General features: G+C 33.4%; 10 protein-coding genes and 3 pseudogenes across 14 annotated transcripts; 9 read left to right on the top strand and 4 right to left on the bottom strand.

Annotated features, from left to right (window-relative positions):
* Positions 1-42,137: 42,137 nt before the first annotated feature.
* Positions 42,138-48,979, top strand: LOC114755588 (kelch-like protein 20). The gene is made up of 10 exons (XM_028944472.1): positions 42,138-42,309; positions 42,419-42,600; positions 42,695-43,471; positions 43,609-43,686; positions 43,886-44,186; positions 44,290-44,489; positions 44,904-44,980; positions 47,105-47,206; positions 48,352-48,535; positions 48,890-48,979. The coding sequence occupies exons 1-10, from the start codon at positions 42,138-42,140 to the stop codon at positions 48,977-48,979; spliced, it is 2,163 nt and encodes a 720-aa protein (XP_028800305.1).
* LOC114755535 (uncharacterized) lies at positions 43,438-57,151 on the top strand. Of its 4 annotated transcripts, XM_028944430.1 has the most exons (3): positions 43,438-43,444; positions 43,938-43,940; positions 56,696-57,151. In XM_028944430.1, exon 3 carries the CDS (start codon positions 56,715-56,717, stop codon positions 56,961-56,963), a length of 249 nt encoding a protein of 82 aa, XP_028800263.1. In that variant the 5' UTR covers positions 43,438-43,444; positions 43,938-43,940; positions 56,696-56,714; the 3' UTR covers positions 56,964-57,151. The 4 variants fall into 4 exon arrangements, with proteins under 4 accessions (XP_028800263.1, XP_028800264.1, XP_028800261.1 ...); XM_028944431.1 differs by lacking the exons at positions 43,438-43,444; positions 43,938-43,940 and adding an exon at positions 54,703-54,806 and having other exon boundaries at positions 56,704-57,151; XM_028944428.1 differs by lacking the exons at positions 43,438-43,444; positions 43,938-43,940 and adding an exon at positions 54,704-54,806.
* Positions 51,461-52,801, top strand: LOC114755586 (polygalacturonase-like; annotated as a pseudogene).
* Positions 57,152-58,877: 1,726 nt separating the features above from the next.
* On the top strand, positions 58,878-61,057 carry LOC114755585 (polygalacturonase-like). Its single transcript, XM_028944471.1, has 4 exons — positions 58,878-59,006; positions 59,316-59,627; positions 59,983-60,501; positions 60,839-61,057. Exons 1-4 carry the CDS (start codon positions 58,878-58,880, stop codon positions 61,055-61,057), a joined length of 1,179 nt encoding a protein of 392 aa, XP_028800304.1.
* Positions 61,058-63,841: 2,784 nt separating this feature from the next.
* On the top strand, positions 63,842-65,872 carry LOC114755584 (inactive protein RESTRICTED TEV MOVEMENT 2-like). Its single transcript, XM_028944470.1, has 3 exons — positions 63,842-63,964; positions 64,879-65,651; positions 65,741-65,872. The coding sequence occupies exons 1-3, from the start codon at positions 63,874-63,876 to the stop codon at positions 65,870-65,872; spliced, it is 996 nt and encodes a 331-aa protein (XP_028800303.1). The 5' UTR covers positions 63,842-63,873.
* A 337-nt stretch (positions 65,873-66,209) lies between these two features.
* LOC114755534 (protein RBL-like) lies at positions 66,210-70,900 on the bottom strand. Its single transcript, XM_028944427.1, is given in 6 exon segments — positions 66,210-66,575; positions 66,578-66,691; positions 66,958-67,210; positions 67,296-68,383; positions 70,119-70,217; positions 70,357-70,900. Coding segments are annotated over 6 exon segments (1,638 nt in total). The 5' UTR covers positions 70,376-70,900; the 3' UTR covers positions 66,210-66,510.
* An 8,010-nt stretch (positions 70,901-78,910) lies between these two features.
* Positions 78,911-81,550, bottom strand: LOC114755583 (3-methyl-2-oxobutanoate hydroxymethyltransferase 2, mitochondrial-like; annotated as a pseudogene).
* Positions 81,551-81,553: 3 nt separating this feature from the next.
* LOC114755582 (proline iminopeptidase-like) lies at positions 81,554-90,199 on the top strand (annotated as a pseudogene).
* Positions 90,200-95,747: 5,548 nt separating this feature from the next.
* LOC114755538 (snRNA-activating protein complex subunit) lies at positions 95,748-106,963 on the top strand. Its single transcript, XM_028944434.1, has 10 exons — positions 95,748-96,061; positions 96,175-96,230; positions 96,325-96,444; positions 97,102-97,291; positions 97,913-98,001; positions 98,078-98,165; positions 99,396-99,494; positions 99,587-99,712; positions 99,796-100,056; positions 106,169-106,963. The coding sequence occupies exons 1-10, from the start codon at positions 95,918-95,920 to the stop codon at positions 106,451-106,453; spliced, it is 1,458 nt and encodes a 485-aa protein (XP_028800267.1). The 5' UTR covers positions 95,748-95,917; the 3' UTR covers positions 106,454-106,963.
* A 1,953-nt stretch (positions 106,964-108,916) lies between these two features.
* LOC114755536 (FAD synthetase 1, chloroplastic-like) lies at positions 108,917-114,784 on the top strand. Its single transcript, XM_028944433.1, has 5 exons — positions 108,917-109,266; positions 110,892-110,944; positions 111,951-112,086; positions 113,119-113,294; positions 114,155-114,784. The coding sequence occupies exons 1-5, from the start codon at positions 109,004-109,006 to the stop codon at positions 114,664-114,666; spliced, it is 1,140 nt and encodes a 379-aa protein (XP_028800266.1). The 5' UTR covers positions 108,917-109,003; the 3' UTR covers positions 114,667-114,784.
* An 11,818-nt stretch (positions 114,785-126,602) lies between these two features.
* On the top strand, positions 126,603-132,971 carry LOC114755540 (protein NRT1/ PTR FAMILY 6.4-like). The gene is given in 6 exon segments (XM_028944436.1): positions 126,603-126,706; positions 126,835-126,955; positions 127,209-127,426; positions 128,717-128,873; positions 128,876-129,263; positions 131,746-132,971. Coding segments are annotated over 6 exon segments (1,782 nt in total). The 5' UTR covers positions 126,603-126,703; the 3' UTR covers positions 132,641-132,971.
* Positions 132,972-133,354: 383 nt separating this feature from the next.
* Positions 133,355-136,148, bottom strand: LOC114755539 (plant UBX domain-containing protein 4-like). The gene is made up of 4 exons (XM_028944435.1): positions 135,578-136,148; positions 134,601-134,874; positions 134,178-134,276; positions 133,355-134,080 (listed from the first exon to the last, which is right to left on the bottom strand). Exons 1-4 carry the CDS (start codon positions 136,057-136,059, stop codon positions 133,682-133,684), a joined length of 1,254 nt encoding a protein of 417 aa, XP_028800268.1. The 5' UTR covers positions 136,060-136,148; the 3' UTR covers positions 133,355-133,681.
* Positions 136,149-139,775: 3,627 nt separating this feature from the next.
* On the bottom strand, positions 139,776-143,047 carry LOC114755614 (glycine-rich RNA-binding protein 4, mitochondrial). Of its 2 annotated transcripts, XM_028944499.1 has the most exons (5): positions 142,931-143,047; positions 141,714-141,985; positions 141,563-141,631; positions 140,519-140,625; positions 139,776-139,989 (listed from the first exon to the last, which is right to left on the bottom strand). In XM_028944499.1, exons 2-5 carry the CDS (start codon positions 141,841-141,843, stop codon positions 139,861-139,863), a joined length of 435 nt encoding a protein of 144 aa, XP_028800332.1. In that variant the 5' UTR covers positions 141,844-141,985; positions 142,931-143,047; the 3' UTR covers positions 139,776-139,860. The 2 variants fall into 2 exon arrangements, with proteins under 2 accessions (XP_028800332.1, XP_028800331.1); XM_028944498.1 differs by having other exon boundaries at positions 141,714-143,047.
* Between the last annotated feature and the right edge of the window lie 1,132 nt (positions 143,048-144,179).

The following is a 144,179-nucleotide window of genomic DNA, read 5'->3' as shown; positions in this document are numbered from 1 at the left end:
GTTTATGTTAATGACATAGTCCTCACAGGGGATGATGATGCAGAAATAGAAAAGATTAAAGGAGCCTTGGCTTGGGAATTCCAAATCAAAGACCTTGGAGAGATGAAATATTTTCTTGTATGGAAGTGGCTCGTTCAAAGAAAGAGGTTTATATCACACAAAGAAAATATATTCTGGATCTCTTAAAGGAGACAGGAATGTTGGAATATAGGCCAAGTGATACCCCTACACGAGTTGATAAAATTAGTGATGAGGAAAGATCTTGGTAAGAATGTGGATATTGGGAGATATCAACATATGGTGGGAAAACTCATATATCTCTCTCATACTTGAATTGACATTGCTTTTGCAATCAGTGTGGTAAGTCAACACTCTCATGATCCCAAGCAGAAACACCTCAATGAGGTTTACCGGATTCTTAGATATTTGAGGGGATATCCAGGTCATGGGCTATTATTTAAAAAATCTAAAAAGCAGAATATTGAAATTTTCACAAATGCAGACTGGGCCAGTAATCAAGATGACAAGAAATCTATATTAGGTTACTACACTTATGTGTGGGGCAACCTTGTTACTTGGAGAAGCAAGAAACAGAGTGTAGTTGCTAGGAGCAGTGCAGAAGCAGAATTTCAAGCTGTAGCTCTTGGAATCTGTGAGGGTATATGGCTAAAGAGGGTCCTTGAGGAATTGAAAATGGATCTAAATCTACCAATCAAGTTCTACTCAGATAACATGGCAGCCACTAATATCTCATATAACCCGGTAACATGACAGAACAAAGCATGTGGAAATAGACAGGCATTTCATAAGAGAAAAAATAAATGATGGCATCATTCACCTAAAGTACATTCTCTCAAAAGAGCAAACAGTAGATGTTCTTACAAGAGGATTACCGAAAGACAAGTTTGAATACATCATTGGCAAGTTAGACATGACAAACATCTATGGTCCAACTTTAGGGGGAGTGTGGGTATTATCCAAGATTATACGAGAGAGATTATAGGAGGATATTATGTTATGTAAATATTAGGATTTTAATTTTTAAATTTGATGTGATTGTATTTTATCATGATTGTATTCTCCTGGATATTCAGCCATCCATAATCGGCCAAGATTGCTATCCCGGTTGTATATATGTTGTATAGCAAATTGAATGAAACATATAGTTGAATCGGGAAGCTCTGTATCCTTCAATTAATAATCACTAATGATAAAATACAAGGAAATACAGCAATAGTTTAATTATAACAATAACAAATTACAACAGCACTAAGAATTTTGATCTTTGTAATTCCTCAATAACTAAAATTAATAATAATAGATATCAAAATTATTATTATAAGTCATTCAAATTTATAGTAACTAAGATACTAGGAACTGAATAAGAAAAAATAGAACAAATATCAGCATAACCATCTAAACTAGTTCATCATTGGTTCACCTCAGTTTGACCATATTGATACCAGTTTAATTTTTGGCCAATCCAGCATTCAAACTAGATTGGACCACTGACCGCTTATCAGTTTTTCTATTCAATAGATCGGTCTAGTCCAGTTCGGATTTTTCTTTTCTTTTGGTGGGATTAACTAAAACTAACGCCACATCACCCCTTGTGAAGTTAAACTAACGGCAACTCTATGCTTGATAAACGCAAGGACCAACTCTAGTGAGTAAGCAAACAAAAAGGATGGCATAGAAAGGAAGAAACCATAGAGTACTAATTTAAAATTTAGTACAATTTTAAGGACTATCGGATTAATTTTGATAATTTACTGTCATCATCTTTTGGAAAAAAAAAAAACATATATATCTCATGGTCCTGCCAATGTTAGATTCTCCAACCTGCTATATCAGCCTTTAAAACATCTAACGTATTTCTACAGTAAATAATTAAGATATTAAATGGGAACGAAATAATTATTTTGTTTTGTTTTGAAGGCTATTACAATCAAAGTATCAAGCGATTGTGAAAAGTTGTCCACTTCAAACTGTAAATTTATCATGTGATACAGGAAAGAGGTACATTGTAAAAATTATTGTAATAAATAACCTTCTATTGTGTGTGTGTGTGTGTGTGTGTGTGTGATTGGGCTGCAGTTTATAATAATATTTCTAGGACAGTTCGTGCAATTCTGTGCTTCAAAATCTCCTTGTTATATGATTCTGTGCTTTGGAAATCAGGTTTGGTAATTAGTGTTAATTAATATGGCTCAGATATAACATAATTAATTCGAAGAATAATTATGGCTAGCTACATCAGATTCCGGAGGAAAAGAGAAAAATTTTGAATCAAAGTACATGCCACAAATAAAATACTCAAAGATCACAACATTCTACATTTTTGAAGACAAGCTCCTCTAATGTTTGCATCATTCAACTTGGCATTCTACAACTTTTCACACTGAGACACGAGGAATCAATTTTATGTATGTATATCTAAATTATACTACATTCGTTGCTTAATATAAGTCCCAGTCAATATAAAAATTCAAAGATGTGAAGAAAATAAAGGGATGAATGCGAGTGAAAATAAATGATTTGTTCTTAAGTTTCCTGATTGGTCACATTGTTTTCTTCTTCTCCGAATACTTAAACTTTGCAGGATCACTTTCCATAAGCAAAAAGAGTGTTGGCAAGGAATTTCACTGTTACCACTAGTGCTGCATCTATTCATTGATGATCTGCGACATTCTTCAACATCTTCCTCACTTATCACACAACACCCGCGCTTGTTTATCACGAACTTACTCTGACTTTGCAAATCAACTTTCTCTAACCATTGTACTTTCTTCATGCACTTATATTTTTGCGTATAAAATATGAAATCGATCTGGCCACAGTCAACAGTGAAATTACTGCTAGGCAAATAAATCACCAGCATTTGATTGGGATTGTTCCCCATACCAATTAGCCACGAAAATTCCTCTTTGAAGAATTCATCTTGTGAAGCTTTGTAAGTGAGACGAAGTCTTCGATGGAACACATCTTCACTACATAATGGAAGGTCTTGATCTTGTAGAACAACGCAAAGGGAGATTCCCCACCTTCCACTTGAACCACAAAGATGAGAGGTGTCTACTATTATTGACACAATGGAATCAGAAGGTACAGAACCACCACCAATCACATTGCGATGATCACAATCAAAATCTTTGCATGAGACTTTTCTCTCAGAAATTTGAACAACTTGGTCATGTTGAAAACCATCAACTTTATGAAGGAATTGGAAATTTTGATTATGGAACCATGATGGGATGTCACACTCCAGCATCCACCAAGCTTTGAAAGCCATGTTATTCGATATATTTGGTGGAAAAGATTTTGTAAAATCATCAGTAGTTGTAATTAAAACTGATAGAAATTCTGAAAAAGATAATGGTTGCATTGAGTGACAAGCAATTGTAGCTATCTGTCGCAGGTTTGGCGGAAGATCTGGCAAATATTTGAGCTTCGGGCAATAACTCAGGTGGAGATCAGATAGAAGTGAAAGATTAACAACACAACCAGCAGGAAGATGGGTAAATTTGTTTTGGTTTAGATTGAGTGTCTCCAATGATGATAAGCAACTAAGATCCTCAGGAATTGATCCATCGTGGATATTGCAATTAGTTAATTTCAAAGACTTCAATGAGGAAAGATGGGAGAATGAAGCAGGAAGAACCCAGCTGCCATCAGGTAGGTTGCTAAAATCATTTCCACTAAGATCAAGGACCTCCAATGATGGTAAGCAGCCAAGATCATTTGGAATCGATCCAGTTTTGAGATTGCAATTTTTCATAACCAATTCCTTCAGTGATGCTAGGCGTGAGATGGGAGGAGGCAAAACCAACCCAGTGGGAGATTCATGAATACCAGACCCAAATTTCCTTCGAACTCGGGAAAGCAATGTCCTTATTAATGAAATGGATGCTGAACTTGGACCATTACATCCATTTGAATGCAGTTTCTTCAAATTCTGTAGGCTGACGATGGATGGAGGTATTTCCCTTATAGAAGTTCCACTCAGAATAAACTCCTCCAAACATTTATTTTCTCCAATATTTTGTGGTAATGAGGAAAATTTTGAGCATCCCAAAATATTGAGAATTTTTAAGGATTTCAAATTACAAGTGGAACTCGGAAGACAAATGAGGTTTTTGCAATTTTCGACATCAAGAACCAACAAGTTGGTCATATCTTTCCCAAATTCTGGAAGTTTTTTAACTTTTAAGCAGCTAGAGAGGATCAATTTCTCCAGTGAATCCATTTCCACTCTACATGGAAGAGCTTTGAGCTTCTTGCAATCTTTCAAATTCAGTCTAACAAGTTTCTTAAGCTGTCCAAGTGATGGGTGTACTTCAATAAGTTTTATGCAACCTTCAAGAATTAGATGCTCAAGGTTGGGCGGCAACGAGAAATCAGGAGTTCTTATAAAATCTTTAGAATAGCTTAAATCAATGTACTTCAACTCTTTTGACATCTGCTGCAAAAAAATAAAAGTGTAAATGGACTAGCTTCTCAAGAAAAAAATATCGAGCCATGTTTCGTAAGGCAAAAAAAGAATTCTTACTTGTGTTCTCTCCCATAGTTGTATGACCTTGCTATGAGGCATTATAAGGAGCACAAGGTCATCAAGATGAGCACCATAGGGCAAAGATTTCAAAGGGTAAGCTATCCAGAAGAGAACTTTTAATGAATTAGGAAGAAATTTGAGACCTCGAGTAAGCTTCACATAACAGAATATCTTGAGTGTTCTGAGGCTACGCATCCTAGAGAAAGCTTCAGGGTCCCAATTCGCTTCATATAGCATATCTGATTGAAGATGTATAACTTCTACCAAATCAGTCCCCTAGAAAACAAGAAAATCTTCAATATCATTACCAGGAACGATATTGACCAATACAAATTTTAAAGGATCCGGGTGTTAGATGTGCCCCCCTCGGCTGCCCCTAGCTACCCTTATTTTCTGGGCACTTCCCAAATGTTCTTTCATGTCTTTGTATTATTAGATTCTACATAAAATGAATGAAATGTTAATATCTTATGGGTAAAAAATGGTTTAGTTTTCAATTTTTTATGATTTTTTTAAATATTTAATGTTTCAAATGGTTCAAATTCTTTTCAATTTAGAGTGTTAAATCTTTGAAAAATCATTAAAAAAAATAAAAAATCAACTTATTTTGTTTATAAGATATCAAAATTTCATTAATTTTATATAAAATTTAATGATGCAGACATTAAAAAAAATTGAGAAGTACTCCAAGAATAAAAGGTAGCAGGGGTAGCTGAGAGGGCACAACCGACACCCCCAGCCCAATGTTGAAGCACAACAAACTTTAATGCATATTGATTCTTTCCAGTGTATTAAAAAAAAATTTAATGCATATTGAAATAGAAGCTACTCACTGTGTTTTTTGACATGACATGATCAATATCTTCCAGTGACCATAATCTGCTACGTCTGCCAGCATCATTAGGTGATTCCTCTACAACAATACTCTTGGCTAATCTTTGAAGGATATCATGCACACCCAAATGACATGCACCATGACTATTGTAATATTCTGTTAACAAGCATTTCTCAACAAGTTCTCGTATTCCAAGTGTTGGATAAGGATGACCGCTACTTTTTTCAAAGAATTGTATCCAAGTTTCTCTGCTCATTTCGTTATTAAAACAACAAGCAACATCTAAAAATATTTTCTTTTCCGTATCACTTAATGCGTCATAGCTGATTCTAAGTCTCTTTAGAACACTGCTTGGCGGAAACTTTTTAATTTTCTCTAAAGCATCTTTCCATTCAGGTTCACTTCTTCCACAAAAATAAGAACCCAACGCTTCAAGAGTTAATGGAAGGCCTTGAGCAAGGTGGATGATGTCTTTACACAACTCTGAATAACCTTCTACGGGTTCATCCCCTTTAAAAGCCTTCTTACAGAAGAGCTGGAGAGATTCATTTTTGTTTAACAATGCAGCCTTATAACTTTCAAACTCTCCATGCTCTGTCAATACATGCATATTTTGAGTTGTCACAATTACTCTACTCCCAGGACCCAGCCAAGCTTGCTTTATACAAAGGTTCTCTAATTGGTTTATTTCACTTACATCATCCAAGACTACTAGAACTTTCTTGTTACATAGGAGGTTTCTTATTATATTCTTTCCTTCATATATTTCATCAACTTCCATTCCTTTTATCTTGAGTTCGGAAAGAAGTTTTCTTTGCAAAGCTACCAAACCATTGGCCTCATAGCTTTCTTTCACATTAGCAAGAAAACAACTGATGTCAAACTGGCGAAATATTCTCTCATAGATAATTCTTGCAAGAGTTGTCTTTCCAATACCAATCATGCCCCATATTCCTATTAAGCGAACATCACCTAATCCAATCTCTAAAAGTGAGTTCACTGCTTCTACTCTTGATTCATGCCAACAAGCTCATTGTTGAAACAATATGGTAATCTAGACTGTACCTTTGCCCATACTTCTGATGTAATTTCTTCAATGAATTTTGCTTCATGCCTGCACATAGAAAGGAATAATCAAACGGTTATTTGGTATGTCCTAAAGACATTACTACTAGGGAAAATTCATGTGTTCATGATTTTCTGAATTTGGTGATCTACGTAGGAAAAATAAAGTGATGGCAGAGTTCTTTAGTGGCAGAACATATATCAAGAAGATCTATAGAAGAACAAGAACATGAAAAGAAGTGAGAGAGAGAGAGAGATGATTTGGCAAAACTTAATTTGGCAACGATTCCGTAATGAATGAAGAGGAAACAATTTCCGAGTGTAGCCATATAGGAGTGTGCAAAAACCGGTGGTCCAGTCTGGTTTAGTCCAATCCAAATATGCAATATAATGCAATCTAGCAAAACCAGACCACTTGGACTGATCCAGTTCAGTCCAGGTGAAATTTTTATTTTTTAATAATTTGTAATTTAGATGTTACATTTTATTTTTTTTAATGTTTTTACATTATGATTATGTTTAAATATTTTAGGATGAGTTTGTTGGACAAAAAAATTTTAGGATGCGCTTTATATGATTATAGGTATTTTTTTTATTATCTAATTGTATTTATCATGTTGAAATCTTACTTTTCATAAAGAAAAAAAAATTAAAAAAAGGATTAGGGCCTTGGACTGCCTGGACAGGTTGATGGGCCAGGTCTAATCTAACCTGATCTCGGGTTAGTACTAGATTGAACTAGACCACATACTGCCAAACTCAACCTGACCAAAAATTAGATCAGACTTCAAGTTAGGCTCTGTATTGGTTTGGTTTGTCCGCTGTGCAGCCCCAAAGTCATCGGGTGCAAAAAACTGGTGCATTTTGTACTAACATTTGTAATAGGTATTGCCTTTTTTTTAATGTTACTTATAGTTTAAGGACACACTTTGACGCCATGCATCACGTAATTATTTGGAAAACTGATCGCAATTTACTGAATGAGAGAGAATGAAGCTAATATTGACCATACTAGGATATAGTTAATATAAAGTTGTTGGATTTTTTCATTTCGTGCCGCCCATTGATGAGCTGACCTATTCTCGTTGGCTCGGCTAAGTTCATGTAATTAAAAAAATCAGATTATATCAATTGACTAATAATCAATTAAAATATTTGATGTATTCGATCTGAATTTAAACCTATGGTAATTATTTTACCTGGGGTATTAGGAAACATTAAAACCAGCTGACATAACGAGGCCGAAGACAAGTTTTAAACTATCAAGAAAAACTCTTATATGGTGTGATAGGGTCTTTCTAGAAAAGCCCGGGGGGGGGGGGACAAAGAAAGAAAACACGTATGCGTAAACACAGATAATTATTTTACCTCCGTACTCGGATTGGGGTAATTGCTGTGAAACTATAATTGAATTGGAGTTCAAAATATGAGTTCAATCAATAGCATAGAATAAAAGTTTTGAGAAATTAGATCTGTTGAATAAGAAACTAGTCCTAGTAGACATAATTACCAAAAGTTGTGAACTTTAACACTACTGTATAAAAATTTCTTCAACAATATTACTCCCTCTAATCCTAAATATAAGAATTAGTGGAGGGATTTGTTTTGAATATAAATATAATATCTCAATCCATCACGTCTCTCAAATTTATAATTTTCCTCCTAAACTCTTCCTATTGATTATACATATTAATAAATTTTCCATAGGAGTAATTTTCAGTGCAAATAATTAAAAAAATGTAATTTTAGGAAACCAGCACACGTTTTTAACAAATAACTAAATTAATCTTTTAATTTTTACAAATTAATTATCTAACTTTTATATTTAGATTTAGGACTGAAGAATTTTTTTTAAGAAGGACTGAAGAAAGTACTAAAGTGACTAGTAATAACTGAATAAAGTATTAAAGTAACTAGTAATTCCATATCATAAGTTCATAACAATACTATACAAAACTTACTGATCAGTAGAGTCATAGCCAGATATGTTTGCAACTTCTTACAAGGCATCTTTCCATCTTTGCAGCTTCTTTTTGTTTGGAGAAAATCTCTCACCAGGTTTTTGAAGGGCAAGAGCAAAGGTACCTCGTTGATGACGCACATCAGATGGATGAACCTTATAGAAGATTGGGATAACTTCTCTATCCAAAGATCTTTTAGATTGAAAAATCTTTTCAAGTTCATCCAAACACCAACTGGAAGAAGCATAACTTTGAGAGAGAACAACAAGAGAGATGAGAGATTCATCAATTGCTTGGAGGAGTTGATCAGAAATAACCTCCCCTCTGTTGAGATTATCATCTAAGAAAGTTATGCTACCCTTTTGTTTCAGAGCAGCGTGTAAGTGGTCTGTGAAGCCTTTTCGGGTGTCTTCTCCCCTGAAGCTCAAAAAAACATGGTACTTCCATGGTGGTATTGTCGAGTTCATGGAGGACGAAAGTCAGAAACCTTCAGCAATAGGATCTATTGAAAGGACTTTGGATCGATATCAGAAAAGGGAAGGAGAGAGTGAAGTAGAAAAGACAGAGTATTATTAAACTTGCATCTTCGATCTCACACTGGTCAACGATTCTGGAGGTAGCGTTAGATATATACACTTGCTTTTGCTTGAAACTTTCAACGTTTTTTATCATGGGATAATGGGTGTGATTGCGAAGTCACCTTTTAATATTGTATGCTAGTGAAGTAATCAGAAGTTGCCCCATTTTTTTTAATTTAACTGTCAGTGTCGATCAGAAATTAAAATAAGAAAGTCGAGGCCCTTCTTAGTCCGTTCCTTTTTTTTTTTGGATAAAACATCAATTATATAAAATGAAGAAAATTATACAACTATGATGGGTACACTACAAAAAAATTGACTTTCAACGGCGACATCGCCGTTGAAAGTTTTCAGCGACGACTTAAAAAGTCGTTGCCGTAGCAGCCGTGGCTGAAAACTTTTAGTGGCAACTAAAAAGGTTGCTGCTGAAAGATACTTTCAGTGACGACTTTTAGAAGTTTTAGCTGCAACATTTGTCGCCGCTGAAAACACTTTTGGTGGCGACATTTGCAGCTGCTGAAAGACATTTTTGGCGACGACATTCTTGTCGCCACTGAAAGTAATGCCTAAGAAGAATTGGCTTTACCAACGCCACGTCATCACTACCGGCGCCACGTCATCATCGCCGGCTGCCACATCATCACTAGCCACCTCCATGTCATTGCCACATCACTCCTCCTCGCCACGTCATTGTCCAAATATTTCCACCTTAAATGTGTCTTCTTCAAGGTTCGAACTCATGACCACCTCATTTCGTGTCCAATCTTCTTGCCGCTGAGCCAGATTGAATTTGTTTATTAATATTGTAAAATAAAATATATATTATTATATTACACTTTCAGCGACGACAAAAAAAGTCGCCGTTGAAAGTCCACTTTTAGCGGCGACACTTTTGTCACCACTGAAAGTCTTAGTTTCAGTAGCAAACTTTCAGCGGCGACAAAAAAGATCGCTGCTGAAGGTCCACTTTCAGCAGCAAACTTTTAGCGGCGCAAAAAAGTCGCCGATAAAAGTCCACTTTCAGCGGCGACAAAAAAAGTCGCCGATAAAAGTCCACTTTCAGCGGCGACAAAAAAAGTCGCCGATAAAAGTCCACTTTCAGCGGCGACAAAAAAAGTCACCGTTGAAGGTCCACTTTCAGTGGCAACACTTTTGTCGGTGACATTTTCATTGCCGCTGAAAGTCTTAGTTTCAGCGGTGACTTTTTTTGTCGCTGCCGAAAGTCGTCGCCTAAAGCCTGTTTTTTTGTAGTGTCGTAATAAAGAGTTTGGGGAGTGTAAAACTAATAAGACATCAATTTTGTAAAAACAGTGAGTGTGAAAATATCGAAGCAGCATGTTAATATCTTTTTACAAGATACCGCTAAAATCAAAACGACCGAGTACATAATTGTACAAATTCTTTTTGTAAGAGACTATATTAATATGATTCAAGAATGCAGAGAATGTCAGAGCTACGTGGATAACCCTACACAACAGCAGTCTCAAACAAGAGATATAGAAAAGACGAGGATCAGATTATTGCAGTTTTATCAGCCTGAAGCTTTGAATTTTATCATGACTAAGGAAACCAATAGCAACACAAGAGACATCCCATAAAAAGGTGGAGAAATTAAATATAATGGACAAAAAGATGGAAAAATATGGGTGCTTATCCTCGCTACAAAAAATAAAAAAATTTAGCCATGACTTTCAGTGGTGACAATAAATGTCACTACTAAAAGCGTACTTTCAGTGACGACCTTTTAGAATCACTACTGAAGATCAATTTTTAAAAGTGAGACTTTTAGCAGCGACTAATCATGTTGCTACTAAAAGGACCTTTCAGCGGCGACGCAAATGTCGCATCTGAAAGTGACTTTCAACAGTGACACTAAATGTCGCAATAGAAAGTCTATTTTAACTTTTTATTGTTATTTTAATTTTTTTTTAAAATCTTATTTAATTGCATTCTTTCTTATATAAACCAGGCGAGAGATCTGTACGGAACCACAGAAATATGATAAAAATCACTTTTGATCCATCATTCCTCAAGTTTCTAACCTACATTGGTCAAGAAGAACATGGCTCTTCCTCTGACGAATAATCACAGAAACGTGGAACAACAGAGTTTCTCCTCTATTTTGATAAAACGTCACAGACTTACTTTTTTTTTTTGTTAGCAATTATGGTTATTTGGGGACATCTCCAGCAATGCAATACTAATATTGTATTATATGTTTTGTTACTTTTATTTATCATGCTGCACGTTCCCCTTATCCAATTATGATTATCATATACCACCCTTGCTCATTAATATAAGAACTAGTTTAATATTCAATTTGGTCCTAAATATAATATCCTAGTCTATTTTGTCTCTCTTATTTATTCATTTTTTCCCAAATTAGTTCTTGTAGTAGTTACACATGTTAAAGCTTTATCAAATGGCAGTTCTAGCTAATATACATGATTAGCAAGGATATTTTAGGGCAAATAATTCATATTTGTTACAAATAACTAACTTAACTAATTTTTTTAATATACTTAAATTGGTCAACCAACTCTTCATGCATAGCACACCAGGATATCACTTAGTTTTATGCAACAAAAACCAGCTTTCTATGACCAAACACAAAGCAGAACTTGGGAGAGAAACTATGGAGCTTTAGTGCGCCCAAATGAAGAGATTTATTGTGGATTCACCCCGTCACGTACCTGCACCCAGCCTGAGTTTTCAGCTGTTCTTAAAGGACTATTTGATTAAATGACTTCGATAAATTTAAAAACAAAAAAAAGGTAAATTCTGATTCAACAAATAGCTTTGGACAAATATTGTAAATAGTTTTGAAACTGCTTTCAACAAATAAATTATAAAAACTTCATAAATATCATTATAAAATTGTTTAAGGTTCCAATCTTTGCCCTTTATTTGAGTTACACGATATATGAAATTTGAAAGGAAATATAAAGATTTGATGTGAAAGCTTTAATCATCGAACTAACTAACATAGCATATTCAACTAATTATGAAGAAGATAACAAATTCAATTTATACTTATTTCATATATTATTCGCATCTTTCACTTAATTAACAAGGCATTAATAACTTTATCCGATAAGAACAAATCAAATTTCCGGCCAACTCTGAGTCCTATATAAACCTCTGACCCCACATTGTTTCACACTCGCACAAAACAAAGATTAATTGTCATCGAATATTATATTGACCTTTACAGCTGCATCGTTGTTCTTAGTCATTATAGAAAATGGCCAGGATTTCAATCACACATCTCTTCTTCCTTCTCCTCATTTTCATCTCAGGTGAATTTGTCGATATAATTCTTCTTTGATGCTCAAATTCTAATATTTATGAAAAACTTATTAACTTTTTTAATCTCCCTAAATTAGTCAACTGAGTCTTATATTAAGTACCAAAAGTAGTATTAATTCTACACATAACAATCAACTGATAGGTTTATGATGCTTCACATATAGATCCAGGTTTTAATTATAATCCTTTTCCCCCCCCCCCCTCCCTGCTAGCCCTGTCAATGAGAAGTGAAGGCGCAGCAAGATGCGTGGAGGTTTTGCATCCGAAGGAAAAGTGCAATCTTGCAAAGTGCCAGGAGGAATGCTTTAGGCTTAAAAGAAACGAGGAAGGTCATGGAGAATGCGTAGGAAGTGGTGAACCAGGCACCACTTATCAATGTCAATGCGTCTATGATTGTTGAACTCTCTCTCTCTCTCTCTCTCTCACTATATTCTCTTATATATCATTACTACAAATTATCGTTGCTGAACACACACACACATATGTGATATATGTCTATGTTCGTGATTGAGTAAAACAAATAAAGGTTCTGTTACGTGCGTTCAACGTTTTATCCTCTTATATCATGTGTTCTTATGATTCTTAATATCAAAGTTAATTAATTAATCTGAGAAAAGTAAAAAAGCTAAATAAATAAATTAATTCTAATAAATATGGCATGATCTTCCTAAAATAGTATGCTTATGAACATTAGATTATGTATCAGTTTACAAGTTAAATAAATTAATTTGTGAGAAGACCATAAATAAATATATATATATATATATGACTATTAGTAATAAAGTAAATTGAGATGTTATTCAATTATAACCAAAACCAACTTTCTAGCTAGTTTTTTTTTTTTTTAGGACCTTACGATTTAATTATGGTGTATGTCGTCGTCTAAGAAACAAATCATAGTAACCCCTAATGATTCGAGTAAAAATTTCTTGGGTTGATTTAGTTAGGTGAGCAATTCAGCCAAAAATAAAAATAAGAGGATTACGGGGCGACTTACAAGAAGAGTGATATTGCACTGGTTAAATGTTGGTGTGGAAAGATAATCCAGATGGCCTCATCTTATTGATACTGGACCTAATGGACATGTGAAATTAGACCTAAGTTTTCTCCATAAATGAAAAACCTTCAAAATGTATTTTTCAGACTCCTCACAAACCAAAAGCAAAACTTGTATCACAGTATCACGCATTGTGCTCCAACCAAATTGGCACCGTCATATATTGCGCCTTGTAATTGCTGAGTAAAACATATTAAATGCATACACGATATATGTTAGTTTGCAACAGATCATATATATCAAAGACAACCAATAATGTCAATTATATCACCGGGAAGAAAAAAAGAATATTCTCAATGCAAAACTGCCGGATTAATACATTGAAATAGTTGTTATGATGAGATCATTCCTACCAAGGACAGATAATGGCAACAAGAAAAAGGGAATGTAAATTCACAATGTCAAAGGATAAATACTCCAATCCTTAATATAAAACTTAATTTACTAATTTAGAAAGATTAAAAAAATTACTAAAACATGTTATATGATCTCTTTAAAATACTTATGTGAAGTATTAGATTATATATCAATTTATAGGTAACACAAATTATTTTGAAGAAAAATGATAAATATAAATATTTTAAAGTAACTTAGTAACTTTCTTAATTTTTTTCAAGTTATTTAACTGGATTTTATATTAAAGACCAAAGGAAGTATTATACAAGTAAAATTTTGTATCAAGGTCGTGATCAGCTTTCGGTGAGGTGTGCAAAATTTTAAGAGCACGGATTACAGTATTAACTATAACCAACACATATCTTTTAGGGAGAATCCCAATTAAATCCAGCTGAAATACCTAAATTCAGATTTAAACCTACATTTTTAGCAAATTCCTAATTAGGCCATGAGACCTAATTAGGGATTTTTTAATGTTGTTAAATCACCAAAATGCCCTTCTTCAATTAAAAAGAAAACTTGATTAATATACCTCTGCCAAGTAATTCCTCATCTCTTACGATTTTTTTAAGACCAAAAAACATATAAGTAATTTTACAATGTTTGAAATTTGTATATATAACTTATACTATTAAAAATATTTTAATAAAACATGTTAAATTACAAATATAAGTAAAATGATAAATATTTTTTATTTTCAGTTCTTGTAATTTATGTTAGTTTTATTTATTTAAACAATGTCGGATCCAACTGAAAACGTAAATGATTACAATTTAATATTAATTTTTTATTACAATTAAAATATTTTAAAATTTTAAAAAAATATTTACAACCTGAAAAGAAAAAAATATTAAAAATATTTATTTAAATATTACATATATTATAATTTGAAATGTTTTATGAAAATATTTTGAAGATTTTAGTTATATTACAAAATTTCAAACACTAAAAAATTATTTATATTTTTTGTCTAAATATTAATAATAAGAGATGATGAACCACTTTAGAGGGATAAAATAATCATTTTTTTTTAAATTAAAGAGGGGCATTAGAGTTACTTAACAATATTTAGCAATTCCTAATTAGGTCTTATATCCTAATTAAGAATTTGTTAAAAGTGTAGGCCTCAATTTAATTTTAAGTATTTCAGCAGGATTTAATTAGGATTTTCCCTATCTTTTAACTACATATTTTTCTGATTATAGGATCTAGATAATTAATTTATAAGAATTAATTATATTATTTTTTCATAAAAAAATATGTTGTTTTCTTAAAATATCCTATTAACATACAAAACTACCGCCTTAATGAAAAACTTTCTTAATATATGTAATCGATAAGGAGAATTTAGGGGAAAAAATTATAAATTTGAAAAATCAAAGAAAATTATGTTAAAATCTTGCTTTTAAAACCAAAGTAAATCCCTTTACTAGTTCTTAGTTTAGCATCCAAAGGAAGTGCCAAATATTGTTTAGCCATCAAACAATATAAAAATATTGAAAACTTATTATCAATGAATCTAGTTACTGCATCTACAAGTCGAGCTCCACTAAGGTTCGCATCCTTCAGGTTGGCATTGTTCAACTTTGCGCCCTGAAACATAAAGCTAATTCTAATGAACATATATGACCCTAAAGCAAGAGTATATATACACACACATATATATAGTCGCTTGAAAGAAAATTTAACCCCAAAAAAAGAAAGAAATAATTGTCCATCGAAACCTAAATGGATCAATAAACATTAACAAAAGTTCACGTGCAAGCCTTCTCAAAACCGAGATGAGCAATAAATAACTTATTTTCCCAAGATATTACTCTCTTCTAATCCAGGATCACCTATATGTTTTATGATATAACATATTTTATTTAAAATATCAATTGCTTCACCTAACTAGTATCTTTAATTGGTTATAAAATTTTCTAATTAATAAACTAAACTCCTTTGGCTAATAATTTTTCTTCAGGATAATTTTAAGATTTATTAAAAAAATAGTTAATTTTCGGTAATTTTCTTAGCTTTTGTAAAATAGCCAAGTGGAACTTATAAATAGGGTGTAAGGTTGTAAATTTTATGGGATCATATTTAGAAGTAAATAAAAAGTATCCTTTTGATTAAAAAAAAAAAAGTGTCCTCAAAATAACCCTTAAGCATACTATGGTGAAGCAAACTCTCTTTTATATCTCCCATCCACTTCCTCTCCACTGCTCATCTCCATCGTTAGATTGAAATTTGAGCTGTTCAGATTTAATATTTTTTAAATTACTAATAAAATGTCAAACAGCTTAAAACTGTTATATAAAATATTTAAAAATAATTTTAAAAATATTCAATCTGGACAACTCAAATTTCAATTTAACAATTGAGATGAGAAGAAGTAGGTGAAAACAATATACCACAAATCAGCTCCAACCACTTACCTCTAAATCAGCTCCTTCCAAGTTAGCTCTCTCCAGATTGGCGTTGGTAAGATCTGCATTCTGAGGCAAAGAAGGTACTATACACTCAATGGATGACTAAAAATAATTTGCAACATATTATCTCTCAGTATAAGGGTTAGATAACTTTTATTTTAAAAAAAAAGAGTTAGATAACTAATTTAAGAATATTAAGAAAATTAGTTTAAGTTAGTTATTTCTAATAAATAAATACTGTTTTTCCTGAATATCCCTATTAATCAAGAGCATTGAAACTACCTCTTAAAATAAAAACTGCTTAACATAAGCAACAACCATAAGGATTACTTGAAAATAAAATAGATAAATATTGAAAACAAAGTGGGTTAGGGTCTTCTATTTAAGATGAAATTAAATATTCAACCAGCTATATATTATATTAAGGGCCGGAAGCAGTATTAATGACATGATCCTGGGTTGCTTTTGGTGCAGTCAAGGATTGGCGCTTGAGGATTCGACAAAAAGTTCCTATAAATGAAAAAGAAAAGGAGTCTTTCCTCCGATAAAGTAATTAATTGCCTCTAAAACGTTTAAGCTAATGCGCATTGATGGACGTCAAATATGCTGAATTACTGATGCTAACTTGTTTATAAATTATTAAGACCAGTTAAGAGTGTTCCATGCCGTTAAAACTAATGAACTTTTGTTGAGAGTATTCTAGAATCAGGAAAAAGATATGTTCAAAGTAAAATTCTAGACATGTATAAAATCTATTTAAAGATTCTTGTTTAGTGGTGAACCTGGAGATCCGCAGAACGCATGACTGCTTTGAACAAGACACAATCTACTAAGCAAGACTCTGCAGAATTTTACGAACTATTAACCCAAAAAAAAAACGTTAGAAAAAATTCCAATAAAATGGTACTTGAATTTGCAAAACCCCAAATGATCATTTAAACTTGCAAAATCCCAAATTAGTCATAACGACTAAATTGAAATTTTGAAATGTTCATGAATTTACAGTGTTTTCTTTTACTACATTTTTTAAAAATCCCTTGAGTCACCCTTACCGGCTAGCCAGTGCCAAAATTGAGTTAGCCACCAGTCATCACAGGTCCAGTGGACCGCTGACGATCAGTCGCCAGAGTCCAACGATTGTCAATTATTTTTGGAATTTTTTCAACTTTCAAAATATGATTAACAATTCTTATAATGATATTTACAACTTTATTAACACTATTAACTACATGCTTTTCAGGTTTTTAAACTAAAATTTGTTTAACATTCATAATATGATTATAACAACTCTTGTAACGATATTCACAACTTTATTAACGCTATTAATCACATGTTTTTTTAGGATTTTAAACTGAAATTTTTTCAACATTCATAACATAATTCCCGATTTTATTAATGCTATTAACCACATGTTTTTCAGGTTTTTAAACTGAAATTTTTTCAACTTTTATAACGTGAAAAACATATGGTTAAATATCATTACAAGAGTTTTGAATCATGTTAAAAACCTAAAAAAGACATGGTTAATGGCATTAATGAAGTTGTATATGTCGTTACGAAAGTTGTTAATCATGTTATGAATATTGAAAATTTTTTAGTTTAAAAACCTTAAAAACATATGGTTAATAGTGTTAATTAAGTTGTGAATATCATTATAAAAGTTGTTAATCATGTTATGAAAATTAAAAAAATTTCAAAAATAGTTATCGAGCACTAGAGCTTTGGCGACTGGTCATCGACTATCCACCAAAGCTCCAATGACCAGTGACCACCCAAACTCTGGTGCTAACTATTGGCATGGGAATTTCGGTGGCTAGTGAATCGACTAGGGTGGCTTGAGAGTTTTTAAAAAAAAAAAATAAATTAAAGGACAACATTATAAATTCACCAACGTTTCAAAATTCTAACTTAGTCATCATGATTAATTTGGGATTTTGCAAGTTTAAGTGAACATTTGGAGTTTTGCAAATTCAAGTGTCTTTTTTTTTTTTAATATAATTTTCCCGAAACTTTATGTCTAGATATAACGATACAACATGATGGTCATAAAACAGTGATGAACGTACCTTTCAGATTTGTAGCCTTGAAAACGGCATGTTTGAATGAAGCTCCACGAAGATTCGCATTAGCAAAGTCACATCTTCCCTAGGCCACACTCTTTTAGTGATATGCTTGAAAGAATTAATACAATAATATATGAAAATTATTGCTCTGAAAATGACTTACACATCAACAGTTGCATAGTCAAAGATGGTGGCCTAAGCATTAGCATGCTATGTAACACCCCGAATTTTATAATTTAAGATGAGCAGAAAAGAGAGAAATTCATTAAAATTATTTATTTGCAAAATAAAGTGGGGAAAATTATGGAATATTGATTTTTAAGATTTAGAGACATATTGGAAAAGGTATTTCCCCAAAAATAGCTTAAATATTTTTAATAGATAATTTTAAGAGAAAATGGTTTATTTTCTCTGAAAATTATGGAAAAATACTTAGAGATTTATGTTTAATCTGAAAATTTTAGGATGATCATTTGAGATAGTGAAGAAGATATTTGAGGCATAAAATCCTTAAAATGGGTTAAGGATTAATTTCTGGAATTAAGAGTTATTTTCTTGGAAAACTCAAGAAAAATAGTTATGAGTTAATTTTTGACCCAAAATTTTTCGAGAAATTATTTTCAGGGTCACAAAAGCTAATGGATAAGGAAAATCCATATAAAACGTGGTGGAGTAATTTCTGCGTTTATTCTCTAGGTTCAGAAAAATATAGAAAGGATCAAAGTGAAGACAAGGTTTATTGTGAAGGGCAAAATGGTCAAGACAATCAGCCACATGCACACCCACGTGTTGCTCCATCCTTATAACCATCAGAATTCATTTTCTTCCCCATTTCGTTACTGCCCGAGTCTTGAAACAGAGAGAGAAGGAGGGCGAGAGAAGCAGAGCATGGCGGAGCTGGAGGAGTGATCGGAGGTGTTTGAGTTAAATGCAAGCCGATTAATCAAGCAAGGTGAGTCTCCTAATCCCTCTTCCATGGTTGTTTTCTACATTTGGTGGTTGAATATGAAGTTGATGATGAAAGAAGTTTGGGTTGAGTCGCTGGTTTAGGATGATAATGAGTTATAGTTAAAGTCTATGTCATATGCGAACAGGATTTGCTGTTGCATGTAGGTTTTGTGGATGCATGTTGTTGAAAACCTCTGTTCTGGTTCGGCCGAAACAGAGACCAGTATTTCTTGGTCTGTGTTGTATTGATGTTGGGTTGGTTTTGGTTGAAAAGGGAAGCTTAAGATGTATAGGAGTAAGAATTGCCACTGCATGTGGTTTTGGTTTCGGCATGTTGAAGTTCGATGGATTTGAGTTCAAATCTGAGATTTTTACAAATAGGATTTGTGTCTTCTTATCTTGGTAAGTTGGCGTCGGGTTTCACAGCAAAGAAGTAGTGAACACAGCTATATAAATTTTCTAGATTGCATGTGCTGTTTGCTCTAATTTGTAGGTACCGAAACAGGGGCTGTTATCTTCTTGGAGCTGCTGTTTTAGTTTTGGGATAATTAAGGGAAGTGGAACGCTTAAATGCTAGAATAATTGAGCTATACAAAAAAAGATACATATGTTTATACCCGCTTGGATGCCATGGTTGTTCAGAATGAGGTTTTGGAAAGTATATATATAAAGCAATATATATGTACTCGATTGTTGTGGGTGTTGACTAGTGGACGTTGGGAGTAGCAAAACTTTAAGTCTGAAATTGTTGTTCATGAGGAGTTAAGCCGTGGGGTCTAATGGAAGGATGATTAAAATATAATTACTATGTCTCTCTCTCTCTCTATATATATATATATATCCATATATGTTTGTTATATGTACATTGTTGCTGTCAAGAGAGGCCGAATTGGTTCATGAAATATTAAAATAATGAGGTTGGTTGGATGTATTTGAGTTTCTGGTTTATGACTCTCAAAGCAAGAATTTATATTTATGAAAAAAAATGAGTTTAGCTTCTAAACATGGGAACTGAAATATTGGGATGTTAGGAAGAACTTAAATTGATTAAGTTTTGAATTAAGGATGTTCTAAGTTATATTTAGAAGCAATAAAATGAAGATTTAATTATTGTTGTAAAGTGGAAAATTTCCAGATTTGAATGAGGAGCTGAATAGAGAAAGTATATTTGAGTTTCATAGGGATTGTCGTTGAAACAAGGGTGATTAATCCTATTAAATATGTGAGAGTGAATCTGGAAAATTTCCAGATTTGTTGCTAAGTAATGTTTAAGGAATATAGTCAGTGAATAATAAAATAATGGATTGTTAAGTTGGAATTTGGTACTATGGGTTGCGAACTGAAGGCTTGAGCATGGGGTTTTGAATGGAGGACACGACGTTGTCCTTAAATTATAATAAATAAAAATAATATTTTTGACTAAGATGACTAGTTACTAAATAAAGTAACTATGTGGGTTGAGATAAGAAAGGAAGCCTTCCCAAGAGAATAGTTGAATAAGAAAAACAATCCAGGATGATCAACTGCTACGTAAGGGTAGAGATTAAAGAAGATTTGGGATTTAAAGAGTTATTTAATTTATGAGATACAGTTGGATCAAGTACTGATCTACCCTTACTAATATGATAGGTTTTTATATCTGCTCAAGCCCACCAAAAAGTAGAAAGAAAGGAGAACGGTAAGGTTTGATTTGGAGGGATGCGGACCAGGTAGTAGTTTTTTCCTACCTTACACTTGTGTATGATTGCTGCATGTCTGTTTGTGCCATATTGCTGTTTAAAGCATGAGAACATGTAATCCTTAATTCCTTGCATGGATTATTTAGCCGTGATCACGTGTAGCTGATAGACATGGGGCAGTGATTGCCAATTATTTGCGCATTATTTATTCAGCTTGTCTAATAGACATGGGGCAGTGATTGCCAATTATTTGCGCATTATTTAATCAGCTTGTCTATCTGTCATTGCGCATAAATGCTTAATTGCATTAGTTTGCAAGGTTATGTTCCACTTTGGCTTGTTTTGCATGCTTTATGTAATCTGCACATTTGTTTGATGGAAATTACTACTACGGGGATTCTTCGGAATCTCACCCCCCCAATTTATGATGAACAGTGAAGGCTATTAGCTAGAAGGACAAGGAGGTTATTTAAGAAGAAGGTGGGCTGGTTGAAGAGCAGAGATACCTGTTATAATTCTGTAAATTGTATAGCAAAATATATGGGCAAGTAACTTTACTTGCTCTATGGAAATATTATTTTGTATCCTCTAGAAGAAGGAAGTGAGCATTGCCAGGTGCACGTATATGCTGTCAACCAAGAGTGTTGCTTTATTTTTAATATAATATTATAAGATTGTATAGTATGAAATTATTTTAGGTGATAATAGATTAAGTTGAAAGCAGGGTTGATATTGGATCACTCATCAGTTATCTGAAGGTTTGAAATATTTGATCAACGGATTTCAATGTTAAAGGAAAAAAAAATTTCCCTGTCTTTTCCCAGGACGGAAACCTGGCGTTAGTGATTCACAGACGTTAAAATGATCCTATTAGTATATAAAAGTGAGGTGTTGCATGCTATATATCTAATAAATTATAGGCTCCAGGTTAAATTCTATGAAACTGGTCCAGAGTAAGAATCAGATTTCCAATGAATCTATTTTAATTGTATTAACTATTGATCCTTATTATAAGAGCTAGATAGCTAATTTGAAAATATTAAGAAAATTAGCTAAGTTGGTTATTTGCCATATATGTGTTGATCTTTTTAAATTATCCTTTTCAATCATGTACATTCTATCATTGGAATTAGCTTTTGACAGGAGCCCCTTACAATTAATAGGGATATTTTGGAAAAAGATAGAAGACAGAATGGGTTGGGGTCTTATATTTAGTACCAAATCCAACTCCTAGTTAGCTCGTATATTAAGGACCAGCACTAGTACCAATTAATAATGGACTCACCTGAAAAATTACAGATACAAGGGTTGCACGAGAAAATGAAACATTTCTAAGACATGCGGATCTCAAATTCAGAACTCGCACAACCTGAAAATTGAATGATAGAGTTTATGATTATAAGTTCACCTTCAAGCAGTGAAACATTTTTCTAAGTCAGTGTATTGAAAAAAAAACATTTTTCTAAGTTTATATATCCGACATAACTCCCCATATTATCTCAAACAGGTCCTTATAATATAGAATTTGTTTAGGTTCGTTCCATCAGTATTTTACAATGATGTTTACATAGGATAAGCTAATCGACTTACTGCATTCTCCATGTCGACATGTGACAGATGAGCTTCTTCAAGATCCGCAGCATTCACCTTAGTGTTGTTCAGCTTTGCACCCTGAGACGCAAGGAAGCACTTCTGATCAACCTCTAACAAAATGCCATCATAGGCAATTCAACTAGGTATTGATTCAGTGCTCATCATAGCAACAAGTACCGTAAGGTCAACCTAACCAAGTTAATGAAAATGCATAATTCACTTACCTCTAGATTTGCTTTTTTAAGTACAGCTCCGTGTAGAATGACGTTGGTAAGATCTGCATTCTGAGATGATGAAGGTACTAATTACCAGATCATGCAATTCAAGAAAATGACTCGCTAGGCATTGAACTACAATTACACTCATAGGAAATTAAGTTTGCAGAAAAAATAATAACACAGCATAATCAAATCTATATATAAATAACCTGTTGAATCTCAATTATACACTGAGTCATAATACCAGAGTCATTCCATGATACTCTTTTTCTGCTTAAGCTAGCACATGCATCCTTTTATTATCTCAAATCCTGTCAAGCACTAAATATAAGTATTTCTCCTAATAAATATTTAAATTTTGTTTCACCACGTTATAAGGGACTAGTCTCTTTTTCTAGGCCAAAGCACCATTGATGTCATTTAATACTCTAATAATATGCACATTGATCCATAGCATTCACTCGCACGCTACATTTGTACTATAATTGACCAACAAACCGGCTCACTTTTAATTATGGATTCTTAACTAATCAACTAACAGCTAATTCTAACTAATCACATGTACAGTACAGATTTAGGCTGAACCTTTAGAACTGCGGAGGTCAGATCTGCTCCGTGTAAACTATAATCACGCAGGCAAACATCTGCAGGATCCCAAATTGTCAACATCTATTGTTTCAGTGAAATTCATACATGAGCAACTATTGACAACATGTTAGAGCAGTACAGTTAAAACTATTCGCTGGCTCTAAAACTCAACTTTTTAAGTTCAGGGGACAAAAAAAAAAGTTAGATATTAACATGCCTTCTAGATCTGCTCCACGGAGGGAAGCATTATTTAGTGAAACCCCACGAAAAATTGCCCTCCTAAGTTTACATCTGTCAAACAACAAAATATAAAATATAATATGTCTTGCTACATACCTAGACATATGGATAGAACAAAATGTGAAACTAACCCAGTCTTTATGTATTTGACTACACTAAGTATGAATATAACGAAGTATAAGGTGGACTCCAATGTATGAACTGCGTGTTATTCATGATTTATGAATAACATGACTAATTATAAATTTCATACGTATATAGATTATTATATTCTATCCAAGTTCATCAAATCTGAAAGCACAAGAAATTATCGAAAGCTCTATATATATGATGGAAGTCTTTTGAATTTTGGTGTTACCAATATGAAAATTTTGGTTTGAGTTACCTGCTGAGGCAAATTTGCGTTGTCAAAGATGCAATCTTCAGCGTCGACGTCCTATACCAATTAAGATAGCTAGGTTGGAGATATAAAAAGTGAAATATATTTGATTTGAAAAATAAATTAAGACGGTGTATAGTTGTTCTTAAACTATTGTTATCCATATGTGTTACTTATATATGTCAATAGATACTAAAAACTGAATTGATTATTAAATAGTTGGAGACAATGGTTCAAGGATCAGTAGTCTAACAGTAGTTGAAGTGTAGTTATAACTCATCATGATTAAAATGATGTAATTTAATAGAAATATGTGAAAGTATAAACCATGCATAATCCAATAAAGCATACTTGCTGAAGAAGAAGTCTATTAGACTTCTATTTTTCTTTTACTAAAAGTGATGTGATTATTTTTGCTCAAAAAAAAAAAGTGATGTGATTTTAGACTTAGTAAGAGGAGAAAAATATGTAAAATCTAACCCAAATGAGCCATTTAAAATTTTTGACGAGACTAACTAAAAGACAACATCACTAGTTCATTGGCTTTTAATACCATGATATGAGTTTACAATTATGCATACCAGAAATTTTGTGCGGTCAAGATTTGACTGCCCAAAGTTGACATTCTTAAGATGAGCACAGCTGAAATTCCTAAATGGTAAACTCTGAAAAGCCATAATCAAAATGTGTTGGAGGAAGTTGGTGTGAAGTAATAAATTAAACCAAACGAAGTTTGCACAACCATAAGTTGCTCAAAATTTAAAAAGAGGTAAGTTTCTAGAAATTACCTGTTTCGAGAGATCAAGGTCAGAAAGAAAATTTACCGCTTGAGCAATGAATTTTGGATTACCATTAATTATTTCAGTAGCTGTCATCTTTTGGAGCACCGAGGGTATTTCACTTACAATTTGTCCCTAAATTATTACTCCCTCCGTTCCTTATTATAAGAGACGAATAACTGAATCACGTTAATAAAAAAACAGTTAAAATTAGTTAAGAACAATTAATATGTAAAAAGTATAATTTTTTTCCAAAAATGCCCTCATTAATAAGGAGAGAGAATATGAGAGAGAACAATGGTAATTTATTAAAAGAAAGAGAAGTAGGAAGGAGAGAGAGTGTGAGTTGGAAACAATAAATATGGGTAAAATAGGAAATCAACACAAAAAAGTAGAAACAACTTTTAAGTGTCTCTTATATATAAGAACATGCCATAAGCACCAAATGTCTCTTATAATAAGGAACAGAGGGAGTATAATAATAAGTTAATTAGAGTCTGTAACATGGGCGGATTAAGGAAAACCAAGTAAAACAAATATTCTCTTTTGTTGGGTTTTATTAAATCTACTCTTGGTGAATTAGAATACTAAAAGCAATGTCGCATAATATAATCTTACCCATACTCCTGTAACGATTTTTCCAACGTTGTTCTCTTTATTCCTAAACGGATGAAAAATTTAAGAATTCTATATGGAATACCTGCATATATGATAGAGTTAAAATCCAAATTTGCCCAGAAAGACTTTGCATAGAAATTGTGAGTGTTTAAAAGCTGTTGCTGGATCAATATGAGCCCCAAAAATCTTAAAAAATAAGTAAAATTGCCCTAACCATTTAAAAACTGACATTGACCATTTTAAAAAATAATATTGATTATTAACATTTTTAACATCTAAGGGCAACATGACTCCTTTTTTAATACTTTGAGGGGAATATTATTGATCCAACAAAATTTTTTGGATTCTACGCAAAAACTTTCGGGAAAAAATTCAACTTTAACCTTATATGAAATATGGAGAAATAGTATGTCCAAACAAAATATAACAATAATGGTGACGCAACAAAAAAAATAAGACACATATAAGACAAATCAAATAGAGACTTACCCATCAGCCCAATGATAGCCACTTATATTTGCTACTTCTTTCAAGTCATTTCTCCATTTCTGCACTTGTACGTTCTTGAGTAAATCTTTCATTGCTTTTGAAACGCAGCTTCAAAAGTACCTCTTTGATGTGATATATCAGATGGATCTATATTATAAAACACTGGCAAAACCAGTCCGCTCCACGACTTTTTGCAGTCAACAATCTTTGAGGGCTCATCCAAACACCAAGAAGACGAAGCATAATCCTTAGAGAAAATGACAATGGCACAGAGAGATTCTTCCATGGCTTGAATGAGTTCTGGGCTGATACCTTGTCCTTTCCTTATATCATAATCTATGAAAGTTTTGATATTCCTTTCTTTTAGAGCTTCCTGTAACTCAGCCGTGAAGCCTTTTCTGGTGTCTTCTCTAAAACTCAAGAAAATATGGTACTTCCATGGTTGTTGGAATGAGGAGTTCAAATGTGAAGTTGCCATTTAAGTAACGTTATGGCTTTGGGTAAGAGTGCAAGAAAGGGGATTAAGCAATGCAATGAAAAGAGATGATATCTACAGATATTTATATATAAGTTTTCATTTCTCACATCCAACTTTGAGTCTATGAAGGAAACGTTCAAGTCAACGATTTGGTTGTTGGATGGAAAGACCCCGCCAATTGACTGGCTTTTAGTCAATACTTTCCCTGGTCCAAAATGTATAACGATAGTTTCTAATGTAAATGATTAAAGGATATTTAAAGAATTAGCATATATTATTTATTACAAATGAATAACTTAAATGATTTTTTTAATATAAATTAATCATTTAGCACATACATATAGGATTTAAGATTGAAGGGAGTAATGATTTTCGGAAATTCCAATAGCAGACTTACTCGTCGTTAAGAGACCAACTAGTTCATTATTGATAAGACCAACTAGTTCTACTTGCAGTTCTACTTGCATGATATGTGTCATACCTCTCTTTATAATCCATTATATGTCAATTAGAACCAATATAAATTGTTTCGTAATGTTTCCGGGTGAAAAAATTTGAATTTCAGGATTTCACTGTTTATATTGTCCGTACACTATTCATCCGAAAATGGGCCAACTTTGAAAATTCATAACTAAATCTAGAAAAATCAAAACAAAGTGGTTCTAATTTTCACACAAATCTTGCTAAGAGTTCTATGGAGGAAAAATAATCATTTGGTCCAATTCAATCCAAAATAATTCCAGGAAATTCGTCAAACTGTACTATTTATTTGATAAATTTTCGAATTTCAAGTATTTTTGCCCAATTTTGAAAGGGCATAACTCTTAGCACACAACTCTGAATTTGATGAATTACCACTTGTTCTAAAGCTAAAAATGAGATCTATTTAACTGTAAAATTTCATGCCCATATTCCTATAATTGCTCATTATTTTACATGTCACAAGTTTGACACTTTTTAGGGAATTTCTATCCCCTAATTGCCACTTTCTTTAATTTATTTCCCCTTTTTCTTTTTCCAAATCCATTCCATAATGTACCATGCATAATTCCAACATTAGGGCATGAGAATAAAGTACAACACACATCATGACATCATCAATAACGAGATACAACCATTACATAAAGTTCAATGATACCTTACACAACATAACATAACAACATTAATTACATATTGCTCCACTATCCCAATACCAATTCCTTGCCTTGATCCATGCTTGGTACACTTCCTAATTGGTGCATAAAATAACATAGGAGGAATGAGATTTCAAAAAAATCTCAGTAGCATATGAATTATAATTATCATGTAAATCATTGCAAGTTAAATTGTGGTATGTCATGCAATCCAATTCATTCCCAACACATAGGAATTCAGGCCAAATATCATGCAAGGAGAGAAACATTATATCATTCACATTGACATACCACAAAGCATTTGGCCAAAGCATAACCAATGTCAATCAACAATCGAAGTCACCACAAAATTCCTCCAAATCCAAGCAACAACAAATCACAACAAACAAGTAAGATAAACAATCAAATTATAATTCAAAGCTACCTTTGCAAAGCTTGTCCAACTAATTCCTCCAAGGAGCAATGCTTCTCCTTAATTCCTCCTCTTAATGCCTATTAAACAAAGCATAAACATAGGCCATATTAATCACAAGACAACTTAGTTCTAACACTTTAATGTTACTTAACAATTTCTCCCCTTTCGTCTTTGATTTTTAACAAATTGATTCCTCCTTTAGAATCAATCATCTCATGACTCAATCCTACATAATTTTTCATGAGGAATCCAATGGTGCAATCAGATTTTTAAAATTCAAATTCCTTCCACATGAACTTCTCTTGGCCTAATAGGGGGCTATATGCTTCCAAAAATTCTATTTTTGATTCCAATAATTTTAAACACTTTCCAACATTATATCCCTACACAAAAACATGTTTTAAAGCCATTGGAATTATCAAATCAAGCAAAATCAAATTGCTTCTGCATGAACAGTGCTGAACGAAATTCCTTCCCTTAAACCCTAACTTTGTTTTCATCCAAAAATCAATCCATACATCACTTAATCTTCCTTATTCCACTTAATTATTAAGGTTTCTATCCTTTCTTAAGCATCACACATCTCAACCAAATTTCTCAGAATTTTCCAGCATTTTTCCAAGCAAAAATCCTTGTTTAATCAATGTAAAACTTAGAGATATTGATGCTTGAAAATACCTTATTGTTTCCTTGAAGTAAGTTGGGTGATCTCTTGCCTAAAACACCTCAAAATTTTGTGCAAGGGTGGCTGGATGAACAGTGACATAGTTTCCCCTTATTTTTCCTGATTTTCTAACATTTTTCTTGTATTTTCAAGGGGTATTTATAGAGAAAATCCATCTGCACGCCCAAATAACAGATAAGGAGGTGTTTTGGAAGCCATCAAATGTCTCAAATCTTCAGATCTCACCATGTGGCATTTTTCTAGATTTTTCTACACAAATATCTCTTAATTTTACATTTTGTTTAATAAAAATGGTGGAATCTGGAAAGTGCACGAAACTAGGCCTTTAATGGGTCCATTATGGGCCCCACAAATGGTTTGAACTGGCCCAAAAATATAACCCACAAACCAAATCACTATCCCAAACCAATTTGAAACTTTATCGGTTACTATTCACTAGTAACATTCTATAACTTTTTTAGACCTCCAAAAATTTATTTCTCTCCATGATAATTCACCTTTTAATATAGCAGCATGATCTGAAAATTTTCAGAATTTTTCACCACTTCTAGATATTTATTTTGAATTTTCTCCAGTTAGGCCTTTATCGGTAAATCTGAAGGAAAATAAATTTTTTAAAATTAATTCCTGAGCCTCCAAGGCCTAAAACTAATTTTATAAATTCAAACACACATTTAGATGAATTTTTCATCAATATTCCAAATTTATTGAGACCTCTAACTCATTAAAATAATTATTTTCCTTTATTTCCCCAATAATTTCCCGAAAAACTTCTATTTATAGGAAATTTCGTGATAATTCATTTTTACCAAAATTCCACCTTTTGCGCTTCAACCAAGTTTTCAAACCTATACTCTATATTTTTTTCATTTGTTGGGGATTTTTTGGAATTTTTCTCAAATTTTTCCGTTTTGTCCTTCCTAGACCAATAATTACGAAAATGCTAACTCGGACTTTTTCGTGGTTTCATATCAAAAGTTGTTTCATCTCCCCGTCTAGTTCCTATATTGACCTTCATCCTAATTTTTAATCTTTTATTGCCAAATGAGTATTTTTGGGATGTGACAATGTGACATCGGATTTGTCATCTTTTCCCTCTTATTTTTATTGAGCAAGGAGAAACTGTTTATAGCTTTTGACGATTTTGGACTTTAGCATTATTTGTCTTATGCATGAAGCCAATTTTGACTATCCCACAACTATTTTGTACGTTTCTTTATTTTTTTTAAAAATAAACTGGGCTTACTTGTATGGGATCTAAAATAGATGGCACTTTTCACAGTTTGTGGATGGTGCAATTTTATATGATTTTTACATTTTATACTTTGTTGATTTGTTGATTGTTGATTGACCTCATGCCGCATGGAAGAAGTTAGTGAAGAATTTTCACCCAAAAAAAAATAGTGAAGAATTGAATATAAGAATATAAATGAAAAACTAGTAAATAATGCTGATGTTGAAATTTTTTTTTTTTAATTACACAGGGGTGGACTCAAACGCCGCATTACAACACAGATCCCACTAACACACACATAAGTACCACTCAGCCAAACGGCTCACTGTAATGTTGAAATTTTATAATGACAGATAATAAAGGGAAATTATATTAAACTTCAATCTTGGTAGTTAAAAAAATTAATATTTTATTCCCGTGCTTTATCATTATTTTTATTAAATTTTGTTCCTTTAATTTAATAAATTAGCTCATTCTTTATTTTCAAAAATACATTTTTGAGTTAATCCCTTTATTATTGGAGTTAAAATCTTAGTCATTACTACTACTCCGGTCCTAATTATAAAATCTTATTTATAATCTATAAACAAAGTCTTATAATTAGAATTCTGGGTGATATATTACAAGCAGCCTATTATTACACGCAAGCGCGCGCATGCGTCTAAAAAGTTTAGCCTTGATATGCCTTGATCATTTTTTAATTCAATCCATACACTTACTTTCTTTTTAAGAAAAAAATCAATCCTCATAATCATCAAATAATGTTAATAAGTTAATTCATAAAGTTAATTTTACGTTTGCAAATGAATCGGACTTACGTACAATTGCCATCAAAGACATTAAAAGTTTGATAATTTGGAAAGAATAAAACTAGTAATTTAATAACCAAAAAAGATTGATTCAAATTGAAAGGATGTGACTCATATCCCAAAAAAACATGATGAGTTCAAATTTAGTTGGTAAGAGCTTTGCAAGTGTATTTTGTAGCATTATTAAGTCTTGAGGCTGAGTTTTCAACATTTTTTTAGGAGGACTTTTTAATTTGATGCAATAATGTAACTTCGATACATTAACAATAAATAAATTCTGCGCAAAAAAAAAGAAGAGAAATAATGTGATAGATCCAATAACCCGCCAATGACGATTTCGAAATCCAATTTTTCGGCAAAATAAATGGAAAAAACAAAAAGGTTCATTTTCGGCAAGGTATATTTTGTTTCTCACTTTGTTGGTTAGTCGAAATTGCTGATTCAACGATAAGTTTGGAATCGAATCAGTCAAAATTGATTAAATTTATTTCTTCTTATCCTAAACGTTTTAGGGAGATTACAAAATTGGTTGAGTTAATTATTTGTAAAAAAAAATATGTGTTAGTTTATATAAAAAAAACTTCTTTAGAATACAACAGAAAAGGAAAATAAAAAGTGACAGAAGGAAATTCAAAGAAGGAAGTGAATCTGTAGAGGGAGAAAAGCTGAAATCATTCCACACACTTTCTATAATATTCTCTGTTATAGGTATATATATTCTTTTATTGGAAGCAATCTTATTCAAAATACTATCAAACACTAAATATGGCTACCTTTTTTAATGGGATTCGAGCATATATTAATTCCTCACGTTATTAGGAACTAGTTCCTTTCACTAAACCCAACACACTTTTTAGCCATGCCCACATACTCGGTCTTTGGTTCGGGCTCTCTTTTGGATCACCAAAGTAGGCCCAATTCCCCTGGGATGTTATAGGAAACCTTCTTAAATATGTGCAATTAATAAAGACACCTCGTGAAATTAGTCTCTTACCGTTTGGGTAGGAGGATACTCTGGACAACAAAAAACAAAGATAATTTAAAAATAAAAATTATAAATATGATAGACCAAATTGATTGACATGTTATATTTAGGATATCAAAATAAAACTCTCTCAATTAACTCTTATATTTTTTTTAAAGGGAGAGGGAGTAAATATAAAGCTTATCTTTTTCAGATTCATTGTATTGAATCAGTCAACTTCGCCCCAATTAAACTCTTTCATTCATTTTAATTTGAAAGCTTTAATAAACGAAATAACATTAGTGTGTGTGTGTGTATTCCTATCTTTTGCTTAAACAGGAATTATTTAATTCCGATAAGAACGAAATAAATGCCAGGTCAATTTTGAGTCTCATATAAACCTCTAATTCCCCATTACTTGACATCGAATATTATATTGAACTTTACAGCTGCACTGCTGTTCTCAGTCATTGCAGAAATGGCCAGGATTTTATTCACTCGTATCTTCTTTCTTCTCATCATTGTTATCTCGGGTGAGTTAATCAATAATTCTTCTTTGATGTTCAAATTCTAATATGCATGAGAAATTTGGTGGCTTCTACATATATGTGTGCCTACAATGACTTCTTGCAGTGGCTACTTTAAAATATCACCACTGAAAAATCGCTTTTCTATGACGATAATTAATTTCACTGAGGAAGTGGCGCCGCTAAAATTTTGAGTGATGATAATTTTTTTAATTTTTTGTGGCGACTATAATATGTCACAATTGAAAATTCACTTTTCTAATTAATATAGCCACTGAAAGTATGTGATGCCGCTAAAAATTGACTTTCAGCGATGATATTTTTTTTCACTTTTTACGGTGACCTTTTGTCATTGTTAATTATTTTTAGTGATGACAAAATCAATTTTTTTATAGTATGGATACATGTGTGCACACATTTGTTTCCCGTTTATGAAGCACTAAGAATTACAGGTGAGAATTAAAGTTACAATTGAGAAAATAAATTAAAAGAGTGTTTAATATGAGAAATTACTTGATAATTAGGATTAGGCAAGTCTATGTGGGTGAGATTTGAGAAGACCACTTCCCCTCATGGTATTTGTCAATCCTACCTATTCAGGTTTGCTCAATTCCAAAAAGTAAGCAATCACTCATATTAAATACTTTTTAATGGATTTTTTTAATCACAATTTCAATTGTCACCTTTTATTCTTAATGTTTCATACCAAATGAGACTTGTGTGTTTACACACACATGACAATCAGTGGGGAAGTGGGGGAGGCTTGGCGGCCATGACCCCTTTCAAAGATTTTAATTTTTCTTTATCGTACAATGATATTATGCATTTCCCCGTTGCAAAAACAAATTATGAAAATTTCATCATCTGGAAAAGCATGCCCATTGGCCATTGCTGCTGAGATGGGAAGATTTAATGTAAAGTTGTAATTATTGGTCAATTAAAGAATAAAAACTAGACTTTTCAACCTCTAAAATTCACTTTTAAGTTCTGAAAAGTCGGATTTTTGAGCGTGTCCAACTCATGTTATTGTTGCAGCAGATCGGATTTGGATATTGCAAATAGCATATTATTGTTGGCTTTGTGATGTTATCTCTCAAATTTAAAGGTCTATGTTTTACAAGATGGAAGATGATTTTCTCGATGATTCAATGATTATTGTTTTACTTGAAAGTTTACCGCAAATATGAAAGTTGATATTTTTATGCCATGAAATATCGACATAACTAAAAAAAAATATGGATATATTTTTTTGATGATTTAATTAATTCTTGAGGTGATACTTGATTATTCTCAAGATACTACATCCGCTTCTTAATATGATATCTAGTTTGTAATCAAAATTAAATCTTATATTAAGGACAGAGGAAGTATAATTTATGATTCTCCATATATAGTTTGAGTTTTATAACAATCAATTGATTGATTAATTCTTGGTACGTTAATTAGCTATGGCAATGAGAGGTGAAGCTGCCAGATGCGTAAAGGTTTTGGATCCGAGCAAACAGTGCCTTCTTGCGAAGTGCCAAGAGGATTGCTTTAAGCTTAAAGGAGACCAAGCAGGTCGGGGAGTATGCGTAGAGAGTGTTAACCAGCCAGGCAGTTATGAATGCCAATGCATCTATAACTGTTGATCTCTCTCTCTCTCTCTCTCTCTCTCTCTATTCTCTCTTATTACTTACAAAATATTGCCGCTGGATATGCTATATATATGTGGGCGCGCGCTCGTCCTGTACACACTTTTGTGTGTATTTGAGTAGTAATACTATAATAAATAAAGGTTATGTGCGTGTTTAATAATGTTTCATCCCATCGTTAGTTATATCGTGTACTCCCTCCGGTGCATAATACAAGATGTTAGTTAATCTTATTCATGAGGGAGAATTGCTATGGAATCTCAAACAAGAAATGTAATTACTAAAAAATCTTAATGATAACAAAACAATATGCAATGACAAGTTTCAGAATAGTAAATGATAACTGTTCACTTGTTATTAAGATTCACGAATCAAGAAATGTTAGTTATGTTGTTAAATATATTTTAAATTGATAAAAGTTATTTATTTTACCCTTATGAAAAATGTGATTGAAAAATTCTTTCCTCTCTCTGTTGCATTTAAAATTCTCTTTCAGCCTTGTAACAAGGGGTAAAAATGAAAAACCGTCAATAATTACCTTGTCAATCTCTTATACTCTGGATTAAAAAAAATTTTCTAACAGACTTTTTATATTTTTGGACGGAAGGGATTATATACTTAATTACAGTGTACTATGTAGCTTAAGCAACACTCACAAGTAGAAATTAATTTTAATCATTTGTTTTCTTTTTGGGTGATATAGCTAGTTAGGTAGCAATTCAGCCAATAACAAAAATATAAAAGGATTACGTTCGGAATTTTGAATGCAAATCTTTTGTATTAAGTTTTGGTTCAGTTCCGCTGGCAAAAAATTTGTTTTTGGTTCAGTTCAGCAGAAATGAAAGTTATTGTTGATTTACATCCTCTTATTTTCTTTTAAATTTGTATTGCCATAAGTATCGATAATCAGTGTACCATAAGCAGCTCAATTCATTCCTCATATACTTACTCAAATCGTTGTACTTATGACTCTCATCACTAAATACTTTTCTTAAGACAAATAATCAAATTAGGTAGATAAATATGTTGATTAAAATTGGCTAAAGTTAATGCATATGTGAAAGATGCAACTTACTTTCCAAAACGACCTTATAAAAAAGGTGGGTGGGAGGGAAACGAGTGAAAAAAACTATGAGAGAGAGCAACTGGGGAAAAGAGATGATAGACAGTTAATGGTAAAACTCAGCCTTTGGGCATGAAGGAGACTAGCATAATGTTTCTATCAATTCATGATGACTAATTTAAGTAGATTAAAAAAATTTATTGAGTTAGTTATTTGTAATAATTAGGTGGTGTCTTCCCTAAAATATCCTTGTTAATTATGTATTAGTTAAAAATATTATTTGATTGAACTTTTAACATATACAACTACTATAAGAATTATTTGAAATAAATAAATAAATATGAGAGACAAAGTAGATTTGGACTTTATATTTAGAACCAAATTAAAAGTTAAACTAGCTCTAAGGACTGGAGTTAATATTATTTTTTATTTGCAAACAATGGCATCTAACATAACATTTTAGTTTGAGGCCCATTTGTTTGAGGTTTTATGAAAAGAATCACTTTTTTTTGTGGGAAAAAATGCTTTTAATGGAATTATATATGTTTATTTGAGACGTTGAAAATTTTCAGGATCTCAAAAAATACATTTCTAATTATTTGGAGAAGCTACTTTGAGCAGCCTATAAAAATAATCAAATGTGATGTATAAGATGTTTGAACCAAATAAAACAAAGTTTTATCGAGTATTAGTTTGGAAGCTTAAGAAAATAATTTACCTCTATAAAAATTATTATTATTTCTGGTTCTAAACATAAGATCTAGTTTGCAATACAAATTATACTACAAATTAGATTTTATATTTAAGAGCGGAGATAATATAACCCAACTGGCAATCGAATTCAATACCTGTGTCGGTTATAGATTTGTTCCTCTTAATATCAATCCAGGCACCTAATTTTCCTATATTCCTCTAAAATATTTACTCCCAAGGAATTAGCTATATGAGCTTAATTTGTCTTGTTGTGTAACATCAGTGCTAAAGATGATTGATTATTTGTTACTCCGTTCCTCCTTTTTTATAAACAATCTTGAACTAAATCACATAAATAAAGAAATTAGTCAAAATTGGTTAAAAATAAAGAATGTGTAAAACTTAAAAGCCCTTTCTCTAAAAATACTCTTATTAATAGAAGAGAGAGTACAAAAAAGAAAATAAGAGAATTATAATAATAAAGAGAATTATAAAAGACAGAGAATGTGTGGAAAGAGATTATATTAAAATATAATATTCAGGACATTGATTTAGAAAATGATGTTTTGGTAAAAAAAATATATATATATTAACTATTATAATAAGTCTTCAATAAGGGTAAAATAAAAGGTTTGCTATAATTAAAAATCTAAGATAATTTATAAATATTATTTATATTTAAAGATAAGAAAAAGACGATGATTATTAACACAAAGAGCATTATTAAAGACTTATCCAGAACATCATATCCCAGTACCTCTTTAATGTGACATATGAGACTGACTGTTGACTGCATTAAATAAAAAAAAACAAAAGAGGAATAAGTGGTCAGTGTAAAGAAGATTTGACTTGAAACTGGAGAAATAACTTCCGGCAAATCTTGATTCATTTTCGTAGAATCATTGCCTGATACTGATTTATGAAAGAATAAATAAGCACATTTGTTTCCATGAGATATATATGTAGATAAGAAAATAAAATATACTTCCATATAATTTTAAAATACTACTGTCATTTTTTTTTCACAATGTTTTGCCTAATAATTATCATAAATTAGTATTGTGAAAGCTTTTTTTTTTGGAGGGGGAAAAGACAAAAAAATACCTTCAAATATATAAAATTCTAAATCAGTGTTAGTGAAAAGCAAAATCTCATATCAGGACAGTGGTACTAATTTGGCATTTTCAAATATTGGCAAAAGACAAGTTTGCCTTTGATAAAATGACAAAAAGAAAGACAATGTAGAAAATAAGTTAGTGTGGTCTATTTATATAAACATATTGTCAATTAATTTGAAAGCGTAATCAACACACCTAATAATGAGATAATATTTGATTTGCCTAGGTTTTGCAATTGGTTTGGTTTGTAATGAATTTTATTGATTACTTATTGTCAATATATATAATTGTTGTTAATATATTTGCAAGAATTGTCAACAGTCCTAACCAGTTAACAACATGTTTGGTTTGCCTTGTGATAAATTTTCTTGATTTGTTGTTAGTACATATAAAAGTGTTGTTAATCTATTTTAAAAAGTTGCAACACGTCTAACAAAATTGTAATGAATTTTTCTAATTAGTTATTGTTAATACATATAAAAGTGTTATTGATCCATTTAGAAGAGTTGTTAATGCACCTAAAAAATTTGTAATGAATTCTCCTAATTACTTATTTTTAATACATATAAAAGTGTTGCAAATTTATTTGAAAAAATCGTCAACATGCCTAACATAGTTGTTAATATATTTATGTGATGGCAATTAATGTGTCCTATTATAAATTTTTCATATTACTTATAGCAAATACATATATTAGTGTTGTTAACCAATAAATATTATATAATTCAAATAGTGTCTTTCAAATACAAACAATCATCAGATGCTATATAGTTATTAAGAAGTTTAATGAAGTAGTAAACACCTAATTCATATGTTGTCATCACATAAATCTAACTAGCAACAACCGTGCTTACCATTTAGATAAGTGCTACCACTTTGTTTTCTTTTTTTATTGTTCAAAAAGTTTCAAAGCTTTAGCACTAATTTTTTTTTTGGTCACAAAAAATGAGTCAAAAGTCTCCATCAATCAAACTACACCATCTTCAACAAGGCATTCATATTTATGCACTCACTTTCTTTTATCTATATTATATATATGTATTTCTTCATCATCCTAATGATTCCTTAAGGCATAACTCAGGCCAACCTAGAAACAATAAAGACTGGTTAATCTTTGTAGAGATTATGCGCTCCTTCCCATTTCTTAATCATCAAGATAATTATTCACACTTCCGCAATTTGTATTTTGAGATAGATTCCAGTTCTAGGATGAACAACTAAAAAGATATTTTCAGTTCGTTGATTTTATTGTATGACAGAGATGACGAGAAGCAACCGGAGAAGAAGAAAGCCATGGATTTTGACCGAAACGAAGCCGTGTTTAAGAGTAACCATAAGTAGCAAGCTCAAAGCTATGATTGACTATTATATATAGCTTTAGGACCTTTATGCCGATATGAATGAGCTCCACCATTTGGGAACCAAAAGAGCTCATCGTCGTTCTACTTCTGCCTTCATTTCTGACAATGTGGGCTTTGAAGTTCTGATGCTAATGATGTCTAGATCGTTTTCTTCATATCTGTGCTATTGCTGGCTATGGATGAAGGAACAACAAAAAGAAGGTGAAAAAGGGAGAGAGAAAGAGTGAGGAGGGGGAGAGTTAATTCAACAGGTATAAAGCTGATAATAAGGTTGTCGTGGGAAAGGGAAGGAGAAAGAGCAAGGAGGAAAGGTAGAAATCTGAAAAAGAATAGGAAGGGAAAAGATTAATTAGAGGGCACGGTGGTAAATTAACAACATTCCAACATCCCAATTTGATACCCATGGCTTGATTTGGGATTGGTATAATTAAGGTAACTAATTTGGGCTTTACGAATTTTGAGGGCATTTTTATGGGATTTTGCCCCCTTTTTTTCGTACTAGTGAGGTGTACAAGTTGATTGCATTGAAATTAATGTGATAACTCCTTCCAATTATATTTATAAGCTTTGAATTTACGGAGGAATGTGATCTATTTTATAATTTTTATTATGGGTTTGTTTCAATATTTAATTCGTTTTTTTCTAATTTTCTTATTAATTATTTATTCTCTCTCATTGTATTTTTTTCATACATTTTTCATTTATTATAAGGACATATTTAAAAATAAAATTATATTTTTTACTTTTAACTAATTTTAAATAATTTTTTATTATACAAAAATTAGTTATTCAAGACTTATTGACAAGAGGAAGAAGTGATTCATTACAAAAGTGAGATTATCCATTTAGCAGGCAATTCACTCTTAGAGCTTGTTTGGGTGCCTCCAAAACTATGGTTTAGGAGGCAAAACCATGGTTTGGGTGGGATGTCACCCAAACAGCATCAATTTTGGGCTAATAATCTGAAACTATGGTTTGAGCCAAAACTATGGTTTTAGAACCCAAAACCATGCATAGTTTCAAGAGAAGTGAATCCATTCTGCTTCTGGTTCAAATTGGAGAATATGATTGTGTCTATCAAAGTAGATCTCAACAATAATATGACTTTAACATTTCTTAATTATTTTTTTATAAACATATTTAATCTTATATCTTATAAATATATATATACATATTAATTATTTATTAATTACATTATCTTATGTATTATTAATTATGTTGGTAAAAAATATATTATTAACAATTTTATTTCTTTAAATTAAAATATATCATAAAATCTATCTTTTATGTAATTATCATATTAACTTATGCTTTTTTTAATAATTTGTATATATAAAAAGTACTTCTGATAACAACTATCCAAACACTTTCACTTCTCAGAATTACTTTTTCACAAAATCTATTCTCCTCAGAATCTATTCTCCAAAAATTATTTTTCAAATCATAGTTTGGTTTCATCTAAACACTCCGTAAGGTACAAATTTTCACAAAATTTGTATATATAGCATGCATGTATGCTTCCTTGAATTGCCAAGATACAAGACCATTTATCAAACGCCGTTGAAATTATAGTCTTGGGAACTACTAGTTGAATTGATGGAAGTATAATATTATTTTAAATAAAAGAGATCTTCCTATTAAAACAAGAATAAAAATTTCAAGTTACAAGTTATTTTATATTTAGATAAAAAATATGTACGCATTTTTAAAAAAATGGATAATTGATATTTACTATCTTTAATATTTTTCAAGTGTATTTTAGTTTTGAAAGAATCCCATTTAATTTAATTGAAATATTAAAATTCAAAATCAGGGTCTTCACTTTTTAATAAATAAATGATTAATATAAATTTTGACCCTTCAAGTTTATCCTCATTTTGATTTTGGTCTTTCAAGTTTCAAACTATAGATTTTGGTCCCTCAAATTTTTTCCCTTTAAAACATCTTTATAATCCACTAAAAATTTGGATCATTTTTTCTCTTGAGAGATCACAAATTCACAAAAATAAGAGTAAATTTAAAAAACCAAATATTATATTCACCTAATAAATAAGAGTTAATTTCCCATCTACTTTTTCCTCCCAGAAGACGAATAGACGTGTGAGGGTAATAAGGTAAATACAGCGAGGGCTGTCCATTCATGGGTTTCACTTCTGAAATAGGAATGAAAGCAGAAATGGCATGGCACAACACAGTACCGTACTACTCAGTCCTTACCGTTTTCCTCCTTTTTTGTCTTCTTCTCATTTTCTTTTCTTCAGCCTAGACCATCTTCTTTCTTCTCCCGTTTCTTTGGTCGTTTTCATCTTCCTTTTATGAGCATGAAGAAATGAAACTTATGTGCTAAGTCTTCTATTGCTATATCTTCCCAAGTATGGCAATGCGCTTTAGAAGTTGGCTTCTTGGATTCCACGGATGAACTCTGAGAATTTGTAGTAGTCTCGCAAGTGAACTTGTATATATCGGTCTCCTTTTCAGATTCACCTTACTTAAGACACTCAAACCGAACTGCATTTTCGCTCTCAGGTCTTCAAAAGTTTCAAGTCGTCTTGGTGCGTGTTTGAAAGCTCGTTGAGAAGGTTAGACCACGTTCGTACTGGATTGCTTGTTATATTACACCTAAGGCGAGGTTCTTCAGTGCAGATCAAGTGAGTAGTGAAGCGAGTCTATTTTTCTTCAAACTTCTTCTGCCATCTTCTTCGCCTGGTCCTTTTATTTCTTCTATTTGCTGCTGGTTTTTCTGTGCGCGCCAGTGAGTTACTCAAGTCTGACCCTTGAAATGACTTGGTCAAGTGATCAGCGACCTGAGCATTTGAGTTAATCCAGCCTTAATCTCTAGAGGGATCTTCCTTTGCGATCCCGATGGCAGCTGCAATTTCAGAACAAACCTTTATAGATATTTGTGTATTGTTTTTTTTTTTTTTTTAATTCTGCATGAAGCTCAGGTATCCGCATCCTTTCATAGAATCCTAGGGCTAAAGCCTTTAACTCAGTTTTAGCGTTAATTCTTGTCACAACTGATTGTTTTTAGCTTCTTAAGATGACTAGATTGCCCCGGGCATAAACAGAGTATCCAGTAGGAGATCTTCTATCTAATATTGAACTTGCCTAATCTGCATCGTTGTATACTTCCACATTTCTTGTTTCAACTCTACAAAGTTTCAAAATTTCACAAGTCTTTAAGTATCTTAGGATTTTATATGCAGCCTCCATAGTTCTTTTTGTGGCTTGTTCATGAGCTGGCTCACAATGCTTATTCGGAGCCTAATGTCTGGCCAAGTATGGAATAAGCATATTAACTTCGATAAACCTTTCAAACCACACTCTATGCGTCTGCTTTAATCCATACAAAGACTACAAATCTTTGTAGGTTTGGACTTCTCCATCTGTTTGTTGGCGCGCTTTGCGCCTTTGCCTCTGTTTCTTCTGTAGAGTGTCTACACTTTGCTTCTGTCAGGCTGTGTCGTCCTTGTTTCCCTCACATTTTCATCTTCCAGATTTCTGGGTGAATTTTCATGGCCGTGTGAGGTTGTGTCTTGGTCATCAAGGAAAGCTCTTACCTTTCCAAGAGTTTTCTCAAAAAATTGAATCTTCTCCTTACTGAGCCTTTGATCATCAACTTCTTTTCTCTCATCTCATGAAGCGACATACCCTTTAACTTCAGCTTTCTGCTTCTGTTTCATATTTGGGGGATTTCCATGCAACTCCCAGCATATATTTCTAGTGTGCCCTCCCTTGTTATACTGGTCACACCAGCCTCTAGAGGCCCTTTTTCCTTTCTGATCAGTAACTGACACTTCTTTTGCGGCCAGTACAGATGCTTCTGGTTGCAAGCTATTTCCTTGGGTGAACTGCTTTCAGCTTTCCTCACACTTTACCATATTAAAAGCTTCAGATAGGCTGGCAGAGGTGTTAGGAGATAAATATTGTCGAGTCCAAGCAAAAATCCAGATGTGTATTCTCTCTCAACTACTTGCTTCTATTAGAAAGAATCAAGGCTGCATCTCCGCTTATGATGATCATACAAATCTACTTGTTGCCAAAGATGCATGAGTGAGAAGTAGTATTGGGTCACAGGTGCTCCGCCTTGCTTTAGGTTTCGGAGTGGTCTTCTAGCTTGAACTAGAGATGCTATGTTCTCTGTTGTTGAGAATGTCTGCCTCCTTCTATCCTAGATTTGTTTTTCGGTGTTGTTTTCCTTTGTTTCATCAATAATTTGTTTCAATAATTTAAAAATTCATGTTCTTTTCTACCTACAGAGAATGGGTGGTGGAAGGAAGACCAAGCAATATACATTGCCAGAGAAATCAAAAACATCATGGTCACTGAACTGTAGCACAAGTGCCAGAAATCTTGGGAAGGCTGAGTTGGCTGGAGTTATCTTCGGTTGCACAAACAATACAATGGAGGAATGCATTTCCAAACAGCTGTTTGGTTAGTTGATCTTTTTCCAAATTCCTAGTTTCTTAGCAAGCCACCATTGTAGTTGCTGTTCATAAAACAAACTGAATTTAATGTGAATTCACTTTAAATTGTGGAACAGGCCTACCAGCTTCTCATATCTCTTATGTAAAGCATATTCGACCTGGTTTGCCACTTTTCTTGTTCAACTACAGTGACAGGAAGCTACATGGTATATTTGAAGCTGCTAGTGAAGGGAAAATGAACATTAATCCTTGTGGGTGGAGTGAAAATGGTTCAGGTCGCACCCGATTTCCAGCACAGGTATTTCTTGATGTTACATAATAATTTCAAAATTGGTTTCATGCCAGTAATCATTTCCATTCTAACATACCTATTTTTTTGTCATATTTTTAAGGTAAGGGTCCGAATTCAGATGCAATGCCAACCCCTGATTGAAGATAAATTTGGTCATGTAATCATCGACAACTATTATGAATCAAATCACTTTTGGTTTGAATTAGACCAGAGTCAGACAAGTAAGTTGATTTCGATGTTTACAACTTCACCAGTTTTTGCAAGCAATGCCCTCAACGTTGAGAGAGTCAATTTAAATTTGAACCCTAACTCATCTATTGTGAGAAATGGGGATCATTCTACTGTGCATTCAAAGGCTCACATTAGACAAAGTTCTTTCAATACTCATGGTTTGGAGGAGGAAAATTGGTCACTGAACATATCAAACAATGAAGAAGCACATAGAGGGGGGCAAGCAGAAGAAATTTGTCTCCAATCTCATGATTTTGCTTGCAAAGACCAGAGTTTTTCCCTTCCTCAGAAAAAATGGAATGAACCATTTGCAAAATCAATCACTACTGACAGTATATCGGCTCCTTCATCTAGTAGTCTTGATTTTGATGGGAAAAGTAATTCTTTGCAAGATTTTGGAGGGGAATCTGGACAATTTTATGAAGAATTTGATGCCATGAAGCAGCACACGGAAACCCAGGGCTACTCTCTTGGAACAGACAATGATCCCTACTTTCCTCAAAAGGGTTCAATGGAGATCATGTCTCCTAAGACTAATACCTCAGAGGGGAATATTTCTTTGTTGGACAGAGCAGAGACAGGAAACTGTTCCTTGCCTGAAGAAGAGTTTGTTTCAGATGTCAATTCACAGTCTACTATGAACAAGGTAACTTGTCGTCTTCTGTCCTTAAACCCAGTTATGCAAATAAAATGCATTGATTTTTGTTCCCCCTTCCATTGGTTGATTTTAACGATCCCTACATAGTGTGATAGGACTTCTTCTTGTTGTTGTTGATTTTATAGATGCTAGAGGAAGTCCATCAGTTGAAGCTCAATCAAGTCAAACAGGATCAGAAAATTAGATTGTTGGAGGAGGAGTTGGTACGAATCCGACCATTATTTAAATTTGACTTTTTTGTTGGAAATAAGAGTTATTCTATTATTGGTGAGGAAATCAGAATGTATATTATTATTTTCTTCCATCGCCATTTGTACCTTCTGTACTTATAAATGATGATGCTCTTTGGCATGTCAAATGAAGCTGTTGTATTTTGTGCATTTTATTCATTGGCAAATTCAGGTTGAATCAAGAAGGGTGATAAAGAACTTGAACCAGCTATTGGAAATCTCAGAGCGTAGCTCACGTCAACAAACTGATCTTGTTAAGGAATCTGCGTCGAGTATTGGTAAATCAATACTAATAATAGGAGGTTTTGATGGGGTATCCCACTTATCATGTTTAGATTGTTATTGTCCTTCTCGTGATTCATTGGAGTACCTTTGTCCAATGAGTTCTATGCGCTCATATACTTCTGCTGTCAAGTTGAATGGTGAAGTTTATGTTATTGGGGGTGAATGCTATAATTCGTGGTATGATACAGGTATTGGATGCAACCTTCAATTATTCTTTCCCCTGTTTCATTTTCGTGCAAATTGTTTTTCTCTTTGCTAAATTGTTCTGAAATTTATTCTCTTGTTGTGAAGTTGAATCGTACAATTTGGAAAAGAACCAGTGGGTTACACGTCCTTCAATGAATCAAAAGAAAGGAAGTCTTGCTGGGATATATTTGAATGAGAAGATTTTTGCAATTGGTGGTAGCAATGGAGTACAATGTTTTTCTGAGGTTGAAGTATTTGATATCAATGTTGGAATGTGGATCCCCTCGAAATCAATGCAAGATAAGGTATTGCGAGCCTCCCTTAGTTTAATACATTAGACGTGCACGTTATAGACTGCATACATAAACATATGAGCATAAAAAATGCTTGATCTACACACTTGCTACTGAGAAGAAATTTATCAGGAAATGTCAACAGATTCTGCAAGAGTCAAATTCTGACATCCTATGTTGATTCTTGCCTTGAAATTTTTAATCTTAATACAGTTTCTGATCTTTTTGTTTTTTAAAAGAAAATTACAATGACTTTGTTTCTTGATAGTGCATAAAAAGCTTCATTGAATTGATAATTTTCTTGAATTAGTGTATGAATTACGAGCAATAAAAATTCAGTCACATTTTCTCCTCAATATCTATACTGTTAATTTGTTCTCGAATATGGTTTGCTTTGTTGACTAACATTTCACTTTATTCTGCCAGAGATTTTCCCTTGCTGCAGCAGAAATCAATGGTGCAATATATGCTGTAGGTGGATATGATGGAAAAGACTACTTGAAGTGAGATTTCCTTTTGGTTCTCCCCCTACAATTTTTTGCCATCTGACTGCTAGTGCCAGCATATTTTCAAATTTTACTTTTTTGCTTCATCTAAATCAGTTAGGCCATAGAGTGGTGGCGATGGAAACATATATCAAATAATAGCCATGAATATATATCCTCATTACTGATATACATGTTTGGGATATGTCTGGGAGAAATGATTGTTGAATTTCATTGATAGGGGCATAAGATTTTTTATCTCCCAAAAACCCAACTTTTCTGAATCATGAAAATTCTAAAGTAACCTTTTAAGTTTAATTTCTTTATATCTAATAATATTTGTTCTGGGTTGAATGCTTATTTGGGTGCATGACATTTATTGCTTGCTTTCTATACCCTTCCTTTTGATGGGTGGAGATAATTTCAGTGCTATTAGCTGAAACTTGTTTTTATCTCCCTTCATTTAAGTCCCGTTACAAATCCAATTATTTCTCAGACCAGAGGCACATTTAACTGTGGTTCTCAAGTATTACTTTCATTCATTATGGTAAACTTTATGTTTGGTTTTGACTTGCCTAGAAGTCTTAAGTAGATTTATTGCAGCTTGCTTACCAATTGATGTGTAATTGAGTATGAGTGTATAATATGGTTTGGAAATTAGCATAATAGACTTCACGGAACTTTAATGACGATATGGTTTTCTAAAAAATTTTCTTGTTCTATTTAAAATACGAGAAAGCATACCAGAAGCATAGATAATAAAGCTAATAGCCAGAGAACAGCAGTTCATCAAAGTATTATTTCCTTATCAAAACAGATGCAGGGCTTAAAAATGTTAAAAGAAAATTAGTCGTGTAGCTGAACAGAAACACAGGAAAGAATAAAATGGAGCCACACGACTGCACTTCTATAGGCCAGAAACTATACAAAATTCAGCATGCCTTTCTCAGCCTTGCTCTTTCCTTCTTATTCCTTCTTAACAAACTGTTATCAGCTTAAATTATAGAAATCAACTGATTTATTCATGTGTCCCTGTTGACTTCCCAGCCCAAAGCGTATTGTCTTTGTTTTCCTTCTCTAATGTTACTCCTATCATACAACTTGGTAATAACTAATAAGAGTCCATCAGCTTGGTTATCGAACTCTTTTTTTCTAAATGGTGTCACTAACTTTTGCAGACCATGACTAGATATAACTGTATGTAGGAGTTTGTAGAAAACTACAACAACAACAACAACAAGCCTTATCCTACTAGGTCAGGTCAGCTACATAAATTACACAACGCCATTGTACTCTATCAACAACCAAGTTCTTAAATATGTTGTTAACCAGAAGGTCTCATTCAATACCCTCATTGAGTATTCTTCTCGGTCTTCCTCTGCTCCTTTTTATGGAACTCTATATTGTCTGATCTACTCTCCTCACTAGGGGCCTTAAATGGCCTTTTCTGCATATGCCTAAACTACCTCAAGCGATATTTAACCATTTTCTTTTCGATAGGCGTCACACCGACTCTTGTTCTGATATTTTCGTGTCAGATGTTATCTTTTCTTGTATGACCACACATCTATCTCAACATCCTCATTTCTACTACCCCAACTTTATGCTCTTGTTTTCCCTTTATTGCCCCACATACACAACAATACAACATAGCTGGTCTTATAGCAGTTTGATAAAATTTTGCCTTAAGCTTTGCAGGTACCTTCTTATAGTAAATAACTCCGGTAGTCTTCCTCCACTTTAACTGACCAGCTTGTATGCTATGAAAAACATCTCCATCAATTTCACCATCCTCGTGTACAATGGATTCTAGATATTTAAACTTTGATACTTGGAGTTTGTAGAAAACTAATTTGTTTAATTTCTTTGGAGGAATTCTATTTTATGATCGTCTGTAATATACCCAAAACGAAGTACTTTGATTCTTTCATGTGACTATTAACATAAGCTGTGGGAGGTTTCTTTATATAACTGTAAGTATCACTTTTCAAAAGCAAATGGTGGGAAGATTAGAAACTGAAAAGGATTCAGCTTTTATTCTTCCTTATGCAACTATGTTCAAAACTTGTCATTTTATGACTCGTTTCTTTGTCCACGCTAATTTTGAGTAACAATTCCTTTATTTCTCCAATATAATAACAGATCACTGGAGAGATATGATCTTCGGGAACCTTCATGGAGAAGACTTGAGAGTATGTCCACAAAGAGAAGCTGTCATTCTTTGGCAGTCCTCAACGAAAAGCTGTAAGTTGACTTCCTATTTTACCTCTTATTGCTCGCCCATGTTTGTAATTAAGCCACTGAAAAATAGCGCAACTTCATGATGGGAAATAAACAATAGGAAGGATTTATTTAGTTGTTAGTGATTTATTAATGCGGCTATATTTCGTTTCCCACAAGGCTTTCTTTGATTGTTTCCTATTTTATGAGTTCTCTTGCTTGAAGTTTAAGTTAGGTTTAAGTTATTATTTTTAATGATTGTTCTTAGGGCACTATACGTAGACCTAGGATTATTTTCATTATAGACCTTTTGATGAATTAAAAGATTGAGTAGTTGCTGTCTATTTCTCCCTCCTTTCTCCTTCTCTTCTCTCTTGTCCTGCATCAAAGGGCCGCATGGAATGAACTCATAAAACAACCATGGAGTCATCGTCCCGGGTTGGTGGGGTAAGTTTCATATCAGTTGTAATCAAAATATAAAGGTCGTGAAGAGATCAGTAATTTAATCAGAAGATAAAAGTAGCAATCCCAAAGTCAATGGAAGCTACATTTACGCTGTAATTTAGCATCCCTTTCCCCTCCTTTCTTTTCTTGATTCCCTTTCCTTCTCTCAACTCCCATGTATGCAGAATGGGAGAGTAATACCTGGTGTGTGTTTAGCGGAAGATATAGAACATTTGTCTTAGAAATCTGCTAACAACAAGAAGCTCAGGAATGATACAGAGATATGCATGCGTAGTTTTATTTGAATCGGTTAGATAAAACGTTTGAAGTTTGTTGTAATTTTGGAGAAATTCAATTCTATGATAGTCTTCCATTGAACTTGCCATGTGTCCTCATTCCATAGAATTCAATCAATATATCTAAAATTATGAATGATAATATTCACACTTAAAAATGTGTTTTTATGTATCTTTAAATTAAATTAGCGCCATTCCTACATGCGAGGGGGCAAGCCACTCGAGTAGTGAGGAGTTTTCTTGCTTTATTGTCTACTTTTTCTCTTCAAAGTTCAGTTCCATTTATTTTCTTTCTTCATTTTCCCATTTCAATCCTACCAAAAAGTCTTCCATCATATCAAACGGGCATAACAACAATTTTGGAGGGAGACCTGGGTTCACATCACAAAAAGATGTTAGATACTGAACATCAAAGTAATTTCTCTGCAGATATGTCATTGGTGGTTATAATGGCGAACAGATGGTCTCAACAGTGGAGGTGTATGACCCTCGTGTGAATCACTGGACGATGGTTGAATCAATGAATAATTCTAGGGGATTTTCTTCAGCTGTTGTTATTGGAAACTCAATTTTTGCCATGGGAGGTTTGGTTGAAAATAATGTTTCTAACAAGGTATGTGACATCCCTCTGTTGAACTTCACCGGGAATGGGTTGAGATTATTTGATATTTTGTAAGTACTGATTGAAATTCTGGAAACTAATGTCATGGTAGCCTATCCCAAGCATCAATTTCAAAAGCACTTCAAATTGGGTGATTCTTGTTTTATTCGTAGCTGCCAGTGAAACAGATCATGGCTTTTCAAGGAGCCATATCCTTAAATCTGGATCAGCTCAAAAATTAGGATGTCTGAATTGAAACATACAACAGATATATCAGCCAGAAATAATTTCTGCTTCCCCAATTTCATAACCTCATGGTACTACGCTGAAGTGCTGGATTATTGCTTTGTTTTCCGATAACCTCAGGTGGAATATTACACGGAGACTCAAGGCTGGCGCTCTACTAATCTTAAAGCTCTTGGCAAGCGATGCTCCTTCTCTGCTGTAGTCCTGTGAGGGTATGGTTTTACTTTACTGTATATATGTTCCCCTTCTCAAAAAGATTAACTTGCCCTCATTTTTCCTTACGTGGCTGCACATAAAGTTTAACTCAAGATCTTATTATCTGAAACTACCACAGGTGTCTTAACTCTTATTCTGGAAACATTAACCTTGTTTGGTTTTTTTGGTAAAACAATGACTTGTCCTTCATTCTGGAACAACAAGCAAGTAGGGGACGAGACTCAATGAAATGAAATGTGTTAATGAGGTTTTGTTCTCTCCGAAAGTAGTTAGCGTTGACTTTAGGTTCGAGGTTTATTTGGGAAATTGTAAAGAGTATGCTGTGTTTCGGAAAAGGAAGGGGGGGAAATACTGTAGACAATATCTTGGCTTGCATGGATCCTAGTCAGCACATAAATTGTGTTGTTCTGTTCTTATTAGATCTTAATGTAAATTTGAAGAGGATGAATGTTAAAAATCTTCATCTTGATGTGCAATCCTAAGCTAAGCATTAATTAAATTTAAGTTTCTGAACGCTTTGAAAGCTGATCCAGAAACTTGAAGCTCTATTCTTATCATTTAAAAGAATTTTTTTAAGCTGTTTCCTTGTTTATAAAATTAGAAACTAAGAGGATGTAGAACTTATATTCATAAAATTGAGCCAAATCATGACTAATGTGAGTAAGCATCTGTATTTATAGGAGATTTCTTTTTTAGAGATAAACGCTCACAATAGACAAATGCAAGTTAGTAAATATTTGCAATTAAAATAAATGAATTATAAAGAATAGAGGTATAAGTTGTTGTCTCAGGGACAATTGTAAATTAATAAAAGCTAGTAAACACTAAAACACCTACTAATACAATATGTAGTAAAAATCTAACTATGTTGCTGTTTATTCATGTTAAGTTGGAAAAAAAACCCATTCTAAACCTTTTCTAAATCATTTGAAGCGTTTTGATTATTTGAAAAACTCGATCTTGCTCTTTTACAAGAGATCTAAAAAAAACCAGGTGTCTAAGAAACTAAAGATTAAACTTTCTTGATCTAATCTTGCTAGCCTTCATGTTATTTCGTTCATTGTGCTATATTTCTTCCAATTTTCTCTCATTTTTCTCCTTATCTTTATCCACTTCTTCAACTTTCTTCTCTTCTCCTTCATGTTATTAAATCAATTAACTTTGATAAAACTATATAAACAGGTTCAACCGCATATCCAATTTATTAAATCAAGTAAGCATGATATAAATATTGATAACATATAAGAATTAATATCATGCACATTTTTTGCTCTCGAATTAACATAATCAAAACTAAACATATACTAACAGAAATAAGCTATATATTTGGTTTGAAAAAAAGCCTAAAAACATCCGTATTTTTATTGTGCACATGATTAACTAAACATCTATAAGTACCAAAATAATAGCTCCAGTTCTTAATATAATAGTTAGTTAACTAATTTGAGTAGATTAAAAAAAAATTAGTTATGTTGGTTTTATTGGCCAGAACTATTATTGTTACAAGGATTACCTTGGAAAAAAATTAATAAATATGAGAGACAAAGTATATTGAAATTTTATATTTATGACCAAACTAAAAGTTAGACAAGTTCTTATATTAAGGACTGTAGTATTATATTCTTGAGGATAAAGATAATCAAAATGAATTTTGAAGTAACAGTTCAAATTTCTAAATTCAAAAGTGGATAATGACTATTTGGTTTTATGTCCTCGAACAAGGTTGTTCCCTTAGTTTGAAAGAAAATATTGAAATTTAGCAAAATTCTAGTTATACTTTCTTAAATAGCCAAATATGAATCATAATTGTTAAATAAACGGACTTTGGTTGTATGCTTGTTTAAAGAAAAACAACTACAGATTTATAATTTAATTATTTGGCTGTTTATATTGTTTCTTCAGTTTTACCACAACAGCATAAATAGATCTCTGTGTTATGGGGTTTCACCACCTCATACAACTCTAGTAGACATTGTTCGAATTTGAACGAGAGAGGGAAAAGGCTTATAAAGAATTCAAAGAAGAAGAACTAAATATGGATGCAAATTTGAGAATTATTTATATTTCTGCTTTATTCTTACTACCAGCTTCTTCAATTTAGCCCAGCCTGTGTTTTTTTATATAAAAAAATACGGTGGAGCACCTGATCGAGATCTAACCTCAGTATGTATTTATCTCTTCAATTCCTATTTTGAATGTTCACTACAACAACAAAAAATGGGACAAAAGAACTACTCTTCATTACAAATTGATTTTGCAACAGATTATCCCTCTGTAAATATTTCTTTGGTGGCTTATTCACAAAATTTCAATCTCAAAACTTGTAGGACAAAAAATAAATTTTGTCATAATTTTTTTTGTTAACACAAGTATATCTACCTACAATTTTTTTTATATTACAATTTATTAAAATACACTCGAGTTGTTGATTGATGTTGACAAGAGCTTGGAAAGAGCACCGAAAGCAGCTTGTTCATGAGTTCATCAACAAGTGCAAGCAAAATTTCTGTGGCCAAAGGTACATTCAATTTGAGACAAATAGATTTTAATAGTCCTTGCAAAGCTCCGATTGAACTTCACATTGAAGGTAACATTATAGCATCAAAAAACCCTAATCAATTCAGTGGAGATGTTCAATGGCTTAGATTCGGATACATTGATTCCTTTACTTTGTCTGGTAGTGCCACTTTTGACGGTCAAGGCTCAATAGCTTGGAACCAAAATAATTGTCATCAAACTTAGAATTGCAAAAAGCTTCCCATGCTAATTAATCAATTTTACTCATGAAACTTACAAACATGTGTGAATTTCTTGTAGGGAGAATTACAATGAGGTCCCAGGCAAGGAAAACAATTAAGAAACAAGTCCTAGAGGTTGTCATTCTCACTATAAGACTTATCATTATAGACTGATGAGGTTGTTATTAGGACTTTTTAGTAATTATTTCTCTTATGTGGGACTTGACTGTAATTCTCCCTTTCTTGTATCATCATTTTTTAATTTCTACTTAAAATATAACAAATGTATATTTTCTAAATAATAATATGAGTATATATTTTAACATCATGAGTGAATTCTCTCATTTGGTTAAAAAATAGGTTAACAGAAAGAAAGAAAATTATAATGATTTGTGTTTATTTTGTGTTGCCTATCATTTTATCTCTTTTGAATAAAACTTCTTCTTGTAATAAAAAAAAAATTCTAAATCTATAATGCACTAAATTTTTTAGAAGTCTACCTTTTTTTTTTAAAACTCTTCTAGAATTTTGGTTTCAACTTCATGAACAATTCAGTCATCCAGGACATAACATCAAAGCATAGCAAACACTTTCACATGAATGTTCTAGGATGCTAGAATATTACATTTAGCAAATTTTCCATTGCGGTCTCAATAGATAGTCTAAATACAGAGGGAATCCACAGTGGAAGATCAACAGAAGTAAAAATACTTGACTAAAACATTAGAACAGGAGATGATTGTATCTCATTTGGTGATGGAAATAGACAAGTGATTGTTGAGAATGTGACATGCGGACCTGGCCATGGCATAAGTGTTGGAAGCCTTGAAAAACATGAAAGTGAAGAACCTGTAGAAGGTTTGGTAGTAAAGAATTGTATTTTTAAAAACACCGACAATGGTGTAAGAATCAAAACTTAGCCTGATACTTCAATAAAAATTCTGGTATCTCAATTGTGTTTTGAGAATATTACCATGATTAATGTCACAAATCCTATAATATAGATCAAGAATATTACCTATGGAAGCAATCTCTCTCTCTCTCAAAATGGATACATATTTATACATGTAAAAAATAGTAAACAATACAAAATTAATTTAAATCTTAAACAAGCATCTTAAAATGCAAATATGCGTTTCAAAATATTCGAAATTTATCGAAAGGAAAAATTGTATTTGCGATGCGAATTTTGGAATTTTACGGGGATATCCATATGTTTGTACTGTTTATACTGTTTGCTTTTTGATGTCTCATTTTTTAGGTTCTCTATCTATTTTTTACTACGTAATTTATCTTTTCTTTCTTCTTTCTTGCATTGTGAGTTGCTATAATAGACCCCATCGAAAGTAAAAGACAGTGGAGTTTCCTTCAAGAATATCAGAGGTACATCCACAACAAAGGAAGGAATAATCCTAACTTGTAGTGGTAGTGTCCCATGTGAGAAGATAAAACTCACAAATATTAATCTCAAATTCAATGGGACTGCTGCAATTCCTACTTGTAAGAATATCAAGTCTTTGGTGGCAATATGCCAACTCGTACTCCTGAGAATATATTATATTGATTCATCTAATTAAAAATATCAATTGTAATTCAAACTATTATTGTCCGTTTTTACTTCAAAAATTATAATGTTTTGACACATGTCAAGCCCCAAATCTATGGAAAAGTACAAACCCAAAAGGGAATGCAAATAATGCAATGGGGGTAACACAAAACAAAGGGAGAAATTAAGATTAAAACCAAAAGTATTTAGCGGTGAATTTGGGTTTGAGGTTTATCATGGGAAACCGTAAAAAGTGTTTTACAAAAGGAAAAGGAAAAGGAAAAAAAAAAATACAGTAGACATGGATCCTAGTCAGCATATAAATTGTGTTGTTTTGGTCATATTAGATCTTTATGTAACTCTGCCATTTTGTTAAAGATCTTATTCTTGATGTGCGTATCTAGGTTAAACATTAGTTAAATTTAAGTTCAAACATTAAGATTGATTTTCTGAACATTTTTAAAGCTGATCCAGAAATTTGAAACCCCCTTATCATTCAATTTTTTTTTTTTTTAAAGCTGTTTCGTTGCTTATAAAACTGAAAACTAAGAGGATATAGAACTTATATTTATAAAATTGAGCCCAACTAACTACTTCGATCAGAGAAACCAATCATCATATTTGTGTAGTTTAATTGATATATGAAATGGGCAAGTTAAAAATTCGGTTAAAAATCAATGAAATGGATAATAAATTAATAAATAAGGGGAAATTGATCAGGCATTGGAAGAAGAGGAAAAATCAATTGCAAGAATGGAGAAAAAGCATAATAAGAAAATTTCTTGAGAAAAAAATAATGTTGGCAAAATTTTGAATGATATAACATGGATTGGTTCTTACATGCTTTCTCAATCATTTTCCATCCTTGTTTCTGTCCTAGGTTTGTTTGTCCTCCCTCCAGTACTTAATTTAGTAACCATATAACTAATTTAGAAAGATTAAAAAATTAATTAAATTAATTATTTGTAAATAAAAAATATATTAGTTTTCTCTAAAATATTTTCTTCAATCATTTTTATTGGAACTCCCTCCTTGATTTGATGGAATCTTATTAACATGTTTTTTGACCAGCAGAATCTTATTAACACGTGCAACAGAGATAATTTTAATATATATATATATATAAATATTTGGGAGGATATAGATTTAAGATTTTACATTTAGGATCAAAGAGAAATCTCCCAACTTCTATTGAAAAAATAGCTCTAGTAACTAACTCTTACATTTTTCTAAATCCTAATTGTTATTTATTGCATCTCATAATAACATAACAATGGTCTGGCAAAAAAAAAAAAAGTAATAACATGATAACGGCAAAATATATAATGTTAAAAAATCCTTATAGATATATTTTAGGAGTATAAAGCCCAATCTAGCAACAGATGGGCCTTAGGCTTGTTTCATTTTAACTTCTTTTTCCTGAACTGGGAGAAGGACGGGGAGGTGTCTAGTGGTTTCCGGGATAGGCTGAGGCGATAAAGCAAGCGGGAACAAACCAGGGAGTCGAAATCCGATAGGCTTGGAGTTGACTTCGAAGGTGACATACTTATTCTGATTCTCCTTTATATGTCATTTGTAGCCGAATTACGAGTTGGGGATTGGACTTGTAATCCTCCGAAGATTTTGGTTTTTGCGTTCATTACAATGTAGCTGTATCGTCCCCTTCTCCCCTTCTCGGTCGTTGGGTTTTGATTTGGTAATGAGAGGGAACGGTCTCATAATGATTTCCATGTCGTGTTATGATCGTTTTAAGTTTGTTTTATTAGTAATTTTGGGGGTACAGGATTTTGATCTTAGGATTACTTATGTGGGTTCCGAAACTTTACTTCTATGTTATTTTGCCTAAAATTCCAAGCCTGCCGTGCAATTGCTTTTACCATGTTTAAGAAAAGTCCGTGGTGCGATGTTATGCAAATTGAAAGTGATGATTAATGTTCTATGGTTCATACGACGTGAACTTGCCTTTTGATTAGGCTTTGTGCTTTCCCACAGGAATGCTTACTGATTACTTTTGGTATTGTTGCTATGGTAAAGTTTCTTTTATTTTATTTTTTCTAAAGAATTTTCGGGGGTCAAAACACTGTTGCCTCCTACTTATTGTTCTTGAATCCATGAGGGCACTGGCAGTGAGGATGATTATTATTGGAAGATCATTGGTGGACTTTAAGCACTGCAAAATAAATAAATAATTTTTTTCCCAAAAAAACTATGGCTTGATTCTCTAGTTGGTCTACATACATTGTATGAACTTAATCTTATGTTAAGGTTTATTTTCCCAAATTAAAGAATCCCTCCAAGTTCCAACAGCAGCCTGAGGGTCATGGACTCATGGGTTGATGCTTCCACCTATTTTAAGCTTGAGAGAAGGATCCTTTGGCTCTGGGTTTGCATGTGAAAATTGTCCTTCCTGCTGTGAATGCATTAGTTCAGTTAGTTCTATTTTGGCTTGATGAAATGATCACTTTGCATGAGAAAAGCTTGTTGTAGTGGCCGTAAATGTGTAGGTACTGTTCAAGTTCCTAAATGCTCCATATTCACATACTTTTCTGCCTCAGTGGTCGAATTTAGCTGCTGCACGGGTAGACTCTGTTTTGAGATTTTAAGATTTACCAAATACCTTCATATTTATGAATTTAGGTGATGGAGTGACCGTATTAATTACAATCTTCGTTGGCGGATGGATGGGGGATGAGTTCCTTACACTCCTTCATTTAAATTTTTGAAGTGCGATGTGCCTAAGAAAATTGAAGTTTCTGTGTCAGTTTGGGGAACTTAGTCCTTCGTTAATCTGCAAAAGGAAATCATGATAAAGACCATGCAGATTAATATAAGGCAAAATGTTTAGCTAGACTGATTCAAGGAGATTTCCATGCACGATATGTGTCCATATACATCCTTAGCTCCATCCTTCCCTTACCATATGCACCCCTTTGCTTGTTGTGTATACAAAGTATACAACAATGTCATATAATTATGTGGGAGTTAGTTATACATTTTAGAGGACAGTCAAAAGCTTAAAATAAGGTGATCCAGAATTCATGATGCCATTGTAAGGTGTTTTTGTGAAAATACATTCCTTTTCCTTTCTCATGTTTGTGCTTTGACATGTCTATTTATTATTGGCATTTCACTATAAAGATCATTGTTAATGATCTAAGGCATTTTAAGTTTTGCACTTATGTTGCAGTGTTTACCTCGTTGAATTAAACAATTGGAAGCCGTGGATGAGTTTAGAATGCGTAAGTTGACTAAATGTGGAGGGGGTATAATTTTGGGTTACTACAGCTAGATAACCAAATAACCAATATATAAGGCTTGTTTGCCTCTTGTAATGATTGCGTATGTTGACCATTTTACTTAGTTCTGCATGAAGCATCACTTTTCCTTCTTTTTCTACTCTGACCCTTTTGTTGTCCATCGATTAAGCTCATCAGGGTGCTTTGGCATGGGAAACAAACCAGCAAAACAAGAAACAGATGATGTGATATTATTGAAGATTGCCCCTCCTTTGGACCGGGCGTATGTAAAATGGCTTGCCAGAGATGTTGCTAGAATTCACGGCTTTACTCCTAAACGTGTTCCTGCTGTGAAGCCTCCAGATCATTACGTTGAATACATGCAGATGAATGGATGGTTGGATGTGAGTTTAGATGATCCTGATCTTGCCCATTTATTCAAGAAGAGCGACTCCTAATCGGCTAACTGATAAAACTGATAAAAACACCGAAAAGGGAACAAAGACAGCAAAGTTGTGTCATGCAGACGGATTTGGATCCTCTCCTCATCCTTTTTCTCCTTTTTCCCATGTAGGCTACTCGCTGGGAATTAATGCTCCATTAAGATTTCCAACACTGTATAGCAAGTCAGGCGGCACAAGTGCAACTGTTTTTTTTTTTTTTTGACCAGACAAGTGCAACTGTTTTATGTATGAATGTTTTTAACTTCTCTGTGCCCTCTGTTAACAAACTTATGTTCAGTGCAATGATATGGTTGAACTAGTTCCCTCTAAAGAAGGCCTTGAAAATGGAAATATACCAGAGTTTCAATCTAGTGAAGAGGTCACGTCAAATTCTTTCAAGTTCTCATACTAGTGCTCAGAGTTGGTTTATCTTCTCATAGGTTTCCAATTTTTTCCATTTGGATGCTTCTGTAGTTTTGTCAGGTTGGATCAAAGTTGAGTCATTATTGAACCAAAACTTGCAATTAAATTGGGAATTCTTAGAAAATTGAACAAGTTTTGGGCTTGATAGAAAAATGGAGAAAAAACCTATCATTTAAAAAGAAAAAGAGAAACTGACCCTCCCTAAAGGAAAATGTCGGTTTTCAGGCCACGGCCATCATTATTCATTTCTATAGGGATCTGAGTCCAGAGCTGCAACGTTCACTTCACAGTATTTGGATCAGCCATTTAAAAGTGATTTTAGGATATATAATATAATAGAAAAGTTTATCTCAACGTGTATAAAAACACTTGTTTTAAGTGATCGTACGGAATTGTTAAACTTCCTTGTATTCTTTTCTTGATGATATATTGATTCTCTCAGTGTTGATTTATTATTCATGACAACTCATTAATAATAAATTTATGATATCAATACTCCTCTAGTCCTTAATATAAAATCTAATTAACTAATTTGAGTATATTAAAAATGTTAGTTGAATTAGGTAATATGATATACTGCTCCGGTTCTAGTATAAGGGTCTTATATTTAAGACCGAAGGAGTACTTTTTCTAAAACACTCTAAGCATTTTTTTAAATTTCCTTTCTCCCTCTTTTACTTTATTATTATTAAAGGAATGAGAAAAAAGTTGATAATTATATAAAATAGGTCTTACACTTAGAATCAATATTAACTCTCTATTTAGTTTCTATGTTAAGGACCAGGAGAGTATAAAAATTATTTTTAATTGTACCAAAAAAAAAAGATAAAAATTATTTTTAAATAGGTTTTATGAGAATATTCTCATTTGTTACATGACATCCGATATTTGATGCTGTCAGGTTAAATTTATCTTCATCAAAACTTATATTAAATATAATGTCATACGCCATTACTTCCAACAATAGATTATGAAAATTAAAAACCAAAAACGTTGAAGAATGTGCAAATGTGATTAACTAAACACCTATAAACACCAAAATACTATATCGTTGAGGATAAAACTTCTCAAAACCGATTTTGCAGTAACAACATTTGAATACTCAAATCAATTATCTTGCAAAAGTGGATGAAGATTGTTTGTTTTCAAGTCCTTGATCAAAGTTGCTCACTGTTTGAAACAAAATCTTGAAATTTGGAAAAATTTTAATTATTTACTATGCCAAAATGGCCAAATTTGAAGTATTTGTTAAATAAACGGGCTTTGGTTATAACCATGTTTAAAGAAAAAACAACTACAGTTTTATAATTTCATTATTTTTCTATTTATATGGCTTGTCACAATTTTACCACAACAATATGAATAGATCTCTGTGTAATGGGGTTTCACCACCATAAACAACTCCAGTAGACATTGTTCTATTACAAAAAGAGAGTTTATCACCCAAAAAAAAAAAAACCCAGAGAGCAGAAAAGGGCCAATATAGAATTCAAAGAAGAACTACATATGGATGCCATTTTGAGTATTGTTTATATTTCTGCTTTATTCTTACTGCTAGCATCTTCCACTATAGCTCAGCCTGTGGTTTTTGATATAACAAACTATGGTGGAGCACCTAATGGAGATCTGACCTTAGTAAGTATTTATCTCGTCAATTCCAAGTTTGAATGTTTACTACATGGAAAAATAAAAGGAAATTTGGGACAAAAGAATTGGTTGGTTACAGATTGATTTTGCAGCAGGCTGTCTGTTTTCAAATATTACTTTTGTGGTGGATTCATAAAATTCAAATGCAAAAATTTGTACATTTTTTTATGAAAAATAAACTTTGATATAAATTTGTTGTTTTATTATTATCACATGTTAAGTATATCTTCTTACAAGAAGTTTTTCATAAATATATTTAATTGAAATACACTTGACCAATTAATTGATGTTGATTAGAGCTTGGAAAGAGCATGGAAAGCAGCATGTACATCAGCAAGTGCAAGCAAAGTCTTGGTGCCAAGAAATACATACAATTTGAGACAAATAGAGTTAAACGGTCCTTGCAAGGCTCCAATTGAGCTTCAAATTGAAGGCAATATTGCAGCGCCAGAAAATCCTAATCAATTTGATGGAGACTCTCAATGGATCAGTTTTGGATACATCGATTCTTTTACCTTATCTGGTGGTGCCACCTTTGACGGTCAAGGTTCTACAGCTTGGAAGCAAAATAACTGTCATCAAACATGGAATTGCAAAAAACTTTCTATGGTAATTACTAAATTATACACATTTCTAAAATTTGTAAAATGTGTTGAATTCGTTATATATATATTTTTAATTTTTAATTAAAATATAACAAATGTATAGTTTCTAGCAAAATAATATACAAGTATATGTTTTAACCTAAAAAAAAAAATCATATATTGAGTGAATCTTCTCATATGGTAAAAACTATGTTAAGAGGGGGGAAAAAGAAAATTAGAAAAATTTGTGTTCATTCTTTATTGCCTAACATTTTATCTCTTTTTTTTTTTATTCAGTCTACTCTTATCATGAAAAAAAAATTAAATTAATAGTGCATAGATTTTTTCTACAATCTAACTTTCTTTGAAAACTCTTCCAGAATTTTGGTTTTAGCTTCATGAACAATTCGATCATTCGAGACACAACATCAAAGCATAGCAAACACTTTCATGTGAATGTTCTAGGGTGCCGAAATATTACATTTAGCAAATTCTCCATTGAGGCCCCAGCAGAAAGTCCGAATACAGATGGAATTCACATTGGAAGATCAACATTGGTGAAAATACTTGACTCAAACATTAGAACAGGAGATGACTGCATCTCATTAGGTGATGGAAGTAAACAAGTGAGTGTTGAGAACGTGACATGTGGACCTGGCCATGGCATTAGTGTTGGAAGCCTTGGAAAATATGAAAATGAAGAACCTGTGGAAGGTCTAATAGTAAAGAATTGCACTTTTAAAAATACTGACAATGGTGTGAGAATCAAGACTTGGCCGGGTACTTTAATAAAAATTTCAGTCTCTCAATTGCGTTTTGAGAATCTCGTTATGATTAATGTCACCAATCCTATAATCATAGACCAAGAATACTGTCCATGGAACCAATGCTCAAAACAGGTATTTAGTTCTCTCTCTCCCAAAATGCATTGATTTTTATACATGTATAAAATAATAAACAATATGAAATAAAATTAAAAATATTAAACAAACAATTGAAAATGCATGAGTGCATTTCAAAGCATTTGAAATTTACCAAAAGGCACGTTCAAAAAAAATTTTATCAAAAGGGAAAAATATGTGATGCAAATGTTGGAATAACATGGGCATATTTATCTAATTTATGTATTTTCTACTTTTTGGTGTATCATTTTTTGTTTGAGTTTTCCCTACATATTTCTAACTACTTTTTTTTGTATTTTCTTTTTCTTTCTTGCATTCTGAGCTGCAATGACAGACTCCATCGAAAGTACAAATTAGTAGAGTTTCCTTCAAAAACATTAGAGGCACATCAACAACAAAGGAAGGAATAATTTTAATTTGTAGCAGTAGTGTACCATGTGAGAAGGTAAAACTCACAAACATTGATCTCAAATTCAATGGGACTCCTACAATAGCTACTTGTAAAAACATCAAGCCCCAAGTCTTTGGGAATGTACCAACCTGTACTCCTTAACATGTGTTTAATCATTCATTAAATAAAAAATCTCAAATATATGATTTAAAGTTTAATATTTTCCCTTCCCACTTTGCTATTTTCTGCCTCAAAAATTGTCGCCCCATTTTATTTCTTCAAATTAAAGTTACATGTACAAGCAAAGTTATGAAACCAAAAAGTACTTACAATTTGAAACAAATTGAGGTGAAGGATCCCTGCAAAACTCCAATTGAGTATCATATATTTAAGGCAAGATTACAACGTCAAAAAAATCCTTCATCGATTCAATAAAAATACACAACGGCTTAGATTTGGATACATTGATTTCTTTATCTTATTCAGTGTTGTCACTTTTGATTATTAAGATCTAACCGTTTGGAAATCGTTACCACAAAAAATCTTTCCATGATAATTAATAAATTGTACGTATTTCTAAAATTTACAAACATGTGTTGAATTCATTATATGATCATTTTTTATTTTCTAATTAAAATATCGCAAATATATAATTTCTAAAAAGTAATATTTTTATCAAACTTGGAATTTCTCTTGAAACTGCTATGTCAACAATTTCCATAAATCTCATTGTTATGCAACATCTTAATAGAATCAAGTTACTTTCAATGGCGGGCAATATTTAATGAGATTGTTATTGTTTGCACCATAAGTGCAAGGATCAGGACAAGTAATAAAGTGATGACTAAATTATCATTTTCATGAGAATTTGATTTCAAAACGCAGTTAAGTATTGATTATCATATTTTCAATTAATTTGAGTAATACAAATATAAAAAATGAAAGCAACTATTTATAAAACTAAAAATTAATAAAAAGAAAAAGTGATTCTTCAATTCTAATGATTCAAAGGAACTTAAGATTACTTATACCCCTTATATTTCAAAGGTACTTAATTAAATCCCCATTGTATTTGCTTCTTAATTATAGATTATGCTAGCCAAGGATACTAAATTACCTATAAATGCTCTCTCATGTCTCTAAATCGGTGTTTAGCTCAATTAATTCCTTAATCTCTTAATTAATTAATTAAGCCCTAATTTTAATTGCAAACCTTCTGTGACTATGTGAGATTAATGAGTATATTTCTATCTCATTAACAAAACCATCCAGCCAACTTGCAAATTTTAAGTTCTCACACGATTAAACTCAAGTTCTACGCTCAACCTAACCATTTCAAGCATCAATCAAGTGAACCCAACAATCTTATTAGTGGCCAATAAACAAGAAGCATTAAACATAGAGTAAAATCAACACAATTATATCATTAATCACAAATATATAGGGGAAATGAGTACTTAATCTATACGAGAGTTCAAAATAATTCTAGAATCAATGTATTTAACCACACAAACTAAGAAAATCCATGAGAATATATATACACATCAGCACAAAATGGAATAAGAGTAGAAAAAGCAAAATGGAGAGGAAAAACCAAGGAAAGAAGCCCAAATCTCTTCAAAACTCCAACTTCTAGCTCAATCTCCTCCAAGAAGCAAGCCCTAACACAGCACAATACTCCTAAAAACCATCCAAAACTGAAGAATGGCGGCCAAGGTCAGGTTTGGGGTCTTAAAACTTGGAATTTTTTGACCTGCTGTTGCTGTTCCTATTGCTGTCAACGACAACATTGCGGCCCAAAAATTTTGCGTCGTGGTCAAGTCTGCCTTTGTTTGAGTTGGGCCATAACCAAGACGGAGTGCGTCACAGCTCATTTTGCCTCTGGAAAATTCTATTCTTCTAACTCAATAAGGAGTTTCACCCATAATTTGGAGTCTATTTATTCTTCTTTGATCACCATAATGTGATTCTAAAGCAACCTTGATCCTCAAATACTTCCAAAAGTTTTCCAAGTGACTTGATATAATTACTCTTAATGCCAAAATATACCTTGCAAAAGTAACAAACTTTATAAGCTCAAAAATAACAAGGATAAAAGCTAAAAGATGAAAAAAAAAAATATCTAAGAGTGTATAAAACCCAAGAAAAAAGTGTTAAAATGACATGAAATTCTAATGATTAACCTTTATGTGATTTGCACATTATATATATTTTTTTTTTAATTCGGGGTTGCAAACCAATTACAGCCCCGAACACAGGGTAGCTTTCCTACAGGCCAAACCTTTTAAATGGAATAAACTTAAAGAATCAAAATGAAGGATTCCAAACAATGCAAATTTTAGGGACTAACCATATTGTTTTAACCCAAAAATTAATCGAAAACTTGCCACCCAGTTTATTCATTTTTTTTTAACTCAATCAAATATCAACCCTCCTCCCTTCCCTTTCATTGCTCACAAACCACGGACGGTTGGCAAATCCATAAGGAGATATAATGAAACTTTAACTAGAAAAAAATGAACTATAAAATGAACAAAGAATAATGAGATAATGAATATTAATTATCAACTAGTATAATCAAAATTAATTAGAATCGGATTATTTGTAAATTTGAAAATAATTCAAACTAAAAAATTAAGGCAAATTTGATTTGTTAAGTTTGAAATAATAATGAATAGTAAATAAAAAAAATAGATTAGATTTTGTGGAATGACTTTTACTTAATATATTACCTTATTTCTGGAACAAGTTATGCCTCACATATCGCCTAGGAAAACAAACTCCTTCATAAACTTCAATAATCACGTTACATTATTCCTGAAGCAACCAGAAAAGAAATAGCTTCATTGATAGGAAATCAAACCCAGAAGCCGAGGAAGGCAAGGCACCATCCCCTCTATAAATATTGGAAGTTGAAGCCTTTGCATGCAATTCAGAAAAATTGCCATAATTTTCTGATAGCAGACAAGCTACCCGATATGGCTTCAACGCAAACATATGAAGATTTCAAGCCGCTTGTGGAAGAGAAGGACAGTCCAGATGCTCTTCTTCTTCTTGTTCATATTCCTGGTCTGTATGCATCTTTACCTAATTAAAGCCTATATTTTCATATTTGTGTGTGTAGCTCTCTCTCTCTATTATACACAAGTAATCTTTCATGAAAAACTTGTTCGAGAAACTGTCCAACACTTCTTATCAAGAATTCAAACACTAATTCACTATATTGTGAAAAACTAATCTCTTCGGACCCGGTCTCTGTTGGGTTTCTCTCACACAAACATTATAATCATTGCATTTTCAATATACATGTACAATTTTTAATGATCAATCACTTTGGTAAAGCCCATTAAGTTTTACTGTTATTTGAACATTAATTTTTTATTAAAAAAAACTCTTTCAGAAAAATGATTTAATTTTCTTAAAAACTAGATAATTAATTGATAAAGATTAAAGAAATTAGTGACATTAATTATATGTAAAAATATATATATGTTAATTGTTCTAAAATATCCTATCCTCACTGTTTTTTTTTTTTAATAAAACCATTATTGATGAAAGTCATATTTAATGAGCAACCAATTAAAAATGACATAGGAAAAATTATAAATTCATAAGATCAAAATTAGTCTCTCAACCAACTTCTGTGGAAGTTTTTCTTAATGAATAGTCGTTTCAATTTGTGTAATCATATCTTTTCTTCCTTTCGGATAAACCATATCCATGATCAACACGCTTTTTTTTTTAATATATATTTTTTCATAAATTCAAGATTTTGTTTAAGCATTTAATATTACCACTTAACCCAGGTTTTATGGTAGAACATTTATGTACAAATCAATACAAAAGGAGAACTTTTGGATTCCAATACTTCAATATAACTCAGCTTTTTGTTGTTGTTGTTATCATTATTTTGTTTTATTTTTTTAAAAAAAAGAACAGATTCATGGAACCATCAAAAAAGTGATAAATGAGTTTTTCTCCAGGTTTTACTAAAGAACAAATTGGTGCAAGCTTTGAGCCAGACACGAGGAAAATTAGGGTTTTCGGTGAAAAACCACTTCCTGATAATAAGCGGAAACGATTCACAGAAGAGCGTGTAATTCCAGAGACATGTGATTTTGATAAGCTCAAGGGAAAGTTTGATGGAACAATTGTCACCATTACCATCCCAAAGAAGCCAATTTCAAGTGTTACTCCCAAAGAACCAAAACCAGCCCAAGAAGCAACTAAACAGGTCACTCCTCCAACAGCTGCTTCTGCTGTTGAATCAGAAGGATCCACTAAAGAGGGTGAGAAAGGTGTCTCTCAAGAACAACCCAAATCTGACATCAAGAGTCAGAGAGAATCTGATAAGAAAAAAGATGAAACACCAACCCCACCAGAAAAAACTGGAGAATCTCAAATGCCTCAAAAGGATAAAGAACAACTTCCCCAGAAAGGTATCAAAGAGGAAGAAAAGCATAGAGATGAGATGGAGACTAAAGATGCTTCCACCCCAAGAAAACCAAAAGGAGAATCTAGAACGGCTCAAAAGGATCAAGAGGGAACTCCTCAAAAAGGTAAATTAGACGACGAGAAGCATGAGAAAAACAAGAGCGCTGAGAAGGAAAGGATTCAAGAAGATAACAGCAAGACTTCAGAGGCAGGAAAAGCACCTCAGAAGGTTCAGACTTTAGCTGGAGAAGCAAGAAAGGAAAAGGGGAGTTCTAGCTTGAAAGCCCCTGAGAAAACGCAGAAAGAAACGGATGCTAAACTGGTAAAGTCAATCAAAGGAATCACGGAACGAAGGAAAATGAATCCTTTATAGGAAAAGGCGTCAGGGATATAGCTAACTCTGCTTCGCAGGCCGCAACAAGACTCGCAGACAAGTTCAGGGAAGAAGATAAACAGAAGCTGTTATACGCAGGTGCAGCAATCCTGATGGTGGCAGTAGGCATTTATGCATCCTTCAAGCTTCGTTCCCAAGCAAGACAATAGACAAACGAATATCTACTTCCTTCGACATGATTCTGTACAAGAGTTTCACCAATAATTACATCTTAACATACTGTAAATAAGCAGGACAACTTCTAGTTACTTCAAACTCACGTTGACCTGCACGTCCTTCTAGCCTAGTACATGGTATGGATTGATGTAAACATTATTTAAAAAATGGATCATGTGGAAGTCCCAAAAAAAAAAAATGCTGTGCAAGAAACAGCTATAGCACCGTTTCCGTCCATAAAATTAGCCGAGTTTCAACCTTTTCGAAGATTTATATGGGTCACATCCGTCCTACATTATTCTCGAATGTTTTCACTGCTTCGCAAATCAATTAGGCCATAATTCAGTCAACTGAAGTGACAGAAATTGCATATCTACTACTTCATGAGTCCAACTTGTAATTTGATGGGCTCAAACCTATCTGGTGATAATTCCCTCCCATAGACAGCAACCGTATAAAGGAATGGGCACACCAGCTATTACTAGGCCAGCCTGAACTAAGGGGAACAGTAGGGAGGGGATAGACAAGCAAAGAAACCTATATGATAGAAATATTACAAGTGGATAAATGAAGTTAATAAAAAGAAATTATCATGAACCATCTTCTGATATTACAAAAAAGAAATATGCCGTCATTCATCAGAAAGTTCATCACCATATAAACTGTCACCATTATCCTGATCAACAAAAGATCTACTTTGGATTTTGAAGATTTACTGGATTTCGAGGGTTTCTTGACTTTTTCTGCCTGCAATTCCAGCCCCTTCTCTGATGGTTTCCGCTTTCTTTTCATATGTGTTCCTCCTGCATCATCTGCAGAAGAAAAAATGTAAGGCTACATAAGAGTCATAGATTCACAAGAAAAATGCAAACAAACGTTTTTCATTTCAACCTAAAGGGTACTAACTGCTAATGAACTGAAGTTATGCTAAAGACTAAGCCAAGGATAAGGAACCAAAATGCTAAAATAACCCCGCACAACCAAACAAAATTTAATATGTGGGTTATTGATTTATTTGGAATTTGGTGTTCTTTTGAACCCAAATAAGCCAAACTCATGCTGCAACGCATGATGTTACCTTCAAGTGGACTCGATGCATGGTTCATGTGTCCATTTGGTCCAGGCTCTTCTGAAAGAGGGGATCCAGAATTATTACTGTCCACCAGCTTTGAAAAACTTTCAATGCACTTGTCCTGCTGCTCATCACGACTAGGAGTTGCTGGCAAGAAGCAGAGCTCTTCCTGAGACATATCAGAATCACTGAAAGCTTCATCTTTTTCCACTGTAACAATGTCAACTTCTTCATCTTCATTAACGTCAGATGTTTTCACCTGCAAGAGTAATATGTGTCGGAATTAAAAAACACCAGAGTAGGGTACGCAAAAGATGACCTGCATGATGCAAATCCGTTCATACCTTCTCAGTCTCAGGAATCAAATCAAACTCATCTTCTCGTTCTACATACTCCTCATTTTCCTCAAGCTCTTTGAAATCAGGAGCAAACGCACTCCAGTTCTCAGTATAATCTTTGGCCCAGATGTAAACTAAGCCAGCCAGAGAAACAGATACAATAATAGGACGAACAGGATGCCAAGCTAAATCAATAAGGGCTTCTTTAGGTCCTTCAAGAATTTTCACAAGATGCCCAGCTCTATCCCATATGTAAATCTTGTGCTCTCCTTTGCTAGCAGAACCACCGACAACCCATTCACCATCACCACTAAAGCAGGGTGCTTTCCAGTGCACCTTTGTGATGGAATCTTGAAACTCACAAAATAAATTTAAACATTTAGATCCAACAGCCTTCAACTTTTCAACATCACTAAGATCATTGAGGTTCTCATTTAGGTCATCAAGGGCCCTAATTTCTTCTTTCAGTGGAAGAAGGTTCTCATAGACCCTGATTATTCTATCATTTGAATTCGTGAGCAGATACTGCCCACTTCTGCTGAATACTATGCTCTTGACCACTGAACCACCAGAGATTGGAACCATGGCACGTACTTCATTGCCTTTATAGTCAATTATAAGAATCTCCCCCTTTGAGTTCCCCACATAAACCAAACTCCCATACTTATTGAAACATGCAGCAGTTGGGCTGTAGGGGGTAGACCCATCAGAGCTCTTATTGCGTGATGGGGCAGTTGATCCATTACCTATGTCTGGGACAGAAACTTTAAGCAAAGTAGTGTTTCCTGTATCCAAATCAACAATCATGGGAGCACACGAGACAGGACATGCTAAGCAAAGAGATGGAGTAGAGGAACCAGGATGAAGTCGGGCTTGTAGAGGGGTTTGTTGTAAAACTATTCGCTTAATCTTCTCACCACTCTTAACATCCCACAACGTTAATGACTTATCAGCAGCAGATACAAGAATTCGATGGCCATACTTGGACCAACATATACTAGTGATGGGAGAAGAACAATCAAAATCCCGAAGCTCCTTAGCAATGCCCCTGGTTTCAAAATCCCAAATAATGCAACTTCCATCATTGCACCCAGCTGATTCAGAAGAATAAATCAAGAATCAGAGTTAGAATCAACGGTGCAATATAAATTCACAACATTTCAAAATTTCCCATAATATTTATCAAGTCCCACACAAACATTTTCGGACCCAAAAAGAACACTACAGAGCATGCGTTAAGTTGGAGCTACAGAAATTAACCATGCAAATCAATAAGAAATTACTAATTGACAGGATTCCATAAATTATCCAACCCAATTAAAATATAGGAAAACAAAAGGTTGTGAATATAATCTGGTCAAAATGTTTTCTAAAGCGATACTTCATTTCAACTTGATAGAACTTGGTTTTCCAAACTGAACATCTGCAGCACATATGGACGTAGAAAAATCACACAGTTGCATAGATTAAATGGCAATGACAAAAGAAAAAGCATAGCCCAATTTATTCTTTTTAATAAAAACATTACAAGTTTAGAGCCATCACATGATTGTAAACTATGCAGTCTACACTCATTATAAGGTAAGAAAGGTGACTGTCATGTAAAGGTGACGATGAGATTTGATCATGCAATCCCTTGCTCCATTTCCCTAAACAGCTTGACATTGTAACCACCTTAAGAAATCTAGGAGTTGGAGTTCACCTTAAATACAAATCAGCATGATTGACAATATCTTACACATCAATTAAGCAACAGTCCAAACAAAAGTTTGATTAAAAAAAGATAGAATCAAGAACTCCTATTTTCAGTCCAGTATGCTCCTTCATCTTATTGACCCCAGGGATTTTCCAGTGCCTTTGCTGTTAACTTTAATGCCCACTCATAAGCAACATATACCCAAAAATCTGTCCAAACAGATTCTTTCTCCCCATGTACAAAAATTCTCTATTGACTAGTATGTCCAAAGCCCTATTTCCCAATATAATCATCCCACAGCCAAACATATCAACAGTAACACCCATCTCTCCACCTTATTTTCAGGAGACCAACTTGCACTAAAGAATTTGCATTCGTTATCCACATTCTCAAGTTCACAACCAGGGAAACCATTTGCATAACATTGAGAGTACAACTTAGGTCAAGCATGTAAAATATTGTTCCCTTCCGCAAACCGTATCCTTGCAAGCACCAATCTCAATACACCATTTTAAATTTTAAATTTCTTAAAGAAAAGAAAACGAAGAAAACTTTATAGGACCAGTAATTGGCGAATCCTAGATCAACAAGGTCCAGTATGCTCTAATCAAGGAAACAAACACCTTACTATGTAATCCATACCCATTTTGTCATTTCACCACACCAGGTAGGCAGGTATCACAGTGTTAGTTACATGCACAAATTTACAACCACTGTAAATATGAAAAATATTAAAATGTCCATCCACATAAGCGATAAGCCGAAATAGATGGCTCTCTTGCTATCCGGGCCCAAAAAGACCAGTTTAATTCATCCATGATTTATACTTTAATTGAAGTCCTTAAGTCAAACATGAAATAATGACGACCTCTGTATAGTAATTTATCTTTCAAGAAAATTGACTCCCGTTCTATTTTCTTTTGGGTTAACAAGGATTCTTACTACCCTACAATCCCCCGCAATGAATACATGAAAGCTACTGCCAACGAATCCCCGCAAGAGCACACTATGAATGGTCCACAAGGACAAAGCTTTGCAGGGGAATGCCGGGAGAGGCAACAAAATTAGAAACCCAGAAAATGCGAGGAAAACACCTATAAATTTAGTAAGCGAACAATGATAGTGAAAATTACCAGCAAGAAGGGTACCACGACGATTGAACGCAATACATTTCATACACCCATGCTCCAGATATTCCTCGATCACTTCTGGGAAATCTCCCTGCAGTGGGTCTTCAAAATGCAACAGAATTCGTTGAACAGCCAGGAAAAATCAGTTTCAAAACTATAATAAGTTCGGGGGAAGATTAAGTTATAAATAGAGCTCTTTTGAGCTACGTAAGAGAGCCAGAAAAAGCAGAAGAAAGCTAACCGATAATGGGGGCGTCCATGACTGCAAAAGCTCAAAATGCGCGAGACTCAACAAGAGAGGCAAGAATATTGCACGGAGAGAAACCAACTGAATCTTTCAACGAATCTTTCAAGTTCGAACTGACATGGCCCAGCCCCGCTTTCGAGTAAGAGGATAAGTGAGGGAGGGGGGGAGGGAGGAGAAGAAAGAACACTAATTTCACTTTTTTGTTCTTTCCGACACACTAGAACAAGCCCATATACAGATTGAAGCTTGGAAGAAGAATGAAGCGCGAGTTTGAAGCTCACGAATGAGTTCAATTGCTGAGTTAGGGATCGTGTTCAAATTGCAGGACAAAGGTAGAGGGGCATGAGCGCGCGCAAGAGGGATCGGGTTCGATTGCCGCTCGGACGAAGAGTGAAGCTTGAGTCTGGGGTTTAGAGATTTCAAATTGACGCTGTTCAGGGCAAGGCAAAAGGAAGATTCGAAGTGCAGACCTAACAGAGGATTTAAGTAACCGGAGAGAACTAACGGATAACGAAAACAAAATTTCGTTTTTATTGTGTGATCCCCACAATCAGAAGTCAGGAACCATGAATAAGCATGATTTGTTCTCCTCTCTCTCTCTCTCTCTCTCTCTCTCTATATATATATATTATATACACACACAAAATATATGCAACATCTGTCATCCCTTCTTATTTTTAAATATAAGTAACATTTACATGTTATCTTAAATTTTTTAGCAAATTTTCTGTTTTACTTTCATTAATTACTTATTTTAATATTCAATATACTTTTTCCTGATCTTATATATAAACTTCTGGTCTTATATATAAACTTCAAATAATCAAATCACATTTAATGAACTACCAAATTAAAAATAGCTAAAAATAACAAATAGGTTAGAAATATATTTTTTTAAAAAAAATTTGCCTTTATTTATTGAGAAAGTAAATGAGATAAGCAATAAATGAAAAGACGATGAAAAAGAATATGCAAGGGTAATCATCAATATATATATAAATACTCTTCCACGAAGCCGGCTCAAATATGGCTTATTCTCAGCTTTAGATACATATTACTGTTCACAAGCCATTTTAGGTTTACCTCGGGCTTCGTTTGAGCTGATTTTAGTTAATGTTATGCCTTGGGCTCTGCATTCAGCCCATATGCTTCTAAGGAGCTTTCTACCAATTCAAATTTCAAAATTCCCAAGCCTCCCGCCGTGTGGCAACTTCGGTTTTGTACTTCTCCCCATCGCCTACCTCAGATGCTATAACCTTCCTATCTCCCTCATTCTCACCTCAAATTCTTCTTCCACAAACCGCTCTATGATTTTTTCTTCTTCACAGTCTTCTTTCATGCTCGCCGATGAATCCGTGCTTCCATCTTAAGCATTCAGCAAGGCATTTGTGCTCTCTGCTCTTCCTCTAATTTTCTTCATCCATCTCCCTCTCACTATTGCTTCTGCTTCTCCCCTGATCTTCTTTTAAATTTATCTTGTAGATCCCCATTACCGATAATCTTTTATGTAGATGTGTGTGAACGGTGGGGAGATATTGCGATCATGCTAGCACCGAAGAAGCAACGGCACCAGCCACGATGAGGATTCTGACCATGCCCTCGCCCTCTTTCTTTGTGGCAAGAGAACGATACCTAAAACACAGAGAACACCCGGAAAAAAAAAAAAACAGATCCAGATGCATGTCTCAGAAGAAGAACCGACCTGCTTTAAATGCGAGGAGAGCAGATGGGAAGAGGTTGAAGGTAGAGAACAAGATGCTTAGATATGAGAGACTTTCGATGGTCGCCCTTTCATTCCATTCCCCACAACTATGGAGGAATGTAACCACAATAGAACCACTGTTGTTATGATCAAGAACATTTCATATCACTTTCAGCACCTGTTATCTCCTTCTTCGCCTTTTATTTTTCTCCCCGGCCCATCCTCCATCTTGTGTTTGTGTGTTATATATAACTGTTCACCTTCTGACTAATACGGTTCTCTGTGCCATGGGGATTGTCAGGTCTAAAAGATCTGATATCGATATTGGACAAGCACTGCTCCCAGCAAAATTGAAGTTCTCAGCGGGCATCTTCTCTTTCCATGTATGATTTCGTCTCTCTACCAATGGGTTACAGGTAAGTGCAAACATGCCGTGCTGTGTGCTGGGGATAATAATGAAGATCCTCTTTGATTGTGAGGTATGGGGTTTATTATTAAAAACTAAAATGATAAGGTTTTGAGTCTAAGGATTGACTTACTTATAATTTTAATTAATTCTTTAACGGCATGTAAAAACTAAAATGATGTTCATTATTTTTTAGCAGGATGGCAAAGGTTCTGCATATCCTGAGCTCAAACGACGTTGAGATATTATCCATAAAGGTTGATGAGATCCAGCTGAAGCTAAAACGAGCGGGCAAGATGAGAAGGCTGAGGTACTGGTTTGATTGCTTCTGTATTTTCTCATAACAAGCATGTATGTTCACTCAAATAAAGTGTAGTTTTTAGCTGCTGCGTATATAATCTGTGTTCTTGGACTACTTTATATGCACTTCATAATGAACATCTGGATTCACACTTATAATAATCAATTTAAGTGACATTATTATAATATGTTGATCCTTATAAACAAATGGGTAATGCTCCATCATCACTTTCCCAAGTATATATACAAAGTAGGAAGGACATGAAAACTTCGCATTCTCGATCTGCTAGACTCAAGAAAAAGACCATAGCATTAATAACAATAGTAATCCAATTCATTCTAACATAAACTCAGAATATAAGAAGCAATGTTCACCATAAAACTTCAACAACTAAATCATCACTTATCAGAATATGCAAAAGTTATCTCATGAAGTTTTCATTCCATGCAATGTTAAAAATTCACACATTTGTTTTCAAATAAAAAAAAAAGGATATCAGATCATGTATAAATCAGTGGAAACACATTCAAATGCTTCTTTGCTGTCAAATACAAGCGTGAACTAACAAAGCACATGATTTAAAAAAAAAAAAAAAAGACAATATATTCTCATGCTCTGCCAAATGAGGCATCGTAGAAGTTGCAGGTGGATGCTCTTTCTTCTGAATCTAAAGTGTTGTAAGAGATTTTGGTAGTCCAGAAGTAAATGCAGGGAGAATCACTTTTACATAAAATCAGAGATTTAGAGGATGACTTTTCTGAGGTATTGTCCCTTTCCTCTGCTACTTATAGATTTCTGTATCAGTTTTCTCTTCCTTCTTTTCTGTTTCACAGAGTTTAGTATCACTTAACCATTAATTCTTAAACGTGCGTGCATCAGGAAAACAAATAACATGCTTTGATCGCAAGGCTAACTTTGATTTGTAGAAAGTTTGGGGAAGGACTGTTTTTAGAAGTTTCATTCAGCGGATATTTCATAATTACCAACTACTGACAAAAGGAAATAGAAATATTATTGGGTGATATTATAGGTATCTATATGAAAGTAGATAAGAAAAGTTGTGTTTTTGTTGTCTGAAACTAATAATCTGGCCTGACCAAGTTAATATGTCATTGATTTACAAAAATTGTTGAAAGTATACCCAGCTTTTGAATAAATTCTAATGTTATGTACATATATTGGCTATCTCATTCTTTCACTGCTTCTATATCTTTTAATTAGTACACCTCTCAGTTCCTGTGTTGTAAGCTAATAGCTTCTACATAAAATATGGTGTTGTGTTGTTGTTGTTGTTTTTTTTTTTCCCCAGTGTGTTGTATCTGCCTATCTGGATCAATGAGTCAACACGAGAAGATTTTCGTTATTTATGTTCTATCTCAGAAAGGAAATACTGTGCCTAAAAAACTTCCAATGTAGCCTTATGCATTTTTGATGCAATTAAGCAGGCACAAGGAACTATAATCCATTGGAAGCTATTAGCTTTTTGTCTCTGGTATACCAGTGAAGCGGTACATGGCAATATCAATGCCTGTAAAAGAGATAAATATGTTCCCCTGGCGATACGAGTGAGGAAATATTATGCAGAAGCTATCTTAGTGCAAGTTTCTTATTCCTATGTGCTATTGTTCATGCCGCCAAGTTGTCACCATTACGCTATCAACAGCCCTCTCTGTCAAAGATAAGAGTCATCTGCATCAAAGTACTGACCATTCTGTGCAGAACACATTGTTATGAGTACAATGTCCAGTATTATTGTATTGTTAGTATTAATCATGTAGATGTTATGAGACACGTCTCCCAGTGTAGCAATATCGTCAATATGTATATATAATTGGTCAACTACAATGTCTGTATTATATGTTAATTTTTAAAGCTTCTTTATGAAAAAGAATGCGGACAAACAATGGGGAAGTTTTTAAGTGAACGCGTCATTTTCCCATTTAAGTCACTTTTGTAACTTTTGTCTCTTAATTTGAATTCGTTGCACAATAGTATAAATCATTAAATCTAGAGGATCTTATGTTTAAGGTTGGTAATTTCTATTGCACATCATGAATCAATAATATAATATAACATCCCTGTTATGTGTTTTCCCGCACTTTAAGCACCTTGCAAGTGATGCTGCGTTTCTGTTCCTTTATATGATGCTAATGATTGATGTTATTTTAGTATGGAATTCTTCAAATTTTATACCTGCTCTAATTTTTTCCTTGAATTATTTGGGGGATGTAAGGCCATAAAATATGTATCCTTGACGTGGGTAGGATTTAGAAAATCATAATTAAAAGTGGATGATTTGTTTTTTTTTTTTTAACCAACGTGGATTATTTGTTTGTTGATGCAATATGATTATTTGTAATTTTATAACCATTGAAGCCCACGCCCTCATATGTTCCATGAGGAAGTAAGCTTTTTTTTTTTTTTTTTTTAATCTTGACATATAAAGAGGTTTTTTTTCCATTATTTTTTATCATTGAAAAAGAAGGTTATAGTTACTATTGAATAAATCTTCTATGTGAGTTAGGAGCATGATAGGATGGAAAATATTTTTACATAATTGTGGGATGGTTGTTAAAAATCAACTATTATTGGACGATGTAAGAATTTGCACTCAATATGATATCTAAGTGTTAACTGGAAGCAGGAGTCATAAAAGATAAAGTTTTTTTTTTTTTGGGATCAGCCATAAAAGATAAAGTTGAACTCATAACTATGATTGAAGGCTAAAATGTCATGACTCTTATCAATTAATAGTAGGAAATAATTTATATTAATTTGTACATGATACAAATGTAATGAAACAAATATGATCATTTAAATAAAGCTTAGAGATTGTGCTTAGAAATTTTCATATCTTCATTTTTAATGTGTAATGAATTCATGAAATATCATGAATTATGATATATTCATGTGTAGTAAAAGGTGAGTTCCTTTTTGATAAAATAAAATAAAAAATTTCAAATTACAAGCTCTCCGCGCATTGCGCGGGAAGCACATGCTAGTATTAATGAGAGGGAGGGAGTACTAAATATAGTAAACTAAAAGCAAAATAGAGAAAATATAATAAATGTTTAGACAAACTATTAAAAAAAAAAGCCTATCTTGTAGGCTAAATCCCCTTTCCAAAAGTGAGGCTTATATATAGAGTCGGAGCGAATATTCAAGACAGTTCTGGTTAAAAATGCTGAATCCTATCTGTATCCAGAGATTCTTTAGTTATTCGCTACAAGACTGGGTTGCTGGAAATCTGAAAGAAAGCATGGGCAAGGCTGGAATTAAGAACTGGGACCTGATATGGGGAGTCTCAGTGTGGAAATTGTGGCTATGGAGAAATGAGGTTGCGTTCAATAGTAACTTTGAGAAACCGATAAATCCAAACGCCATCATTTATAATACTTGGCACTATTTCACTATGACATCTGGGAAAACCTGTCCTGTGGAGCTGGATTCTACTAGCTCGAATTTATGGAGGTTACCTCCTTTGGGTTGGGTGAAAGTGAATGTTGATGGAGCTGTCTCTGTGGGTACTGGAGTTGCCGGTTGTGGAGGAATATTGAGAGATCATGAGGGAAAGTGGATAGCTGGGTTCACTTATAAGATTGGAATTTGTAGTGCTCAGGAAGCTGAACAATGGGCGCTATATAAAGGCTTAATCACGGCTTGGGACTTTGGTTTAAAACAGATCATCATAGAGTCTGATGCAAAAATCTTGGTTGATTTCTTATCCACACCGATGGGAAATGACTCATGTAGTCTCTTACTGGTGAAAATCAAGGAACTTTTGGCAGCTAACTGGAATGTGAAAGTCAAATATATTCGAAGGAGTTGCAACACGGTGGCAGACGCTCCGGCAAAAATGGGGCTGTCTAAATCCTCTTTGTTTGATGTGTGCCCTATTGATATGAGGGACCTTGTGCAGAAGGAGAGTATGGGATCTAATCCCCACAACTTTTAAATTTTGTCGGGCCTTGCCCTCGTCTGTATCAAAAAAAAAAAAAAATCATCTCATTTTTCAAACTATCATCTATTTTCATCCATATTCTCTCTCTTCCATAAATAAAAGTATTTTGAAGAAAGAACTTTTAATTTTATCTATTTACTTTTTTAACTAATTTTTTTATCTACATGATGAAATCCAAAATTAGTTATATAACTGGACGGAGGGAGTAACAGTTAAAATTAATTGCTGGTAGCAAAATGCTAACCTTTACCCTTCTGCTTATAATATAGGATTAAGATGCATCTAGCATTTTAAAGTAATTTGTGATGTAATTTCACTTATAATGTTTTAAAAATTGAGCAATCTCACCATTATGTTAATAGCCCCAGACACCCGTCAATTAGCGCCAATATTTTTGGAAACAGAAAGCAAAACCTTTCTCTTTGAAAAGCTTTCTCCATCTTGTCTCGTTTAGGTAAAAACCAAATACTCCTCCGGTCCTTAATATAAGAGCCATTTAACTAATTTGATTAGATTAAGGAAGTTAGGTAAGTTAGTTAATTATAAGAAATGTGGCACGTTTTTCCTAAAATAACATAATCATATTTCTTAATACCCCATCTCCTCTTCTGTTTGATTATGGTTGAGGGAGTATCTATTGAGATATTTAGAGAAAATTGATAAATATGAGAAATGGGTCTTATATTTAGAACCAAAATCAACTCAACAATTGAATCCTATATTAAGGACCGGAGGAGTAATAATTTTAAAAGTATTTTTATGCTATATGAATTAAGCATATGGAAAAAAAATTATCTCAGTTTATGTGAAAATATTTTTAAAAAATACTTCTAGAGATTACTAACACCTCCTAAAGTTTCAACCTAAACCTTATCATGGCCGTCTGGAACATAAAATAAAAAACACTTTTTAATAAATTGAGATAAATTTCTTTACATATTTAATTCGTATCCCATATAATTAATTACCTTTAAAATTATAGCTTGCTTTTCATCCAAACATTTTGTTTTTTTGCCTTCCCTACTCGCGAGAAATCAATATTCAGCAAACCATATTCCATTTTCCCCCTGATGGAATTTGTGGGTTCCCCCCTCTATTCAATGAACATATGGCTTATTTTCTACAATAGTCCTTCACCCGAGGGAGGAATTTATAGTAACAGAAAAGGGAAAACAAGAAACCTCAATCAACACTTGGGATTTATACATTTTTGGCACGAATTTTTTTGATATTTTTCTTATTGTTTTTTCCCCCTTATGAGTAATTATCTTCCTATTAAAGATAATCCTATTGAAGATACTTCTGGACACTAAATGTGGCACGTCTCCCTTCATGATCCATCTAGTTTGTTTGAGTCAGACAGTTCCTTGTTTAGACAAATATTTTTTTTTCCCTATCATTTACTCGAAATTTGCACATTTATCATATTTGTAAAGGATTGAATAGGCAACGCCATGCTCCAAAAATTTAAGGGAGCGCTTCATATCAATTAGTTCAAATGGTCCCCATTTTAAATTCTTTTATTGCAAATTACTGGCCATTTTAAAATTGGATTGATGAATTTGCTGATGGAAAACAGACTTGGGAATGATCAATGACTTAATTTATGTATGAACTCCCCATAACTGTCGATTCTCGAACTCTAAAATTCAGTCACTGCATAGTACGGAATTTTTCATATGATATTATGGGACTTAACTGGTCAACCAGTTCAAACAATTAACTAATACTAATAAGCAATTGGATATTCCAACATTAACTCTGTCTTGCAATATTGAAGCCGGTGCCATCTTGAAATTCAATAATTCATTACCCTCCCTTCTTTCTTTGTTCTTATTGTTGGAGCTATGCTGCCATTTTTACAGTCACATATTTGAGTTCAGCACCACAAGGACTTGCTGGTTCAAGAATTAGTTGATTATTTAGCTGAAAATGAATGGCGAGGATGCCCTAAAGGATTTTTAAAAAAAAAAGAAAAAAAGAAAAACTGCGGAAAAGGAACAAAATGTGTGAGGTTCTGCAATTCTTTGTAATCTTCCAAACAATATAGTCCACCTGCCTTGAGATGGTAGCAACTATCTTTTACCTTTCCTGGTTCTATGTTATTAACTGTAGTGTTGTAAAGGAGAGATTAGAAGGAAAAGGAAGAATGGCCTTTTAAACTCCTTCCTATACCATTCACTTTGAGGGATTTTCTTCCATTGATATGGATGATTCTTGAACCTTCTGAGCTGCTTCACATGCTGCCGATGCTGCCTTATCCAAACCTAACCTTTGCAATTCATGTCAAAAATCATTAACATCAGTGTCATTGATCTTGTATGGGCTGTGGGCAAGATCTGGAAATGAGCCATTTGTCACTTCTTCCTTGTACTCCATTAGGGCTTTATTGATGACCTCTCTAACATGAGCATACTGCTTGCAGAATTTTGGAGTGACCCGCAGGAGCAGATCCACGGAGCTCATAATATGTTTTCCACAATTCTATTCATTGTGTTTAAACACTGATCGGATCTACAATTGGGTTTATTGCTGTTTTCTTAAAGAGATTGCATTTGGATGTAAATTTTCCTGAAGAAAACAATAGTTGCGCATAGACGAATCCCTATGGGAAAGAAGATGACTTAGGCTAAAAGTAGCCAGAAATACCTTTGCATGATGGGGATGTTGCAGCATACCAAGCAAATCATGATAAACTAGCACCTGCATGAACATGGAAATGAAATTAGAAAAGTTTGTGTAACTAAATAATCATGTTCTGGAAACAGAGATTCTTAGATAATTCTGGTCCACTGGAAACAGATAAGCCAAGCAAGCACGTAGAACCCAATCTCACTAGAAGTGTGCCTAACATGCTCAAAGTACATGTGCATGTTTGGTTTGGTTTACTATTCTTTTGAACACCGTTCTACCAAAGAATTTGTCTTCTAGAAAAGAGGAAAATCATGATAAAGAGCAAAGGCATAGTTCAGTAAGAAGTAAAAGAATTCATACCGCACCTATGTCATTGAAAGTGGCCCTCCAATGTTGCTAGGTTTATCATTCAGAAATTGAAAACATGTAAAGAATATCAACTAGGTATAACATGAGAAAGGAATGGCTAGATCACTCTCCCACGTGCGTACAAATGCCGTAGAAATCACAAGGTGCAAAGGATTGAACAGAAGAAAGTACTAGTGGCCAAATTGCACACAGAAGGTAATTTTAGTGGCTAATTTGCTTCATCATCTCACTCTCACATTCATTGATGGCATAATTAGCGATTTAATAATAGGTACTAGAAACTATTAAAGCCAATGTTAACTGAATATATCCAAATCAGAAGTGAACATTTTATTTTACCAAAAAAAGCAAAACAAAAGAAAAGGTGACCATTTTATGTGAGAGCATCAAGTTATTGTAACAGGGAAAAGCCCCCTGATGAAGAATAAGCACCTTAAAATCAAGTAATGGTCAAGCGACTTTCAACTGCAAAGAAAAAGTAGTACGAATCCAGGCCATTCAACTCTTAGGAAAAGTAAACCTCAATCATAGAATATTAGGTACGAAGACCATTAAGCCAGCCAACCTGTCCACTGCAAAATGGAGCAGCCCCTACTCCAATTGTGGGTGTCTGAGGGGGCTGCGGTTGATGCTGCAGCCGCAGGTGGCGGCACACAATCTAGAACAACAGAGAAACATCCAGCTCCCTGGAAAGCCAGAGCAGCCTCTACAACCTACACAGAAGTTTCTTTCAGGACCTTGGAGAAATATTGTTCAAGTCTCAAATAGATAGACGTGAGAGAGATCGAACTTGACAACACTAGACACATTCTTTCCCTGAGGCTCAAAACCCCCTAAAACACTAATGGCCTGTGAAGTTAGTCCCGCATGTCCTATGACAGCGATTCCAGCTTCAACAATAGCTTTCGCTGCTGCAATTCTTGAAGGTGCCCCTCCTTCCAATCTTATTGCATCCATTCCCCCTTCCTTTAACAGACGAACAGCTGTGTCGACTGCCTGTTTATAATCAAAATGAGCAGTAACACACATGAAAAAAAAAAAAAAAACTTAATTCCAATATAGTCCCCAAAGACTTCGTAAGAGTGAATCCATTTTGAAGGACATTTTGGGATTTCCATATTTTGATGGTTGTAAGATTGTTAGAGGTCTTGCTCCCTATCCTTTATTCCTTACTTCTATGTTCCTTAACACCAACAAAAGATATCTATAATGGTCTGCTTTGTAATTACACAAGAAATAAAACAAAATCTTCTTACAGCCGCCATAAAAAGCATGGGGAAAAAGACAAAAAAATAATAATTAAATCCTAAATAAGAAAAATTTAAGTAGTAAACATATTGTTTTTTATTTCTTTTAAAAAAAATCAAACACTCTCACCAGCCAGCCACCGGTACTTAACCAGGCCGATTGAGAGGAGCAACTAACAACTTTTTTTTTCTTTGAGCATTTTCTTAAGTCCAATAATATGCTTAACAAATTTAATATTATTAACAATTTTTTTTATTAAAACTTAAAAGCAAGGTTAACAAAACTCATTGCATAATTTTGTCACGACCAAAAAGGCTGTGAAAAGCACAATTGCATCCGGGAGAAGAAACAAAGCTTCCTCGTCAACAAAACAAGTGGGATTTCAAACTTATTGGACAAACACCATACTTTTTGCTAAACCAAACCAATTAACCAAAGTAAACGTACCGGACCGGTGCTTGATTCATAGGTCCCAAACGGCAAGTCCCCTACCAGAAGTGGCCGCTTAGCGCCACGAGCAACGGCACGGCAGTGAACGAACATTTCGTCGAGAGTGATCGGCAGAGTGGTGTCACAGCTGGCAAAGAAGAGCAAACATTGCCATACCTACTATATTTGCAAGGTGGACAGGGGTTTGAGTGTCTGCGACCAACTGAATCCAGTGGATGGATTCACAAAGCTTGTGAAGACCTCGTGTCATCTTAATGGATCAGGCATGATTTGCTAGACCTTTGCATCATCCTCTGCTTCGTCCTACGAAGTTTTGGTTCATCACTTATTCAATTTCCTATGCATGTTTTTGCAGCCAGGAACAGGCTTACCTACTCCCCTGACAGTGTCATCAATGTCACAATTCAAGTCTGCAGATGCATGAGCTGATTACTCGGAACATTTCCGACCTGATAATGCTGTAGATGATGCAGAGTTTGTTCAACTGCGCCTTGTTCCAGTTGCAGGGCCTTGGACAGTTTTAAGGCTGTTTCCTATTGGTTTTTATGTGAATGAGTGATGAGGCCTAACTAGTGTTCCTTGGAATGTTGCTTCCTTTATTATCTTTCTCCTAAATTGATCCTACTGTAAGTTTCATATTCTAGATAGTTGTTTTATGATCATTTAGTTTTATTTTCTGTTAGAATATTGAAACTAAACCTTGGTATTCAATAATTTCTTACTCCTTCTTCCTTCTGTGTTCTGGCAACTGTTGCAGAGCTTGGGAGGCTTTTGTGGGGTCACATATTTGAGTGTTGCACCGCAGGGACTGAAACAAGTCCTTCTAACAGGGGGAATTCCTCCAATGGGAGATGCTTGTACTGCAGATTCTGTATACAGGGCCTGCTATGAGCAAGTTATGTGCCAAATTGACAAGTACTACAAAAGATATCCTGAGGACATCAAAATTGTTCAAGAGCCGGTTACTTATTTAGCTGAAAAGGGAGGGTTAGGTACTAAGTACCTGCCTTATTGGATTTTCTTATTGTTGTTAATGTGGAAATACATGCAAAGTTGTCTCAGTTGCGTATTGCTTCTTTCTTGCTATAGGTGACGCTTCCATCTGGGGGCATATTAACCCCCAGAGAACTCCAGACTCTGGGTCTTTCTGGCTGGGGATATGGAGCTGGATTTGAGCGCATGCATTACTTGCATGAAAATGGTACCTTTTTAATCATCCTGAACTACCAAATTAATCTCTCCATTATGTTACAGGCTAACCTGTGTAAAGTGTGGGATCCCATTTTGGTTCCAGAAGCACCCAAGAGAATCAGCTACAACTTCTTAAGTTCTGTGAGTAATTAACCTCCAGATATAAAATTTTGAATCCTAGATTTCAAGTTTCACTTTGAAGATCACCATGCAGATTTTCATCTATGCACTTTGAGAAGTGGTTGAGTTTTGATACACATCCCCTCCATGCCGTCCTGCACGAACCCATCTACTGTCAGGCGGATACCATAATCTTTTTTTGTTTACTCATAATCTATGGTTTTCTCTGATCTCTGATTCTCAATCTTTATCTCTCTGGAGGGTGCTCCTAGTAGGTGGTCTGCTAACAGAACAAGGGCAGAATACAAAAGCAAGTTCCATGCTACTACCTCCGGTCCTAATTATAGGAACTAGTTAACTAATTTGAGGAGGTTAAGGAAATAAATTAAGTTAGTTATTTGTAATAAATATGTATTGTCTTTCCCAAAATATCTTTGCTAATCAAGTGTATTAGTTATAACTATCATTATTAAAAGGACTACTTTGAAAAAAAAAACATAAATATAGGAGACAAAGTGGATTGGGATCCTATATTTATGATCAAAATAAAAATTAAATAAGATCTTATATTGAGGACCGGAAGTAGTATTAAAGCCGCAAGAGAAGGCCACCCTGCAGTTTTCACAGCAGAGGTAAGACGTAAAATAAAAGTCGTTTTCTTTGCCATATGAACGCATCTTTAATGCATGCATCATGTTTAATTCAGTGCTATTCAGAATATGTTTCTTTGCGAACTTGGATTTCTAAAATTTGATTTTTTAACTTTACCTTAATCGAAGGGAGTTCAAGATTGGGTTTGACTCTAATCATAAGATCACACAGAGACAGAGTTATAGCTTCAGGCCTGTGCCCACACTTGGACGACCGTAATTTCATTGGACTTTGATATAAATAATTCATGAGCTTCATGATTTGTTATCTAAGAGTGCTTTTGATTCAATGGGCATGAATAGGTTGAACATGAGCGGTAATATATGGCATTTGTTTCCCTATCGAAAGAATACTTTTCATTTTTAGAGGTGAAGGTATTAAAATACTTAAATCAAATGCTTATATGTTTTTTTATTTAATTTCTTTTTACAAGAATCACGTGTTGACCATGCTTATTTTCATTTACAGATGATTTTCCCGTGGATGTTTGATGAGATTCAGTGTAATACCTGTCCTCCCGCCATCCCGTTAGCAGCATTAGATAATACTATCTCCGGTCCTTAATATAAGATCTTGTTTGACTTTTATTTTAGTCCTAAATATAAGACCCCAATCTATTTTGTCTCTAATATTTATGCATTTTTTTCAAAGTAATCCTTCTAATAATGGTAATTCTAACCAATATCCTTGATTAATAAGGATATTTTAAGAAAGATAACATATATTTATTATAAATAACTAACTTAACTTACTTCCTTAATCTCCTCAAATTAGTTAACTAGCTCTTATAATTATGACTTTTTTTTTTTTACCAGACTTATAATTAGGACTAGAGGTAGTATCTTTTTGGTCAAAGAGACTCATTTCATTAATCAATGTACCCTTTAAGGGCTCTGCCCTTGTGTCACGTAACAAGAGAATAAAATTCGCAATGTAATCATCAATATCATCATCAATATGACTTCTAAATCTCTTCCACTCAAGTTGCTGTTTATAAGCAAAATTTGACTTAATGACCAAACCAAAAAAAAATTCCTTAGGCTTTATTCAAGCCACATTATACATTAATGAAATATAGGGCTTTGTGCCAGTTAAGTTAAGGCATTTTTCAAAAATACTTTTTAAGGGAGTGTTTGGATAACCTCAAACCATGGTTTGGAGAATAGCTTTTGGAGAATAGATTCTGGAGAGAATAGATTTTGAAAGAATAGCTTTTCTGAAAAAGTGATTCTGATAAAGTGAGAGTGTTTGGATAGTTATTGTCAGAAGTGCTTTTTTATATGTGAAAATTACTAAAAATGACATAAGTTTAAATGATAATTACATATAAGATATATTTCATAATATATGTTTATTTGAAGTAAATAAAAAATATTAAGAAAAAAGTAATACGTATATATATTAATAAAATAAATAAATACTTTTTTTGCAAAATAATTTAATAAAATAATTAAATATGTATATATATTAATAAATAATATGTATTAATAAAATAATTAAAATTAAAACGTATATATATTAATGAAATAATTAAATATTTTTTTTGTAAAATAATTTATTTTGCCTACAAAGAAATATGATTATTTCTTAAAGATTTTAAAGATGAAGAAATCCCATAATTTTTTTTTGACAGAATTAAAGAACCACACAAAAAAATTTCATATCAATTGTCTTCATAATAGAGGTTGCAACAAAATATATTTGTCCAAGTACTTTTTTTTGTAACAACACATTATATTATCTAAAAAGAAAAGAGGAAATAAAAAGGACATAACTATTCTCGTATATAGTGAACAATTTGATCTCTAATTGAGTCACGAAGTCGAGCCATGTGAGATGAAGATTCTATTGATGAAGGTATATGTGAAGATCAAAGTCCATCATCATCATTATTTTCTTCTGCATAAGAACCTTCTTGTTCAAACTGAATGAAACCAGGATCAGAAATGGATATTGATCTAATGAAGTTATGTATGGCCATCGTTGCACAAACAATTTGAACATGTGTTGGAAAGTCATAGCTCGGTATGTTTCCTAAAATTGCAAACTTACTCTTCCAAACTCCAAAAGTTCTTTCAATAGTGCTCCGTAGACTTGAGTGCAAATAATTGAACGCCTCATTGTCATTTTCAAATGCAGATGACCTTCAAAAATCAGGGAGATGGTAGCGTTCACGTCTATAGGGACCAAGATATCCCATGGGTGTCGGATAGCCAGCATCGACCAAATAATATTTGCCTACATGAAGTATATGATTGGTGTTAATAAACTTTGTCTTCTAACAGTTAAACATAAATAAATTGTAGCAATTTAAAATATACCTTGAGGCGAATAGGGAAAATTCATGGAAGGAGTTGTGAGGGCGTGGTCAAATATACGAGCATCATGCGCACTACCTTCCCATCCGGCCAATACAAAAGTGAAGCACATGTCCCAATCACAAACCGCCATTACATTTTGCGTCACTCTTCCTTTTCGGTTAATAAATTTTGTTTGCTCAGTTGCATCAACAATGCATGAAATATGTGTTCCATCAATTGCTCCAATAGCATGTTTGAAAAAGGGCCAGTATCGACCACCGGGCCGTATTTTTGTATGCAAATGTTGAAATGTTAGATCTTTTGGTTTGATATTGGACATAGCAAGTCTACAGCATGCCAATAAGACATTATGAAAATGTCTACTAATTGTCTCCCTTGAATGTTGGAATCTTTCTTGCTGCATCCTACTACTAAACGCATGGCCAACGGTATTTAAAAACATTGCAACCATTTCATGTATCCCAACATTTCTAGTTTCCCTTAGACCGTGTTGTTGCAATTCTGTGCAAAGACTGAAGAACGCTTCCCTTTCCATCCTAAACATGTTATAACAACGGGTGGAATGGCCTTGTAAAACATCCCTTACCCATGCCTTGCCTGTATAAATGCTTGTATGTTGGGGCTCTTTACACAAATGAAGAGAAGCGTATCCACCAACCGCTACTGCAACTAGATTAACCCGTTTGTTCCGTCGTTTTCGATACTTTTCTGCAATTTTAATTTCATCAGCCATTTTTTGTCTTGTCCTGTGCACATAGACATAAAATTTAGAAACCCTGATATAAAATTACTAAACATTTAACAAGAAAATAAGTTCTTTAATTCCTACAGAAATTTGGAAGTCACATAATACAATAGTGCTGGTTACATAATTCCTAAAAATATACACAAATTATCACAGTCATCTTCTAAGCAACACAAAAAGTAGTCAAATACTATAATAAGCAACACAAATGAAGTCTCAATCCTTGGTTGCATGCTTCAAGAAGATCAGGAGTTTTTCCCTCTTGTTTTTCAGAGCCACATACATCTCCCTTACAGCTGGCTTGTCCATGAGGAGTGTTGTGCACCGGCCAAACAGATCAGGATCATCAGTAACTTCATCAACTTCATTAAGGTGCTCCATGACTACGGCAATTGACGTCTTATAAGCACGTGCTTCTTCTTCTAGCTTCCTAGCACGTGCTTCTGAAATCTCTTCATGTTCACGCTGAGAGTCATTTTCATTTGCTTGAGCTATCCTGCTTAGTGCATCTGCTATTTTCATAGTGGTAGTGGGTTTCTTCTTCATGGATTCACCTTTTTTTCTAACCCCTAATGAGCTACTAGGTCGACTGCCACCTGTGCTTCTACCCCCACGAATGGTTTCCTGTCTCATCCCAGTGTTGCCTCCACTTCCTCCACTATTGTCATTGAATGTGACCAAATTAAACTCACCGCTTATGCCAGTTGGTGCTCCTAAAAGTTCATCACTATCTCCAGACCCTTCTTCCATATCATCTTCAGGAACTCCTTCGCTTGGAAGTGTCATGGAAGAAGGTGCCCATGACTGTGGTCCAGTTGCAGCTACAGACCCAAAGAGTTGAGTCAATTCAGCCCGAAACTGAAGCCCTCTTTCTCAAAATTTCTCGTAGCCAGGAACTTCCTGCGCATTCAACACCAAAAATATAATACATTATACAAAAAACATTAACATGTGAGAAAATACAAGCTAAAATAAAGTTAAACCATTACCACTATTTTCTTCTCCCACTAATCATCAGGGGCACTAACAGTATTCCTTTCGGCATCCCATCCCAAACCTGTCTCACGGAGCAGCCTATCCCATAACTGCCACTCCTTTCGCAGGGTATCATATTTGTTTTTCAATTGAATTCTCGTATAGACTCTTCCAGTCTTTGCAGTGAAACTATCCACAATACTTGTCTAAGCAGGTTTTGTCAAGCTAGTTCCTTTTCTTCCCCCTTTTTCAACTTCTTCAATGCATAGGTCAATAAAAACCTTTGTGGTTCTTATATCCCATGAAGCTTTGCCAGTTTGTTTACTCATTATACTATAGACCAATTACAACACTTTAGTCATCACAAGTTCAAACCAAAAAGCATGCCATTCAGTCCAAGAGATATGATATAACAAGTATAGTATTTAACAAGTTTGAGCATGAGGGGCATCATCAAGGCTCGTTTGACTTCAACCAAAGGATCATACTCAACCAAAGGTGTTATACTGTTATGTAAACCATAGAAGCAGGAAAATCCATACAAGCAGGAATCCATATGCTACAATGAAAGCAAGACAGAAAATATGACTTTATTTAGCATGTTTGCTTTTTGAGACATTGTGGGTCATTTAACATCATCAAGAAATAAACACAGCTGAAAACCAAACACTGCCAGGGTAACAATCCTAGATATTTCATTTCTTGTAGTACTAGCTTTTATTTCAGAATAAGTGAAAATAAAAAGTCCAGCAAGTAACGAAATAGAGATCAAAATGTCAAATAATCAGGAAAGTTTGCCATCATATTTATAATACTAATAAGTCGCCCCCAACACCAGTCCGGTCCCATTTTGTTCTTTTTTTCGTGTTTTCCATGAGGCATCTTCTTCACGCCTTTGAGCTTGGACACCGGAAAAAATCAAACAGGACACAGTCGAACGGAAAAAAAAAAAACAGGACACCGGCGGTAATGAGTAATCGAACTCCACCCAGAAATGGATCAGATAAATGAACGCGTCATCTTCATTGCATCAGATTAGAAATGCAGGGGAGAAGTTACCTGACCGGATGAAATGCACACCGTAGCTATCAGAAATGGAAGAATGGATCAGGCAACCCAGCACGAGATCTTCTGTTGCCAAACCAATAAACACCTCACCAAGGCCGAAATTCACGAGCTGACAACGATCTCACCTGTGGCCAGAAGTTCGATCGAAATTTCAGCAGCGACGACGACAAAGGAATGGGATCCGATAGATATGGTTTTTTTCTTGGGGTAAAATATATGTTTCTTACCGGACGAACTGAAAAACGACGACTGGACGAACTGAAAAACGCAGCTATCAGAAATGGACGAATCGATCAGCCAACCCAGCATGGGATCTTGTGTTGCCAAGCCGATGAACACCTCACCAGGGCCGAAATTCACGAGCTCAACACGATCTCACCTGTGGCCAGAAGTTCGGTCAAAGCCGACGGCAAAGGAATGGGAGAAGAGGCAGAGTATTTCGGTGCTATCTCACCTGTGGCCAGAAGCTCGGTCAAAGGCGACGGGTGGAATGGGAGAAGAGGCAGAAGTATTTCGGTGCTATCTTCGAAAGGCGACGACAAAGGAATGGGAGAAGAGGCAGAATAATTTCTCACCGTTGGAGCTTCTGACAGGACCAATTATTACTCCACCCGATCAGTGTTTGCATCCTAGAAGCTACAATTTTTTGCTTACCGGAAACCTTGGTTTTGCTGGCCAAAACCAAGGTTTTGACTGAAACCTTGGTTTTAAAAAAAAATGGGGGGTTTGGCAATCAGCTTTTCTAAACCAAGGTTTGGGGCCCAGAAGCACTTTTGCCCCATTTGCTAAACACCCCCTAAATTTAAATTTCAAAACCTCCCTCCAATTATCTTAAAAAACGAGTCATTTTTCGCCTGTAAACATTATCTCATCCTTCCTATTTTTCCCATCTCACCCCCTCCTTCTCGTAGGCTCACTTTTCACTCCTCCCATGACATGTCCCCTCTCTCTCAGATTTTCTTCATCGCCCGCTTTATCTCTCTCTCAGATCTTCTTCATGGGTTTCTGACTTTCTTCTTTCCAGTCTCCTTCATTGCTTTATGTTCTTCATCGGAAGCGGATGGATGATGGGGACATCCGGCAATCACTATAGCTGCGGAGAAGCAACAAAAAACACTCAAGATAGCAATGACGATGGTAGGCGCAGACAAGGATGCGACATAACGGTGGGTAGGCAGAGACGAATTCATTTCTAACATAGCTGGTTTACTTTTCTGGGAATTGATTGATCTGGCATTTCTGTTCTCCGTTTACCGTTTGCGAATCTGATCATTCTCATATATTTCTAAGTGATATCCGGTGAGGAAAGAAGGGAGAAGGCAAGTGGGAAAATTAATGTTCCTCATTTTTGTCTCTGATTCGAATTTTCCATTTTTCTTCTTCAACTGTATCATTCATCTGGGTTGAAGGTGAATGATTTTGGTCTTATTCTTTTTTCACATGATTCTGGTCTTTTATTCATATACCCATTAATAAGATTGTTGTTATAGCTCCCTCACTCTAAGCAATGAGTTTTAAGTCCATTTGTAATATTCAGTGACTGCTGTAAATATATAAACTTGCTTGATGCTGTAAGTGCTGCTTATAGCTGCTGCCAGGCCTGAGCAGAGAAGGATCGCAGTTGTGGCCATTAGGGTCGACCCCATGATTGCGTTCCTTAATGATTGAAATCTAGGGTGTTTTTTTCAAAATTAATTGCAGTTGTACACGAGAAAACTCATGGAACAAAACATATATGCCTGAAATGTTTGTGACAGTGCTAAAATGAAATCGTGTGATCGTGTCTGCCATTTCTTGATTATATGAAAAGCTTATTTTTTTTCAAAACCTTATGGTCTCTAATTTGAAATGCTTTTTTCTTAAGTATACAAGACATTAGTCTTGAAGAAGATAGGCAGGTCTACGGCTAAACAAAAGCTAAGATGCTTGCTAAATCGTCCTAGAGATGACACAAGCCTAACTTGTAAGTTTAAAATAAACTTTTCATATAATCAAGAAGTGGTAGGGAATGGTCACGGGGACAAATGTCTCATTAAATGTTTGCTTTTTTTCATGGGTTTGGAAATTGTAGAGTCAAAGTATGTGGATTAATTACCTGCACAAAACATGCTACCAGCGATTATGGATAGCCATGAAATAAAGCGAGTTTCATGTGTTTTATGCTCAATTAATACAAGCTCATCAAGTGCAGAACAGGGTTCCCCTACTACTTTCATGGGTTTGGAAACTCACTATACATACCTTTTCAAAAGCTGACAACTTGTATGTGTGGTGAAAATCTGTAAGTTTATGTTGCAGCTTTTTGTGATTCTTATTTTTATTTCTAGATTGAAAAGAATGAAAAAAAAAAAATCAAAATTGTTTGTAATATGGTGTGAAATCAGTTCCGTAAGGTTATGTTGGAGCCCTTTTGTGTTTCTTCTTATCTCTAAATCGAAGGAATGGAGTACGTCACTGATAGGGTGACAATTACTTTTTGCATTTCAACCAACGAAAAGAAAGTTTTCATGTGCTTATTATGTTGTTGTCAATCTCATAGTAAAAGGATACTTCTTTTTAACCTATCACTACAAATGTTATATTTTTTTGAGCTCTCGTCATTATGAAGCTCTTTCTGCTTGGTTATTATTTAACCAGTGGTTTTGAGAAAACTAATTTACATTAATTTTTTTTTAATTAAAACCATTTTGGCATCGTTATTGTTAAAATAGTATGATTTATTTTATTGATTTCTGAAGAATTTTGTTGAGGTTTTATTTTTTTTAATAGTAAAATTCTTAATTCTAAGTATATTAAATATATCTAAATTACATTATAACATAATGAATTGAGAATTCCATTTATCTACAAATCATGTTCAACAAGTGAGGACCTCAAAATGCTTTTATATGTGGATTTGAAAATATTGCATGATTTCTTATTTAATTTATTTCGAGAAACATGGAATATGATGCTTGCTCTCTAGATATTATCATAATTTATATATGGATAATGTTAGAAACTTAGTAATCCTTATTTAGTTATAAACTATATTAGTTAATAATAACCCAACTACTATGAAAGATATCTCTAAATCACACGTTTGTTTCGGAGAATGTGCTCTTCTTCCAACTAAGCGATGATGATTTACTCAAATTGTAATGTCCAATATTTTCATCAATTTCGTACCCAAAAAACAAACCATTTTCATTAACTTGTGAAGGTGTTAAGGCCCAATGATATGTGGGATTGGGCCTAAAACTATAACCACTAATGTTGTATGTGTGGTTTTACTGGCTTCTCTTGCACGATAGGATGTGTGGCTTTATCAAGAATGAGGAGCATGAAAAGATAGGAAGTACTTTTGCATGATGGTGGGATCTGTTCTTAAAAAATCAAGTACCAATTTGTGTCTTGGGATATATTTTTAAAGAAACATACCAATTTTGATATAATGTTTGCATGATGTCTTGGAAGGGGCGGCTATGCAATAGTATCTCGCCTAAGCATAAAGAAGACAATTATATATTTTTTATGATAACACAAAAGCCGTATTTTGGCATTGATTTTCAATCTACAGCAAGTTCTACACTCAATAGTTATGTTGAAATGGTTATTTTATGCATATATACTACCTAATTGTGTGTTTAAAGCATCTTAAAGCTCATTTTAAAGAATCTTAATTATAATTAAATGAGAATTGTTCACTTAACTACAATCAAGGTACGATAACCTCTAAATTATTACACATGCTATGTTTGACTTTAATAGCATGAGAAGAGAGGTCATTATTCTGTTTTATGATGGGGGATGCAGCTGCTGAAAATGCTTAAAAACTAAAGATAAAATTTATAGGATTGCAACCTCGTGTCTTCGTATCAATCTAGATGTATATTTTACTTTTGTTGAAGTTTCTGAATTGCTACTAAATGTGGATATAAGGAAAGGTTATGATTTAAGGCAAAGCTTCCTATGCAACGCACGAGAAAGCACATGCTAGTTTAAGTCTATATATCCAAGTACGCAAGCTCATAGTTCAGATTAACATAAAAAGTAGAGAGAACTTAAAATAAAGCACAGTATTTATTAATAAAGGAGTTAACAAAAATAATGATTTGATGTTCGAGTCATGACAAACAATAAATAATTAAATTAACTGAGCATGTACTTGAGAAATATATCTGCTATCTTTCTGTACTCCCTAAGAGATTTATCACCTGAAAAAAAAAAAAGTTAAATAATTGGGATGACCACTCTTGTCTTAGTAACTCAGAGTTTAACCATACACATACAATCATTACACGCAAGCAATCCATATCAACAACATAAATAAGCTGATGGATTTTTTTCCCCTTATTACTCCGTCAAATTTTATTCCACTAACTAGAACCATAAGCTTATTTACAGTTTGGCCCGCACATCGGACTAACCAAAGCTATTCCAATACTTCATATGTATTTGGTCAAAGATACAAAACCCAAGTTTTGACTATAACTCTCCTCTTTAAAGAACAAAACCAAGAGGCATCACTATTGCACATTCCCTCTCTACAAACTTGGCTAGGTATAAGTATTAAGGAACGAGGTCTAGAAAAGCCAACCACTTTGTGTTAAATGGAGGCAAACCACATGGTCACAGTACATCACATGTATCAATATCATAACCCCCCAGTCCAACTATCTATGCATGCCATGAATATGCAACAAACCAAGCATATGCAAGCGTACTTGAAAAAACACAAATCACCATAAATTTTCACAAAAATAATCGTGACACATTCAAGCTTAAAAGAGAATTCAAATAACGTGGAAGATAGTACAATCCTATCCCTTCACCTTTGCAATCTTATTTATTTATTTGCATCAATTAAGAAAATAAAGTTATATATCAATTATTATCAATATATATTTAGTTACGATAAATAAAGATCTCACACACATAGAAAACCCCCAAGTTACCTAGTTTCATCAAGATCACAAATAGTCCAATAAGAGGGACTGAAAGGGAGGAAAGTTTTTAGCTTTATTTAAAAAATTAGAAAAGCGGGATTGTGAAATTTTGATAAAAAGAAGATATAAGATAAAAGAAAAATAAAACAAACATGTACTATGAATCCAAGAAATGAATTTTTTTAATTAAAATTATTATTTTCAAACTCAAAAAATTAACTTCCTAACTAGTTCTTATATTAAGAATCCTATAAATCCAAGAAATGAATTTTTTTACAACAAGTTGATTTTATTAAAACATTAAAACAAACATAACATAACTACGAATTTTGATCAGTTTGATGATAACACTGAAAATTACGCTTAATAAATAAGATAATTTGAGATAGTTGAAAATGCATCAACAGATTCATAGTAAAAATCTTTGTTATCTTTACTTGTAAGGGTAGTTCGTTCTCACTAGGCTTTTATTTGCTTTCACAATAATTTATTTGGGAAAACTTTGTTTCATACTTGAAATATTTTATTTGAAATGTCCGAAGTTTATAATTCGGCAGAAGTAAAAGCGTTTTGTGCTTTATTAATCTGTTTTTTTTTTTATAAAAGTCAATTTATAAAGTAATAATACCACACATATAAATCACAAATTAATCCTGAATCAGGATTAAATTAGAGGCCTAAAGTTTAAAAACAAAAACATAATGATAAAATACTTCTAGTCTACTTGTCATTGAGTATTTTGTGCTTTATTAATATACTTGTCCTTGAGTATTTGCTTCTAAGTCACTATTCAACTATTATTATTCAACCAAGAGCTATAGATCAACTTTGTTGAATTGATGGTGATGACACCAATTGGTAATACAATGATGTAGTATTCACTTCAGATCAATTATAACGACATCATCATCATCATGTCTAAAAAAATTTTGATATTTTTTTTTAATGTTTTCTTAGAAAATTAATCTTTGATCTTTTAACTCTTAATTTAATTATGACTCAATCTTTTTATTATGATTGATACAACTCAATCCTCAAACTTTTAACTTGGTTAAAACTCAATTCCTGGTTTTTTCCTATTTAATAAATTAATTCTTTTTTTTATATATGTTTATTTTTTAGATCAATATTAGTAACGCAGTTCATTAAATAGAAGTTTTCTTTTCTTTTTTCTTTTTTAAAAAAGGGTTGAATGGCTGGCTACCCTGCTTCCTTCCTTCATATCTTCAATCTTTCTAGAGCTTTTTTGGAAAATTGACTTCTAGCCTAACTAATTTTTGTAACTGAAATTAGAGTAAAAGTTAGTTAGTATAATGCGATTTATGTTTTGATATGTGCTTATAAAAAGTCAGTTGGAAAAGTTAAAAGTTGTTTGGATGATTAAATAGAAAAGTGAGTTTAGTTATAAAATGATTGAAAAGGGTATGGACTTTATTGAATAGTAGTATTTGATATTTTAATTTTTAATATGATAATAGTTAAAAAATACCTAAAATTATTATGATAAAATAAAAATAGGTTATTTGTAAGATTATATAATAAAAATATTTGTCATCGAGAAAAATTTAAAAACACATTATAGATAATTAATTAAATATATATAATGGACAAACATAAATATAAATTAAAGTTTATTTAATCTGAATAAAAGCTCATTATGCTAACGAAGAAAATGAGGCAGGGGAAAATGTGAGGGTAACTTTGGGTTGATGTATTTTTAATACTTATTTTTAATAATTACCATTTGAAATTGCATTTTAAAATGAAAAAAGTCAGATTTTCCCCCGTTAAGTCCAACTGAAGTTGAAGGTCAGAAATTGGTTGAGCTTTTAGCCCATTCAAACGACTATTTAGTCTTAAATAAGTCACAAACTGCAGCTTCACGCTTTTTCATATAATTTTTCTATTCCAAACGGTGACCAAAAAGTAGCCTTTACTCCTCTGATCCTATTTATAAGACACTTTCAGTATGTTTCACACAGACCAAGGAAAACCTTAAACTTTATTAACTCTCATTTAAAATTTAATGACTTTCTAACTTTATCCCTATTTAATATATATTATACCTCATATAAATAAAATCAACATAATAATAATTAAGGAGTAAAATTGTACATCTATAAAAAAAAATTTCTCTTAGTACTCTATAAATAGGATCAAATGATACTTTCTTTCTCCCTTATAAATTATAAGACTCGAGGAGTATTTTTGACAAAGTCCTGAAACGCGGCGTTTCAAACGAAAAACCTAATCCCATTCCATTCTCGTGCAAAGCGCGGGACAACAGATAGAGTAGGGGCGGAGGAAAATGGAAATCGAAAAGCAGAAAGAGAGTGCTGACGTCTGACAGAGAAAGCAAGAAGGCGAGAAAGGGAGGAGCTTGGGAGAAGGGATAGTGCGTGATATAGCCAATGATAGAGATACAGAGAGAGCAAGTGATAAAGGCAGCGATAGAGGAAGGGTGGTAATTTCCAGTCAAGTAGGAATGGAAATTGTAGAATCCACAGCGCCGGTGGCTGAGGAATGTGAGCTCTCATTTCCAAGGGGTGGCCCGGTATATGTTCCGAATCTTGTTGGTCCCTGCACTAGGGTTGCTGAGTTTGAGAATTCTGTCTTCTGTGAACTTGAGGTATTAATCTTCCATTAATCCTTGATGCTTCTATGCCAAATATAGTACGAGAGGTTCTTGTTTCCGCCTCACTCTCTTACGCTTGAAGTGTACTGTTTGGTTTGTTTGTGCAGAATCTAGAGGCAGAGTTGCATCAAGATGCTTCTGACCTTTGTGATGATGATATCTCGTGTGTACACCTCGTGTGCTTTTTTTTTTTGTGTGTTTTTCCAATTGTAATATGTTGTTTTCTCTTTTAGAGGCACTGACTTATGCTGTTTTAGAATTGATGGGCTTAAAGTGTATACGGAAGAGGAGTTAATGAATATGGCTTTGAAGAAAGCATTCCAGGTTACGGAGAACAATGAAAATAATCCTCCAACGTCGGACCAATCTAATGCGGGGTGAGTGAATTTTTTTTTTTTTTTTGTTGATGTTTTTATGTTTGGCCTTATTTGGTGAAAACTGGGCATCTTCGTAGTGTGATCGATGTCCATTTTTGTGCATAGTTGCAAGGCGTCTCAATTGTTTGTTACTTTTTCGTTTTGATGTATCAATTGTATTTTACTTAATATGATTGGTTTTGACAACTTCAATGGAAGAAAGGTAAAAATTAAGTGGTTTGCTTGCCTACTTTCTGGTCTTTCTGAAGCTTCTTTTTGATATGATTCTATGTATTAGTGAACTTACCAGTTAAAATTTTATTCTTGGATCACGGGGTATCTATTTTGAACACCGTATCCTGTCAATACAATTCTCTAACTGATGGATGTACAAAAGAAGTAGTAAATGAACACCAGAATGGTTCTAAATATGGATTTGAGGGAAAATACAGAAATTCGGAATGTGTGTGTGTGTGTGTGTATTCTTTCTTTGCTAATTATACCATTATATTCTTGCTTTGTCATGGCAGAATTTTATTTTGTTCTGTGAGATGTGGTGTGGTGCCACTGAGCCTTCATCCTGGTTATGATAAATGCACAATGTGATTGTGAGTAATGTTATCGTCTTGCAAGCTCAAATCCTTACGAACTTATATGTTTCAACATATTATCCTTCAGGATAGAAGATGACCACAATATGTCAAGCAATGATCATGCTTCTTTAAATACAAATATCTGTGGTACAGGATCAGATGCTCCTACATCATTTGAGCCATCAAATCGATCATCTGGAACTACAGCCAACAGAACTATGACGGGAAAGATCTCAAGGAGAAGAAGAAAAGGAACGAATGCTATATATATTCAAGTATGTTGACTTTCTGAAAACATGCATGATTCCTGGTTACTTTTTGCAGCCTATGGCATCTACCTCTAACCAGTTTAGAAGAAGGAGAAGTTTATTTGATTGTTCATGCTGTCTATTTTTTTTTTCCCGGGTAAATGAAAACTATTTGCCTGAATATACCTACTATATCATTCACTATTAGTTTAATTTTTTCTACATGCTCTCCCATGACGATATCTAATCTCTCTAGCTGGCAGAAAAGAAAAACATAACGGAGGTTGTTGAATTTATGATCATAAGGGTATGAAGTAGTCGAAGCGAATGGGATACGTGTGCCCATACCCCCATAGTAGTCTGTATATTTATTTCCATCTGCAATGTGAATGAATTTGGAGATAGGTTGGGAAGGTAGATTAAACAGTTAGAATCTGGTTTTACATATCTACCCTAGAAGTCTAAGTGTGCCTTCTTTGTTTTGCATGGACAATTGAAGTGTTGAATTTTCCCCTATTATAGCTTGTTCATGAAGCATTACCTAATATACTCGTCAACAGCTTTCTTTTTTCCCTGTCATAATGAATAGGTTTTTACTTTTGTTGAACTTTTTGTGTTTCTTATAACCTATGATTGACCGATTTCCAGGGTGGTTGTACAGAAAAGGTGGATGAAGTTGTAAAAATCAAGCAAAAGCAGGAAGAGGACAAAGTGGCGGTTAGACTTCATTCATTCAAGTATGTTTCACAGATGTTTATGTTTGATTTTTCCACTTCCATATTAAATTCTGACGTTCTCTTGTCTCATGTCTAGTCCTGCTTGCAAGATCAATCAATCTGCCCTCAAATCAGCTAGAACTGAAACGTTGAGATCCCTTAGGTCTACAAGTTCTTCCAAAAAGGTTAGTTTGAGATTCTTCGCTAGTTATCCACTGCACAACAAATTGTTAAGGGTTCATTTTCATAATATATATACTTATATACTTTTATAGATGTTATGCTTTTACATTGTTTTCTAATTCATTTTTTTAATGTTATGGCTTTACAATGTGGATCATAATTCACTCATGATGCTATTACCCGACACTATCATATATCCTTTGTTTTCAATTGCAAGTAAACCAACAGATTTACAAGATGGCAATCTTATGGGAAATAGAATCACCAATACTAACCCTTGAAATTAGCTGTTTGACTTTGTAAAATAATGAACATTGGGACTTTTATTTTTTATTTGATGGGTTATTTTTTATCCTTTTTGTTTACCTATGATTGTGTAATTGAAAAATGGAAAGATTGGAGGAAAAAGAATGCAAAACTAGAGCAAGGCAATCAGTATGTCAGATCAGGCCTAATCTCTGAATTATAGCTCCTTTGTGCCAACACATCAGTGAGTAATCAGAAGATGATTAATTGCTTATCACCCTATCTTAGTCCGTTGAAACAGAATATGAGATACTAATCAGAGAGGAACAGAAGATACTAATATTTCTGTCATTACTGAAAACAGAATAAGAAAAAATTACACCCAATAAAGGAGAAGCCAAGGTCATGTGATCTTAGGCTTCTCCTGTGGGCCACTATATCCCACAAAAGTCAGCAGTGAGTTGTGACAAAAATGACAATGTCATTTGAAATCTATTCATCAGAGGATTCTTGTCTCATGCTATATTTGTGCCTTTCTTTTGTGTGCATATGTGGGAGAGGGGGCTGGGGCTTTACATTGACTCTGGTTTTTCTTTTTCTTAAAATAACTTCTGATGTTTGATATGTTCTTGTCTCTGTCGGGTTAAACATTAAACATGTCTTTAAATTCTATGATTTTATCTTGGAGATGGTGATTTTACAACCAACTGTAAACTTTCCCAAAGTTGAAATCATTCATTTGTGGTGGTAAAATTTTGTGATTTCTAGATGACGACCATGCTGTTATTGTCTACTGAACAGTGATGTTATCTTCTCGTCATCACTTCATTAAATGATTTCACAGGGTCATTGGATTTTCAGAGACTCCTAACTTTATTTCAACCCGTTCTCACAAATATTTGGACTGCTATGAAATATAGTGTTTTCCCCCATCTTTCATGTTATTATTTGTTATTAATTATTCCTTCCTGGTTAATTATTGACAGGTTACGTCAGTGGGTCTTCAGGAACACATACCTGTGCCGTATCCTGAAGTTGTACTCACTGTGGAGGTTTACCATCATGTTCGAAAGTGTGTAAAGGTAGTTTAATGCACTTTTTTATGCCAATGAGGGATGTATCTAACATTTAAGAATTACCTTACGTTACTAATGAAAAACAATGTCTTTTCAATTAGACCCAAGAATTATTGGTTATTGGAGGACAGAATTTAACTGCTTTAAGGGACAAGATCTTTTGCTCAATGGATCAGGTGATGCACAATGCTGGACAGCATGATCCTTCTGGTTATTTTCTCATTGAAGTAAGCTCCTGTGCTTGTTCTTATGGTCAGGGAGGGGTTAAACTTATTTTTAGTTGAATCTGACCGAAAGCCACTTATTGTAGGATGTATTCTACGTTGATAGGAGGGATCCGTCTGCTATTGATTATACCGTACCCATATTTGATTGGCTTAGAAACTCCAAGGGAGAGGCACAAGAAAAATGGGAATGTATAATAACTGGAGAGTTAAGGAAGAAACAGAAAGCAATCATGGGTGAAGCATCTGTCTCACGCTTGCCTCACTTTACATCTATTGACATGCAGAAGATACGCGTTCGTGACATAAGATTCCGACTTGGTGCTGGATTCCTCTACTGTCACCAGGTATTTTCTTAGCTTCATGTTTTCCATGTTTTAATCTCATCAAAGACCTGGACTGCACAATACATGCCTTGCTGAAAAATAAGTTCCATTTTATTCTAAATCTATATTCAATTATATTATACTCTTCCGGTCTTTAATATAAGACCTATTTAACTAATTTGATTAGATTACGGAAGTTAGGTGAGTTAGTTAATTATAAGAAGTATGACATGTTTTTCCCAAAACATCATAGTCACCTTCCTTAATATCCTCCGTCCTTTTTCTATTTAATTATGGTTGATGGAGTATCCATAAGAGTAATTTGGAAAAAAATGCTAAATATGAGAAATAGGTTTTATATTTAGGATCAAAATCAATTCGACAATTAGGTGAAGATCGGAAGAGTAATAATTTTGTTAGAATTATATCTAACTATTATTTTCCCACTTTAATGAAAATAATATGGGTGTTAGAAGCCGTGATCCTCTCCCCCATCTTCTCCCTTGATTTATTCTATTAGTTACCTAGAATATATCCCTGATTTCTTGTGATATTGCATTATTATTATTGATTGTAACCGGATTGCACTCTCCCATCCGGACTCTATATATTGTACTCAGATCATATGGAATAATATACAATGAGTGAATTTACATACTCCACAAATATGGTATCAGAGCACTGGGTTCGGTCTGAACCCAGAAAAGCTTCGTAAACGTCTGTTGTGAGCCAGAGAGAGAGAGACAGCGCGGGGAGAGAGAGAGAGAGAGAGTGAGGCGTCCTCAAACTGATGCAAGAAGAGCTGCGTGGACGACACCACCCCTCCAGTCCTCACCGGCGTCCCTTGATTGGCCAGTCCCCGGAAACCGACGTCGAACGGAGCTGCGCGTGACTCTCACGCGCCGACACAAGCACTGCGCGTGAAGCCCACGCGCCGCCACGCCCCAGTCACTGTTCCAGCGCGTGAAGCCCACGCGCCGCCGCCAGAGATCTCCAGTATCTTCCAGAGACCCAGAAAATGGATGACCTAGAATTTCCACCACTTTTTGGATCTGTTCGCAATATTCCAAGGGCCCTCATGTCCGGTACATCTTCTAATACTCAAACTACTCCTTCTAAAAACTCCACTGCAGAATCAGACTTGACAAGCTACTGAACCTCAAGCTATGGGGGTATCTCACAAACTTAATGGTAGCAACTATCTCCAATGGTCTCAAAGTGTCTTAATGTATCTGCGTGGGAAGCGTAAGGAGAAGTATATCAATGGAGAAGCACAACAACCTTCACATAATGACCCCAAATTTGACACCTGGTTCGCTGAAAATAATCAGGTGATGTCTTGGTTGTGCAATTCAATGACCCTCGAAATCAGTGAAGGATACCTTCTTGCAAGCACAGCCAAGGAAATCTGGGATGCTGCTAAGCGGACCTACTCTACCCTCGACAACACTGCAGCCTTATTAGATCTCAAGAGGCAACTCAAAGATCTGAAGCAAGGCAACTTAGCTGTAACCCAATACTACAGTACTCTGACAAAGATATGGCAGCAATTGGATCTCTTTGAAGTACATCCTTGGAAGGATATAGATGATGCTAATTACTACAGACAGTTGGTGGACAAGGGACGAACATATGAATTTTTGTTGGGCTTGAATGATGTGTTTGAAGAAGTGAGGGGGAGAATTATGGGACTGAAACCTCTGCCATCCCTATTTGAAGTCTTCAGTATGGTTAAGTTCGAAGAAAGCCGAAGACACCTCACCCAAGGTAATCTGACCCCAGCAGAGGGCTCGGCATTGGTGACAAGAGGGTTCCAGACATCAGAGGGGCCTGAGAAGAGAGGGAACAAGTGGTGCAATCATTGTAACAAGAGAGGGCACACCAGAGATGAATGTTGGAAACTACATGGAAAACCAACCCAAGGGAAGCAGAAACGAGAAGATAGAAAGAGCCACCACACCTCATCTGAAGAAAGAGGTGACGATGGAGACCAGTTGACCAGAGAAGAGCTTCAAATGCTTCGTAAGATACTTGAAAAACAAAACAAGTCAAAATCTGTTCCCAACGTGAACTTGATACAGTCAGGTAACTCCATTATAGCCCTTAATGCAATGGTAACTAGTGATGAGACTTGGATTATTGACTCCGGTGCTACCGATCACATGACTGGTAATAAGTCCTTCTTCAAATCCCTCAAATATTGCCATGAGAACCTTAGGGTAAAAGTAGCAACTGGACTATATACGAAAGTTGAGGGTGTTGGCATTGTGGCCCTATCTGAAGATCTGGAAATCCATAATGTTTTGTTTGTCCCTGCTCTTACTTGCAATCTTATTTCTGTGAGCAAATTAACTAAAGGACACGTATGTCGGGTGATCTTTGATGATGTTAAATGTGTTTTTCAGGATTCGACCTCGGGGAGGAAGATTTTGACTGCTAAAGAATGGGATGGACTCTACTACTTTGAAGGAAAGGATATGAAGATAGCAGGAGCAAAGAAAGCTATGGTTAGCTCCAATTCTCAGAATAAAAATGTAATGTTGTGGCATCTAAGATTAGGCCACCCCAGCTTTGATTATATGAAGCATGTGTTTCCAACTTTATTCAATAAAAATTCTTCTCCTTTCCAATGCGAAACGTGCCAAATTGCAAAACAAACTCGCGCCTCTTATCCCAAGCATACTTACAAACCTACTGCCCCGTTCACAATGATCCATACCGACATTTGGGGACCTGCCAAAACCAACACCCGAACAGGCACAAGGTGGTTTATCACATTCATAGATGATCACACCCGGGTCACATGGGTTTACCTTATGAAAGAGAAATCCGAAGCCTTACAAATTTTCAAAAACTTTTGCTCGTTTGTGAGAACCCAATTCCAAACTCCCATCAAAGTTTTGAGAAGTGACAATGCCAAAGAATACGTGAGTGGAGCCTTTAGGGAATTTCTTGAGCAGGAAGGAATCCATCACCAAACCTCATGTGTCTATACCCCCCAACAAAATGGAATTGCTGAGCGAAAGAATAGACATCTTTTGGAAGTAACTCGAGCTATTATGATGGAAAGAAACGTTCCGAATTTGTTTTGGGGAGATGCTGTACTGACCGCAGCTTACCTTATCAATCGCATGGCCTCCAAAATCCTCCATTTCAGTACCCCTATTCAGAAATTCCTCGAGACTTACCCCACCTCACCTATCATCAATTCCATTCCCCAAAAGATCTTTGGGTGTGTTGTCTTTGTTCATAAACATGATGGAGCCAAACTAGGTGCTAGAGCAGAAAAATGCATTTTCCTCGGGTATTCCTCCACCCAAAAAGGGTATAAGTGTTATAGTCCTACTACCAGAAAACTCATCATCTCCAAAGATACCGTCTTTTACGAGGATGACGCTTACTACCCCAAATTACCCATTCAGGGGGAGCACTGTGGAGTAGAATGGCTAATTACACCTGAACCTATAACCACCTCCAACCTACCTCTTAACTCCCTTGAATCTTCCACACCTCAAGAAGAAATCCCCGAACCAGAATCACAAATCCCTAGTCCTACACCTTCTCCAAAACACCAAAACACCACAAACACTCCTCACCCAATGGAAACCAATGCTGAAATTGATGCAGGGGTGACAGAGCACTCAAGTTCTCAATCAGGTAGTAGGGTTCCTTCCATTCCAAGGCAGCAACATGATTCCAATCCGGAGTTGGATCCTGAAGAGCTGGGATGGCCTATTGCACTCAGAAAGGGGGTAAGATCATGTACTCAGCATCCTATTCAAAAATTTGTCTCCTATGGCAATTTATCTGCGCGAATGCAAACCTTTGTAGTGAATAGTTCACAGGTGAAGATTCCAGAAACATTTCAACAGGCTATGACAGATCCTAATTGGAAACATGCTGCATATGAGGAGTTAAGAGCCTTGAAGGAAAACAACACGTGGGATATTACCACACTTCCTAAGGGCAAGAAAGCAGTGGGCTGTAGGTGGATCTTCACCCCTAAATTCAATCCTGATGGAAGCATCAACAAGTACAAAGGAAGATTAGTGGCTAAAGGGTACACTCAAACCTATGGGATTGATTATCAAGAAACGTTTGCTCCTGTGGCAAAATTCAACACCATCCAGGTACTCCTATCCCTTGCTGCTAACCTTGACTGGTCTCTACATCAGCTAGACGTGAAGAATGCTTTCCTAAATGGAGATTTGGAGGAGGAAGTATACATGGAAATTCCAGATGGAGTAATAGCTCCACCCAACTCAGTTTGCAAATTGAAGAAATCATTGTATGGCTTGAAACAGTCTCCACGAGCTTGGTTCGACAGGTTTGCCAAAGCAATCAAAAGGTTTGGTTACATTCAAGGACAGCTGATCACACTCTTTTCGTCAAACACAGTGATGGAAAGGTAACGATCCTAATTGTGTATGTGGATGATATAGTCATAACTGGCAATGATGAGGTTTCTATCTCCCATCTCAAGAAAGCCCTGGCTAGGGAATTCCAAGTGAAGGACCTAGGACAAATGAAGTACTTTCTTGGAATGGAAGTTGCTAGATCCAAAAAGGGTATAAGTGTGTCTCAACGAAAGTACACACTTGACTTACTCCACGAAACAGGAATACTTGGGGCTAAGCCTAGTGAGACTCCTATGGAAGAGTCATGCAATCTGGAAGTGAAACCAGACGGGACACCAGTTAACTCAGAAAGGTACAGAAGACTTGTGGGTAAGCTGATCTACTTGACTCATACAAGGCCTGACATTAGCTATGCAGTTGGAGTGGTAAGCCAATTTATGCATCAACCCCAGGAAGAACACATGGAAGCAGTATACAGAATCCTCACCTACCTCAAACTCAATCCTGGAAGAGGAATATTCTTTCGAAAGGGGAATACAAGGAGTATAGAGGTCTACACTGATGCAGATCATGGGAGAGCTGTGGACAACAGGAGATCCGTCACAGGATACTGCACTTATGTTTGGGGAAACCTAGTCACTTGGCGAAGCAAGAAACAAACAGTAGTCTCAAGGAGCAGTGCTGAAGCTGAGCTAAGAGCTGTAGCCCTCGGGGTATGTGAAGGAATGTGGGTGATTAGACTCCTGAAGGAATTGAGAATTTCCTATGAAGGACCTATGAGTCTCTGGTGTGATAATCAAGCCAGCATTGAAATGACCAAAAATCCTGTGTATCACGACCGAACAAAACATGTTGACATTGATCGGCACTTCATCAAAGAAAAGGTCGAAGATGGCACCATTAACTTGAACTATGTGCGTTCAACTGATCAGATTGTTGACATCATGACCAAGCCGTTAGCCAGAGTCAAGTTTGAAGGGCTTCGGAGCAAGCTGGGAATGGTTGACATTTACTCTCCAGCTTGAGGGGGAGTGTTAGAAGCCGTGATCCTCTCCCCCATCTTCTCCCTTGATTTATTCTATTAGTTACCTAGAATATATCCCTGATTTCTTGTGATATTGCATTATTATTATTGATTGTAACCGGATTGCACTCTCCCATCCGGACTCTATATATTGTACTCAGATCATATGGAATAATATACAATGAGTGAATTTACATACTCCACAAATAATGGGGAAATTTGTTCCCCTCCTTCTTGGCCAAAATGTGGGGAAATTTCTTTAATGCAAGAGTGGGAGGACACTTGATAAGCATTGACAAGATTTTTTGTTCTGTAGATATTAAACAGATGACAATATTTAATGGCCAAGGCATGGGACCATCGATGCTTATTGTTTGGAAAAGAGACGCCCTTTTATGTGTTAATTCGGTCCCAAATAAGATAATTATTCATGAAGCCATTATTTAATGCCTCAACCTATATTGATTAGCACTTGCTTATATGTGATATAAACTTTTTATACTCCGTGACTTTATGGGGCGTTTGGTTAATGTGAAGGAAAAATGCTCCGTTTCTCTTGAAATTGAAAGAAAAAAACGAAATATGTAAATACATTTATATACATGTTATTTTTATATATTAATAACTGATTTTTCATCCACTAAGTCTCTCTCTCTCTCTCCTTTTTTCTTTTTTTAAATTCTTGCAAATCAATTGAGTTCTAGTTTGGCGAGAAAGCATGGTAATATGTTTATTTGCTTGTAAACTGCAGGGAGACTGCACTCACACACTAGTAATACGAGATATGAGGTTGATTCATCCTGATGATGTGCATAATCGAGCTGCTTATCCAATAGTTACTTTCGAACTAAAGTTGCGTTTTCAGAAATGTAATGTTTGCAAGATATTCAGAGCTACAAAGGTCATTGTGGATGACAAATGGACGCCAAAAAATCCTTGCTATTTTTGTGATGAATGCTTTTCGCTTCTTCACATAGCAGAGGATGGCTCTCTTCATTATTCTGAATTTCTGGAGTATGATTATCATCATGATTAGTTGCCCTCTGCCCTGAACACTGCAGGACGTTTAACTCGTCAACTGCTACATGGGATGTCATGATCATTGCTTGGAATTTCTAAGAGTTCCAGTCATCTGTTTTGCAATTCATAAGAGTTAATGAAATGATTTGTTTTGGTTTGCAAAATCTGAAGCATCTATTCAACTGCACATGGACTGGATGCTTAGAGCCTCTAGTTAAATTCACATGCAGATGGCTTGTCATTTTGGAACCTCTTTTTGTTGCTTTGGAAGCTAACTTTAATAGAGTTCCATGGCAGTGGAAATGATATAGGTGCGTATTTGAATTATCTTGTATAATACTGTCTGGACAAAGCATCTTACTGCAAAAGAAGGAAATCATGCTAGGCCAGAAACTTGTGGATCCTTATTACTGGGGTTTTTGTACTGTGTATACAAGAGAATTTTGTTTAGGAATGACATGTTAATATTTATAGGAGACACTGATCCGTCTGCAATTTTTAATATCATTTTTTATTTTTGTCCTCATTAGTTATTGGCTAGTTTTTTTCTCTCACTATCTCCATAAATATGCATGTTTTTAGAAAATAAGTTGTATTTTTTTATACATTTATTACCTTTAACAAATTTCAATCAATTTTTTATCAATGTAATTTGGGTATTTGCATCTTGTTAAAAGCACTGGGGAGAATAATATATGAAGAATTCAATAAAAGCCATAGTGATGATGCAAGCAACGGCACAACACTAATGTTCGATGAATGACTTCTACTGCTTTGTCTTCACTTGACGGATGATTTTGAGTTGAAAAGGAATGAACATTAGGCATCATATGCTTCAACGACAAGGTCACTATAAAAGCAGCTTATGCAAATAAGTTTGTTGCTTTTGGGCCTGTTTGGCATCATGTTCAAAATCATTTATATACACATTATAAGTTGAGACAAAATTTATTTTATATATTTATATCATATTTTGTAAATTATGATTGAAAAACTATTTATAAGTTATTGTAAATAGTTTTTTTTTTTGGGTCTTTGAAGGTATTATCTTGTCTTCTCATTGGCTTTGTTGCAATAACTGCTTATAAATTTTATCATTTGTCACCATGCATAGTTGACTTCTCTTAAAATCCATCCACGTCTCATTAGCCAACTGCATCCATTTCAACCTTTTGATCCTAAAATGACATGAGCAGCATAACTCAGCTTCTTGGGTTTTGTTGCCAAGCATGACAAGTGAAAAAACATGAAGTACTGTAGCATGGAGATCAGTTACCATAATGTTGCACTTTTAAAAAACGGTATTTATGAAGCCATTTTCCACTTTTTGTTGTCTAATTCATCCTCACCGATTGATTGTTTATAGTAGATTTCGACGGCTCAGATTTAATAGTTATAATATACTATTTATTGTCCTAAATATAAAAACTAATTCGAGATTTAATTTAATTTTAAATATAAGACTATAATACATTTTGTTTTTTTTATATTTATTCATTTTTTTGGCAAAATAGTCTGATAGTAATTGTACATATTAAAGGGGCTTTATTCTAATGCTTATGATTAATAAGAGTATTTTAAGAAAGACAATACGTATATATCACAAATAACTAACTTAACTAATTTTCTTAATATTTGTAAATTAATTATTTAACATTTATATTAAAGAGTAAGGGTAGTATTGTTGATTGTTGAAAATTAATTATGTTTAAATAATAAAAAATGATGAAGGAGGTATTGTTGAAAGAAGTCAGGAGAAGGGGGCAAAAGAGGGATAGATTGGAGAACTTGTCATTGGCTAAATCTTCACTATGATTTTTGTATCGCAAAAAAAAAAAAAAACCTTATTACTTTTCCTAAATGTGTAATAAGAATATAAAATCCCAAGATTTTATCAAATTACCAAATGGTATTTTTTGGATTTTAAATGTGATTATTAGGTCTCAAACACTCACTGCACTTTAGTCTCCCAAACTCATTTGACATTCAAATGTAATATTCCTCTGATCCTATTTATAGAATAGAGAGAGAAAATTTTTTATCCTATTTATAAGTTATTTTATTAAATTTTTACTATGAATGTATTATATTATCCTTTATTTATCATAATGTAGATAGTTACTTTTTTTTAAAAGTGTATATATTAAATAGGGGTAAAGTTGGAAAGTTACTATATTTTAATGAAGAGTTAATGCAGTTTAAGATTTTTTTTTGCCTGTGTAAAATATATTAGAAGTGTTTTATAAATAAGACAAGAGGAGTAAGTGTTATTTTTAGATCACTTGAATGGATGACTGTCAAGTGCCAACAAAAGTTAGTTTAATTTCCAATAATTTGGTCTTTGATAGTTTAAAATCTGTTATTAATACGCCTAACGAGAAACGAACGCAAGCCTTGGCCTTGGACCTTGGTGAATGGACGGCTATGGTTGCGTCTGAGATTTAACAGCCAGAGGCTATTTCACTTTATTCAAACGACGAGTCGACAACATTTGAAGTTTTTACGGGGAAGCTAAGCACTAGGAAATAGGGAAGTCAGAGGTTCTGGGTGAAGCAGGGGGCCTCCAATGTTGCTGAGTGGTGGCTCTCGCATTTCGCATCATCTCCGAGAATGCGACCTCCATTTCCACTTAAGCTGCAGATTTCGTTTCTACAGTTCCCAAATTGTTCTGCTTTCCTTTCCATCGCCTCTGAATGCTTCTTGGCCATGTATTGAAAAGCAAACCAGAATGTCTTCTTCTTCTTCTTCTTCGTCGTCGTCGTCATCGTGCTATGCCGGCATCCCGTCTGAGTCTCCTCGAGAAATTCCACCCTTTTTTTACTCTTTCAGGTTCTTTGTTCCTTACTATCAATTTTTTTGGGTTATATTATTCTGTAAAGTTTGTTTGTCGGTACCCCAAAAAAAAAAAAAGGGGCAGGTATTGATTTTTTTTCCTTAATTTTTTGAAATTTGGTATGAACCTGGTTTATGTGAATAAGTTCCCAAGCAACTATGAATTAATCGATGAAAACACAGATTCAACAACTCTCGAGTGACTTGTGCTACTTCCTTATTCTTGACTGTTTATAACCGCATTCACTCTTTCGTGATCCGTGTCTAAATAACCCTCTAGGTAATTTACTTGTAAACTAACTAACCTATTGATTATCTCCTGCGTATTCTATGATACCGAAATAAAAAAAGAAATCCTTGTATCAGTTACTTCCTTCCGAAATATTCGTTGGTCTCGAAGATTAGAGATGAAGAATTCTGATATAGCTGCCGCAGAGACTTTCATGTAGCATCCTCGAGAACAGAATACCTCTAATCAATAAAAATTTGTGAGGGGCTTGTTACTTAGTTTTCACTTAACATTAACCGAATGTAACTCATGAGTAGCCATTGATCCAGCCCCAACTTCGCTGATCATCAATCTCTGGTTGCCCACGTCTTTTTTTTTTTTTTGGGGGGGGGGGGGGAGGGCAGAGAAATAAGCTTCGTTAGATATGAAGGGAGTTACAAGAGAGGAGTGTGGAACAACCTTCTAAGAAACCCAGAAAAAGATGGGAAATTTTGGGGGGCGTCCGGAAAGGGGGGGGGGGGGGGGGGCGCGGTTGGGACGAAGGAAAAAAAAAAACTTTAGAAGATATAGAAGCCCTTTAATCCTTTCTCATATCATTCATAGAGATTGGAAAAAAACACTGCAGTGAAGCATGAGATACAAGTTCATCCCTTTACTATACTAATGAATTTAGGGTTCCCAAAGCATGATTACAATTTTTAGCATTCCTTCCCAATCAAATGCACCTAATCATGGCAAAGACTGTTTACCCATGGTCAGGTGTGTACCTTTCAGAACACCATTAACAAAAGTCCTCCCTTCTCTTTTTGTTCATTTATTGCCTGAGATGGGTGTTTCCTAATAGGCTGATTAATTCCTTGTGTGGGTGGTGCTTAGTGAAAGAGGATGAAAATTCAGAGAGAAAAGTATTGGAATGAATCTCAGAATGCATATGCAGCAGAGGGTTTGAACTTTTCTTTGTACTAAAAGTGTCATCTTGTATCAAATTCGCCTCATGATCAGCGCACTCTTTTCTGACCAGGGAAAAGTTACGTTGTCGCAAATAATCAGGAAGAAATACTCTTGGGCTTCAATAATGTCTAGTACAGTTAAAAATTTCAATTATTCACCTGCTATCTATCTTCAAGGGAGACTGTTCTTATATCCAGTAGTTTAGACCTCAGAGCCCTCATATTGCCTGTGTGAATTCGGGAGAGTTATTTGTTTTAAGCTTTTGCATATGTGACTGCTCATCTGTAAGGTTTAAATTGTTGGCCATGAGCTATCTGATTGCTGATCAAGTAATCAATTTACGTGTTCACTGATTTTTTCCATTTTAATTTGTATTGCATGTTATCCTTCCTTTTTTTTCACCTTTTTAATCAAGATTCTGATTCCTTTTGTTTCTGCAAAGCCAACAAGAAGATGATCAGGAAATTATCTCCGATGGATTATCACCAATAGCAGGTTTTTAGCCACTTTCACCGTATTCCTCTTTTGCCATTTCTCCCACACATGTGCATCCTTACAACTAACTCATTTATTTTCTGAACCCCCCCCCCCAATATTTTCTGGACAGTAGAACATGCTGTTCCTTGAAAATTATGTTTTATGATGCTCTTCGATTGGTTTTTTGGGGTTGGGCTCACAGTAATCTTTTCTTACAAGGAAGCATTCCTTTGGACTTTTGTATCGTTTAGTTTAGTATCTGTTCTGTTGCATCTTTTAAATCTTTAGCATTTTCAATTACTGGCCGCTTTGGCTGCATAAGTGATGGTTCTGTTAAACCTTTGTATTCTAAGCTTAAGCAAATATATGCATACTGTGATGCCTATTCACTTTTTACAACAACAGGCTTTATTTCACCATATGGAGTCGACCATATAGGTGGACTTGTTACGACAAGCCTGTTCGTTTGTTAGCCAAGACAAAATTGACATAGCCTTGTTTTTTAATTTCCATTTTTATTTTACTTATGGGATTTTAATTCATAAATTAAAAGAAGAGATGTGACGGTGGATTCATGAACTTAGTATTGATTGTTATGGATTGCGCTTATTGATTTGCTTGAACATTCTCTGTACTTTTAATGTTGTCCAAAGGACCTGGATCTATTAAAATGGCCCTTGTAGTTGGGTCCTCAGCTTTTACCTTTTTTCCTTTCATTTCTCTCTAGAACTAAAAGTTTTGTGTTAGTTAATTACTTAATTACATAAAACTTATAATTCTTGTGACTATTTTGTTCAGATAAAGTCCTTTGGCCCATTATAGTTGTCAATTAAGTGAGTATTTTTGCCTATACGAGATTTGGGGTGGCTACATTACTCTTTTGAGAATAGCTGGAATACGAATACAGTTATATTAAAATTTTGTTGCCCTCCTCCGCCTCCTGACTATATGTCTATATACTACATGTCGTATATAATGCACTATCTCAACAAGATATTTATGAACCTAGCATGATCATTTCCAGGAGGAGTTGTAGCATTGGGAAAGTTTGATGCCTTGCACATTGGTCATCGGGAGCTTGCCATTCAAGCGTCAAGGGCTGGGCCTCCATTTCTTTTATCACTTTCTGGAATGGCTGAAGTACTTGGCTGGGAACAAAGGTTTGATCCAGTGCAACATTCTGCCAATTCAGTTGAAGGGTTTCTTTTACCAGATTATATAACTTGCAAAATAAGATCGTTTCTTCCAGTTGCACAATCTTAATCTTTCAATTTGTAGACATAACTTTGCAATTGAGAACAAGAAAAATTTTCCACATGGACCAGATTAAATATCTTGTTAGCCATTGCTCTGTGTCTGTTAGGAAATGGACCAATGTTTTCATGTTACCTGGCTAAGACTTCCTCTAGCCCATAATATAAGACGTTGATTAGAAGAAAATTGCGATCCAAAATATAAGATGTCAGCATAATTAGTGTATTTTTTCCACTTTCGTCCCTATTAAACATAGGAGAGAGAGGAAAGAGAGATGAGAGATAATAAAAGGGTAACAGTAAAGGCAACTTTATCATTTTTTAGGATAAGATAGGAAAACTTTATCATTTTAGGACAAATATAATGACTAAGCTTCCATTTCTTGGTATGTGAGAAAAATTAACCAACTTCTTATATCATGGACCAGAGGGAGTACTAGCTTTCCAAAATCTGCTCTTGTATGTGGACCATCAAAAACATAATTTCTTGAGAATGTTCTTAATTAGTACTTCTGTGTTTTTAATGATTAGCGGTAGGGAAAAAATATAAGGAACTACCCTCAACTTGGAGTCATCTGCATGGCTTTCCCTTTACCTTGAAATCTTGATAATGAGCTCCTTTGAACTTTCATTTGTATGCGCATATCACCATTCTGTAATAACTCTGTTGAGTCACTCCTGGCATAATAGAACCATGTGGCACCTGGCATGGGAACATTATATGTTTGTTTTCGGGTGGTTATATATGAAAGATATATAATTTGAGTAATCATATGTTTTGAGTTTTGATGAATATCATTTGGGCATAATTTTTTTAGCGATTAAAGTCCTTTCTAAAGAGCTGTTTCCTTTATTCTCATTGTTTATGGTAGTATTTCATGTTTCATAGACATAAATAAGAGACAATGTAGACCATCTTCTTTATTCCTTCCTAAACAGGGCTCCTATAGTTGCCAAATGTGACCGAAAGCGAGTGCTTTCTTCTTGGGCTCCTTATTGCTGTAAAACGGTCCCAAAAGAGTTCCAAGTTGAGTTTTCAAAAGTGAGACATCTCAGCCCTCGTGAATTTGTTGAGAAGTTATCAAGAGAGCTTAGAGTGCGTGGAGTTGTTGCTGGTAAATTACATGCCCACTATGTTTTATTTAATTAACGTAACACCTTTCTCTTCTGCATTTGACGTGGTTACATGCATATTATTTCCTGTACTATGGGGAAAGTCCGCTACTCCAGTAAGCGGTAATTGCATTTGCTGATAGAGTGTGGTTCTAATATGGATCTGTTGATGCCCCAAAAAGAAGGATGTGTTATTCCTTATTTCAATTTCTGGTTCTTTCAAGATTGAAAGAAAGACTTCGATATGATATCTGTAATTTGGAGGGTGCAGTACTTTCTCCAATGTTCAATTAACATATTTTAAATATAAAGAAAGTTTTATTAGCTGGAGAGTGAGTTGCTGGAGAGTAGGATAATACAATACCTTCCCACAAGTCATTTAATGTTGTAGGGGCACTGCAAAAAATTTAGCATTCCTTTCTAAGCAAATAAACCAATTCGTGACAACAACAACCCTGCCATCTTTATTTCTTTGTGAATCTAATAAATCAGTAAGTCCAATTTCCTAGACAATCTGAATGGGACAAAAAGTTCCAATCTCCTCATTCCGAAGTGTTGTAGCCATACTGCAATGCAAGAACAACTGCTGTTTCAGAATTACTCCTATACACAAAGAAGTTGCTAGGGGCAGCGCCTTTGTGGCCATGGAATTTGCGGTACATTAGTATAAGGTTTCTCTGTTGGGAGAAGCAATGAGGAATTCAAAGTAGGACTTGCATTAACATAATCTATCCTAATATTGATGTTGATTGCACACTTCAAATTTAAATGAGGCTAAAGCTTTGCGGTAAAGAGCAGTTTTTGCGGTGTTGTAATGCATATCTATATGAAACTGAGACACCTGTAATGGAGCTTGTGGCAGGTGAGAACTACCGATTTGGGTATAAAGCTGCTGGGGATGCATCAGATTTGGTAAAGCTGTGTGATGAATATGGTATGGAAGCTTACATAATAAAGTCTGTTATGGACAAGTATCAGAACTCCGCAACTTTAAATACCAGCAACCCAAAAGAGAGAGGACAGGTTTCATCTACTCGTGTTCGGCAGGCTCTTGCTGTAGGAGACATGAGGTATGTCTCAGAGCTTCTAGGTCGACCGCACCGTATCGTATTGATGGCCACTGACTCAGAACGATTTAGTGTTGGCGATTACAAGGTATCTGCTTCTAAATCCTGCTTAATGAATCTTGCACCAAAGGAAGGTTTATATGAGAAATGTTATCTTATCCTTGATCAAGAGAATGTAGTGCAGTGTAGAGTAGTCATTGATACCAATTTTGTCCATGTAGAAATGGGTGGCTTAGGCCTGAGTGACAATTTCAGGACTCAACATTTTCAGTTCTTGCAAATTGAATTTGCTGGTTCCAGCTCTTGATTCAGTTAAAAATTTTAGCCTGTATGCTCAGATATGTCATATTTATATCATACTCCCAAAATTCTTGGGATTCAAATGCCTTGTCATGAGGCTGATCAAAGTTGTGGCTTAGTCTTCACTCAGTTCCTTTCACTCTGCATCTATTTGGCATACTCAAATGACGTTTGCTTAGTCAAGCATCAAGTGTGGTTTAACGCCGAAAGGCTTGAAGCGCTCTGAAGATTATATATAATATATATATATATATATTTATTTATATAGAGGCAGCGTCAATCATAAATTCATTGTACTCTGGAGACCACCAAGAAAACAAGGAAGGGAAAAAAACCAAGTAGCTCTAAAATACTCTGTTTGTAGTGAGAATGGGCCAGATTTGATCCTGGGCTTCAATTCTGCTTGCTCATTGGAGGGGAAAAGAGGAAAAATGAAAAAGCTTTACACATTGATCTTCTGTTTTTTCCTTTCATTTTGGTGTAAAATTTCCCGGTGATTGTAGGGTGCAAAATCTTGATGAAATTTTGCATAATTCCCATGAATTTTATATTATGTATAGATAACCAGAGTTCAAAATAATTATGCATAGTCGAATACTATTATTAAAATTTGAATACAAACACAGTCCAAAGTCAAAAATAGGCCTCCAAACAATTTTTTTAAAATAGAAACTGTATATCTATTAATCACAAAAAAGTAAAGTCAAGGTTACAAGTAAAAGATGGGAGCTTCTTTCATCATCATCTATCTCTCGTTAAGAAAGATGGGATGTGATTAAAAAAAAAGCAATAATTCCTTTCTATTTTGTATGATAACTTGACAAGGTGATCGACCATAGAATTGTTTTCTCGATGAGTGTAGTAGACCGGTACCTGCCAATCCTTGCCATGCACTCTGAATCACACTTAAAATGCCTAGTTAGATACTCAAGTGATCAGAGCTTATAAGCTATAGCCATGTTGTCTATTTTAAATTTCGTACATATACATGGGATCTACTTTTGATTTTGACTGAAGCTTATTATTTAATATAAATCATATCTAAATTTTGATACAAAAATAATCGTGTGAATATTGAAGTAATCAATTTTATTATTGTTTCAGTTACATTTTAAAACTCATGCATATTGTTCCGGAGTATCTTAACGTGCGTCTTTAAAATTCAAATCCAAATAATTAAAAAAATTAAAAAAAAGGAGGATGATAATGATTGAATCAAGAGATAAAACCCAATTAAAATATGTCGTTTAGCCTCATATTTTCTTAAATGAAAAAATTTTGGTGAACTCCTTGAATAAAATTCATAAGTCAATTTCAGATAAACTTAAATTGCCAAATTAGTGTTACTTTGATTATAAGAAGAATCCACAGAAACCACCCAAAAAAAAAGTGGAATAACATGAAAACAAGAACCGACGTGGTTTTGCCACGCATTCCCATCTCAAATACTCTTCCCGTCCTAAATATAGGACTCTTTTTATAATACAAATTATATTACAAAAAGAATCTTATATTTAGGACCGAAAAAATATCTTGGTATCGTTAAAGACTCGGATTTGTAGAGAAGATCCCATGTTTCAGGACAAAAAAGAATGATATTCAAAGAAAAGAATCGTAAAAATCATTATTATTTAGAAAGACCCGGAAATTTAAATTAAAATAGAACTTATAAATCGGCTATCGGCAACTCTTAACCGGTCAACTGTTTAAAAAATATTTAAAATATTAATACTTTAATATTTAAAACTTGACTGGGAAAAAAAAAAAGGATATTTAAAAGCCTCTTTCACATATTTACAAGACACCCTCTCATATATGTATGAGTTCATTTACACAATCTTTGTGTTGGTTTTTCAAATGTTACAAATTGACTCACAAGTCAACTTAAATTTACATATCATTCTCTTAAATTTACAAGTGTACCTGAGTATTTTTTTCAAGTCATAAATTTTGAAATTTTGGGCCACATTTAGTCTTGCAGTATAGTTTCGTACTCTTTTAATCCTCTTATATTAAATGCTAATACTATTTCCCTTTTTAATATAAGCTCTCATTTGATTTTTATTTTGATCCTAAATATAAGACCCCAATATATTTTGTCTCTCATATTTAGGCAATTTTTTCCAAGATAGTCCTTCTAATAATTGTAGTTTTAGCTAACACACTTGACTGGTAAGGATATTTTAGGAAAAACAACACCTATTTATTACAAATAATTAACTTAATTCTTTTTTTTAATCTTCTCAAATTAGTCAACTAGCTCTTATAATTAGGATCAGAGATAGTATATGATTAAGATGTTAAATTCTCTCTCAAAAAAAAAAAAGAGAGGAAAATTTACTATGGAGTATTTAAGGAAGGAATGCAATTTCTGAAAAACTTTTATAATAATTGAATAACAAGTATCAGCATATAAAATAACACTTATTTTTTTATGCTTTTGTGACGATTATATACACACACACATTTTTTATGAGATTTTCCGAAAAGGATGGAGAATAAATAAGTGAAGGGGCAGTTATTTTCAACCACACAATAATGAAGAAAAATTCATTATCACTTTGTCTCGTGCCAGTATTTAATTGGCATTTATTATTGTTGTTACTATTATTCCGTATTCCTTTGGGTCACAAAGGTGGATGATTGGGCACGGCTATCAATCTTCGAGCATGAATCTAGGCTCTTGTCATTATCAATGAGATTTGTACCCTGCAATTAGATTATTTTAGTGCTTCATTTATGATAGCAGCCTGCTTTGGATTGAACAATCAATTATACACCTCAATATATTAGTTTTTGTTTCAAAATAAGTACTGGCGTTTTTTTCAATTGGAGGGCATTTTATTTAAAATATTATTGAGTATTAAATATGAATATTTCTATAAAAGATCCAAATATTGATTCATCAAGTGAAAAAAATTAACTCTTTTTAATGGATTCAACTCTTGTCGATGTTGGTAACTCACGTGCATCTCTTCTTATTGCTAAAATCCACCTATTTTTGGCTCCAATCTTGATTTAGCCATCAATTCTTTAAAGAAGCTTCTGATAATAAATTATTATAAATTCATTTTATAAATCATAATTTAATAAAATTTTGTTTCCATAAATTAACGGTATATTAGAGAGAGTAATTGTATATTAGTTCATATTGCATATTCAAAAAGATAATTGCATATTAGCAAAGACCATTTACAAATTATGAAAGCCAATTGCATCTTGATAAAGTTAATTGCAATTAACTCTCATAATGAGCAAGTAGTGTCCACAAATATGTGATTACTTTCCCAAAGATGCAACATGGCTAATGTAAAACTACCTTGTCAAATATACAATATGAATCACCTTCCTAAAGATACAATTAACTTTCATAACGTGAAAACGGCCTCTTGAACTATACAATTACTTTTCCTAAATCAATATGCAATTAGCTTTCCCAAAATATAATCAGCTTCCATAATATGCACGTAGTCTTTCTAAATACGCAATATGAACCAATTGAATTTTCATAATGTGCAACTAGTCTCTTCGAATGTGCAGTATGAATCAATATGCAAACACCTTTTTCAATATGCAATTAGCTTTCATAATAATATAAAGTGAAATTCCGGAATATGTAATTACCTTTTGTAAGAGTAATTTGGCCTTTCTCTTATCACATTTATTTACACTAAAGGACCTCACACATTTCCATAATGTTAGGTCTCATTTTCTAAATAAATTTTTAATTGGGATTTATGACAATTTTTCCTTTAGATTGAGTGCTAAAAATCAAGCTAGGAAAGTAGCTTGAGGGTTAACAGTCTTCTTGTGATTGAATTGGAATAAACTTTACCATGATGAAAATAATATAATGTGATTGAAATGTATAGATATTTTTTTTATGATCTTACAAAGAGTAATATTTAAATAAAACATTCACTGATATACAAATTCAAAATGACATCGTTCAAGAGAAGAAGAAAGCTCTAATATAATCGATATGGTCAAAACTCTTGACTAAATCGATTAAGAAAATGGTTTTACCTGTTTAATGGACCAACCAGTTAACCCGGATAAGGTTGAGGACTATTCATGGCGTGAAAGCAACTTTTCTGTTTTTGGGAATATATTTTCCATTGGCATCCTGTGTTGTTGTATTAACAGCAGGTAGTTACTAAACATGGAAAACGACATGAATTAATGAGACAATGAAAAGAAATTGATTTAATAAAAAACTTGAGAGGAAAAAAAAAAAAATCTGTCGGCAATAGTGACCTGACATGATTCATTGATTCTGAAGTTGAATTAAAAAAAAAAATGCGTGAGAGTCACACCATTTTAATTTTTAAATTTGAATTTATCCTAAAGTTTGGGATAATGTTAAAATTGATGGGGTCAAGTGCTTTTCACCTTTGTCCTGAGTTTTGTCTCTACCTTTATTTTGTAATTATCTTTCAATGATTTCTTATATCGAGCAGTCGTGAGTGGAATATTATTACTGAAAATTTAAATAAATTAAATTTATTTAGACAGTATTTTGTTGGCCATAAAAAAAAGGATTTCTGAAGTTTAGATTATGCTATTTTTTTTTCTAAAATATGAAAATTAAAATCAGTCAAATTAAATTGAGGATCCACTCAATGAAGGTAATCAAATGTAATTTATTAGCGAATAATATATGCAGTAGTTGGGGGGAAACTTGACGTTTTCAAACTTCTACCTCCTCCATTTCTTCTTATTTTCATTTTTTATTTAAGTTTTAACGTATGGATTAAGGAATAATAATCAATGTATGTCGAAATTCTTTGAACTTTTCTAATACATTCTCGATTCAGTTATCTCAGTACTAAATGTTTCTAAGCGCTTATGGAAAGCTACATGAGAGTTGTACATAAATATATAAAACCTAGTATTTTTCTATAAATATAATTTATAAGAAGATAAATGTAAATATTGTGGCTTATTTTTAAAAATTTGAGGATTGCTTCAAATTCACACGTAGTTAATGTCGAAATTTTTTTTTTCTTAACGATCTAATATTTTGTGTATATATATATCAGTGGTTTGATATGAACATTGTCATTTGTCCAAGTCTAAATAAAAAGTTTATTTTATAATTAACATGATTTTTATTGGCAAAGTTCAAGCACACAACAATTTTAAAAGGGAGAAAGACCTTGAAGGACTAACGAAATATGAGAATTTTAAAAGGATCCATCAAATGGCTTACTTCTTAGGAAATATCTATGGACTATTATGAAATTAAGCTTTCTATTTTTTTTTTTGAAATAACCTAATTACTCTTAGTAAAATTAGTTGATAACTAATTGTTACCTGTTAAGGTAATTTTATTATAAAATTTAATTTCAAACTACTCCCTCTGCTCATTATTATGAGAAATCACTAGCTAATTCATACACACTAATAAAAAAAGTCAAAAATATTAAAATTGTCTTAAAATTTAAGTTATTTTCAATATTATTCTCATTAACTACACTAGATTCAAACGTCATATTAATTTCTATTCTCTTACTACTGTTATTAAATATGGGCATATGTGAAGAAAAACATTTAGTGCTCATTGAAAACCATCAAATATTCTTATAAGAAGAACCCAAAAAAAAAAAAATCTTCTGAAAGGACTCCTATAATAAAAATAAGAGGGAGCAGTTGATAAAAAACTTTACAGTAGTAAATTCTGAATTGAAATTTACAGATTTGGGAGGTTTTTTTTTTTTTTAAAAAAAAAACATTCCTTAAAAGCTGATAACTACCAACCGTTGGTTAAGGTATGATATGCTCAGGTATGACTTTTGGTAGTTCCGTAGGTGATTCATGAAAGGAATTGGTTTCTTAATGTCCATCATTTTTTCTCTTCACCTCAATTGTGCAATGATGGATTTGCATTATTATTGATGAGTGATTCTTGTCGTTTTTAATTCCCCAAAAGCTTTCTAAATACATATTATTATAATTCTTGAACAACATATTTTGCCAGCATCACAAATAAACTTGAAAATATCCACTTTTAGGTTTTAGTGTGATGCGGTCAAAAAGGGCAGGTTGAGGTTTCTTATAATACAAGGAAAAATCTAAAACAAAATTACACTATTTTCTTTTAAAAAAAAACCAAGTCATTTTATATAAATTTTACTTTTATTTTCGTGATATATAACATCCATGTTAAATGACAAAAATTAATTGTAAATTAATTTTATTTTTTGAAATTATTTTTTCCTTTTTCCACGAAATGAGTTCAATTAAAAAAAAATAAAAGTTAAAAAATGAACAAACGTGTCAGAGAAATTTAAATAAAAATATAAAAAAATTAAATTATACCTTTCCTATGTTCTCTTAAATACAAAAATACAGATGAAGCATTTTCAACAAAGAGCCTAATGATATTTATTCTTTTCTTTTCGTTCATGAACTTAATCACCTGAATATTCTTTTCTTTTTTCTTCTTCTTCTTTTGAATGGAATCATGGGTCATGACATGTGATTATTATTATTTTTTTTTGCCAAAATTAAATGTATCAGGTTCTCTTGTTCTAATTTTCTTGAGCAAAAATTATTAGATTGAGGGAGATAATAAGATACTTTTTAAATAATCTTTCATAATTTGAATATTTAAAATAAAAAAATTACAATAGAAGAGAAATTTATATTTAAATTTATAAATTCAATAATACTTGAATTTGTATACCAAATAAAATATAGACGCAGAGATGCAAATAACAAATATACGTCTGTCCACTAACCATTTCACTTTTTTCAGACCAACAAAAATTTACCACATAATCTGAATGATATATTATTGAATGAAAATAAATATTAGTATGTATAAAAGTAAAAGATTTGAGTAATCTAAGTATTATTTTGAAACACCAATATGAACTACTTTGGATTACCTTTTTAAAAAAAACAAAAAAAAATTGTAATACCTACCTCACTATCTTTCTCCAATAAAATCAAAATTATAATTAATATTATCATCAATCAATATCTATATTATCATAAGGTAGAGCTAGTATCAATATGAATCTTTAGGCCATTATAAATATTATATGATTAATTTATTATGAATTGTTTGATTCTCAACCTCTAAAGTCTTTAACTTCTTCAAAATGGAATTCACTTTTGAGATAACGACAGTAAGGATTTCAAAATATCAATTTAGTGATAGTCAAGTCTAAGAAAAATTTCTTTTTGACTGCAACTTCTGTATATATGTAACCATCTGAATTTATCTTTACAATTATTTTGAGCAAAACTAACTGTATGCCATATGCAAATATTTTCTCTAGCCTTTTAAAACTTTACATTAAATTTTCTTAAGCGTTTATATTTATGCAAATGACTCCCATACTATTAGTTTTATTCATTTTTTATTTGTAAATGGTTTAAAATTTAAAATTTGTGTATGCATATAACTAAAATTTTGTAGGATTATGTGCATACAAAAATAAAATTTAAGGAGTGTAAAATTGATATATAATTTGGCATTATTCGCGTCGATTAAAAGTTCAAGAATTTTACTAAATTTTAAATACTAAAAAATTATTTGTATATATTTTTAAGTTTAATAAATTTTTGTATTATTTAGCCAATTACTTCATAAGACAACAGTGGTTACATCAAATTGACCAAAAAGAAATATTCTACAACTTGCTTACAACTTTTAGTTGGACGTAACATATTTTAGACTACGCCAAGAGAGCATATTATGGAATATTTTTTGGCCAAAAGATTTTTAGAAGATTGTGGAATTAGCACATCTATTAAATAATGCATCTTCAATTTAAAGCTACCTTATCAAGATTTAAAGCATTAGATCCTTCACTATACTGTATAAATATCATGCCCCTTAACTTTTAATCTGCATGAAAGAAATACATTGAACATGTAGAATCAATCATTAGTGCAAGATAACATTTTTTTATAATGGGTTTTTTTTTTTATACCAATTGTAGTGGGAATAATGTAGAAAGTGTAATTAGTACTATTTTTATAAATAAGATGTAAGATTATTAACTTTTTTACAACGGTTGCTGATGGAATAAAATTCAATTTGGAGGAAGGGTTCAAATTTTGAGGTTTGCCTTTTCTTCATGCTATAAATATATTTTAGAAAAAGAATTTATTGTTAGAGTGCAATTTTCATGCATCTTTAATTAATTACTTTCTTAAAAATTAAATTTAAATATAAAATATTGAAGTTGAAGTCAAATGATTCTTGTTTAATACTCCTCCGGTTCTTAATATAAGGCCTAATGAATTAATGTTGATCTTACATATAAGATCTATTTCACATATTTATCATTTTTTTTCAAATTAATTAATCTCATTGACATTCTCTTAATAATAATCAAATAAAAGAGAAAATGAGTGAAATAAGAAAGATGAAAGATGATTATGGTGTTTTAGAAAGAATATATCATATTAATTAATTTAATTAACATCTTTAATCTACTCAAATTAGTTAATTAAGTTTTACATTAAAAATTAATGGAGTAATATGTTCAAGTTATAAGATCTCATCAGTTAAGGTACGGGATTAATTGAAGAATAAAGTTGTTCATTATTACTATTTCTCATGCCAGTTCTTTTTTTTTTTTTACCAGATTTCTCATGCCAGTTGAGGACATAGAAAAAGAGTAGAGTGCCATATATGCCCCACCTAATACGCAAGCTCGACTATATATATATAGAGAGAGAGAGAGAGAGAGAGAGAGAGAGAGTTGCTTAGGATATATGGATCCCACCAACCATATCATCAACAGGGGGTCACGTGAAAAAAAAAAAATCAGAGTTAATTTTGTAACTTCAAAGAAGTAGGTCAAGCGGATTACTCCTGTTTACCCTGACAGCACTCTCTATCCTTACTGTAAGTTTTAATAAATAACTAAATTATATATGACAAAAAATAAGTTAAAATTAGTTAAAAATAATAAATATATTTTTATTTTTAAATATGCTCTTATAATAAATGAGAGAAATGATGAATAAAAAAATGTATGGGAAAATGTGATAAGAGAGTTTGGCAAGGGAGGAAAAATAAATAATTCAAGGCAAAATTAAAAAGCAAATTCATTAAAACCCAAATTGAAGTATACGATGGACCATAATCTCTTGGATCTTAAATAAAATTCTAAATATAAGGCCTTTCTTGATTTATTTTCTGAATTTACCCTTTTAAACTATTTATATTAATCACACATGTTAAATGAGAATTTCTATCAATATAGACAACTTTCACAACAGATGATTGATGAAAGTATTTTTTTAAAAAATCAATACATATTTTATACAAATAATTACTTTAATTATTAAATTAATTATTTAATTCTTATATTTATGACCACATATATATAGTTCATATGGCTGGGAGGGGGGGGGGGACAAAATAATATTACCCTATTATTTAACTTCTATTAATCCCTTTCAGTGAGTTAGTTGAGATATGGGATTCATATGAGTTATGGGCGTGACTTTTCCTTTTGGGGGGACGATAAGTGATGCTTTTTATTAGAATATTTGTCTATTAAATTACATTTTGTGACAAATAGTGATTCATTTTTTTTACCAAAACAAATAGTGGTTTGATCAAGTGGAAAAAACTCAGTTGCCTTTAGATAAAGGTAAGATTGAGGGCTCGAATCTTATGTACAGCAAAATATTATAATGGGAGTTGCTCTAATTCAGTAATTTGGAGACTGATCATGCTTAAATTTGATTTAATAATATGAAATATTGTATAATTTGTAATGCAATATCGTGTATCAATCCAAAGTATTGAAAATTGATATCGAAAATAATATAATTTAATTAAAATATGCAAAAAATATTTATATATAATCATAAAAAGAGTAATATTTAAATAAAAATATTAATTAATATACATTCGATAAACTTCAAAAAAATCCAACAAAATAGAGTTACTAAAGCATAAATCTAACAGATTAGTATTTCTTTTTTAGGTTAAGATACAAATTTGTTTAAGAAGTTTTTACTCAAAAATATTGAGTACCTAAAAGGTTTTTTAGGAGCAAATTTGTTTTAAAAGTTTAAAATCGTAATAATATTATCCCCTATCATTAAAAAAAACTTGTGTGGACCATTAAAATATTGATATTACTGACCATTAACATTTTTAATAGTAAGGGGTAATAGGCAAACTAACTCCTAAAAAAACTTTCAGGTATCCAACGCTTTTGAATAAAAACTTTTGGGACATATTTGCACCTTAATCATTCTTTTCTTTTACTCAAAATGATGTTTTTTTAAGCTCCATAAGAAGGGGAAAATCATAAAATTTAACCTAATGGATCAATCCCAAACTCTTGATGGGATCAGCCAGCAAACAGATAGACATTCAAAAGCTGAATGACATAATTCAAAAGAAAGGATACAGAGCATATATATGCGCAAATAAGCTTTCCGTTTGGCAATACTTTCATTGATTATGAAAATGACTTCATGGCGTAAAGTCAGGACCCAAATTAGGAATAAGCCCTCTCATGTCTTTGTTATTTTGTGTTCTTTCATTATCCCGTGACCAAGCTGCTACTCTTCATCGTGTGGTCAAGGGAACGTATCTGAGCAACGACAGATTCCTTCCCTCCAAAGAAAACTGAGAATGAAGTAGAAATAATCATAAACATATATAGAAGGAAAAGGAGGAAATGATTACAATAACAATTATTATAATAATATTATAAGTTTTCTTAACATATTGTTGACTAAAGAGTATTTTTAATTAAAATACTGTTTTTATTTAATTTTTATACAGTATTTTTTAGATAAAAGTTTAAAATATATTAATTGAGTCACGATTAAAATCTAATTACAAACAAGAGTAATAAATCTTCACTCAATACTTTTAAGGGAAAATTGGACTTCAATTAAAACTTTTATTGGTGAGAATGATCTAAATCAAAGTACTGGTGCTCTTTTACACGAAATGTACAGAATACTGATATTAACTATGTATAAAAATTTATTAGGTCTCTTACCAATAAAATTTTAAATGGATGACTTTTTGCCCGTTTCCCCTACTTTCAATTGTTTGATGGCCATACTAATTTATTATTCCTGTTTTAGTATAATTAATTGATAATTAATAAGATCTAATTAGCTAGCCAACAAATAATTATAATGAAAAGGGCGATAGACGTTTAACCATGAAGATGAGGTTTAGAATTTAAGTCTATAAGATACCATATGTTCTTCCAGTCCTTAATATAAGACTTAATTGAGAAGTTAATATTAGCTCTATATGTAAGATCTATTTCATATGTTTTTTGTTTAAATTAACTCGATTGATATTTTTTTAATAATAATCAAGTAAGAGATGGAGGAAGGAAATTAAAAAAGATATTTATGGTATTTTAGAAAAAAAGTCATATTAACTAATTTAACAAACATTCTTAATCTATTCAAATTGGTTAATTAAGTCTTACATTGAAGATAGGAGGAGTATTAAATAACAAAGGAAACAAAATCGAATTATTAAATAATCTCTCTCACGCACGCATATTTGAAATGGAATCAAAACATTAAAATCAATCCTCTCTATATGTAAAATTACAAACAAATAAAAAGAGCAATGCTTTTGCTGCCGCCTATATAGAGATATCCCTATTTTTTTCCAAAAAAAAAACTATTTAAAAAAATTTTTAAGAAAAAAGAGGGATATGCCCACCTCAGAAATCAGAATATAGGTAGACCCGCCAGTTTGTTTGTTTGAGTAGGCCAATATATCGCCACCACAACCACACAGTTTTGAAACTATATGCTTCCAAAACATATACGGCACTCACATGCCTTGCAGATTTACTGCTTTGGTCTTCAACCCAATCATCAACAACACAAGTGGAGCCTATTGCCACGGCATACACACACCTATATATATGCACACCAAAAAAAAAAACTAATTATTACTCGGAAAACTTATCATCAAGCTCTTTCTTCTTCCCCATGATAATAAGAGCTTATTATAGCTCTTTTTAACCGACACTTTCATAGTCGCCTTCTGTTAGTTCCTTCACAACACAGAAAGCATGGTAAGCTAGCTACCTCTTATTCACTTCAAGCATATGATGAACTGTGTAATTATTTAAGGCTTCTTCAAGTTTTGGTAAATGGGTTTTGTTTGTGTGTTTGTCTTTGTTTCAAACGTTCAATCTTGAAGGTTATGGTTTCCAGCCATGGAGGCAAGAAAGATGCAGAAGACAATGCTGCAGTGGATTTTCGTGGCCGCCCGGCGGACAAATCTCGCACCGGCGGCTGGTTGGCTGCTGGACTCATCTTAGGTGATGCTCACAAGTTCAAAAATCTTCAAATTAACAGTTTCAAAACTTCTTTTTTCCCCTCTTTAGCTTTTTGTAAGGAAAATATCTTATGTCTGATATTGTCAACTAATCTGGGTATGAGTTGGTTAGGCCCCAAATGGAAGAGGCTATTCCAAAATCACTTTTTTTCCATCCACAAAGCTCAAATCTAAGACTTTTCTTAATAAGGTGGTAAGTTTCTTACCATTCAGATGTTGTTTTCGTTTTTTGGCAGGAACTGAACTGTCAGAGAGAATAGTTGTGATGGGAATAACTATGAACTTGGTGACATATTTGGTGGGAAATTTGAATCTGCCATCAGCAAAATCTGCAACGATTGTGACTAACTTTCTGGGAACTATGAACCTTTTTGGGCTGCTTGGTGGCTTTCTGGCTGATGCAAAACTTGGTAGATATCTCACTGTTGCTATCTCTGGCTCCATAGCTGCTCTGGTAAGTTTGAAGCTCTAATGCATAATCTGCAAAACTTGTTATTATTGTTGTTTTTTTTATTTATTACCTTAAGTTGCACGATCTCAAGTTGAAATTAATTAATCTTCATATTTCTCCAGATTATTTTCTCCCAAGTTAATGGATTCCAACGGTTAAAAACTATAAAAAGACAAAATAAGGAAAGTAAAGAAGAGAAAATAATGTTCTGTTTGGTACAACTGGTTTTCCTTTTTTTTTTTTTTTTAAACGAGATTTACACAATTTGTTTGATTCTTTGTTTCCACTATTTTCAAAAGCAATGTTCTTTTGATAAGCAACAGATGTTTGCTTTTGAAAAATGTTCATTTTACGAACAACATCAGTAGTCGAAATTTTGTAACAGCAAAGAATATGATTTCTTTTTCCTTCTTTTCAATTCAACTAGCACAATACTCATTGTTTCTCATACAGAGAAAACTCAAATTTTCTTTTTTTATTAAATAAGAAAAAAATGAAACGAAATATACAGGGACAAGTCGAAATTTTAAAAAAGTACCCAAAAAAAATAGTAAAATAGTATAAGGATGGCTTAAAGGCAAAGAAAGAAAAAGAAACAGAACACACAAAACAAATTAGAGCACAGGGCATTTAGTCTCTACGTCGTACAATTCGGCAGGAACAGAAACCTCAAACACAGAATCACTATTTAAACACGTGCCACTATCCAATTACATGTCAACACCTCAAATTTTCTTGTGTTCATGTGCATCATTTTTTACTTTATACATGAAATATTACTCTCTCATTAAGTCTTTATCCCAATTCTAATACAACATTAACATGTAAAAGTTTATCTAAATGCTTAATTATCATTTTTTTCTCAATCTCTCTTCGGACGTATAATTATGTACTTCCATGTTTGTGAAAAATAAAGGGCTAGCTTATTGAACAAGTAATACCTAAGTTAGTTAGTTCTATCATTTCCTGTACTCTAGTAGCATATAAAATCATCTAAAAACTCATCACTTTTTCTTAATCTCTTTCTTAATGTACTTCTCTTCTGGTCCTAAATATAAAACTAATTTTGTAGTGTAATTTGCGTTACAAAATGGATTTATATTTATAACAGAAGAGATATATATATATTTAGTTCTGTGAGTGTAAAAATGTACCAACGAATTGGCTAATTTTCTTAATATATATAAATTGGTAATCTAATTTTTATATTTAGGATTAGACAAAATATAACCTATTCGAGTTATTGTACGAGCAATCTCTAGCTAAGCTCTCATGCCTTTTTGATACAATTAGGGAGTGTTTCTCCTCACTTTGGCCACATCCATCCCATCCATGAGGCCTCCAAAATGCAGCCAAGTCCGGAGGCAGCACCACGAGTGCACCGCCGCCACTGGCAACCAGCTAGCCCTCCTGTATGCAGCTCTATACACCATAGCAATAGGAGGAGGAGGAATAAGTCCAATGTTTCAGGGTTTGGATCAGACCAGTTTGATACATCAGATCCAAAGGAAGAGAGGAAGATGATATTCTTCTTCAATAGGTTCTATTTCTTCATAAGCATAGGCTCATTGTTTGCTGTGATAGTGCTGGTTTATGTTCAAGACAATGTGGGAAGAGGTTGGGGATATGGAATCTCAGCAGGAACAACGGTGATTGCTGTGCTTGTTTTGCTTTGTGGGACCACATTTTATAGGTACAAGAAGGCTCAAGGAAGCCCTTTAACTGTTATATGGAGGGTTTTGATTTTGGCTTGGAAGAAGAGGAACCTTCCTTTGCCCTCACATCCAAGCTTTCTTAATGGATACCATGAAGCTGAGGTCCCTCATACTGAGAGATTGAGGTATGTATATTTTCCCGGCTACACGTTATCAGTAGAAAATATGCATAGATTTTTTCAATTTAAAAAAATAACTCATTATGTAAAAATATAGAACCAGATAACTAATTACATATGTTAAGAAATTAGTTAAGTTAATTATTTGCAAAGAAAATATTTGTTGGTTTTTCTAAGATATCTTTTTTAATCATTTGTATTGAAACTACAATTTTAATAAAACTCTCATTTAATGTACAATCAATAGGAATGGCTAAAAAATTATAAATTTGGAAGATAAAGTAGATTGATATTTTACATTTTAAGATAGTGCATATATAATTCTTTTTTTAATTTTCATAGAGAAATCCATATAACGGATAAAATATACAAAAAAAAAAAAGATCAAGTCTTTCAGTAAAATTATGATAAGTGAAAGTGTGAAACCTTTTTAAGTTATAGCAGCATCCTAATCAAGAGTGTTTTTGGCCAACGTAAATAATCAAGAATCTCTATCTTAGCGTGTTTCTTTTAGATATATTATTGATTCTCAAGAATTAGATGTGGGATTTAGAATTTTTATATTTAGTATGATGTTGACAATTTAGGAATGAAAAAAAATTCATAAAAAATTACAATTTATAACAATGCATAAGTTCTGAATTATGGCATGTGAGATCCTATAATTCCTATGTTTTATAAGGGAATGAGATAATTCATTAATTGTATTTATGCATTTTGTTTATTACATCGTTCATAATTAATTACTCAAGCATAATTAAGTTAGGTAAAATTTTAGTTGGTGATGATAGGGTCTAGTTTAGTTATTAAAGTCAAATTTCATTCAAAACGAAAGCATGGGTAAAGTTAAGGTGGCAAGTAATTAAGTGTCGTAATCATCTTCAATTATTGGCACATCAAATAATTATGAAGATATGACATGTTTGGTGGTGTGGGATATTAGTGATAAGCTTTGCTTTTTATTTTTATTTCTTAAGTTGTCGTTTTAGAAGTGGTCTCTTATGACATGTCGGGGACGATTCAAATTCAAATTACATATACATATGATAGAGAGATTTGAAATGGTGTTCAACGGTGGAATCTTTCTAAGCAAAATTATTAGTCCCAGAAAATCGAAATTGAGATTAAAAAATGTCTAAAAGAGTTAATATAATCTTTCATCTTTTAAGTTTGTTTTCATTTTAGTTTTTGTTTTTCAAATTTTAAACCATAAGTTTTGGTCCCTGAAGACAAAATAGTTCAAGTTTTTATTAGATTATAGACCAATGTTAAAATAAAAAAACTTGAGGAACCAAAACCTATTGTTGAAATTTGAGGCACTAAAACCAAAATGAAATAAACTTAAGGGACTAAAATTTATATCAACCTTGTTTAAAAACCAAAATTTATATGAACCTTGTTTAAAAATATGCTGAAAAAAGTAGCTCTTTTTCAAATTCTTGATTTTCTCCGTTTTTATCTCTTTTATTTTGTTCCTTTTAAATTTTTTATTTAATATTCAATCAAGTATGAATATTCTAAATTTAATATTTATAGAAAATAATGTTTAAATCTGAATATCATAAATAAACTATAAACTAAATCGTTTTTCTATTGAACGAATTGCCTTTAATACCCCTGACTTTTGAATAATAATAATAATTATTATCCAATTATGCAGATTTTCCTGCGATTTAGTTCCTAAAGAATTTGCAATTTAGTCCCTGCAAATTTTCCTTTTTGTTTTTTTTTCATGTTTCAAAGTTCCTCTAAATTCTTCCTAAACTTATATTCATATACTGTTTGTCTCATCATTGAAGTTTAAGACGTTATAGATTCTATGATTAATAATGCAAGAGATCACTGCTTGCTACACATTAATTCAAAGAAAGACACAATGATACTTCAATAAATAGCCCTCAATATTTCAACCTAAGATTCAATAATGCCATTTACGACATTAAACGACATATATAACGTGTCTGCGGATCAAACAGGTTTAACATTTCTCGGTATATATATTGGGTATTTTACATCTTATTTTCATTTTTATTATTTTTTTCGTCCATCCAAATGCACTATATACAGTCAACTCTGTATGGGATAAACCTCAACCACATCATCAATTGTATACCCTTTAAACCATATAACTATTTGTGAATATGATTCTTTCAAACTATGAGTTATATATATGCATGGATATAAGTAATGAACAAATTAAACTACTAATAAAGGGTAAAGGAAGGCCAAAAAAAAACATTCAATGAAGTTATTGAATGAGATTTTTTTTATTAACAATTTATTTAAAAATTTAGTCTTTGATAAAACTTAATAACGTCATGCGATTTATGTAGCCAAACCTATTTAGTAGGGTAACACTTTGTTGTTGTTGTGAAGTTTCAAAATTTAAAAATGTTATATATGCGTAACATAAAGTTCAAGAAAGTTATATATATATATTGGCATTTCCATAGCTAATGGGATTATTTTCCATGTTTGATTATGTTAGGTTCCTTGACAAGGCTGCGATTGTACATGAAACTGATCAGAAAGAAGGAAGCAATTCATCATGGCTGGTTTCCTCTGTAACCCAAGTTGAAGAAGTGAAAATGGTACTTAAGCTCATGCCCATTTGGTCTACAGGTATCCTCTTTTGGACGGTCTACTCTCAAATGACTACCTTCACTGTTGAGCAAGCGACTTTCATGAACAGAAAATTTGGATCCATAGAAATTCCTTCAGGATCACTCTCAGCTTTCCTCTTCATCACCATCCTTCTCTTCACTTCCATCAATGAAAAATTCATCGTCCCACTCGCTCGAAATCTCACTCACAACGTTCAAGGACTCACCAGCCTTCAGCGAGTTGGAATCGGCCTCGTCTTCTCCATTCTTGCCATGGTGGTTTCTGCAGTTGTTGAGAAAGAAAGAAGACAAGAAGCCATAGGAAATCCCAGCTCCAAGCTCAGTGCTTTCTGGTTAGTTCCTCAGTTCTTCCTTGTTGGTGCAGGAGAAGCTTTTGCATACGTCGGACAACTCGAGTTCTTCATTAGAGAAGCACCAGAGAGGATGAAATCTATGAGCACTGGGCTGTTCTTAAGCACACTTTCAATGGGTTTCTTTTTCAGTAGCGTTCTGGTTTCGATTGTGGACAAGGTAACCAAGAAGACATGGCTTCGAAGCAATCTGAATAAGGGCAAGTTAAATTACTTCTATTGGTTGCTTGCAATTCTTGGGGTACTAAACTTCATAATGTTTCTGATCTTAGCGAGTAGGCATCAGTACAAAGCGCAGCAGAACTTAAACCCTAATGATGAAAGCGGAGAGAGAGAGATTAAAGAGAAAGAGCTTGTGATGAGTGCAAGTGAAGTGATAACTGGTGTTGATGGAAAGGAAGAGGCATAGATTATTATATATTACATATTATGTTTGGTGGTTCTGCAGGTGGTTTATTTATATATGTATGGCGTGTGTTAAGAACAAAATAGTGTTGCAGTGATTTCTCTGAAAAAAGTGTTTGATGAGTTGCTGGGCAATATGAAGTGTAAAATCACGTATAGCAGATGATTTGATTTTATTCGTAGAAGAGGTGAAGAGGTAATGAAGTGTGTCCCATCGATCAAATTGGGAACTGGTTAAAATTTTGAAAAATCAAGCAGATAGAATGTTTGCTTGATTCAGATTTCAGAGTCAAGGTTTTCTTTTTGCTTCGCTCAATATGATACTGTTTCCAGGATTTTTTTTCCCACGTATGTTTCATCCATACTATAAATTCAACTTTGAAAAAAGTCAGTTTTATCTATCATAATATATCTGGGCATCATGACCAAGTAATATGCCGCTTAATATCGGCTGTTTTAATTACTTTATACAATTGGTTGCACGTTTATATTTGTTTTCAAAAAAAAGGGAAATATTCTAAATCACAATAGAATCTGATAGCATTAAATTAAATTAGAATACAATTGTGATAAAAACAATCAAAATATTCTCACAAAACTTCAATTCCCTTGAGAGATACTCATGTCCGTTGGACAAGATCTATTAGTTTCCTGGATGAATATTCAAACATAAGGGAAGTGGCACAACCCTTCAAGTCTGAGAAGCCCGTGGTCAAGCTTTTAAAATATGCGAGGTAAATTACACAAATTAAGTTAAAAGAGATCCTCTACATTTTAGCTGATGTTAATTATGTCAAAGTTGAATCTGGAAGGAACACAATAACTCTTGGACATGGGATCAAACAAAATTTTAAAACTGACTATTCCAGAGATTATCTATGCCATCAGTCAACCAGCATTTCTCTTCATCAAAGCAATTTGTGAAGAAGCATGCTAACAACAAAATATTTTTGGAGAATAAATTTACTAATTTAAAATGTAAAGCAACCTGTAATCATAAACATGGTGCTATCAAGTTGGCCTGGAAATGACACCAGGGGCAAACCTACAACTTTTGAATGACAACTGAATTGGCTATACCTGCTTGCTCTATAGTCTGGTCCAGATCCGTAAGTTTTGTGGGAGGGAAACCCATTGTCTGAAGTTGGTAATTTCTCGCTCCACCAGGTCTTGATGCGTCAATGAAAGCACGAACATCTCTGATTGTATGGTGGTGATTGAAGCGAGATACCATGCGAGTACCATCAGCTAGCCTCAGCTGGATTGACGTCACTGGTTGTGATTCATCTACAATTAAACCCATTGATGGCAATGGAGCAGTGTTTGGAGAAGGCCCAACTACAGTTGTTTGAATAGGTTCTGCAGTAGCTTCACTGGTGGAACTGCTACTACCTAAAGTTCTTCCGACCCCACGGAAAGGAAGGTGCCGGGGCTTCAAAGGTTCCTGCATAGACAAGCACAAAGAAAAGTAATTACATAAAAACCGTATGCAGGCACAGAAACAAATCTCACAACAGGTGAGGAAGGAAATAGATGTAGGCATACAGGTAGTTTTCATCCCGCCTTATAAGATCAACATGGACTGAAGTCCTTCGATCTGCTGGTTCAAGTTCTCGGGGACACTCAGAATTCTTTACACTCTGCATCAAGATAGAACTAATCATAAACATGCAAGTACTAGGAAAGAGATAATGGTACCAATGGTAATAGAAGACAGAATCAAACTCAATCAATATAGCTAATGAATACAAGGGGCTTGAAGTGAACCAACTAAATGAGCCATGAATTTAGAAACTATCTAAATCAAGTTTAGGTTTGAAACTCTCATGGAACTGGTAATTATTGAATTCTCCTATTCAAGGTAAATGAGAAGGGAATAAATCTCAATAAATTTATTACACAAGTATAAATTTGGAAATCGTGGATAAAAGCCATCACGAGCTTTCTAAATCAGTGCAAGTTACCTGAAGAAAGGATGCATTTTGTGGATCATCCAACCGCCTTAGAGGTCCATCATCAACAGAAAACCCATTCCTCCAGAAAGTGATTGTGTGCGTAACAACTTCTGGGGGAGGAGCAGCAGAATGTATTGTCTCTCCAGAAAGCAGTCTTGCTGTTCCAGTAAAACTTGTAGACTTTTGAGTACGTTCAGGAGGGGCATCAACAGCAGACTGTCTTGCTTGGTCGAAAAAATCATCCACACTGTTACCTTTGGTGGGATCTTGGACAAGCATGCCACTATAATGAAGAGAAAAACAAATCAATTTCAGCTATATATGTAAAAAGCCACATTCCTGTGAAAGAAAGAACATTCTTCTATTTAGCACCAAAACACATTACACCTTTTTTTTTAATAAAAAAATTGAAATGGAGCCTCCCCCCACACACATTTTTTTCCCATTATCGTCAGAATATCAATCTTTTATTTAATACAAGACAAAATTGATGGCACAAATTTGGACTTAGATTCAGATTATTGTGCCATCAGACATCACTCTTCAAAATGATGTTATTCCATTAAGTGCAATGGATAACGTGGAACGACAACAAGCAAGGGATCAAAATGAAATATCGGTATCTTTCCAACGTTCAGTTTCCCAAATTTTATGCGACGTAAGACAACTTAATGTATTACGATTCAGAGTTATAGTTTAGATAGTTTCTAACAAACACAATCAGAGACAGAAAATCTTAAAACTAAGCAACATGAAGAGAAAGATTTCGCTCACCCATGTTGTTAAGAATTTGCAAGTGCAATTACTGAAATTTCAAACCACAATAACATCGGTATCTTAGAGAGATTAGACAAATATTCAGGATTTCCAGTGTCAAGTCGCAACATTTGCCAACATTAAGCTCCAACGTAAATCCCAAGTCACAAACCCCATAAGAAATTAATACAATTTCAAACAGAATAAGAGAGAATTAAAATTATCGATACCTTTTCTCCCCTCCAGTGTAGTATTCCTGGGTTTCATCAGATTCAGAATCAGAACTATCACGCACGGATCGTTTCAAATCAGAAAGGGTCCGAATTCTCCCCGAACGGCTTCCGGAGGCCTTCGCAGCAGCCTTACCTCGATTACCCCGCGATCGGAGTTGATATGGAGCCCGGGATGGAGTCGGAGAAGCCGACCGAGATCGCGAAGGCGATTGCGACGGCGAGAAATCCGGGGAGTGGGATTCAGACGGAGATTCAGGAGACGAAGCTTTGTTGGGGTTATCGTTCACAGCAACGCTGGGCTCGATAGGGTTGTTATTCACACTACCGTTGTTGTTATTGTCGAAGAAGGTGGAAACTGCGGCGTCGAGGTCGAAGTTGTGGCTTTCCAAGAAGAAGACGGCTTCTTCCTTGGAAGAAGAAGTGATCTCGCAGAAGGAGTTGATGAGGGACGCATTGTCTCCAACCGATTCGCCTTCCATGGCAGAAGAAGGTTCCTGATCCGAGCTCTCGCCTCTCAGTTACAGAGAAGCGTCCGCTTCACTGCATCACTTTTTCGATGACGATGGACCAATCTTCGGTTTTATATGTAGCGGCACTCTCGCCGTTTTGCGATCGCCCAAACGGCAGTGTCGTGTATTTCCAAATCACACATGGTCAAGAATCTTCACATTCCTCAGGATGTTCTTGTATAAATCAAAAATTAGTTAAATTAATTATTGATAATAAATATGTGTTTTTTTCCTAAAATATTATTATTAGTCAAGCACTATCATTATTACAGGGATTTATTTAAAAAGAAAAAAGAAAAATATGAGAAACAAAATAGATTGGGATCTTATATTTAATATCAAAATAAAAATCAAACAAACTCTTATATTAAGGGACAAAAGTAGTAGTTTTTAATATAAGAATTAGTTTAATATTTAATTTCATTTTTAATATAAAATCTCAATTCATTTTGTTTATCATATTTATCTATTTTCTTAAGGTAATCCTTATAACAGTTTCACGAATTAAAAAGTTTCATTAAATAGTATTTCTAGTTAATATAAATGATTAGTAAGAATATGTTAAGGAAGATAATATCTATTTATAACAAATAACTACTTTAAATAATTTTTTTAATCTATTCAAATTAGTCAACTAACTTTTATATTAAAGACGGTATTAATATTATTTATTACTATCTCTAGTTTTTAATATAAGAGCTAATTTGACTTTTATTTTGATCCTAAATATAAAATTCCAATCCACTTTATTTCTTATATTTATCTATGGCTTCCTAAGATAGTCTTTGAAATAATAGTAATTCTAACTTATACAATTGATTAACAAGAAATATTTTAAGAAAGACAACATGTATTTATTATAAATAATTTACTTAACTAATTTTTTTAATCTATTTAGAGTAGTCAACTAACTCTTTTATTAAGTACTGGAGGTAGATAAGATCCTCTTAGCAATTTAAACTGAGTCGTGGTAATTTATTTTATTTTTAAAATTTATCCATAGTATACAAAATACACTTTTTTTCCCACCAAAACAATGTTGGTTCTCATATATACAAACAGTGCTGATAATGGCAAAGTACAAAGTTATTGTGTTAAAAAAAGTAAAATTAAATAAGTTTTCTTAAACTTAAAACCACATACAAATAAACTCTATAATTTTTAAAACTTAATAATAAAATTCTCTAAACTTTTAAGTTTATGCAACTAACCTCAAATTGTCAATTTTATACTCCTTTCAACGCTATTTTTGAATGCATATAAGATATGATTCTGATTCCTTTTGAGTTACACATCGATAAATTCTTTAAACTTTAAATCATTTGCAAATAAATCAAAATGATAGTATGGGATTTATTTAAATAAATAATTAAATATAAAAGTTCACAAAGGTTTATTATAAAATTTTAAATGTTAAAACAGTTACTTACATTAGACATGAAGTCTTAAAGATATTTTGTTAGGGTGCTGAAAATCAGACCAATCAAAATAATAATTCAAGAGTCATTGGTTCAAATCAGGATCAACTTAAATAAGGCCAATCGTTAAATGTAATATTGTAACTAAAATATATATTCATATATAACTAAAACAATAGTATTTGAATAAAAATATGTTAATTTACAAATGAAAAGAATATTCAAATATAAACCGCACATAATCCCACAAAAAAGAGCTAATAAAACACCAATATAATGGATTACTCTATTTTTTATTCTTTGAACTCAAAACGATATTATTTTAAACTAGGAATAGAAAAAATAAAATAAAATAAAATAAAATCTAACTTGGTTAACCGATTCAAAACTCTTATCTGAACTAATCAGAGAATTAGTTTATATGTATTACTTGCTAAACCAGATTGAGTTTTTATAGCCGAAATTTGGTATAATTTGGCCTAAAAATTGAGGTCTTGCTATCATTATGTTCGAACCCTAAAATTTAATGTGGTAGACACCCTTTGAATCACTTTTAATCAAAGAAGCTCAATTCCTTACCATATGTGGTGAACTATAATCTTTGATCACATAACTAGAGAAGCTAACATTGGTGTTGATTGCTTATCATAATTATCTTTTAATTACAAGTCATATTCTATAAACCTTCCTACGTACATGATGTAGAAATCATCTTTCAGTATATCTAATACTACCTCTAGTCCTTAATATAAAACCTTGTCTGACTTTTATTTTGGTCCTAAATATAAGACCTCAATCTACTTTGTCTTTCATATTTATACATTTTTTTTCAAAGTAACCCTTCTAACAATGATAGTTCTAGTCAAAACACTTGATTAGTAAGAATATTTTAAGAAAGACAACACCTATTTAGGACAAATAACTAACTCAATTTACTTCCTTAATCTCCTCAAATTAGTCAACTGGCTCTTATAATTAGGACAGGAGGTAGTATAATGATTTGCTTGTTGTTAGTTGTGTTTTTTTTTTTTTCTCAGAACGTTTTTACTGTAAACCTATGTAGTAGTATTAATTAAAAAAAAAATCTCTAACACACACTGTGAGAAGCTTTTAACTCCTGATTTGGAAGCGAATCGACATTCCCGTTTCCGACATACTCAAGATCCTAACAAGCTAAGGAGATGATGGAGAACAATAGAGGGAAAGGGAAGAAATGAAAGAAAGAGAAACATATAAGAAAAAACTAAGAGAGAAAACAAGATATCTGTAATGTGATCGACATTCAAGTTTGCTTCTTTCGAAATAAAAATCCTAAAACTACTCGTAATCAATTTTGTTATCAGAGCCAGACTTACACTTTTCTTCTATTCTTTCATAACTCTTCTAAATTAACTCTCAAAATATCGTAGCCTTCCAAGCCTTCTAAGATCGCGTTTTTTGCTATTTCACATTGTTTCATGCGACTTACGCCAATACTCCAGATTTCCTTAAGCAAAGAGTCATCATAGGGAAGGACTTTAGAGCTAAACTTTATAACTTTAGCTTCCTAGAGCTACTTTCTATCCTAAATCGCAAGATAGGAAACGATTGTGTGAGAAGTTTGTAATAACTTGCGGATTATAATGATGAGTTTTTTTTTTCAAAAAAAAAAAAAAAAAACTTAAGTTATAAGGAATTTATTTATGGATCACCAGGTAGTTTGTCATTTGTGTCAGCTATTGCATTGAATTGAGATCCCTATTATTAAAAGTATTGAAATTACCGGCTAAATATGAGTAGTAGGACAGATGATACCAGTGCAGGTTACAAAGAGTGAATATTTAATTGGAACCCTGCCATTAGTTCGTTTGTTAACTTGCTGAGATTGCCACGTAGGTGAATGAGGATTATACTCGATAATTTTTTTTATTTCATGTTAAGTGCCACATCTACCTTGTTGATCTGAAGTGGCAATCTCAGCTAGTAGTTAACAAGAAAAACTAACGCATGAATTTTACGCTTTAAAAATTAAAAATTAGGTTAATTTTAAACTTTAATATGCCAAGAGAGTTATATGTAAAGTTCAGTAGAATTTTGATACTAGTTTAGTCTTAAATTAGGCATCACAAGGTTCAGCTAATCATTTGTGAAAAAATATGCATTGATTTTCCTAAAATGCAATTTTAACGATTCACATTAAAACTAATTCTTGATTGGGGGAAAAAAAAGACCTTCATACGTGCAAAGAATATGGATAATTGGAAAAAATTATAAATTCAAAAGACAAAATCAATTGAAGCCTTATATTTAATATCAAAATAAATCCTCAAATTAAGTCATATATTTAGGATCAGAGTGAGTAGCAAATTACAGCTTATCCGGTTTTAGATGAAGTGCCGCGCCTATTTATGTGTCCAATATCTGAGATCCGAGGAACTACAACAGGTCCCCCACGGACCTTCTCAAGAGCAAAATTTATTCTCAACGGTCTTCCTAAGAGTGCCTGCATGCAAAATGTCACCAACAGAAGGAACTTCAATGGGCAATAATAATGAGATATAATGCAAGACAAGCGAAGTTTCCTAGCTGCTTGTTCTTAACTTATTTGAAACAGCACAAGGTCCAGTCCAAGACATGCATGGCAATACCGGAGAATATCAATTTGTTATGATTTTATTGAAGAATCGGATAGTAAAAACCTACTACCTCTGGTTCTTAATGTAAGAGCTAGTTGACTAATTTGAATAGATTAAGAAAGTTTGTTAAGTTAGTTATTTGTAATAAATAAATGTTATTTTTCCTAAAATAACCTTACTAATCATGTTTATTAGTTAGAACTATCATTTGATAGAACCTTTAACATATGCAACTATTACAAAGATTACTTTGAAAAAAAAAGATAAATATAAAAGATAAAGTAGATTGAAGTCTTATATTTAGAATCAAATTAAAGGTCAAACTAGCTCTTATATTAAAGTTCAGAGGTAGTACTAAATTCTGTAATTCCAGATTGAGATACATTGGCTTCTCACCTTGCCATCCATTGCGTCTTTTGCAGTTTTGGCTTTATCTTCATCCGAAAATATGACAAATCCAAACCCTCTAGACCTACCACTGTCTTTATCATATGCTATCCTCACTGCAAGAAAATGAAGCCGATGATGTAGAAACTACAGTAGAAATTAGCAAAAATCAAAACTAATTTCGTTTGAAGCGTGACAAAGGAATACTTCGAAAGGTGTAAAGAAAGCTAGTGACCCTTATTGTGCCGAATAAATGTGTTTGCACCCAAAATGTGATAAATCTGTCCAATTCACGCGAACCCCCTAATTAGGCAATGTAGAAAACAGCTGAGTTCTTCTCTGTTTTCTCAGTCCGTTAACTTTATTCAAGGAATTTGGCACATATATAGATGCCTAGGGAACCAAGCCTGCCTCCTAGATCTAGGTCTATGAAATCTAGGCTAAATCTAACTAAAATCACTAAAGGGTTAGATCTAGGCAGCCAATTACTGAACATTAGTAAATTGAATGCACTGCCTAACCAAAGCAAGAAGAGTTATATGGTTTTTATGGTTAAACAGCCATATTCGTATGGTCAAAACTTCGAACAGTTTAGAAGAGGAGTAATCCCTTATAGTAACACGTTCCCCCATCTTATGAATAACAAGTGAGCCTAAATTTAGTGCACATAACTTCATAACTCTAGCGGACTCTAGAGTTCTGATAGAGTTCACCAAAACCCGAGTAAATATTTGCTTAATTATGTTGTACAAAGGCCTAAGTTTGGAATCCTAAAATCCAATTTGATAAATAAAAGCACTGGATTCTCAATCTAAACCACACTCTATTAAAAACTGACCGGAATAGAATACTGGAGCGCTGAGACTGCATAATCATACATGTCAGACACATTATCCGTTATGCAGACTGCATAAAAACTGACCGGAATAGAATACTGGAGCGCTGAGACTGCATAATCATACATGTCAGACACATGATCCGTTATGCAGACTCATGTCAACAGTACATTAAAATGGAAAGCTACAGCCCTAAATATAGACATACGCATATTACCTTCAGTGACTTCACCAAATGAAGAGAAAGCATCTTTGAGAGACTTCTCATCCACTGACCATGACAACCCTGAAACATCATAAGCCAAAGGTAACTGTCTAAAAGCCCATCATATTCATAACAAGATACAGAAATGAATAATGACAGAAACCTCCAACAAAGAGTCTGTTGCTGGAAGGAGGAGACGACTCTGAGGATGATGAACAAAAGAATCGCAATGTAGATGGGCTGTGAAATCTTGTTGCAAGAGTTCTTGCAAGAAATACCAGATTGTTGTTCATAGCAGAGATCAGACACTAAAATAATCCAAAAGCCAAGCAGAGTACTGTAATCCTTTCTTTCTTTCTTTCTGAATTGACGATGTTAGCTTCTTCTCTGATGTCAATCACCACAGCAAGCCAAACATACAGGACAGATGGAACTCTAGCAGCAAGTACAAGTTAGAATAACAAACCAGCATAGATGATTGTATCCACTTATCTATTAATCATTTTTTCTTTTGCTTTTCTCTTCTATCATTAACTGAATCTTCTTAGAAACTTCAAACTAAGTAACTAATATTTATACAGCTTCAGCAAATTCTGAAAGAAAAAACTAATACAAGTAATTCAAGAAAAGAGATTAAAAGGCCTAAATATACCGCATTTATATTAAAAAGAAATCTTAAAACTCAAATTAGTTGCATGATTTAAACTATAAAATCAAATTCCAAAGACTCAAACTAGCTGCATGTTGCTCTGCAAAATACGATAACTCACCATCTTTTTATGTTCCATTTTTGTACTACAATTTTTCTATCATCACACATAATTACAAGCAAGAAATTCCATTCAAAATAATCAAGGCATGGTTCCTAGAGACCTTGGAGTTTTCAGTGATCACGGGAATACCAAAATTGAAGAAGCAAATCACACGATAACTGTACATTTAAGATAAAATTAAGAAAATCATTCTCCGAAAATGCATCACAACACGGACAGCAATGGACAAAGAGAGCTGAAAAAATTTAGACAGGAAGCTAAAATCAATCGGAGCTTTGCGCTTTCGATATTCACGAAAGAGGAGAAAGAATGGAATGGTAACTGACAGAGCTGACAATTTAGGCAGCGTCGATCACAAAGAAATCGGACAAGACAAAGCGGTCAAGAGCCACATTCATTTCTCACTATTATTGATTTAAATGAAAAGAACAAGAAGAAGCCATGAAGCGCTGGTTCCGTAGCTAATCACTGGTATTTAACCTATCCCTATGTGCATGGTCCAAGAAGTTACCAAAAATTCTGAAGGGCCAAGGCCAATAAGCTGAAGCATCTAACCAAAACAAAATATTAATAGCAAGATAAAATTGAAGACAAGGAAACGAGAAACCTGCATCAGATAGCCGGATTGAACTCGTCTGCCTGCCGGCGGCTAATGAAAACTGCAACTCCGAAGTTCGACGAGACGCCGGACAGAAGCTGAATCCGTCGGGGTCGCGTCCCTTTCCTAGTGGGAGGGCAAAAGGGGCATTCAAGAATGAAAGTCTTTCATTTGTTAATTACGATAATTAGTAATTATTTTTTATTTAAACTTGATATTTTTGGGAGTGAAATTTCAATATCTTAAATATTTGGATTTTTTGTACTAACACTAACGATTTTGGTAATTTAAAAAAAAAATTCTGACGGCAAATGAAATTGTCATATATGAATAAATAGTTGTGTAACCAAGCTAATGGCATAGATGCTCCTTTGTAATTAGGAGGTAGTAAATTCGATTTCACTTGCTACCTCCATTTTTAAATATAAAAACTATTTGATTAATTTAAGTAGATTAAAAAAATTAGTTTATTTAGTTATTTGTAATAAATTGGCATTGTCTTTCTTAAAATATCCTTACTAATCAAATATTGAATAAAATTACTATTATTATAAAGACTATATTAGGAAAAAATAGATAAATATGAGAGAAAAAGTAGATTTGGCTCTTACATTTAGGACCAAAATAAAATTCAAACAAATTCTTATATCAATAACCTAACAAAGTGGATTTGGGTATTACATTAAGACTAAAATAAAAATCAAACAAATTTTTATATCAACTACTAGAGGTAGTAAAATTTTAAGTTGTTACCCCTAAGTTTTTTTTTATATTTCTTTTATAAGTAGGGAGTCGTGGATTTGATGCAGTGTCTGCTCGAAAATTAAAAAGAATAACAAAAATTTATTTTAGATTAGCTTTCTTGACCTGATACTCTCCAAACGTTTGGTAATCTTAAAATTACTATTTTAAAAAAAATAATTTCATGTAAGTACTCAGAATAAAACTTTCTACATGCTGTAAACACTTGGTTAACTCTGAAAGGCTACTTATCAAATATTATCTCCGGTCTTTAATATAAGACCCTATTTGACTTTTATTTTGATCATAAATATAAGACCTCAATCTACTTTGTCTCTCATATTTATACTTTTTTTTTCAAAGTAATCCTTCTAACAGTAATAATTCTAGCCAATATACTTGATCAGCAAGGATATTTTAAGAAAAACAACATTTATTTAGGACAAATAACTAACTCAACTTACTTTCTTAATCTCCTCAAATTAATTAACTGGCTCTTATAATTAGGATTTGAGGT

The sequence above is a fragment of the Neltuma alba genome, unplaced genomic scaffold, assembly GCF_004799145.2.
Source record: "Neltuma alba isolate B1F8T4 unplaced genomic scaffold, ASM479914v2 tig00010294_pilon, whole genome shotgun sequence".
Lineage (NCBI taxonomy): Eukaryota > Viridiplantae > Streptophyta > Magnoliopsida > Fabales > Fabaceae > Neltuma > Neltuma alba.
This window is presented reverse-complemented; position numbering and strand designations above follow the sequence as displayed.

Excerpts from the sequence above, each read along its gene's own strand:
- LOC114755539 (XM_028944435.1), bottom strand. The coding sequence starts at position 136,059 with ATGGAAGGCGAATCGGTTGGAGACAATGCGTCCCTCATCAACTCCTTC. Across the intron at positions 134,875-135,577 it reads TACACTGGAGGGGAGAAAAG|TGGCATGCTTGTCCAAGATC; the intron begins GTATCGATAATT and ends TCTTCATTATAG. Across the intron at positions 134,277-134,600 it reads AAAATGCATCCTTTCTTCAG|AGTGTAAAGAATTCTGAGTG; the intron begins GTAACTTGCACT and ends ATCTTGATGCAG.
- LOC114755585 (XM_028944471.1), top strand. The coding sequence starts at position 58,878 with ATGGATGCCATTTTGAGTATTGTTTATATTTCTGCTTTATTCTTACTG. Across the intron at positions 59,007-59,315 it reads CTAATGGAGATCTGACCTTA|AGCTTGGAAAGAGCATGGAA; the intron begins GTAAGTATTTAT and ends GATGTTGATTAG. Across the intron at positions 59,628-59,982 it reads ATTGCAAAAAACTTTCTATG|AATTTTGGTTTTAGCTTCAT; the intron begins GTAATTACTAAA and ends AAACTCTTCCAG.
- LOC114755584 (XM_028944470.1), top strand. The coding sequence starts at position 63,874 with ATGGCTTCAACGCAAACATATGAAGATTTCAAGCCGCTTGTGGAAGAG. Across the intron at positions 63,965-64,878 it reads TCTTCTTGTTCATATTCCTG|GTTTTACTAAAGAACAAATT; the intron begins GTCTGTATGCAT and ends GTTTTTCTCCAG. Across the intron at positions 65,652-65,740 it reads AAGAAACGGATGCTAAACTG|GCCGCAACAAGACTCGCAGA; the intron begins GTAAAGTCAATC and ends TCTGCTTCGCAG.
- LOC114755588 (XM_028944472.1), top strand. The coding sequence starts at position 42,138 with ATGGGTGGTGGAAGGAAGACCAAGCAATATACATTGCCAGAGAAATCA. Across the intron at positions 42,601-42,694 it reads GCACCCGATTTCCAGCACAG|GTAAGGGTCCGAATTCAGAT; the intron begins GTATTTCTTGAT and ends CATATTTTTAAG. Across the intron at positions 44,490-44,903 it reads CGAAATCAATGCAAGATAAG|AGATTTTCCCTTGCTGCAGC; the intron begins GTATTGCGAGCC and ends TTATTCTGCCAG.
- LOC114755536 (XM_028944433.1), top strand. The coding sequence starts at position 109,004 with ATGTTGCTGAGTGGTGGCTCTCGCATTTCGCATCATCTCCGAGAATGC. Across the intron at positions 112,087-113,118 it reads GTACTTGGCTGGGAACAAAG|GGCTCCTATAGTTGCCAAAT; the intron begins GTTTGATCCAGT and ends CTTCCTAAACAG. Across the intron at positions 113,295-114,154 it reads AGTGCGTGGAGTTGTTGCTG|GTGAGAACTACCGATTTGGG; the intron begins GTAAATTACATG and ends AGCTTGTGGCAG.
- LOC114755614 (XM_028944498.1), bottom strand. The coding sequence starts at position 141,843 with ATGAACAACAATCTGGTATTTCTTGCAAGAACTCTTGCAACAAGATTT. Across the intron at positions 141,632-141,713 it reads CAACAGACTCTTTGTTGGAG|GGTTGTCATGGTCAGTGGAT; the intron begins GTTTCTGTCATT and ends ATGATGTTTCAG. Across the intron at positions 139,990-140,518 it reads AAGACGCAATGGATGGCAAG|GCACTCTTAGGAAGACCGTT; the intron begins GTGAGAAGCCAA and ends TTTTGCATGCAG.
- LOC114755535 (XM_028944430.1), top strand. The coding sequence starts at position 56,715 with ATGGGAAACAAACCAGCAAAACAAGAAACAGATGATGTGATATTATTG.
- LOC114755538 (XM_028944434.1), top strand. The coding sequence starts at position 95,918 with ATGGAAATTGTAGAATCCACAGCGCCGGTGGCTGAGGAATGTGAGCTC. Across the intron at positions 96,445-97,101 it reads TCGGACCAATCTAATGCGGG|GATAGAAGATGACCACAATA; the intron begins GTGAGTGAATTT and ends ATTATCCTTCAG. Across the intron at positions 97,292-97,912 it reads CGAATGCTATATATATTCAA|GGTGGTTGTACAGAAAAGGT; the intron begins GTATGTTGACTT and ends ACCGATTTCCAG.